At 39.0% G+C, this 140,071-nt stretch overlaps 3 protein-coding genes across 6 annotated transcripts in view; 2 read left to right on the top strand and 1 right to left on the bottom strand.

Annotated features, from left to right (window-relative positions):
- Nucleotides 1-18,563: 18,563 nt before the first annotated feature.
- SMAD3 (SMAD family member 3) lies at nucleotides 18,564-94,772 on the top strand. Of its 2 annotated transcripts, none has more exons than XM_072402597.1 (9): nucleotides 18,564-18,998; nucleotides 69,445-69,638; nucleotides 70,545-70,679; nucleotides 71,788-71,859; nucleotides 71,940-71,990; nucleotides 83,033-83,245; nucleotides 86,100-86,237; nucleotides 86,532-86,676; nucleotides 92,158-94,772. In XM_072402597.1, the coding sequence occupies exons 1-9, from the start codon at nucleotides 18,793-18,795 to the stop codon at nucleotides 92,279-92,281; spliced, it is 1,278 nt and encodes a 425-aa protein (XP_072258698.1). In that variant the 5' UTR covers nucleotides 18,564-18,792; the 3' UTR covers nucleotides 92,282-94,772. The 2 variants fall into 2 exon arrangements, with proteins under 2 accessions (XP_072258698.1, XP_072258699.1); XM_072402598.1 differs by lacking the exon at nucleotides 18,564-18,998 and adding an exon at nucleotides 26,709-26,757.
- Nucleotides 94,773-98,676: 3,904 nt separating this feature from the next.
- Nucleotides 98,677-115,424, bottom strand: AAGAB (alpha and gamma adaptin binding protein). Its single transcript, XM_072402600.1, has 10 exons — nucleotides 115,305-115,424; nucleotides 109,358-109,548; nucleotides 107,909-108,005; nucleotides 107,227-107,316; nucleotides 107,060-107,143; nucleotides 105,482-105,558; nucleotides 103,973-104,069; nucleotides 101,477-101,581; nucleotides 100,086-100,135; nucleotides 98,677-99,159 (listed from the first exon to the last, which is right to left on the bottom strand). Exons 1-10 carry the CDS (start codon nucleotides 115,372-115,374, stop codon nucleotides 99,082-99,084), a joined length of 939 nt encoding a protein of 312 aa, XP_072258701.1. The 5' UTR covers nucleotides 115,375-115,424; the 3' UTR covers nucleotides 98,677-99,081.
- An 88-nt stretch (nucleotides 115,425-115,512) lies between these two features.
- IQCH (IQ motif containing H) overlaps nucleotides 115,513-140,071 on the top strand; it is a 68,027-nt gene continuing 43,468 nt past the window's right edge. Inside the window, exons 1-9 of one of the 3 annotated variants that reach the window (XM_072402595.1) lie at nucleotides 115,513-115,628; nucleotides 117,996-118,115; nucleotides 120,591-120,688; nucleotides 124,514-124,625; nucleotides 130,029-130,148; nucleotides 134,530-134,650; nucleotides 135,925-136,056; nucleotides 137,291-137,490; nucleotides 137,910-138,452. In XM_072402595.1, coding sequence (XP_072258696.1) covers nucleotides 115,542-115,628; nucleotides 117,996-118,115; nucleotides 120,591-120,688; nucleotides 124,514-124,625; nucleotides 130,029-130,148; nucleotides 134,530-134,650; nucleotides 135,925-136,056; nucleotides 137,291-137,490; nucleotides 137,910-138,452 — 1,533 coding nt within the window. In that variant the 5' untranslated portion in view covers nucleotides 115,513-115,541. Of the gene's footprint in view, nucleotides 115,629-117,995; nucleotides 118,116-120,590; nucleotides 120,689-124,513; nucleotides 124,626-130,028; nucleotides 130,149-132,973; nucleotides 133,242-134,529; nucleotides 134,651-135,924; nucleotides 136,057-137,290; nucleotides 137,491-137,906; nucleotides 138,453-140,071 lie in introns of those variants that run through there. The other 2 variants (XM_072402593.1, XM_072402596.1) reach the window with 2 other exon arrangements.

Here is a 140,071-nt window from a genome sequence, read left to right as displayed (position 1 = left end):
AGCAGACAGAAGAAGATGGGTAGGCAAGTTTGAAAAAATGAGTTTTGAGCGCTCTTTTAAATGAGCAGAAAGTAGGAGCAAGCCGAATAGGGCGAGGAAGACCATTCCAGAGATCAGTTTAAAGTTAACCAATAAGTTAATGTTAACTCTAAAATTCCTCCTCCTACTCCAATCTGTGTTTTGTATTTGACAGGAATGTACAGATTAGCATCCCGGGGTAAATATGTTTACATGGTTGGAGCCTAATTTTTGTTAATATATTTTCTAATCACAATGTATTACTTTTATTTTTTAACTTTTTTTTAATATTTCAAGGGACAAAATGCCAAGGGACATTTTTTGTTTTTTTTTGTAAGGATTTTTTTTTTTAACCTACTGTTTTTTTTATTACAAAGGGGCTTGTTTTTATTTTGAGTTACTTGGCAGAATTTGACAGCCACAAACACAAAATTGTTCAGAGCAGAGTGAGTAGCGTTGGGGGATAACTGTTTTTACATTGAATTCCTGGTTGGAGAAACATATGGGGTTAACAGCGGGGGTTTTGAAAAGCTGATGGAACAGTTTAGGAAGGAACCACTAATTTAATATGCTTAGGGGATAGAACTGTTAGCTTTAATTCATACAATGTCATCCAACCTAGAATCATGACAGAGTTTAAAATAATTAATACTTCCTTTCTTAAAGATCACAGCGAACACTTCTTGCTATCCCACTTTAACTTGATCCCACTGATCAATATCTGTATACATAAGGGGACCATTGCAATATCAATGTTAATATTATGTATATATTAATAAATACGGTAAAAAATAGCATCTATAAAATTCTTGTTTGTAAAAATTCTATATGGCAATTAATAAACCTCCAAAGGACTGAACCCTTCACAGCTAGGTTATGAGGCAACTCAATGAAAGCATTGCCATCATTAAACAACCACAAATAGTGTTCTTTTATCACAACATAATGAAATTGCACTGTTTACATTTGATTCATGATGAAAGAAAAAAATTCATTTAAAAAAATATAAAAATATATTTTGTGCTCTGACAATATATGATATTGTATAAATTATTTATACCTTTGTTGTAAAATCTGTCCTTCTCAAGTATCACAGAAAGTTGAGGCTTACAGACCCTGTAAGTGGTAAAATTCTAGCCCATGCCCTGGTTTCTCCCCTGCAGCATCAACAGAGTAAAGTTCTGTCTGTGATAACTTTTTTTATGTGCATTTCAGGACAAGCTTTGAGGGTTCTACCTCCATGTCTTCCCTGGTCCAAGCAGCACTGACACAGGTTTAGCAGATGTTAAAATACATTTAAAGACAATAAACTGAAAAAAAGAAAAAACAAAACACAGGATAATAAGGCTTTGTACATGCAGAAGATGATTCTCATCTGATAATCGCCTCAGGGCTGAGATCAGATGAGAATCTGGCACGTGTACTGCGCTCATCGTTCATGGATCCGTCCTGGCGAATCCACAAATGATGAACGATTGTAATGAAAGTGAAGTGATAGGGTGTAGCAGAGTGCCCCTCCATTGTTCTCCCCCTGCCCACTCCATAGAGTAGAACGGTGCTGTATGTACAGCGCTCATTCATGCATAGTTTCATTCTTTTGTTGTTGGAAAGGATCCTAAAAGATCTTTTCCCACGACAATTATTGCACGTGTGTACGCAGCCTAAAAGTGAGAAAGTAAATAAGATATTGGGCACAGAAGTGGGCTTTGGGATGGGAGGGGGGAGGAAATGTGTTTCCTGCTGTACAGGGGTTATCTGACTAAAAGGGAGAAGCATAGGGAGCTGAGAAGCTAAGAGAAGGTCCTAAATTTCGAACTTAGTGGATGATCGGCACCTCTTTCAGTTGTTACTGTTGCTTTTGCCCCTGTCATGGTGGCCAAATCCATTACAAATTGATTGTACAATCTCTATCAGATTCACCTGCACCTATACAGTGCAAGAGCCCACCTGATAGCTAAAATAAATTGATTGTTTAGGTAGGTCTTTACCTTGCCTCATTGTTGGCAAATAGTTTTAGGAGGATTAGCACTGTGATAACTATGCAGAAAACAAAAGGAAAGAAGTTACCGGTATATGAAATCCCACCAAGTCTCACTTCAAAAACCCAATGGCGATTAGCAGTTTTTTTTGAAAGGCACGGTTATTATTTCGATGGATTCGCTTGATTGTTTTGGCTTTTTGCCCCTCAACATGAACTTCCCCTTATGAGTAACAATGAGGAGATCAATGTTGACACAGCAAACAAGTTATGAAGCATTTTGTGTGACTCATGTATTCTAGTACTGACTCATACGGTCCCAGGCACAACCTGCAAGGACATCATTTATTAAACTGGTTAAACAACAATACCTAGTGAAGAATAACAGTGTAGTGTTTTGTAACAGTTAGATATAAGCTTCTGAAACCGTTATGGGCAAAACAAATGCTTGTATTGCTGCCTTTTTGTCTTAACACCAATGTGACTGAAACAAATTAGTCTAGTTCTGTATTCAAAAATACATTCTTAAATTTATTATTTTTAATGCAAGGTAACTGAATTTTAAATGCAGACCCTGTACTAGAGAACCTAGAAAGGGGTAAAGGGAGCCAGTGTAAAGAGTCAATCAGCTGCGCTGCAGTGCAAAAAGCATGTTGATCTGAGAAAACAGAAGAGTACATAGGGATTAGCTCATTTGTCTGAGGCTTGACCTTTCACTGTCCAGTCACTGGGTGAAGGTAGAAAGGAGTCTTGTAAGTTAAAGTGAAACTGTAGCAGATATCCCTTCTACTTCCAGTCGAGGGAGTGCTTTCTGGCAGAAATGTAACTCTCAGGAATGGATGGACAAAAACACAATTCCTTGGGCAGGTAAATTAGTTTACATCTGTAAAGTATGTGCAACTCAAATGCCACTTTAAAATTTTTGCAAAAAGCATTCTTACCTGCCTGATCGCTCTATTCATCTGTCAAAAACACTGAGCTCCACATCGTTGGTTTCCAGTATACTCCGCACTTGCCCATGAGAGTTATGTCATCCTGGCCCAGCCACCATAATTGAAGATGGAATTAGGCAGAAGAAGAAAGAAAATGGTGGCATCCCACGATGGACTAGGGCCAGGTGGGTATATAAATAGAGTTTAGTTCCACTTTAAAAACTAACTTTAGGAAAATGAAAAAACTACCCTTGCAGATGTAAATGTTCATTTTTGTCAATTATGGGCCCACTCACAAGCACTGCATATATTAAGAGTTGTCAAGGTCGGTTGCCATTTATTTTCATTGGCACCCCATTGCAATGAGGCAATGGTGGCAGGACATTTGCTGATTCCAGTGCTATGTGGGAGCTTTTTAATACCATGTTTCATTTTACTGTTACCCAAACCTTTATTTTTAAGCTAAGTTCAAAGTCCACACCCCACATTTACTGTACGCCCCCTCTTGGCTGCATATGTTTTTCTTTACTGGTTTCCATTACCACTTCTTTCCTACTCCTCACTTGTCGATTGGAACTGTAGGCACCCATATGTTATTTTGAACATACTTCAGTTATAGAGAACACACCAACATAGGAGAGGAGTGTGGTGTAATACTAAGGCAGACAGCAGTCTTTTAGTGCAGACCATGAGTGGGAAAATATCAGGCTGTAGCCAGACTCACAAAAGCAAGTACAAATCTGTACAAGACATTCCTAGAACCCATCTCTAAACAATGCAGCCACAAAACTGGCAACGCCAGATGACAACATGCTGCTCTTCTCTAGTGCCAACCTGGAGGGGGTTTTCCACCATTAGTGTGGCCTGGCCACACTTCACATAGCAAGTCATACCCACACACACAGGAAAAGCCCTGCACTATAGTATAGCTATAGGCAACACACTTTTGGAAGACTTACTTTAGATTTTCTATAAAATTCAATCATTTCAAAGTTTTCACTTAAGGGAAATCTTTAAATAGGGAAGTTTGTTTTGGTCATGATTGTCTAGGAAGGTACTTACCCTTACTGTAGGGATTTCTTCTAATTTGTGTGTTTCTTCTAATGTGTTCTCCCTTCTCTATCCATAACTAAAGACATATTTCTCTCTGCCTTTCATTCCCCATGCTCCGACATTTAGCCCTTTGGCCAAAGCCTCACTACTTAAATAATAAAAGGGACAGATCTTTTCTGAAGCATAGACTACTTCCTTTCAGACCTGACTACTGGACATTGCAAATGATAGGAACAGATCACTAATTCACTGGCTAATGTATATTTTAGTTCTGCCGGTATGTGTGACCTTTAACTATTTTATTTGTTGTACATGAAACAAAAACATCCCTATTCTTTGCAATGGGTTTATTAGGACAACAACACATAGATCAAAATTGGCATACACAAACAGCTATTTCATGGGACCATCTGATGGGACCTGCTTAGTTCCCTATCTAAAACAAAATCAGAAGGATGACAGATCTTTTAATTTGTTCCTAAGGGTGGTATTCATACCACCACCAGGGGACATTCTTCACACTGACCATTTTAAAGCTGAATTTTCCTAATGACCCCCTATGAAATTTTTTAGGGGTTCATTGACAGACAGCCTATCATTTCAACAAAGTAATATTATCCAACAGTTAGGTAGAGATTATTGATTAAACTTTTGAAGATCAATAAAAATGATTTATGACAGGTACCTGTAAACTCCCTACTATGAGAGCACAAAAGGCTTTGATGTAGTACGTTATCAAGATATAATGTCTGGTATGATCTCATTATTTGTCTTGTAATTTATAACATTTTATAAAATGGCAAATATTCTGTTTTGATGGTGTTGCGTCCCTTTGATCTATCTCCCTGTATGGATTCTTTGTTCACATTCATGGTCTCTCGGCAGCAAGATCTTTGGTGTCCTTATAGTTGTGGCCTAGTAGAATGTGCTGTAGCTACAGGTCAAAGGCGAGAGTGTTAATTAGAATTGGGTACGACCACATGAAATTCTGTGTGTGTATTTATTTAACCTTAATGTTACACAGCAATTATAGTCAATAATGATGTCTTGGCATCACTTTCGATTCTGCCCTCTCCTTTTCCCCCCATATTTAGAACATTTCCAGGTCCTGTCACTTTCACCTGAGCATCATCTCTAAAATCCTCCCCTACCTGTCCCCAGGGACCACCAAACACCTTGTACACGCTCTTGTATCACCTTGTATCATCTCTCATCTGGACTACTGTAACCTCCTCCTCTCTGGTATTCCACTAACCTGACATCTCTCATCTGGACTACTGTAACCTCCTCCTCTCTGGTATGCCACTAACCTGACTCTCTCTTTTACAGTCTATTATGAATGCTGCAGGCAGACTCATCCATCCTTCCCTCCGGTCATCTTCTGCTGCATCTCTTTGTAGTTCTTTTTGATGGCTTTCATTTCACCTTTCATTTTCCCACCTACCTTTTTGACCTGATAGAAAAATACACCCCCATCCACTCTCTTCGCTCCTACAATGACCTACTAATGACTTCCCTACTTATGACCTTGTCACACACAGGGCTCCCAAATTTTCTAGGGCTGCCCCGACTCTCTGGAATGGTCTTTCTCTTCCAATTTGGCTTGCCCCTACTTTTTGCTCCTTTAAAAGAACACTCAAAACCCATCTTTTCAAACTTGCCAACCCATCTTCTTTTGTTTCTTAAAACCCTCACTACTTCCCACCACTCCATATCTCTCCTCCTATTGTGTGATACCTCCCCCACCTCCTAGATTGTAAGCTCTTCAGGTCAGTGTCCTCTCCTCCTCCTATTGTGTGATACCTCCCCCACCTCCTAGATTGTAAGCTCTTCTGGGAAGAGTCCTTCCTCCTCCTGTATCACTGTCACTGAATTCTAAATTCCGGGTTCTGCAATAATAAAGGCACAGTGTACAATGTATATCTATTTACTTTGGGAATATCTCAAATACATCTGAAAATGCACATGCGTGATGCACTAAAAAGGTTTCACATAAAGTAAAATAAGCAAAGGGCTCTTTGTCTGTACATATTTCCAGTGTAAACAGCAGTGGTGTGAGGTACCTAAAGGGTCTATTGATATGTTTTCAAACATGATTCCCCCATAATGTACACTTTTTTTTTTTTTACTTTAACTTCACCTGGTATATAGATTAATCAAATTTTACTCATGGGATTACAACTGAATCCAATGTGAAAAGTGTGTGAATTCCTGGTGAATGTTTGGTAAATCTAGAGTCTATAATGTTTTTACATTCAGTCCTAACATATATCCCAACAGATTATATTTTTGGGAAGTTACTTGTGCATAGGTGACCTGTCTGGCATTGTTGGCTTGGTTTGAATCACAGCTGTTTTACCTGATAGCATCAAAATGTGCCACAGAACCCTGCAGTACTGCTTCACCCACCCTGCACTCCCTTTCTGCATGCAACAACTCTGCTCAGGGATTTCCATTCACAGGTGGCTTCCTGATCCAGAACATGTGACTCTATGACAGCTGCCAATTTATATCAGAAGACTAGATTATTCTATATGTGAACACCACCTGATCTGCGTCTTCTCTAGCACTCCCTCTGGTGGTGGGTTAGAAGCCTGCAGATCACATAGTTTCCAGTCATCGCATGAAGGTGACTGGCAACAGGAAGTTGCCTGAACAAGGAGTTGTCATATGCTCTGCTTCCAGGTCCCCTGCACTCCTGACTCTTTGGCATACCAACCCTGGCTCTGTCTGACTACTTCTGATTGCTGTCTGCCCTGACCTCTGGCTCATCTGACTATGCTTCTGCCTCATACTCCTGTACTATGACTTGGTCTTATCTAGTGAGCAGTTATCACCCCCTGGGGCTGCAACCTGGGCACCACCTCCTAAAGGACGTCATTCCTTGCGGGGTGTGCTGGTGGTATAGACTCTGTGCCCCATAAATGTCAGAGGGTCCACCACCCCGCCTTGAGACATTGTGATAAAGTGTGTCCTTATAGAGGTACAGTACTTGAAGGTGAGGGCCAGTGATCTCTGCAGTAATTTATAACAACCAATTAACAAACCGCTTTCATCACTTCAGTTCAGTCACACAAATGAACTAATAATGGGTTAACAGTTGTTTTATGATAGTCCTCCACATTCTATCAAATTACATGCCATTGTTACCCTCCATGACAAGTATAATTTACATTTAGTACTAAGAACAAACAGAAATTATGACAGTACATTATAATATTTAGATCCATTTCCAGACCTAGAGAATTTCATACCATTTGATGCACAGAATTCATGAGCATGCTGCAAGCTCTGAACCCTGTTTGGTGATATTATGAGTTGAGGTGACCAAGACTTTATCAACCCTTCAATTTCATTGTGACTTTACCAAATGATTGTGTCACTTATTGGACAGAGATGACAAGGTTGGCATTTTGAAAAGCCCCAGTCCAAACACTCTTGAATAGGACAGGGAGAGTGGCACAAGTGCTTGTGAAGAATGTTGGTGTCACTGGAACTTGACAGGAATGTCATAAAGTGGCATAGGTGATGGAAGAATGGCAACCACCAAAGAGAAGTGTTCAGGAGCAAGCCAAGGTCAGCAATGGACAAGCAAAACAATTTCAGATCAGCAAAGACAGAATTAAGGACAGGTCAATTCAACAACTTACAGGCAGTGAAGTAACAGCCAAGGTCAACATAGAAGCAAATGAACATGCCAGGAGGAATCACAGATAGATCAAAGGCAAGCCGGGTTGGTAATAGTAATTACCATCAGATTGCAAAGTTGAAGCAAACTGATCTCAGGAAGATATGTCAGTACTGATGCCTGGCAGGATTCAACTTTCAATGCCCTTATTCTTGCCACTTCGAGAAATGAGTGTGCATGCATGCTTGCACATAATGCAACAAGACACGACTATGCAACTATGTATAAGACTGTGCAGAGGTGCACAAGCATTCATCTTTCTACTATGAGAACTTGTGTAAGTGCTTGTGAAGCATTCAGGCTTTGTGGGCAGGCAGACAATCTTTCTGACAGACTGAGAGTAAAGATTTGTTTGTTGCCCAAACAAACCACATCTGCCAATGTGATGAATGCTATAATGACAAAACCACATAAACACAATATTCATGTAAAAATACATTTTGATTGCAAGTTAAAATAATCCTAGGTCTCCTTTGAGAAAAGCACAACATTTCTCTAGGAATAAAAAAAATCACAGGGAGAACATCAAAACTGAATTCCAGTTAATCATCCCTAAGTAACTTTAAACTGCAGAAGTAAAAAATTGCAAGTAAGAAGGCTGTAGGAACATAAGAACAGACAATGTCCATTTTGCAATAAAATATCACATAAAGGATCACTTACCGTTTCTGGTTCTATCCTGGGTGCTTTGCATCGCTTGCATTTTCATCCAGTCTTCTTGGTCTGGGTCTTTGGCCATCTTGTTTCTCCAGGCCAGGCAGAAGTTTATTTATTCCCAGCAGCTCTGTATACCGGGATTGTTCACTGAGCTGCACAGCTCTGCGTACATCACAGAAATGATTGCAGTCAGGTAAGTATGTTTTATTTTTTCAACTTTATTCCAAAGATTAAAAACTATTTTAACTTGAGTACAGCCAGGTTGATAAACATAAAATCAGAACTTGCATAAAAAAATTCACTTACCTATTCTTGTTGAAAGCCCTTGATCAATGTACATACCACACCCATGAAACCTGCGCTGGTTTTCATCTTTTTTTTCCGTTTCACCATCTTCTTCCTTTTCGGGTTCTCTTTGGCATTGCCAGGTCTTTCACTGCGCAGGTGTGAGATCAAGTGATATGTCTTCCTCCAAATGTAAATAAACACGCATGGATTAGATCAAGCACTTGTTTTTTTACATTTGAGAAAAGCCCCTGATGATGCAGTACCCGGTCCTAGGCATGCACAGAAACCGCAGCCTGAAGCCTCCTGGAATTTATGCCAAAAGTATCCCAGGAGGCTGCAGGTTTTTCTTCAGTCTTTACCGCCACATTGGTATAGATGGAAGGGGCAGGGAATTGGTAGAAAAAGTAAAAAAAAAATAATGAAAAAAGTTTGTTTTAATTTTTTTTTATTTATGTAAAAAGAGAAGGCCATCCTTCTACATATTGTAAAAATCTGATGTTAGGTCTGTTTTATGAACATAATTATGTTTTTCTACCCTCAGTCTTCTGAGCGGGCAGTGAAATTGCAGAAAATGCTGCAATTTTACTGCCCATTTGCTTACACATCACTGGATTCCATCTCCTTACACCTCTTATCAACATGTTCCTTGTCAACATATTTTTATACAGCACATAGGATTGGCTCCTGATCCTACCCTCTCTCTCCCAGCTGAAAAAAGTATTGCAAGAAGTTATTTCATATCACATTCCTGTACTTAACCACCTGAGCGTTACACTGAGGTCTAGATTTCTGTACCAAAAGTGATCCACTGTTTTTCATGAAATTTTTTTTTAAAATTGTAGACTTGTAACTTACAGAAATATGTCCGAACAGGGGTTCTAGTAGATAATATGAATATAAAAAATGTATTTACTTTTATTTTTTTTTATTTTTTTGTATTGGATTGGATACCGGAGTTTATAATAATTGGAAGTGTGTACGTAGCTTAAGTCTCTTTGTCCCTGCAGTAAATGTAACATAATCACCCTCCACTGTTGGCCACCACAGCAGGCTACAAGCTATGTGCTGAAACATCCAACACTTTTAGGCTTTTCACCATACAGGACTTTCAGGCATTTCACCAGCCAGGGCTTTTATTTTATTAGTCATACTGTATATTGTTAATGAAATGGGAGCAAAGGGTGCTGGAAGGTGTAGTTTATATAGAGCAGGGCAAGTTACCACATGCACTATTTGTAGCTCCAAAGCAGGTACAGAACATCCAAGGAGTACCATTGCATACAGGCAAACACAGTACAAATCTTTGAGTACAAGTCTTTTTTTTTAGTAATTGGCTTGGATGCAGCAGTATACAAATTACCTTACACCAGCAGACCTGTTAGGAGTTGGTGTTCATCCTCTGATACATTTATTCTGTAACATCTGGCCAGCACTATGTCTCAGAGGTTAGCACTCTGGCCTTTGCAGCGCTGGGTTGCAGGTTAGAATCTTAGCCAGGACACTATCTGCATGGAGTGTACAGGTTCTACCAGTGTCTGTGTGAGTTTCCTCCCACATTCCAAAAAAAAACATGTAGTTAGGTTATCCTGCCATAAATTTAGTGCCATTTTCACTTCCTGTGAGCTGTACAGGGATCACAAACAATGTTATCTTCGTTCTGTAAACTAACAACTACCCCACCCCCCCCCCATATAAAGGAAAAAAATAAAGAAAAACATATTAAAGGAAAAAAAAGGATACCCTCATGTAGCCTCCTACTTTAGGGACTGGTAAACTCCACTATATATTACATTTTTCTTATTATATTTTTGATATTCTTATCCTGTAGTATTCTTATCTTCGTTTCTGAACATGAGTAACCTTTACTAATCGAATGCACCATTATCTCTAATTTACAAGTGGAGAGATTTTCACCCTCTTAAACTGAAGATATCCCAGTCATATTCCTTCATCACCCTTCAGTAAGTGAGGCTATTTGTATTATCTTCATTGAAATTGATGCTGGTAACATGGCTTAGTGCTGTGCGATATGAGCTGTGAAATTCCTTGTGTAGGGTGATGTCAAACAGGCGCTTTACATTAGACACTTTACATTCTGTTAACCAACATTGCAATATTTTTTGCATTTAGATACAATGTTATCCCCCAGCAGGCTATCAGACTAGCATGATCGATAAAGTATTCTATCACAGGTTTTTAGTTTACTTGTCACAACTCTGTGCAACATAATGTATTGGTTAAATTTTACTGCCTCCCCAAAAAATAAGTCTCCAGCCTGTGTTATGATCTGGCGTGCCTGTGGGGGCAGTGTTACATCGGGGGTGTCTGCGGGGGCAGTGTTATCATCTGGGGTGCCTGTGAGGGCAGTGTTATGATCTGAGGTGTTTGTGGGGGGAGTGTTATCATCTGGGGTGCCTGTGGGGGCAGTGTTATGGTCTGGGGTGCCTGTGGGGGCAGTGGTATGATCTGGGGGTGCTTGTGGGGGCAGTAGTATGATCTGAGATTGTTTCAGTTGGCCGGGTCCAGGTTCAGCAATGTTATATCCCCCAAAAGTTAGGTCAGCTGACTCTTTAAATTTAATGATTGACCAGGTTTTTCCATAAATGGATTTTTTTTCCTCTGATGGCACAGACATATTCCAGGATGACAATGCTGGTTTCATCGTTCTCAGATTGTCAAACAGTGGTTCAGGGAGCATGAGGCATCATTTCCACACATGGATTGGCCACCATAGAGTCCAGATTTTATTCTCTATTGAGACTCTTTGGGATGTGCTGGAGAAGACTTTAAGCTGTGGTCCAAATCTCTCAAAATCAACAGAAATATTTCTGTATTTCTGTAAAAAAACAATACAGGTATTTAATTCTGATACCACTTGCAATCTCTCAAAATCAACAGAAATATTTCTGTATTTCTGTAAAAAAACAATACAGGTATTTAATTCTGATACCACTTGCAATCTCTCAAAATCAACAGAAGATCTTGCGTTGGATAAAAATTAATACAACTCTGGAAGGATATAAATGTTGTGACATTGCATGCAAGAGCTTATCAAAATCATACCATGGTCCAATTATTCCCAGAAAATGGAAACAGACTGAGTCTCCTACCTTGAAAGATTGGCTCACAGAATTAGAAAAGATACAACATTTGGAAAGGCTTGTTGCGGAGGACGACAACAAGTGGGAACAATATAAATTGATTTGGTCAACCTGGGATTGGTTCAAGGAATCCACTCAATTCAAAGTCCTTTGGCAGTGATACAAAGTGCCAGCAACGGTGTTGATCACATTATTTTGAGTAGGTATGTAGTAAGGTGATAGAGAATATATGCTTTTGGCCAGTCGGGCCCTCCCCCCTTTTCCTTTTTCCCCCTCCCTTACCTACCCCTCGTTCCCCCCCCAGGCTACCCACTTTATTGTTCTTTCCCCTTCCAGTTAAAATATTTTTGCACAAGTAAAGTTCCAATGTATTCTCCGGTATATCCGGGGCTGAGTATAATATTTGAGTCACTAGATCCAGAAGTTTGTTAAGATACTTTATTTCAGTAAGGATGGTTATATGTTAGCGCATTTCTTTGTTTTTTATATGTCCTCCATACCTCCTGTTTTTATGTACCAATGGATCTAAATGTGTTCATAAGCACTGTTATATAAATGTAAAGTGTCATTTGTATTATTTTAATAGGTGTAAATGGTGGGCCGGGAGGTTTTCAGGCCCTCCTTTATTTTTGTTTTCTTTATTTGTATATACGATGTTATGCTTTTCTGTTATGTAATAACTTGTGTAAATATTAATAAAAACCGATTGATACAAAAAACCATACCACGGTCAATTCATGCTTTATTAAAAGCTAAAGGTGATCCAAGGAAATATTAGCGTTATTAGCGGTACTACAACAAAAGTGTAATACATTACTGCTTACCAATCCTTAAATACATTACTGCTTACCAATCCTTACAGCAGACTTTAAATGAAAACAAAAATCCACCAGGAGAAATATCAATTCTATTTTTGACAGACAGAGCAAATTAGAAAAGTTTGTTTTTATGGTTTACACTTTTATGTTTAGCACATTACCTTAAAGGAAACCAGCACTTTTTAATTTATTCCAATACAAACTATAAAAAAACAAGAAAAAGAACACGCAGTAAATCTCTACACTTGCTCCAATATTTACTTTCCAATACCACAGACAATGCCATAAATACAAACTTTGATATATCTTGCCCTATACAGAAATCCTGTGGGATATTCACCAACAGCATTCTCTTTTGCAATTGCTAAGGAGCCCAATTAAAGCTCCTCATTCCTGAACACCGTGTTAACGCACATTGGGCCTGATTTATTAAAGCTCTCCAAGGCTGGAGAGGATACATTTTCATCAGTGAAGCTGGGTGATCCAGCAAACCTGCAATGGATTTCTTCAAGGTCAATTACTATTTGCTAGCAAATGTTTTGAATCCCATACGAGATCCATTTCAGATTTGCTGGATCACTCAGCGTCACTGATGAAAGTGTATCCTCTGCAGCCTTGGAGAACTTTAATAAATCAGGCCCATTGTGTCACATATTAACATGCGGTGCATTAAGGCAGGCCATACATTTTGAATAAGCTGGCAACGCAATGGACCAAACAACAGACATGCAGCACACCACAATGCACAGTCGTATACGTTACTGTGCATTGTGCTGCACGGCAAAACACAAGTTGGAGGAGCATTTCTTTGAAACTGAATGGCAATGCATTACACATTACATTATTATTATTATTACTACGCATTGTGGTCACAAAGACATGTTCTAGCCATAAGTGTTACTATGATATTTTGGATAAATTCTATTTCAATCGAAATGGTACATTTGGGGAACCCACACTTGGGGCAAGTGTCCCTCTCTACAATTGTTCACTTTGAGTGTTTCTTATTTTTTTTGAAAAGTAAAAAGTTATGGTGAAGCGGATGACAACTTCAGCATCTCCCTCATAACATCTTTTCTTTAACTCTTTGGCTGCAAAGAACTTGTCCTACATATCAAAGTTGTTAGCTTGTTTTAATTTCAATAGGAAGGCTTCCAAGAACTATATCTGTAAGGTAATGGGTGAGCTTTAGCCATAATGTGTTAATGTACAAGTATACAAGGCACATATAGACAAAATAACATTTAGTACAGAAAAGGGAAATAAAGCACTGTTCTGTATAACACAAATGTGTATAATCTGTACATTACCAATAAATAAAACGTAAGTATTAACACATAGTCACATGAATGTAACTTTTCTTGTAAAGAACATAAGAGAACAAAATCTAACAATTTAATAATAATAAAGTGCTAAAACCTTTTCAGCTCTATGAAAAACAACATTTCTCATTTTTTACAATTCAGAAAGGGGGAAATATAGGGAAAAAAAGTAAGAAGGGGGCGAGGGGTGAAAACAATTGAAAAGAGGAGGGAGCAAGGGATGTGGCTGATTAAAATCAACTTTAAATATAATGATCACATAATAAACATATTTCAAGATGTAGTAGAAAATTGATTTGACAACAGCAAAGATTTATAGTCAGAGGGAAAAGTAAAACCAAGTTTGATTAAATTGTTCTGAGGTCCCTTTAATTGAAGCTGTAAGATCTTCTATATGCATAATGACATTGACCCTTCATTAGACTGTTGTGAGGGAATTAGCACTTTTCCATAGGCGAGCTCTAAAAGCCTTTGCAGCTTCGGCTAAATAGGGGATTTCTTGTATTTTTTATAAAATAGATCTTTGAGGCGAAAAGGGATTGGGAAAGAGTCTCTGGGCCAGGAAAACCGAAAAGCTGTGAGCTGATGAATATATTTTCATATCTAATGCCAGAAACCACTCAATTTAGAACAGGACTAAAAGATGTTTATTATGGTACCTTCTTCTCTTTGCCATCTCCAGCACCTGCTTGCTACCTCTTAGATTGTAAGCTCTTTGGGGCAGGGTCCTCCCCTCCTCCTGTGTCACTGTCTGCCTGTCATTTGCAACCCCTTCTTAATGTACAGCGCTGCGTAATATGTTGGCGCTATTTAAATACTATTTAATATTATTATTAATACCTATGTAGGGCCACCAGGTTTCTATACCATCAGAAAAGGAACTTATAGTTCATCTCTTGGTATCTACATGTTATAGAGGCTCTGTGTGAGAAGATAATAATACATTATCTGATTTGGTGTAAACGTGTAATGAAGTTCTTACAATATAGCTCTTACCTGCCAAAAGGACTTACCTGTTGCTCTATTGCTATTGCTGTTGACACACTAGTCTGGTCTTCTTCAGGTTTTGGCATCTTCAAGCATTCTGATTGGCTGAATGCGTTTGGGAGCTAATTCATCCTGGCACCAAGGTATGTTGAGAATGTAGACTGATCTGAGCATGCATGGCTCTGTTAATTCAGAATAAACACCACTGGCAGGCAGAAGAGAAGTTTTTACTTAAGGTCGTGGATACAGAGACTCATCCTCACATTCTGCCAACAATATTTTGTTTGAAGGGTTTTAGTCTTGTTTTATGTAAAAAATATCTCTGAGGGTGTAAAGCTCACTTCTTTTGGGCATTCTCATGAGGACAAAAGTCTGGTCTCCCCTCCAGTGAGCACATGTGCATGCAAGAGATCTGATTGGTTCAGGTTGATGCCCCTCCCACTCCCCCAATGGTAACAACTATTAAAGTTTTTCTTTAACTTTGGGGAGGTTTCTTCGCACTTCCTGTTATGTTTTTGGCAGAGGAAGTGAAAGAAGTTCTAACCTTTCTCTGCATTATAGAAAAATAAAAACATTTTATAGAACTTCTTATGTAATCTTATTATTTCTTGAAAGGAGTCTTGAGTGTAGAACGTTCGTGTGATCCGCACCCCATTATCCACCCGACTATACAATATACAATTTGCTTCAATATCCTGGAGGAGGTTTGGAGATGTCACTTCCTGCCAACATTCCATATTAACACATCCAACCCCGATACACAGTTCTGTTTCTGCAGGGCTGTGATTGGCTATGCAGCAAGTTTGGTATCCTAGCTCTGTTCCCTCTCGGCTTTACAATGTCTCTGTGTCTCTAGCAGCTCAGTGGTCATTTACACTTCTCTATTACATACAGTGCTTCAAACCCCTCCCTTACACATTGTGACTCTGATATATACCTCTGATATATGCAGTGCCTCATACCTCTCTATTAGACACTACTACATTCTGTGTCCCTTGTCTATTTGTTACATGTAGAACCTTATATCTCTCAGTTACACACTGTGCCTTATAGCTGTTACTTGCAGTGCCTCATATCGCTCTATTAGACTCTATTATATTTTGAGTCTTATACTGTAAATCTATGTTAAATGCAGTGCCACATACCTCTCTAGTACATGTACTATATAATACCAATTACACTCTACTACAGTGGTCGCCAACCTTTTCGGTCCCACGGACCACTAAAATATCCGGTTCCCGACTACGCATGAGCGGGGAGCCAGGTGTCAATTAAAGGGGAGACACCTCCCCCATAGTGATGTCATTACAACATAAGCCCACCCACTCTCCCATCGCAGAGAGTGGGCGGGTTGTGCCCAGGGATACAGCCCGCCCACCTCCCTGGGCCTAGGAACTGCACGGGGGACGTGGTCCAGGGCTCTGGCTGGTGCGTCCCCCCAGCGGGGTACTTCTCCTGACCCCGCTCGGGAGTGCCCCGACCAGAGCCGTGAACCCTCAAATAGTTCTCGCAGACCACCAGTGCTCTACTACATTCTACAAACAGTCTCTGTTTCACATGCAACACCTTATACCTCTGGGTTACATGTAGTGCTTCATACCGCTCTGTTACACATGGCACCTTACACCTTTCTGTTACAGGTAGTGCCTCATAGTTTTTTTTTTAAAAAAAACCACTTCATACCTCCCTGTTACGTGTATTGGCTCATACTTCTTTGTTACAGGTAGCTCCTCATACCTCTCTGTTACATGTACCACTTCATATCTCTCTGTTTAATGTGGTGTTTCTTATTTTCTTTTGTTACAGGTAGTGCCTCATAGCTCTATGTTACTTGTAGTGTCTCTCTCTTTTAACTTGTGCTTCATACTTCTTTGTTATATGTACCACTTTATACTTTTCTGTCATACATCATACCTCCCTGTTACATATAGTATCTCTGACTTTTCCCCATACCTCTCTGTCACATGTATGACTTCACTCTTTGCGGTTACACGTGGTGCCTTATACTGCATCTGTTAAACATAGTGCATCATATCTGTCACATGTACCAATTCATACCTCTCTGCTACACATAGTGTCTCATACCTCTCTGTTACGTGTATCACTTCATACCACTCTGTTACATGTGGTGCCTTATTACTGCTACATTACATGTAGTCCTTTATGCCTCTCTGTTACACATAGTGCTTTATACCTCTCTGTTAGACTCTACTACATCCAGTAATGTGGCACTGTACAATGTGCTAGCTGCACTGCACACGTGTCAGAGCTGCTTTGCCATATTGAATTATGGTAGCATTCCAAAGAAATTGCCCTACACCCAGCTAACACACCCTGCAGCCCTGCACACAACGCACAGAGGGGTGCATGGATACTTAGAGCTGTCTCCAATGCCTATGGTTTTAGTGGCAACTAAATAATGAATTTATTCATTTTGTGGTAATTTCCTGTTTCCATGACAGGAAGAAAGGGAAAATTTCCAAAATGGTACACTGACAGCATAACCTGGCAGGGATTTTAAAGCATACCTATACTCAGAATTTTCACTTTACATAAAAGGGTAGAGCACCGGCCCCTAATTCTCAGCCACCTAGGCGGTCGAGAATGAATGAAAACGCAAATCTAAGCATCCCGGGCATGCGCAGAATGAGCCTTTTTGCTCAAGGAGAAACATTTGACGATCTCACCCATGTGCAGTGAAAGATGTAGGATGAAGAACCCGGAAGTGAAGACGAAGATGGCAACAGCCGGAGCGCCGGCTCCAGGACGGATGCCAAGACGACGCGGGACCCGATGCTGGACACCCCCTGGAGCGAGCGGACTGCCCTGCGGGATTGAAGGTGTGTTTTTGTTTTATTTTTGAGTATAGTTCCTCTTTAGGTGCAACATATTAAAAAAAAATAAAAGGTGCAAATCCGCCCCCTAATTCTCAATCGCCAAAATGAATTGGAGCGCAGAACCTCTCGGGATACCTACATCACGCTTCACAGCAGACTCTTGGGGGCTCCTTCTGCGAATGCCTGAGCATCTCGAGTATGTGCAAAAGGAGCCTATTCATGGGGGTAAAAACATGCTGATCGTGATCACGCATGCGCATTGAGATCGCATTGAGTTTTTTTTACAACCTACATCACCTGATCTCGCACTTGGGTCAGCTGGCGTAGGAAGAACCTGGAAGAAATAAAGATGGCGGCCACTGGAGCGCGGACGGATGCCGGGACGACGAGGGACCCGATAGAAGAGACATCCGGATTGATCGGCCTGCCCTGCGGGATTGAAGGTAAGTAGATTTTTTTTGTTTTAGACATTTTTGGGTTTAGTTCCCCTTTAACCTTACTTATTGAATATATTTTAAGTTTTGTCTTTCCATACACTATAAGTTCTTATTATTATAAATATTATATATTACTTATCGAGTTGCCTATGATAAGGTGTGCTCGGAGCACCCTGCCTCTCCCCTCACAAATCTAGAGACAACCTGCGGCACCACGCACACCACACATCACCCACGCACAGGAAAATGACCACAGAGCCGCGTCACCAGGCGGATGAATCCACCGCACCCTGTCAATCATCGTCCGCCCTGCTCTTTATACATCCAGTAGCCTTTAGGAAGAGGGGCGTGGCTGAGTCAGGCGGGGCTACCGGGGGTGTCTGCGGGACAAGGTGGGCGTGGCCGGTGCCATGGGCGGAGGAACACTCGCAGAAGGAGGGGAGGTGACGCGTCTGAAGCTGAGTGAGGATGAAAAGTTAGAAGAGGGAGAGCGAAGTAGTGCGCTGAGCAGGTAGAGAGGTGTGACAACGGGGCTGCAGCAGGGTGACAACACGGCAAGTGTGGGAGAAGTGTGACAGAGAGCCTTACTCTGCATCTACCCTTCTTCCACACTCTCTCTGCTAACTTTTTCCTTTTTTTTTTTGCATTTTGGGGGGTGGGGGAGGTGGTGGCTGCCATGTCCTCCATTCTTCCCTTTACTCCCCCAATTGTGAAGAGGCTGCTGGGCTGGAAGAAAGGAGAGCAGAATGGCCAGGAGGAGAAGTGGTGTGAAAAAGCAGTGAAAAGCTTGGTGAAAAAGCTGAAGAAGACTGGACAGTTGGACGAGCTGGAGAAAGCGCTGGCTACCCAGAGCATCACCACCAAATGCATCACCATCCCCAGGTGAGGGCTGGACCGCCTCTGCCCACCGCTGGCATGGGGGGAGGGGAGGGTCACACCGGATGGGCGCACATGGCAGTGCCAACATATAGTCCCTTTACATGTCACCGATAATTCTTCATATGTGCCCGGGTACAAAACCCAAACTTCCTATATATTGGGTGTTATTTTTTAGAAACAGTGACTATGCCATTTATGTATTTCTATTGGCCATATAGCGGCCATGCCCGTGTAATATTTATATATAAATGACAGGATATTGACACCCAATACCACCAATGGGCACTGAGCTCCAGCAAGGTAGCTGTGACATCATCATTCCTGAATTCCACAGATACAATGTATCAAATACTAACAGATACAATCTAACATTGTTACATATTCAATGTCAATGGGGATTCACCTGAAATGGGGACCAATCACATTTGGCGGTTTATTAAGCAAAAGGTTTTATTTTAATTGTAATGAAATCAATCACTTTACAGACTCTATTTATAAAGCAGTGAATCTGACATTCACTGAAACATTCCCTAGTGGAGAATTAATTCCTGCCATTGAGACACATAGACCTGGCAGATACACCACCAGGGAATGTTTTAGTGAATTTCAGATTCATTGCTTTACAGATAGACTTCTATGGGCTTTATTTAAAAAACAGGCAATCTGACATATCTTCAGACATTCCCAGGTGGGAAAGGTACGGGTCTATGTGATTCCCATGGGGGAATGTTTGAGGGAAGGTCAGATTCACTGCGTTATAAATAGAAATCTGTGTGTCTCAGTCTGTATTATAATGATATATAAGGATATAAAATTGATCGTCGTACAGATCATTTATTGAACAGGGATGGCACTGAGTTAGTTGCTTGTAGTTGGCGCAAGGACTAATGAACACAGATATATGTATATAGAGACCTTGAGGGCCCATTTAGGTGTATGCCCTATGTTCATGTACGTGCGCTGGGCACATTGCCTTGTTCATTGCATAAGGCAGCCCATTGGCAATGAACGGTGCACCAACGCAGCTCAATGAGCCAATGAAGGCAGTGTATAATATTGTAGATGCATTGCCTTACTGTGTTGGAGCTCCATTCAAAATCAATGTCACTGCAGCCTGACATGCGCCGCCACAATGCAAATGTCTGATTGGCCCTAAATGAGCCTCAGGCCTTTGTTGTGACAGCTGGGAAGGTCTCCTGGAAATCTGCATTATATATTTTAAAATCCACCTTTTTAATATTTAATTTCAATGCTGTACGTTTTTCCATTATTGATTTTTTAAGAAGTTTTAATAAAGCCTAGATTGTAAGCTCTTATGGGCAGGGTCCTCTCCTCCTCTGGTGTCACTGTCTGTGTCTGTCATTTACAACCCCTATTTAATGTGTAATATGTTGGTGCTATATCAATACTGTTTAATATTAAAATATTAATAATAATGTACAGCGCTGCGTAATATGTTGGTGCTATATAAATACTGTTTAATATCAACAATTGATAACTGAATTGATTGAACTGAGAAAGTGAAGGACAATTCACAAGTTCTCACTGAATAATGGGTGAAAGGGAAGTCTTCCAACACCCAGACAATCTATCTAATGAAACAGAGAGCAAACAATGCACCGGACAGCAAATGAACCATACAGTGCACAGGGGGTCCTAAGGTATAAATGAGGTCCCTAAAGTTGGCCATTCATGGGTCCATGTTCCTGTTCTGTCCTGAACTCTGATTGATTCTATGAGCCTGATTTAATAGAGCTTTCCAAGGCTGGAGAGGATACACTTTTATCAGTAAAGCTGGGTGATCCAGCAAACCATGAAAGAACCAGGATTAGAAACATCTGCTAACAAATAGTAAATTACATTTAGGAGATCCTTTTCAGGTTTGCTGGATCACCCAGCTTCACTGATAAAAGTGTATCCTCTCCAGCCTTGGAAAGCTTTAATAAATCAGAGTCTATGAATCGTTCCTATAAAATTAGGAGAACCTTCATTGGTCAAGTCAGAAATTTCCTATTGTGGGTACAAGTATCTGGCGGGTTTTTGGAGACGTCTTGATTGATTTTTGGAATTTTGCAGCTTTGCCACCCTTACCTTTACTGATCTTGTCTCCTGTAGGTTTGTGCATCTATTGCAATGTGTGATATTATGTCAGTTAATTTTCGATCATTGTTAGAAACTTGTTTCTAGAAAGTCATTCAAGTTGCATCTATGGGACATATAAATAGCTATGGAACAGACAGCGAGCAGGCTCACCTGGAGGAAGCTTTTTTTCCTTGGGCCGGCAGTGAGGTTGCAGTGCAGTTATCGGTTCCCCATGCCAGTGAGCCGATTCCCCGAGGGAGATGCTACAAGTAGCTTCTACCTGCTGCAGATACCCTTTACAAAATCAATGGGGGTGACAATGAGTGGTGCAGTACGACTGACGCCTCCTGGCAAATCTGTTTTTTTTTTCTTTTAAGAACCAGCGCTGCAGTATGAGTGGCTGACAAGATGCCAGCCACTGAAAGCCACATGGAATCACTTGTTTCCGAGACAGATCTGATCCCAATCCTAGCATTTGCGTTTGGTCCCTGGAAATCCACGTATAGAGTTTTTTGTGGGGTTTGTAGGCATTTGACAGGCGATTTTCTGTCTCCATTTCCCAGGCCCCAATATTACTTTACATATTGACCCCCTATTTCTGGCTCTTAAGATGTCGTGGTTTCAGCTTATCATGGTTGTGGTTGCATTCAAATCAGTGGCATTTCTGTGGTGTCACAGGAGAAGTTTCAGACATTTGTGTAGACAGCAGGCACACGTGCCCATCTCAACATACAATATTTACTCAATAAATATCCTAACAAGCAGTTTGCAAACACGGCTCCTTGTGCTGCATTTTGTAAATGAATAGATTGATCTGTGCAAACAAGATATAATATATACAGTATTGGTAATGCGTGCAAATATATATATATCTTTTGTTGATAAATATTACAATGTTATTTACTAATAGTCATTTTTATTCCTGCAAGTAAAGTGTACAACTTGTAAACTCCTGCACATGACTGGAGGTTTGTAGCGTGCACAGGGTGACTTCTGTGAGAGTGAATAAGATCCTTTAGTAAATAACCTAATCTGCTATTTGGAGAAGTGGCCCAGGCAGGTAGGGCATGTGAGTACATGTATAGGGATGTGTGTGAAGGCGGTGGGGGGATACTGATAGAGATCAGCGCTGAAAATAGTACACTTGTAAAGCTGTTATTTACCTATTTTTACATTTGGTATAATCCAGCTGAAGGAATTTCCAGCGATTCTAAATACACCTTTAATATCATTGGGTAGCCTCTAATACCACCCTGACTCCAAACACTGGAGGTCAGGAAAATGTGAAATGTGCTCTAAAGCTAATGTACTAAAGTCTTTGGATTGCACACAAGGTGCACAGTCCACCCATTCAGGGGTTCTGTTTTTAAAGTGTTAGTATAGAAAAAACAAAACAAAAAATCAATAAATAAATATATAATTGTATGTGTACATTTTGCTGATTCTTCTGCCTTGTGATCCCAACTAGTGCTATCAGTTCCTAAGTGGGCTACAGAGCAATTACCCTCTATCGTATAATGGAAATAGGGAGAGGTGTCCAAGACTGCAGAAGATAGACCCAGAGAACCTGGGTCATCCAGCAAACCTGGCACTGATATCTTAAAACCATTTATTATTCATTGGCAAATGTTTTCTCTCCGGGACCACATGCGTTTCAGATTTGCTGGGTCATCCAAGTTCTCCCATCATAGTCTATCTAGTCCAGGCTTGAATGGGCAAGTTCAAGTTCTGTGGGCCCTCAATGCAAGTTCACCGTATATATGTGTAAAGGGTCCTGAAATGTAGAATGGGTATTCAGGTATCCAGACCACTTGCTGTCCATCACATGTAAAAGCTGTCTGGATTTTGCTACAGGACCTTACAGAGAGCTGAGTTCAAGGAAAATTGAGTGAACTTTCTGACTTTAGCACACCTTCACTGTCATCTATTTTCTGTCTGCTTTTTTGTCTTCCTGTGCACCCTGAAAACCCTCAACCACAGGTTACCTAGTATGCCAATTAAGAATTTTGGTCTGAAAGAGGCTCTGGCAAGTTCCCATAGTAAGTATGAGTATTTATAGATTGAGCAAGGTGTGGACCTTCCAACGCAGGATGCGGAGGTGTTTCTAGAGCCCTGATTTTGTATCTGAATGTTGCAGTTTGTGTATTAAGTTCCCTGAATATGGAAAGAAAACAAAAGGTATCTGATTTTTTTTTTCTTATGCAAGCTTTGGTAGTTTAGCTAAAAGCCAGATTTACATACAGACTACCTTTTTTGTCACTTTAACCAAAAGACACAAATTGCTTATTGCTCAAGGAACCCCTAGCAACCTCTGGAGGAACCCTGGTTGAGAAACACCTCTTTATAGTATCATCGTTTTCTTAATTATAGAGCATCAAACCACTTGCTGAAAAAAAACTCTTTCTGTTTCTTGTGTTTCCTGTAGAGCAGTTTTTGTTACTTTTGTGAAGCCACATTTTACCTTGGTGGTTGTTTAGGTCTAAACCAGAAAGCTGAACACTAATGGTGGCATTTACAGTAATAATACAGGATCATGCAGGTGACCACACAGTTTAGGTGAGCAGCCTTCCCTACCATATTAGTAGTGAGGGGAGAGGAAGGAGACACAGAATGACTGAGTGAGCTTGTTGCTATTGGCACAGAAATGATGTCCTTGAAAATGGCGTCCTCTAGAGATCATTAGGCACAGGCACATAGGGGTGCTGGGTTTACCCTCTTTTCACATTCCAGATGTTTGGCTATAAGTGGAACCCCAGGCCAAAACAAAATTCCTATATACTGTTCGACGCAGACATTTTTTTTGAACCGGGTAGGAAGAAATTGTAGTGGGTGGCCAACTCTTCAGTAACCTCCCAAAAACAGCCGGGTGGTTACTGAAAGGTGCCAGGTGGTGTGCCCGGCTAAAAAGGGCCTGGAGGGAACACTGCTGTTATGTCTCCTGAAGTATGTTTGATTCTGTACAGCCAGTTTTGTGATTTACACATCCCTGGTACTATCCACAACATCTTTGCTTAATCTGGTTCTTTGCTTCTGGACTCCCATTTTTGCTAATTAGACAGAGGTAATGATGTGGATGAATTTTCTAGTTGGCAGGCTGCTGGTGTAGTGGTGACCTAGGAATAGCTGAATCAAAGTTTTTAAATTGCCTGGCTTGCAGCAAGCCAGATGTGTGTATGGCCCAGTCTCCACTGCTTCAGGCGCGTTTCAAACACCCACATTTTGAAGCATTTAAAACATATTTTTTTTTAGGTCTCTGAAATGCACTGCATTCCTATTGAAGGTAGTTGGGTGGTCTCCATGGATGATTCAACTTTGCTTTGCTTAGGTTCAGTTTTTACGCAGCATGCTTTGTTGCCCTATGTCTGTCGGAAAATTAAAGCATGCCATATTTACATTGATGTGCAGAGTGAAACCAGTTGATATAACAGATAGTATGGCTCTTTTTTGTGCCCTGAAATGGCAATATTATGCTAAATTCTGTCATATTCTACATGGGGTAAACCTGTTTGTTCATATTTGGGTCTGGTGTTCTTAGCACTTTTTAAGGTGTATTCGTTATTTCCCTAGTGGTTGAACTTGATGGACTTTACAAATCCTGCACTAATTCCTGCAGATTTGAAGATCACTACAAAACCACCCTGTGTGTTGACATGCTCATTGGTTTTGTCATTATTATTATTTTTAATAATAAACAGTATTTATATAGTGCCAACAATTTATGCAGCGCTGTATATTAAATAGGGTTTGCAAATGACAGACAGTGACACAGAAGGAGGAGATGTCCCTGCCTAGAAGAGCTTACAATCTAAGAGGTGGGGAAGCAGCACACAATGGGGGGGGTTATGGAATGGTTATGGCCCCGCCATATGTTTTCACGGTCAGGTTGTACCTTTGGCACTGGCTGTGTAATTATCTGTTTGCTTTTTGCTCTTTCACAAGCCTATCGGATATTGTATTTCAGAATATCTGTCACTATCTCATTCATAGTACATTCCAGTGCTTGTTTACCCACACCACACGTGTGCAGCCAGTGGCGTGTAATAGGGAGCGGCAGTGTTGATAGACACAGGTGTAAACTTTTTCCAAATGATATTGAACATACATTTATAAAGACTGAGATTTGTTTTAAAAAGTAACTTTTACTTGTAAATGAAAACCGTTGCTTTTTTAGCAAGATTACATATTTGACTGTATTCTCTTGAGATTTCATGCTTTAAAGAGGCTCCTTTATGTCTAGGCTTCCCCTTAACACAGACTGGAAATGTGTATTATGGAAATCTTGTTTTCCAATACTTTATTCTCCTGAGACACCAGTATAAACCCCCACCCCCATAGAGAGAAGTAGAATTCATGTAAAATTCATGAGACAGCCCATCCAGTCTAAGAGTCAAAAAGCCGGGTATCATGTGCCTCCACCGATAACAATGTGCATGGGACACAACAACAGACCCCATCCATTCAAGAGGAACACAGTGACACAAGCTTGGGAAAGCCCAACATGGGGTTTTAAAAACCTTTTTAGTTTTACAAACTAAAAGTCATAAGAACATTCTGTATTAAATGTTTATCTATAAAGTAAAGATTTTAATAAAGTAATACAAAAATCTATACAGAATGGTTAATGAACACGTTGACTTAACTAGTCAACTACTATTCTATGTTTGAATCAAATCATATTAATAAGTATATAGTTTGATGATGATCCCTATCATTGGACCTGATTTAATAAAGCTCTCCAAGACTGGAGAAGATAGACTTTTATCTGTGAACCTGGGTGATCCAGCAAGTCTGGAAAGGATTTCTTAAATCATTAGCAATTTGTTAGAAAATGTTTTCAATCTTAGACCAGATCCATTCTGTGTTTCTGTATAACCCAGCTTCACTGATGAAAGTGTATCCTCCCCAGCCTTGGTAAGCTTTAATAAATTAGGCAATAGCGCAAGGCCCCATTCTAAATAGCTACTTTTCTAAAGGTTTAGATGTTTATTTAATAAGTTTATATGGAAATTTTAAGTAAAATGTGATTGTGACAGCAGATGGATACTGTCATGTATTCTTTGTTTGTGCTTCAGATGTTAATTCCTTAAAACTACTTTAAGTATCTCTATAGTGAGTGGAAGCTATGCAGCATTGTCTTGGTTTACATATCTGTTGGCAGAAGGTCGATATAAAACTCAGGTTGCCCAAGGCTTAACATACATGAGCAAATCTGACAACTTTGGCTTGGTAGATTCTTGGTAGATTTCCAATTGTAGATTAATGCTTACCAACATGTCTGATCTATCTACAACTGAATGGAATCCATAAAATTGTTCTTTTGGCATTGGCTGCTGTATTCCCTTCAGATCTGACCTTTGTGTTGCAATGGAAGTAAAAAATCTGCATATATGTCCTACCGGTATACTTTATGTTCATATATCCCTGTCACTGATATATGATTTAAAGTGACTTTATAAAGGGGGCCAAAAACAGTACCCTGTTATAAAAGCTGCCTTATACTTACCGGTCAGCTGCTTTGCAGAAACTTAGCTCTGTTGCAGGTTTCTCAACACTTATCCTATGCTGTCTAGTGTGTCACCTGTGGTTCCCCCTGACTGTCGCTCATCACCATTGTTTCCTTCAGTGACAAGGTTCTAGGAGGAAGCCAAACCACCAGAGGACAAGCGTGGTATTCCACCAGGTAAAGTTGAAGCAGTTTTATTTTTCACTTTCTATCATATTTTTTTATCTTTCTCCAACCCTCTGACAGTGTCACTTAAAGTTATTGGGGCCAAGGACCGGATGTGTCTTAATGCAAGTTTTGGAAACTCCTTATTGCTGATGTCATTCTGTACAGAGATTCCTGGGTTGTCCCTGTAAGAACACTCTTAGAATTGTCGATAATGGGCTCATAGCGTTCGGATTCCACATAGTGCTGCTTACATTAGCTCGGTCTGGTTACGTTTACTCTCACCAGCAAGTGCAGATCAGCAAAATGTATTTCTACGTCTCTCTGGGGTTCAGGATAACAAGTCAGTGGGTTGTACTTCTGAATGTTTAAATTCAGTATAATTGCAGGCTTGTTAACCACCCCCTCAACCTTTTGTATCAGGTTGCAATAGGAGAGCCCCATTTCAATTAATGATAACCATCTGTACATGTGGATTTCTGTATATGCAGATGTTATTCTCACTACGAATCTCTGGCAATGCAGAGGGGGTGAGGAGCAGTAGTCTAGATGGGTTCCCTTTTATAGCCTCTTGCAGCTGCATTTCTAGGCAAATTTTCAAATCTAAATGCAGAGAAGAGGCAGCAGTTATTGCCTCTTTTTGTAAATGAAAACATTGGATTTTCATTTAATGATCATCAACCTTTTGTAAAGGGTTAAATGTGTACTGTTTGGATGTAAATGTACAGATTATATTGGTTTTATTCCACAGCTATAAATAAGATAATTATGTCTTTCTGCAAAGAAAAGTAACTTACATTATAACTTTCATCTGATGATACTGCTTTTAAACACATTTTAGTTACTTTGGCACTGCAATATGACCTTTTTCAGTTGTACGAGTCAAAAATCTGTTAATGGTAAAATGGTTTCCTAATGGACAATTAACATTTCATGTTTATAGATACTTAAAATGAGAATGTTTTTTCCCCATAAGAGTTATTTTAAAAGGTTAAAACAGAACTAAACCCTCATTACTCACCTGTCCCCCTTGCAGGGTGCCGCCATCTTCTTCTTACTTCTTTTCCTGTACAAGATCTTCGACCGTCTTGATCAGCTGGGGTGGGATTAAGGCCTTTGCAGGAGTTTGCTTATTCCCGGCACGTGCAAGGAAAGCCAGGAAGGCGGAATGTGTATACGGGCAATCAAATCTTTTGCTGCACATGCGCTTCTCATCTTTTTGCCTGATACCTGGAATGATCGGGCAGGTAGAAGGGATTATTACTGAAGGGACATTGCCTATCTCCTTCCTAAATAATAACCTGCCTGGTCATGGAATTTTGTATAGCGTACCTTTAGTTCTGCTTTAAGCTTTCTCAAACAACTTTAAAGAACTGTGATCATAATTTAGCCATTCAAATACTTACATAATTTTAGTTAGCAGTGAAATGTTATAACTGTTTATTTGATATACAGCAGTTTAGGATATAGTAGGCTTGGATTAGAACTCCTGAAGTGTAGGGGAGATCTGCAACAGGGACTCAGACAGAGATCTGAGAAGGGTTCTAACTTTTCTTCTGTACTAAACTATTTTTAATGTCCTCCCGGCCCCTTTTAGTTGGGCGCACCACCTGGCACTTTTCAGTAACCACCCAGCTGTTTTTAGAAATTTTAGAATTTGAAATTTAGTCTTAACAACTAAAAGCACGTGACCACAATTCTGGTATAGTGTGCCCACAGATTTAAGGCCTTCCTCCGCCCAAGTGATCCAGGTCTAGCCATTGCACCCCAAATAGCTGAACGGCTTTGTGGTTGGTTTGTGTTTCCCCAACAGAAGCTTATTTCCATTGCTCGGGCAATAAATAGTTTTCCTCTGTAACCACAAACCATGTGACTTTGGAATCCGTGCACAGGGAGTGGTGCATACACAGCTACTTCTGTGTATACTAAGACCATTCCTCTACCGTCTAAAAACTCATCTGAGACCGTCAAAAGGAAAAAGAGATATATTTAAAGTCACACCTATGCTAAGGGTTTGGATCTTCTTTTTTATACTGGAGTTTACTTGCACAGAATGTGCAATATGCCATAAGAGGAGCATAGAATGGGCATTGTAAGCATTGTCAGTGCTTTTCATTTTCTCAATTGTTGTATTGTTTACCTGTAAGAACAAAATAACGTTGTTGTTTTATTGGCTCTGAGTTGCATAATTTCAATTTTGCCTCTTTTAACTTTGCTATGATTGTCAAAAGTATTCACCCATAGGATACTTCAAATAAATTTGCTGTCATGATGCTTTTTAAAGTAGAGGCAGATCTATGTTTGTAATCTGATTAGCTGGGATCCCAGGGCCTTCTAAGACACCTGGGGTAGCATGTGCCAGTTGAAGAGATGGTGGAGCAATGCTTTCTATTCAATTTTAGCTTGATAGTATTACATGACACCCTGCAGAGCTAAGAACCCATTAAAGAAAACTATGATGGTTTAGGGCAGTGTAAAGTTCCATTTTCTTTCTCCTAAGCATGCAAGTCTAGTGGTACTGGAATAATCCAATTCTGTTATTTAAAGCATAGTCTGGCATGTCTACCTTCCTTCCACAGTGATCACAGCTTCCATGTTTTTTATCCTAAAGCCACAGGGACTTTATCCTAAAGTCAGAAAAAGAAACCCCCTCAATGGGGGGGAAACCTCCTCAATAAATCTCTTACTATTAGTTAGGCTTCAAAGAGATCACATGTGGTACTTTTGCCCTTCTTCCTTCTACCCCTTTTGCTCCCTCCATCTGCTCACTGAAGTGAAGTAAAATACCTTTTACCCCTTGGTGTAGGTAAGCATGTAATTTTCTCACTTACATCTTAATGCAATGCTGTATACGTGGGATGAGAGGCCAGTCAACTGACTGTTCATAGTATTCAGCTTGCAAACCATGCTAGCATGTCATTGAGAGCCCAGAAATTCCATAATGATTGGAATCACACTGCCTTATCTTTATTTTCCTCCGTGTCTCGGTGTTTTTACTTACTTCCTGATTGGTGAAACAGTTGTAAGCAGGACAGGAAGTGAGAGTAAATTCCTAGAACATTGGACCTGATTTAATAAAGCTCTGTAAAGCAGGAGAGAATACACGTTCATCAGTGAAGCTGGGTGATCCAGCAAACCTTGAATGGATCTGGTCCAGGATTCAAAACATTTGCTAGCAAACAGCTAATTACTTTTGAAGAAATCCACTCCAGGTTTGCTGGATCACTCAGCTTTACTGATGAAAGTGTATCCTCTCCAGCTTGGAGAGCTTTATTAAATCGGGCCGATAAACTCACAATGAAACAAAAACTTGCAGGAGTTCTAGTTTATCTGCACCCTAATACTTAGAATAAAAACTTTTAACTTAAGATATAATTTAGCTCTGCACCCCTCCTCTGTAAATCATTCGTAGGTCTGAATTCCCTTGAAGTTAGGGATGTGTTACAACAGCCAATTTTAAAGCACAACTTGCAGAAAAATGGACCATTTGCTTAGTTGACCACTCAGCACCTTCGTTATAAAAAAATAGTAAATCAGCATTTGCCAAAAATATAGTGTTTAATAAAAGAATAAAAAAAGTCCCAGAACCTGACTTTTAGAGACATGGTAGTGAACCTCACCATACTGCTGCATGCAGGAAGAGCTGGAGGCTCAAGATCCCTTGATAATATACATCAGCACAGTGCAGAGGCTCGTTCCTGCATGGCTTCAAGCAGACCTTCCATTTTTACCTGAGCCTGGTATGTTTGTGGCACAAGTATTATCAAAAAGTTTAAAGAAAAAAATAGACCCTTTTTATTTCAGGCTCCTTAATTGCCGGTAAAAATTGCTGTATGACCAATTGTAAATACAACCTCTTGAGTGCATATGCGTGTATTTTACCCTGCTACTGTACAATGTAATGTGTGTTCATACTAATTACGTATGTGTTTTGGTTTTAAGGATTTTTGTTTCATTCTGATTACATAAACTCCTGTTAAGCTCTAGTTTTCCTTCCTACCATTGCATCCCAGTCCTAGGTTCAGTAGGATTAGGTGCGGCACAGAGAGCAGACAGCACAAGGGTTAGCGCTCCAGGCATTAATGCAATTAGTCTGAAAAGGAGGCTGGTTACAGTAATAGGCGGCATTTGCAGGTATCACATTGCTGCAGACAGTTTATTCAATCTCCACTCAAAAACAGCAGGACCTCTCTGCTTTACTTTAACTCTTTAATGTCCTATGAGACTTTAATTTTTTTTTCAATGATGTATGGTAACAATTTGTGACCATCTCTAAGCTCTTGTGCAGAAAGATTTTAAGATTTTTTAACCTTTACAGTGATCTCCCCAGCCCCGTTTTGCTGGGCGCATCACCCGACACTTTTCAGTAATCACCCAGCTGTTTTTTGGGTGGTTACTGAATAGCTAGGTTACAATACAGGGCCACCCACCTATTTCTTCCCACCCAAATTATTGAACACTCCTGTATATGATGTATCAACAACAAAAGTTTGCATATAAAAACACAGTGTCCCTATTAAAACTAGTAGAAGTTATTCACATTCAGCTGAAATTGTTTTGTAATGTTGAAGATGTTTCCCCGCTCATTAAGTTGGCTTTCTTAGTATCTTAGAAAGATCTGTCAAATACAATCTTTGTGGTTACCGCTAAACTGAGAAATTTGTCCTTGAACTAATATGTCTTATAATGGTTTTACCAGCCTGTTTTCTGTTCTTGATTTTCTTGCCAGACATCAAGGCCAGATCCATGATTGTCACTGTAGCTGCAATACAGATTGGCTAAAAACTTATCACATTCTTAAAGCGGAGCTAAACTGAAAACAAAAAAATTAAGCTTACCTTTAATCCTGCAGATCCTTTGATGGTGCTGATACTTCCCGCAATCTGGTCCCGCAACATCCTTGAGCACCTCAAGCTTCCGTCTTCTTGACACGGCACCTGATCTTGCACTGCGCAGGTGCGAGATCAGGTGATGTTGCCCACTGTAAAGGGCAAAAAATAAAGAGATCCGATCTCACTGCGCTTTTATGAGATCGGCATCTCTTTCCCTTAATAGAAAAAATGCGCAGAAGGAGCACCCAGAGCCTCCCGGGATGCCTCAGGCTCAGCGATCAAGACTGAAAGGGCATGTGCTGCCCCCGTTTTTTTTTTTTTTTTTTTTTTAAAAAGGGTGTTTCATTTAAAAAAATAACATTTTCTCTTTAAATATAAGGGTTGTCTACCCTTTTATGTAAAGTGAAAATGTTGAGTTTAGATACGCTTTAAATGATTGGAGAATGAATACGCAGCAGAGATCGAGGTGGTCCCTCTGGATGTTAAGGGGCAGCATTTTGCTGCTGAGCTTAAATGGTTCCTAATATTGACCTTCCCTCTCCCGGTCTTTACAGGCAAATATAGACATCTGCCATCAGGGAAAATTAATTTGTTGGTGCAAGGCAGGATAGAAGGCTGGGTGGGTGAAAGTGGGTGAGCCAAGCTGCTGAAAGAACAACTTAAAGAACAAACTTAATTACCTCAAAGTGGCAGCAGCTACAGAGATTATTGATGGGTTAAAGGTCAATTCCTGTTTGCTGAAAATGTGTGTCCATAGTCTAGCCACAAGTACATTTTAAGGTTACATACTGCACAGTATTCAAGGTAACCTGACTCAGTGGGCCTGATTTATTAAAGCTCCCCAAGGCTGGAGAAGATACACTTTCATCAGTAAAGTTGGGTGATCCAGCAAACCTGGACCAGATCCATTCCAGGTTTGCTGGATCACCCTGCTTAACTGATGAAACTGAACTCTCCAACCTTAGACAGCTTTATTAAATCAGGCCCAGTATATTAACCTAGGGTTCAACTTGGAACAATTCAGGAGGGCCTGTATTAGGTTAAAACTAAAAACTACCAAATAAAATTCGATCTATCCGATCCGGCATGAACTATTTCACCACCTAGGGGCTTATTTCCTGCAGCAGCAAGCAAATTTATCTCAACACTGACTGTACATATACAGAAGGAGAATGACCTTTTTATACTTCTGGGTATACTTATACTAATACCTGTTTGTATTCTTATGTATGGGTGTTGGGATAAACCACCCATAATTTATAAGGCTGTTGTATTTTTTTAGGGGTTTAGAGACTATGGGTCAAATAAATAAATAAATAAATAAAATACATTTTTATGTGGCACTCATATCTGTATAAGGCTTAGGTCACACTGATGGATTTCAGTAGTGTTTACCTATTGTATCCACCCAAGTCATAAAAACTGCATTCACAGCATGGTGGCTCAGTGGTTAGCACAATGGCCTTTGCAGCGCTGGGGCATTTGCTTGACGTTTGCAGGTTTTCCTCGTGTTTGCATGGGTTTCCTCCGGGTACTCTGGTTTTTTCCTACATTCCAAAAAAAACAAAACATGCAGGTAGGTTAATGCAGTTTATTGGCTTCCTCATAAAAAATAAATTGACCATAGACAGTAATAAAGACATATTATTATTATTATTATTACACAGTATATAGCACCATCATATTATGCAGCGCTAGACAAAGTCCATAGTCGTGTCACATATGACTGAGGTAGGGACATTAAATTGTGAGCCCCTTTGAGGGACAGTTGGGGACATGACTATGGATTTTCTACAGCGCTGTGTAATATGTCGGCGCTATATAAATCCTCTGCAATAATAATAATGTGTTAATTCACACGTAGGAGGTTGGAAGGTGTTTTAGAGGCTGGGTAACCATCGTTTGGTGAGTTGAGATGGTAGGGGTATTTTGCATATATATAATTTATAACGTAGCAAGCTAACTATCTTATCCAGCTGACAAATGCTTTCAACTGCACAAAAACTGCAATGAAAATGGCTAAGAAACCATTTACAGACCCTGTACAACTGCTTTTTGTGGTTTCTAGTCATTTTTAAAAGCACTCAGCATGAATGAGGTAAGGCAAATCTGCATAAATGAATAAGTCTAAATCAAGGGAAAGAAAGCTCTACTTCAAAAGTAAATCATAAACTTACACTTTCTACCAGCATGATGTAGTAAAGGGAGGAGCACAGGCAGCATTTTTTAGAACAGACCCTGGGCCATTACTGTGATAGGCAGACTTCCTGACCTAATAGGAAGATTAAGCAGGCTGGCCATTGACACTTCCAGGAGGTGTTGAATGTAACAGGTTAGAATGCCAAGAATTTTGAATGTGTTGAAGTGCACTTTGTAGGGGAAAAGTTAAAGAAATGCTATGATTGCACTTTTAATAACTTGGCATCACGCAGGGCTTTATTGCAGAAAGGAATAGGTTTGGGAATGTTCTTTTTTCCTGCTGCATCGTCATCTTCTTCAGTCTAAATGATGCTGGGATGCCTGATACATCCTGAGCATCTACTGTGGCTGCTGGGAGAAGGCTATCATGGGAGAACCTGGCTTATCCAGCAAACTTGGAATGGACCGGGTCCAACATTGAAAACACCTGCCAACTAATAGCAAATGATTTTTAAGAAATCCATTCTAGGTTTGCTGGATTACCCAGGTTCTTCCATGACAGTCTTTCATCTCCAGTCTTGGGGAGCTTTAATAAATCAGGCCCATTGTGTTATGTTCCACTGTGACAGGTCCTCTTTCAGTGTTGATTCTGTTTTAAAAAATCATTTCAGACTAATGGAATGCAAGTTAATTTGTTGCCAGCCTTTCAACACAACACCTAAGCGATCTCTAGACTATACACATTCTCCTATTTACCTCGGATCTTAACAAACGTTAGCATTAACTGTGTTACTTTTTTTCTGATTGTTGGCAATTTAAAGCCGGGACATTATAGTTAATAACACTAATGACTAATGTTTGCATAAAAAAAATCAAGAAAAGAAATTAAGAAATCCATAACACGCGGGATTGTCACATCAGGGATCCAATTAAAATTATCATTTAAAAAAAATATATATTGTTTTTATAATGTAAACTTGTGGGTTATAGGAGAAACAAAATTAACAAGATTTAATGGACTGAGCGACCATTAATTTTAATTTATTAATTTATTAGCAGCAGTTATTAGTATGTAACAGGAGAGAAATGTTATTATTCTGCTTGAACTGCTCACTGATAGAAACAGCATCATGGAGCGCTTGATTTAAATTGAAATCAGATCCTATTTCCCTTGGTTTCTTCAGTAATATCGCCTTGTATTAAACACTGTGGGCTGTGTTGTAAATATCCATTCTCCACTGCTCTCCCATGAGGTGGGTTTAACCCTTCCTTGATGGAGAGATGTTTTTAGAATAGATTACATTTCCTTCTATATCAGCAGACAGAGTTAAGGAATATTTTATAATTTGCAGGAGATTGTTTCAATTAATTACAGAGTAACAAAATGTGCAATTTTTTTTCTTTTTCTTCATTAAAACAGTGGAAGTCCTTTTCATTATGGAAGTAACAGACTCTCTTCAGCTAGTTGTCTGCTTGATTTTGGTTAATTTCCAACGCCAGAGAATTAACTACAAATACATACAAGCCCCAAGCAGACATCAGACTTCTGTTGCTGGAAATTATCTTATTGTTTTTAAGAGACAGGAGAATGAATGAGTGCTGTACACACAGTGGCATCTTACAATGCTCTCCTAATAGGACAGTAGTCATTCCTGATCTATCTTTTAGCAGGAGCAGATTGAACAAGGTTGGAGGACCGCTAGATTTTAATCCTCCGGAGTTTACATGACCTTCCTAACCAGTTGATGTTTGAAAAAATTGTTGGAAATGATCAGTTGGAATTGCACTTCCAATTCACTTTAGATTCAATTGTTTTATCAGATCAGAAGTAAAAGATCTGTTGTGCCTACTTAACCCTAGCAACATCCCTGTTAGGATCACTTATGGAAATTGACCATAGGGGACTAAAGATCCAGTAGAAGAGGTGTAGATGTCTCTAGTTAGGTATGAATCTTTAAAGACGATCCTTGATTAAAGCAGAATTAAACCGAAAAAAAAACTTACCTTTACATTCACAGATCTGCCATTCCCTCCGAAGGTTTCCTGGATCAGGTCCCACATCGTCCTGGTGTCTTCCTTCATCCCGCCATGGAGGAAGCGCCAGGCACCGCTTTTTTACCCTTTACCATCTTCTTCGAACATCACCCGATCTCACACTGTGCAGGTGCGAGATCTTACTGCTCATTCATGAGATCTGCATTTATTTTACCCTGTTGAAGAAAAAGCTTCTTCTGCGCATGCTCAAGATCGGGCATGCGCAAAAGGAGCAGCCAGAAATCTCCTGTGTTGAGTGACGTGTATGATGTGGAGGCTCTCCACTGCCAATATGTGGCGATCAAGACAAAAAGTGGAAAAATAAGTGTTTTAAACCCCCTCCCCCCCTAAAAAAAGAAGGTCATTTTTACCTTATATAAAAGGGTTGTTTGCCCTTTTATGTAAGGTAAAAATTTTTAGTTTAGAAAAAGTTTCATTCCTACGACCAGGTCGCCAAGTGAATTTGCCTATAAGCCAGGAGCATAAAAGAATACACGTATTGAGAATTGCAAAAGTAATGTCAGTAATGCCAGATGCTTGATGCTGAGACTGCACTGCCATTTCCAGGACCAAGGTACTTGTACAAAGTATTCAATGGTCCACAAGCTGGTCGTATATCCGGGCAGACATAAAACAGGAAGGTTGTTAAGTGAGGTGTTTCTGCACTCACAGGTTCAGATGCCATGATTTAATTTTGGCTGGCACTGATTTTTGTTAAAAAATAGTTCAAGGCGCAGGAAGCTAATGTAGGCATTTTTAAGAGGCACTTGACTCATTTTCCGGGACATTACAAAGATAGTTTGTTTATGTTATATAGATTGCATGGTGAAGTATTCTCTAAAAATAAAGATGACGCTTACAAATAACAGGACACTAACACATTTCTTGAGGGGACTGCTTACGTGGGAACGTATAAAAGCATGAGTATGTGAAAATAGGAAATGGATGTAGAAAGGTTACAAAACAGTACCTGTAGCTGTGCTCGTCCCATACAAAAAAGTGTGACCAGTTGTTGGAATCATCTGACTATTTATTAAAGTGGAACCAAACCTAAAAAACAAAATTGCATGGAGAGAGCTCTTTTTTTCTGAAGGGACATGCTGTGTCCCTTGCAGAGCTATATTTTTCAAAGTCTGCTCAGTGGGGGGCAACTGCACACGCATGAGCAAATCCAACATCATAAATGTCGGTGGAGCAAGCTGGTGTGCCGAAAAAACTACAGTATCACAATCAGTTCTTTCACAAAAATGATGTGCCACAAATTAGAGGTGCACCTTATATGAAAGTGTGGCATGAGTTACTTGACTAGGGCAGCATAAAGCCTAAACACAGCCTTATATTGACCCTAACTGTTACAGGTCTTTGTAAACACAGTGCTCAATAATAGGAACTGTGTTCAATTTCTGCATTAATGTGATATCCTTTTAAAAAGCTGTTTGAATTGATAAATTGCTACATGTAAAAAGTAATATTTGTTGAGCGTTCGGTGTGTTCAGCGCGGAGCAGGTCTTGCAGTCATCCACAAACTCATTTTCTTTATTGTTCTGCTCACATAGTTGCCGTGATTGTGGATGTTTGTTACGGCCCAGCACCGTTCTGCAAGTGCTGAATTATTTGAGATAACTAAATCAGTTACATCTCTAGAGTAATTTTATGCTCCAGACCCTGTGTACACGGAAAGGTGTGACAAGAGTGCCGTTGTTCCTAATCTTAAATACTGCAATTTTTACTCGGAAATAAATATCTGCTCAGCGAGCTGTGCTATCGCATTACAGGGAGGCATGTCAACAGGTCCAACCGGTGAGAAGATGTGCTTATGGGACCAATAGAATAAAATTGTTTATGGAGGAAAGATTGGATTTCTCTAGTAATACTACAGGGGCTTGTCATTAAAAAAAAGGAGGGGTTGGGGGCTTCTCTCTTATTTTCTGTATTTTTACAACTCCAAGCAGGAAGTTTACTTAAACTGATAACTTATAGCTGAAAATGGAGGAAGGGTGTCTGCCAAACTTTGCTTTGAAAAATATCTTGTAACAAAATCATAACAGCTTGCTTGGAGGCAATTCGCTGAAAATAAAATTGCCAAAATCATTTGTTTTAAAGGCCTGACCTTATAAGAAAGATTGTTACAGAGTGCTGTTTTTTTAGTACCAATAGCCTTGTACACCCCCTTTGTGACCAGATCAGTTTTTACAGTTTTGTGATACATTTTTTATACTTTCAATAGCTTGTTCATTTTTTTTTGGTACCCTTTATACTGGGTTCACACCTGTGGTGTGGATACATTGCTCTACCACCTCCTCAATGCTGCCTCTCTATGGCGTCTCGTTGCGGCAGCCCCATGAGGAATGAATAGGGGCGACAGTGAGCGTTACAGCACCACTAACTGTAAATGTGCAGAGACGTTTCTTTATGAACCAGCACTGCGGTGCTGCACAGGATGACACAATTCAGGCAGACGTGAACCTGCTCTTAGTATTATTGCAGTTGGAGTTTTTCCAAAAAAAAAACAAAACTTTTTTAACCATAATATGTGTGTATTTTATTCTAGTATTGTATATATAACATGTGTAAAACATATACATATGTATATAACATATACCATATGTAATACACAACTATTGTTATACTAACTAACAACTAATAAGACACCTGGCTACTTTTTTTTATTAAGATACACACAAATAGCATAATATAAAAAAAAATAAAAAAACACACACTGGTAACACAGGCCAGGAGTAAGTGGGTCCCGATTTTCCCTGGGTTACATTTTAATAGTGATAGGCATGAAGTGGTAAATACTAAGCGAAGTGTAGAGCGTGTGTGTGTGTTTTTTTTTCTTCTTACTTTTGACATGCTTGTTTATGTGACTTTGAAGTCTAGCCAGGTAAAGTAAGGCATTTCAAGCCCTAGGACAAAATGTGCTCTCTGATGTCCCAGCCAGGAGCACTAAAGCAGAACTCCAGATAATCATAAAAACCATTTTGTCTAGCTTGGTATTCATTCAAAAAGCATTATATGTGTATTTTTGTGCATTTATGTAATTATCTCACATGTGCATTTCATATTTAAGTGTTTCTAAAGCCAATTTTATTTTTCCTTTTGGATAGGTTAGAGAAGGGCTAAAACCTTTATTTTTGCAATCAATGTCCTTGCTTGGGGATATTTACGGTCTTTGGTAATCCTGGAGAACATTGTTACTAGGACTTGTAGTGAGATAAAATCCATTTATTTCACTCCCAGGACTAAGGCTGGGGAAACACTTTTAATTACTGTTGTTGGAATGTATCTTTCACAATCCTTTCCACGACAAAAGACTGAATGAGCACTGTACATACAGCACCATTCTGTTCCATGGAGAGGGGAGGGGGGAAAATGATAGAGCAGCACCCCGCTGCACTCTCTCCCCTTCACTTGTATTACGATCGTTCGTCATCCGTTGATCCATGAACGACCGTCTGTACATACGCCAGATTTTCGTCCTATACTAGCCCTGAGGCGGTTATCAGACAAGATATCATTTGACGTGTGTACGAAGGCTAAATCAGGGCTAAACCCTGAGGATACTCAACTGTCCCATTCCTCTCCTGCCCCCATTTTTCCCCTTCTTTCCTTTGGACCCCAATCTTCAGCCATCTTGATTGGCCAGGCCAGGGTAACGTAACTCCCACACAGGCATGCTGGAGCTCATTTAGTTTGGGCACCCACAAGAGAAGCTGGGCTTCCTGGGCATCCCTTTAGTTCCACTTTAGGCTTTTACTGGAACAAGCATTGACCTGATATTGTTTAAATGGGATACTTCATTTGTTTTTTTGCAAAATTTCAAAAACTCTGCCACACGTTCCTTTTTACTGTGTGCGCGTTGGAGAGATTTTACCTCGCTTCCTGTCCCTTACACCAGGAGGCTTAAAAACATGAAATAATAGGACGTTTCTCCAATGGGAACAGAGACAACAGAAGAAAAAACACTTCTGTCCTCCAGTTAGGGTGACCCCCACACCCATTTTGCTCATTTCTTGTCTTGGTGTCATAGAGAGAAAAAGTCATAGGTAATCACCTGAGAAAACCAACCTGGCAGAACGTTAACTCTTGGCATGAACTTAAGCTCAAAATGTAGGTTTCATTATCCTAAATAATTGATAGATAAACAATAATTAAACCAGTTTCAGGGGATGAGAGGCAACTGTTTGTGAACACAAAGCCTGCGCTCCAGGCTTGAAATTCTTGTGTATGGTATGTGATAAATCACAGCACCTAAATACAGGAATAGGATATGAGTTGTGCATTCCCATTAATAAAACACACAACAAGCACATTGTTAGGGTGGAACGGGGAGGATGATGTAGTCTGGAAGCTAGGTATGAAAACACAAAGAAATAAACTTGTATTGTTCTCCAAGGATGTGGTTGGTATTGCAAAATACATTTTTCAAATTACTTTAACTTGAATTATGTGGTTGAAAAGCAGCATGAGAGACAGCAGAATAAGAATGATAACTTTATTACTGGTGAGATGTCTGGGAGTGTCTAATGCAAGATCATTGTAGACGTTTCAGTGGCGCTTTTATAAAGATTTTAAACCCAATCAGATCTATTAGAATCTGTTTAAAAAATTCCCTGTACATTAGCATGATGTCTCTGGTTTTTCTTCCTCCTCACTTTAATGTACAGCACTATATGTTGGCGCCATATAAACTGTTTATTATTATTATTATTATTATTATTCATAATAATAATAATAATAATAATAGTGGTAGAGAGTCTTAATACTGCAGAGCCAAATACTGCAGGAGCCAAATCTGGGCAATGAAATTGAAGCCCTGTAATTGTAAACTTTGCTTGCTCTTGCTTTGCTTTTCCTTACTTGTTTGATGACATCTTTTGCAAGTCAAGGGGTCTATTTAGAAAAAAGTGAATCTGAAACATTCCTTGGTGAACAGTCTTCCTGGCCCATGTGTTTCAATTGATTCTCTGCCAGGGAATGCTTCAGATTCACTGCTTTATAAATAGGCAGTAAGGTGTGTGTGGTTGTGTTGTCCTGGGAGAACAGAACTTTATTGTTGCTCAGTTTGCTAGGCCTTCTCTTCTTGAGCGTGTGGAAATTTGTCTTGAAAGACTCTATAATGTTCATGTTTACATTAAAGGATTTTTGGGAGGCAGTCAGTGTACCTCCATGCTATGCTACTTTTTTTGGCCTCATATCCCCTCAACAAACCCTGATAATGTAATAGAAAAAAACTGTATATCACTTTTTTGATCAGGTCCAAGGTTTGTGAAAAGCTTTGGTTAGAATTCTTTATTCTCAAATGTTTACATTTCTGTTCCCCCTTGTAGCTACAGCATTACAACTTTGTTCTCACCAAAACCTTAAGTAATAAAATAACCTCCGTAAGACTTTTGGAATAAGATTAATTTATTCAACCTTAAAGTATGAGGTAAGGGACACAAAGTTCTAGCAGTGATTCTACAAACTGATTGATCACCACTTGTACTAGCTCTGTTCAGGATTTACCCAGAACAACATTTCTAAATGAACACAGACATAGAGCAGAAGAATTTAGAATGTTCACTCAGCAAGGTAAATTATCACCTGAAAGGGATCTTTTCCCCAGTTCAGCAAATGTAGGGATAATTAACTTTGCAAAATATGCCCAATCACGTGCAAGGAAATCTACAAAAACAGGATTTTTCTTTGCACCTTAGAATGATTGCACCACACCATACTCAGTGCAGCAATTTCTTATAACTTGCACTGTGTTGAATTTAGTATGTGCTAAGTAAATAGGTTGCTTCATGTGCACACTGCACGCTTTTTATTTTTTTAAGGTATTAAAAGTGAAGGAAGGGGACCTGATTGCCTGATAGACCCCAGCATGCTCTGCTGTTAATCAGGAATCACTCTCCCCCACCCCCAACTATTATCACCCTGCAAAAAGAAAAAGTTCAGCCAAGAATTTTGAGCTGTTTTGAAAAGGAAGACTGAAGTCAGCTGGTTTGTGAATCATTCAGGTACAATAAGCCAATATCTCCCGAGAGCTGGTGGATACTGTTACAGACCTGAGCTGAATGTTTACCTTTTAAAATTTACTTAAGCCTAATATTTCTAGTTAACATCTCCCTCCTGGAGGGTTCGTTGTCAGCTGCGGTGTAGAAAAAAGGCTTTAGATTTGATGGGATTAGAAGAAAAAGCCTGCTCAGCGTTAGAATGTCACCTTTTGGCTTATGTTTTAAAGCAGTGAACCTCTTACATTGTGCAATAGAATCTGCAGCAACTCAAGGCCCGCATCATTTTCTGGCTGGAGAATGTAATCATTTTAGTTCTTTTTTTCTTTTGAAGAAATCGATTCCAGGTTTACTGGATCACTCACCTTCACTGATGAAAGTGTATCCTCTCCAGCCTTGGAGAGCTTTAATAAATTAGGCCTTTTATGTTCAGTAACCCATAGCAAATAATATTAGCAATCAGTATAAAAGCAATCAAAAGTAAGGGCATAGTTTTTTCTTACTGCGCTAATTTTAAAATGTGCAAAAATAATGTTTTTTGTTAGATTTAATGATTTTCTGAAAGCTAGCCATTGACTGGCCCGTGCAGCCAAGAATGTCATTGCCATGGCCTTTGTGGCAGATTTGTTTCAAAAATAATTTAGAAGGCCATTAGCAGGCATAGATCTGACCTTAGAGACCTCTCTCCTATTCACCCTATTGATCTTCAGAAAACAAACCCTCTATACGCTGTGTAAGTACTGCTCTGATCTTTTAAAAATGAACTTAAACACATACTAATGAAGTTTCAGTTGACAAAAATGTATGGGCCAAACCAATATTTAGTTTGTCAGTTCATTTAGTCATGAACAGATAAAAGCTGCATTCTGCTGATTCCTTTCATAGATTTGCTGCTATTGGTTGCGGATATATACCACACTTCTTCCAGACCTAAACATTACACATGGCCATACACAAATTTGTTTAGCGATTTAACAAAGCGTAGGAAGTGTTGTTATTGGAGGGGATTTCTGGTGATATTTCTGAGGAGATTTTAGACTGATGAGCTGAGACAATTTAAAAAAAAAGTAATGCATATAAAAGTCTGTTGGGTTCAATCCAATCAATAGGTTTATATAAGCTGTGTATTAAATGTGTGTGTATATATATATATATATATATATACATACACACCCACTGTGCTCATTCCGGGATGGGGAGGATGGGGTTGTTGGAAATAATGTTTGAAGAGCTTTGTAATATGTAGAGGACATTGAGGAAGGTGCGAGGTGTAGGGGGTTACTGGGTGAGCTTGTAAATAGGGGTTAGAGCAGGTTTGGATAATATTATTATTGCTCAGTATATAAAGCACCAACATGTTACGCAGCGCTGTACAAAGTCTATAGTGATGTCACTAGCTGTCCCTCAAAGGAGCTCACAATTTAATGTCCCTACCTCAGCCATATGTGTTTAAAGTCTAAAGTAAATTTTTTGGGGGGAGCCAATTAACCTAACTGCATGTTTTGGGAGGAAACCCATGCTAACACGGGGAGAACCTGCAAACTTCTAATACAAATCATGCGCTCCATTGGTATCTGTGACACTGCTCTCTCTTGGTTTGCTTCCTATCTGTCTGACCGCTCCTTTCAAGTTTCTTTCAGTAATATGTTGGCGCTATATAAATCCTGTTTAATATTAATAATAATAAACTCCATGCAGGCCGAGATTTGAACCTGGGACCTAGCGCTGCAAAGAAAAGCAGTGCTAACAGGTGATCCACCGTGTTGCCCTCGTGCTAGCTGAATCGATGTGCCAAATGAAAAATGATCTATATTGTTGGAGTTTTTGTTGAGCAATAAGCAGACCCATCCATTCTGCATTCTGCAGTTTTTCTCCACCGGGGTTCCTTCTACAGTTGCTAGGGCTTCCTTGAGCAATTAACAGTTTGCGCTTCTCACGTCAGTTTAAATGACACCCATCATCTTTTTGGCTATCTGTAAAGGTTACATTCTTCCTACTGGTCAGCAGTCTTCCTACTGGTAAGCTGTGGATATAGTAATTATAGCACGTTTTCCATTAAATCCTGAAAGCTATTTCCAAAGTTCCCCCATGTTTAAAAGGTTGAGAAATGCTGCTCTAGAAGCTGCCTACTTGCAGGAATGTCAAAATCTGTTATATTCAGAGAATGGATTATATAAATATATGATTACAAGTAGGGAAAATCCTGTTCAGGCATGTGATTTGTATTTAGAAAATGGCAGTGAAGTATAATTATTCTCTTCAGTAGAAGTACGGCAGATGAAAATTATTATAGAAAGAAACACTCCTACTATTTTGGGAAGAGATCTCACAGCTCTGCTCTGTCTTCAAATATTATTTTGCTTTTCCTTATGATGTCATTACCTTGATGTTTTCATCTTGGTATACATACTGTTGGTGAATATCTAAATGGTTGAGGGTGCCCATAAGGCAAACACTCAATGGTGGTAGTAGTAGTATGTTTATAGAGGGGATGGGTGCATAGGTAACTCTAACTTTATGTGCATGGTATGATCATCAATCCCCAAAGAACAACAATACTATCTTCTGTGTTCTGTTAAATCTGAAATTCCAGACATTTTTCTGTTTTGTCTACCATCATAGCCAACAGATACCACATATTACATACTTACCATCAAAGTCATTTAAACTTTTGATTTTCCCTAAGGATTTATTCAACAATTAAAACATTACTCTGTTACAGAAAAACACATCAGGAACATGTGCTAAGTTAAAGACTGAAACTGCCAATATTCTCTGTAACTAGGTCCATTCCAGAGGACACTGGGGGTATTAACCCTGGGCAGTAAAAAGTTTACATTGATTAAATCTGAGGATCATTATTCTAATTTTTTTGTTGGTTTTGGCTTAAAACATTTGCACCATTACCAAAAAGAATACTCCCTGTTACACGAACTCCTAGGGGGTGCATTAGATAGCTTTTTTGGAGGGCTTTGCACCACGACCCCTTTTTGCTTTTTGAGAAATTGTAGATGATCCAAATTAAGAACTTATGAGAAAATGTGCATAACCAGAAAAAAGACAGCAAATGTTCTGATTCCCTGTTTTATAAATAGAGCCCTTAAATTATTGTTGTACTTCTCCATTTTTTTACTTACTTTTTCAAAATGCTTCTTTAGCATTGTGTGCACATGCTTTAGGTTCTATAGGATCTGTGCATGGATTCACTAAGAACAGGTAATGGGGAATGCTGGCAATTTGTTACTGATGAGTTTAACAATTAAAGAGTTCCATGCTAGTTACATGGCTATGGACCTTGTAGAGCACTGCGTAATATGTCTGCGCTATATAAATACTGGATAATACCAATATTATTAATATTATCCTTCAATTAAATGTTAGTGTTATTAGCTATGTGGGTTCCAGTATTTTCCAATGTTTCAGCAATAATATAAGTAAGGAAATATTAGGAAGTTAAGCTTTGGAAGTATTAGGAAGTTGTTGCTTCGGAAATATTAGGAAGTTGTTGCTTCATCACACAACTGGCCCCCGATGACTAGTGACCTAATAACTAATTGGGGAATAATCATGAAGAAGCAGAAGAGATAGAGGTCCTCATGAACATGAATGGATGAAGCAGAAATGGGGAATGGATGAAGCAGAAATGGAAACTTTCTGTGCAGATACAACCTCCTCTCCAGCAAGCAGCATAGTAGTGAAATCACCAAATTGCGCTCCAGCATTGATGTCACCTATTTTAGAAGAACCGGCCACCTTAGCATGCTTTGGGCACTTTGTTTACCACCACAATGCATGTTATGTGTGTGACCGTATTTTGCATTGCAGCAAACTCTTATCAGCAGGGTATATTGAGGAGTTATTCAGATTGTAAACTCTTTAGGGCAGGGTCGTCTCCTCCTCCTGTGTCACTGTCTGTATCTGTCTGTCATTTGCAACCCCTATTTAATGTACAGCGCTGTGTAATATGTTGGTGCTATATAAATCCTGTTTAATAATAATAATATTCATAATAATATTAATAATAATGGACAACACAGAGCACAAACTCATGTTATACACGTCACCCTGTGCTACACCACACATATGGGCATTGGGCTTGTCAGCTTGAAGAAATGCCCACTTTGTGCTTATGTCAGAAGCCTGGCAAGTGACCATATTTCTGCTTCCATAGAAAGTGGCTGAGATATCATTATTTTGTATCTTTGAAAATAAATTTCTCCTCCATAACTATAGCTACAGAGGTGAAGGCTTGTTTCAAAATGTTACTATTTGTTTGGAATACTGCATGTAGATAAATATTGTGCATAGCATGGGCACAGGTTCACTTTAAGAGGTGGTCATTCTTGAGCTAGAACAGCAATTTACTGCAGAGTTGTGCTGAACTTCCTCATTCCAGACAGTTGACTTATGATAATTTGCACAGAAAAGTAGCTACAGTGATACTCCTCTGGCACCCGTCACAGCAGTGATGAAGTGTCTGCTTTTTCTGGAATAGCTTTCACGTAAGTAAACTGTCAAATTTTTCCTGTCTTTTTGCTTGACCACCAAATTCATGGATTTTTGATTAGCTACAGTGAGGAAACAAAAGTAAATGTGTGATTTTCCTTCCTCATCTAGTAGGATCATCCTGCTAGCACTCATCTGACAAGTTAAATTGGCTCTTTTAAACCATCTGTTTCCTTCCACTGCAGCGATGCTTGTAGGTGAATAGAGACAGGTATGAATTGCTCATTTATGTCCTACATGGTAAGTTATCTTAGGCAGACCATGAAAATATTAGCATAGATATCTTCTACAGAACAGCAAGCTCATTCTGCTAGGCAGCCTGTGTAAACTTTTGCACAAATTTCCCTGGTTGTCTTTGGTATATAATTTGTTCAGGGGTTCAAACTAACAGAAATAACTCAGGATTTCTTTAAAAAATATTGTAGAGATAATTCCTACTATAATAGATCCCAAATGTATTGAGGTCATATGTAGTAATGCAATTTTATGGCATTGGATTTAAAATTAGGGTAGCAAATTTAGGTCTCTTAGGTCTCTTTCTATAAAATAGGGAATCTGACATTCCCTCAAACATTCCCTGGTGGGAATCAATTACTGCCATTAAAACACATGGACCTGTAAAAGAGAGAATGATTCCCTGTTTTATAGAGCCCTTAAAATTTTTATGACTAGCATAAATGGATTTACGTTTCGCACACCGGACTTTTCCTTTATCAGTTTTAGGTGTACTGACCGTTCAACAATAAAGATAACAGAGACTGTTGTTCTAGGTAACATCCGATTGGCTCAGGGAATCAGGAAAAGTTTTTTCCTCTGTTAGAGCAATTTGTACCAGGGTTTTTTTTGCCTTCCTCTTGATCAACTATGTCTAAAGGGTTTTTATCTGGGATATGTATATTTAGTGGTTGGACTTGACAGACTATTTATTTTATTTTATTTATTTATTTATTTTTGCAATTTTCTCTTTAATGCCAGAAATCAAGCTGAGATTGCGCACTGAAAGCCAAACATATTGTGTTGCATGCAGTTTTCTTTCAATGTTCATTCAATGTTAGTTTAGTTGTCATTGGAACATTGGTTCATTTTCTTAATTAACAATTCTGTTCGTAAATTTAATTCTACTTCTTATCATTCTTGTGATTCATAGGCATCTAATTGGCCCTCCCAGTTCTTATCTAAACTTGCAAAACATTTTTTCCTTCATTTTCTTTTTACATTTATTATATTTGGATGATATTTAAATCTGATTTACCATGCTGCTTTTCTGGTTGTACTTTTTATGGTTATGTTACCTATGACTTGCAGTGGTTTATGAAATGTGTTCACTGTGCCTGACTATGAGGAGCAGTACTGTGAAAGGAAGATATCTTTGCTGTGTGAATGCTAACTTTGTTTTTCCAGTCATAGGAATGCAGGGGCATGCCTGTTCTGGGTGTAGGTGGATGTTTGGTTTGTGGTCAGCTCTCGGAGGTAGTAGTGCCCTCAAAATTTGCATTTCTTTGAACAACAGCTGCTTTCATACCCTTCTGATAAACGTTAGTCAGCTGAGCCGGAAACAGCTTGTGCCTTTCTGTAGATGTAAAAATGGTCCCCCTTTGATGCTTACATGCCCTGTACAGGTAATGCCGCTGATGATTGCTAGAGCCTTGATGTCTAATGAAAAGTGAACAATTCCCCACCAACAGATTGTGGACATGCAGCAGCATTTTTGCCAGACCGTTCATAAAAAAAAGTTTTATTCGCGAATTATTATATAGTCCATGGCGATATTTACCGATTACGGGCGATCGAAAAACACCACCTTATTATGAAATGGTTAAAAAACAAAGTTCACTTCCTGCGATTTAAACCTCATAGCGGTATATCTGCAGAGAGTATAAAAGGTCTCCAGATCCCCTCTTGCTGATGTCATTGGTTCTGTGTCCTCCATTTACATAATACCCAACTTCTGGGTGGTATGGAAAATAGGAATTGCCTACGTCATTCAGGCAATAACATGGAAGAAGAGAAGAATCGGGGCTAGACCATTACTTGACTGATGCTTTAGATGAGCAAAAGTTTTTTTGATATATTATTTCTTTATTTTTAATTCCAGTGGTCAGTTAGAAGAGCGGTGGGAGGGCATTTATCATGTTTTGGAAGATCAAGTGTAATTAGGAAAAGATCAGCTGTAGCTAAAAGGCAGCTTGAATGAACACGCAAACAATTATTGTAAAAGATGAACTTGTCCCACTATGCCTACAAAGCCTGCTCATTGACTTGAATGTGCATATGCCAAAAGGCCTGTGTTTAGAAGCTTTGGGTTAGTATTGATGGGCTAATTCAGGGTGCATTTCACTCATATATGAGGCACTTCTGTGATCAGTTTGACAGATCAATTAAACTTACATTTGACCTCCTCCTAAGCTGCATTAATCTGCTTGAAAATTCTATTGTATTCCTATTATTATCCAGTATTTATTTATATAGCACCAACATATTACACAGTGCTGTACAAAGTCATATCACTAGCTGTCCCTCAATGGGGCTCACAATCTAATGTCCCTACAATAGTCCTATGTCAATACCACAGTCTAATGTTCATTTGGGGGAAGCTAATTATCCTAATGCATATTTTTGGAATGTGGGAGGAAATCCACGCAAACACAGAGAGACCAGACAAACTCTGTGATTCAAACCTGGGACCTAGTGCTGGAAAGGCGATAGTGCTAACCTCTGAGCCACCACGTATTCCTATCAATTTATATGTAAAAAAAATAGTTTTACCATGAACAAAAACCACAGTGACCACAATCCATCACCATTCGGGTGTAGAAAAAATAACCTAGTTGGTAAGGGGAACCACCACTTCATTTTCTATTAGTCAGATGTTTAGGGTTGTTTTCCAAATTAATATTATGTGTAATGCAAACAGAAATTGAAAGCTGAAAAAATGAAAATACCTATTCATTGTGCTAGAAGTACAGGTCAGAGGGAATTTGTGTCCAGATGAAGGAACATCCTCCAAAGAAAGGAACTGATGGGAGCAATACAATTAGTGTTACTGGTATGATTGATTATATTTGTGTATAGTTCTGTCTTCCCTAACTCTGACAACTTCATGCACCATCTCTATCTGTACCCCTCAAAGAGTAATATTTTTTAATATCAGTTGTACCTTTGTTAGTAAGTTAAAGGTTAATACTAATCATGCTATCTGAAACTTTTAGGAGGGTGCTGAAAGTCATAGTACAAGGTTTTTAGTCCAAAGGGGGGAGTTTTGGCATTATGTGTCCTCCTTGATAGCTAGTCGTAATTCTGCTTTTCTTCAGGCCCGTTGGCAGAAGTGATCCCTGTCCAGAGTTTGTGCTCTGCGCTTAGATCATTGTATAAACTGAAATATTTTGATTATGAATGCAGAAACTTCTGTGACGAGAGGAGGGGGGGACCTAGCTGGTAATAATATAACTTGATATGTGGCGTGTTTAAGTGATTGCATGCCACGCATGGAGTGCACTCAGACAGCTGCAGGACCGCAGCTCCTCAAGGCCCTCACGTGTAAGACAATACCCCTGAGTTATTTGGTCGCTTTTATGACTAATATCACCTGCTATTAACAACACCCCGATGGCCAGACCTCTGCTTGCAGGCATTTCACACAAAAGAACTACTACTACTATATCCTAATCTTAATGAGACAGGTGATGTCATTTCCCTGAGGTTTTGTGGAATTAATTCCATTTTCTGTGTAGACATAAACGCATTGTGGCAGCCAGAGAGAGTATTTGGGGAAAAGTTGCTGCAGTTCTCATTTTAGTTAGTGGAATGAGGTTACTGTAGGCCTCAAGAGGGGGAAACGGCAGTAAAATGAAACCCCATCAGTCCGTTTCGGGAGCGAGGAGACTGCTGCTTCTAGACTGCTGCAGACCTGTTTAGCCAGGGCTTATTCACATATGAACACAAATTATGTGCTGTTCTATGTTTTTTCTTAGTTCATTGAATGTTTTTTTCTTTTTTATGCAATTGAATGTTTTTTTCTTTTTTATGCATTTTTTTGTAGGTTCTACTTTTTCCTGTGACGTAACTTTCCTTTTTCCTGCTGGGTGTTGCGCTGTTTGCGTCGTTGACACACATGTTGGTACTTTGCATAAAAATGCAGTTTGTCTTCATTTTTCTTAAGCACACACCAACACAAAGCCAAGGTGTGAAGAATAGACAACCATTGTTTTTTAGAGGTGTCCTGAGTTGCCCAATGCAGCTGATCCTTCAGTGCAGAAAGTGAGATGACAGCTAGGTTTTGGTTATAATACAGCATGTACATTTAATTAACATTTCATTTAAAACTTATAAACTAGAAGATAAATTCACATAATGCTTTTTGTCTTAGCTGAATGTCCTGTATATATTTGGAGTTTGCTTCTTTTGACATCGGCTCCTGCAAGGAAGATGTACTCTTTACATGGTGCCACTGACCGAAATTTAACAATTCAGGGGAAAGGGAAGAGCACATGGAATATTTACCCTCAAATTTTTTATTAAATCCACATATTATATCTATGTAAAAAAGTTGTGTGACTTCAAGTAACTTCACATAGATGTTCCATTTTCCCTGGATTGGTAACAAATTGTTGCATGATTTTTTTTACCTCATTGATCAGATATACTTTACCTAAGTTCATACCTGTGGGGATGTTGCAGTGTGCTTACTGCTTTCTTGTGCCAGGAATCACAGCCTCTCAGGAGCCTCCCTGCCCAGCAGGGAATAAATAGGGCCTGCAATGGGCAGTATTAGTACTGTTCACTGCTGCCAGCCATCAAATGTTCAAACACTGGCTCTGTAATAACTAGTCCTGCAAGTTGTCAGATGCAGCATATCTCAAGGGGTCACACAATTCAGAATCAGGGCTGAACCTACCCTTAGTGCAAGAAACAAATAGGAATATATAAATATTAACCCATGCATACGGACAGCACACTTGGCTCAGAGGTTAGCACTCTGGCCTTTGCAGCACTGGGTCTCAGGTTTGAATCTCATCCAGGACTATCTGCATGGAGTTTGCAGGTTCTCCCTGTGTTTGCATGGGGTTACTCTGGTTTCCTCCCACATTCCAAAATCATGCAGTTAGATTATTGGCTTTTCCCGGAAAATTGACCTTAAACTGTATTAAAGACGTATGACTAAGGTAGGGAGATTGGGTTGTGAGCCCTTTGAGGGACAGCTAGTCACATGACTATGACCTTTGTAAAGCGCTGTGTAATATGTCGGCGCTATATGAATAATACAGTGCATATATGTCTTTCTTTAAGATGTCATTGTACAATATTGTAGGTTTAGGGAGTAGCATGGTTGTAAAGGATACATGTGCCATTACTGGGTTCTGTCTGTGACATTGGAAAGTGGAAAACATTCATAACTGAGGGCTGCATTCCTGTTTCCAAATGTATAAAATTGTATGTGTAAATTCAGTATTCTAGATGTATTGACCCATTCTATATAAAATCTGGAAAAAAAATTCTTCTAACAAATATACAGATGCTGTGCTATTGATCCTTTACCATAGCAGCTTATGGGGGCATGCATAGATGTTAGCCCTTGCATGTCCTGAGGATGATTGTGAAATTGCTGGTGGCCATGACATTACACAGCTTACATTCATAAAGTCTGAAACATGAAAATAGCTTTGTTTGAACTCGCTCACTTGTATATCATAAGCGGCTGATGTAATAGTGTGTAAGTCTTGTGCTCCCATGGCCTTGTGCGAGCGTTCCAGTGCAATAGAATACATGGCCTGGGTCATTATCAGCTTATAAACCATCTTTCAGACACAAACCCTGAAAGTCTGGCATTGTGCAGAATGTGTCTGACGTTTGTCCTGAGTTGGCAAGTGCTGAAGACTGCTGGAGCCCCACTGAAGAGCGTAGCTGCAAACTTCATGGGGGTGGAAGAGCAGTGGTAAAATCAGCTTCATTGTGCTTGTAGAATATTCAAAAGTATACAATACAATGTACCACACTTTATTATCTTGTGTGTTATGTGCGAGATTATGTTTTTGTGCGTGTGTATGTATTTGTGTATTATATGTATATATTTATAAGAATGTGTATATATTGGAGTCTATATGTTGCCTATAGGGGTTTGAAGTTACAGGTACACTTGAATAGGGACTATGTTTTCCTAGACTGAGCTGTTCATTCCATCACTCCGTGTAGATTTCCTTTCCCTGGAACTGTATATAATAAGAAGACAAATATGCTCATCTGGACATATTTTTTTCCACAGCAAGAAATGTCAATGACTTTGGCTAGTGATATGTGTGCATCTCCACTCTTCTAATTATTTAATTCTCTTCCATCCTTCCGCTTCACCTGCCAGAGTAATAAACACGTCTTTCCACATTTGCACATAGTATGACTGGAATCCCAGTGTCCCCTGGTGCCTTATGTAACCACTAGCACACTCCACTGCATAACTTTATCCTCCGCTGTCCAGGGGTAATTTGCCTTTTCCCATCCACTGAATCGTCTGCTGTACTTTAAAGCAAGTCTGTGCTGAGAGAAAAACATAGGCTGCCTTTGCTGATCTCTGCTTCTAAAAATGCTGGTTGTCTGGTTCTCATGCTGATCCAGTGGCTTTATTACAATGGGCCTGATTTAATAAAGCTGGCCAAGGCTGGAGAGGATACACTTTCATCAGTGAAGCTGGTGATCCAGCAAACCTGGAGTGGATCTGGTCCAGGATTCAAACCATTTGCTAGAAAATAGCAAATGACTTTAAAGAAATCCATTCCAAGTTTGCTGGATCACCCAGCTTCACTGATGAAAGTGTATCCTCTCCAGTCATGGAGAGCTTTAATAAATTAGGCCCATTCAGTTAAGTTTCGTTCATTTGTCTTGTTCAGAGTCTGTGATTAAAAGTACAAAAGGCACGCGGGGCAATCATTTTTTCTATAGGATGTCAGCCATGGCAGGTTGAATTATTCTCCCAGGCACCCAGTTATATAGCAGCAGTATGGAGGTACCTACACAGAAAAATGGGTGCGGACAGAGTAAAGTTCATCAATCCCAGTGAATACATTATGTGCCATCTTCTTGTGCTGTGTTACATGGCTCGATTCCTTTAAATAGGTCAGAAAATTATTCGGGGCTATTCTTCCCAAAGTGGAATGGCCGTAATGTATTGCTGTATAAAAGAATTACAGTTTACTATACTATTGTGGAGCATTGCCCAGATCAGGAAGAATAGAACTTTTAATATTTTTCCTTTAAATGTTGGTTTCATGAAGGTTAAAGCAACCTATTTTTTTTTATAATTTTTAATATACTATAAATTTGAGTTAATTCATCTTGGCAAAATGTGTTGTATTAAATAGCCATTTTGTTTTACCAGTTTTACTGGAACTTTTATTTTGGTGGTTGCAGAGAAAGTTATAGGTTTGGTAGAGAAGCTGTAATTACTGGAAAGGTTTGGTAGCAGCTCTGAGTAACAGCTTTCAATTGAAACTTAAGGGAGATGGAAAATATTCAAGTCATTCATTCCATAACTTTACAAGTCAGCACACTGCTATTTAGCAGAGGAAATTAAAAGCATTCATTTGTATTGTTTCTTTTGGGAATAAAGGTGAGGCTTGCAGTTTCTTCCATTATGAGGGAAACAGCTGGGATACAACAAATAAGAAAAATGTAACTGCAAACGTGGTAAGAAGTGTGAGGGCTATGAGAAACAATTATACATTTAAAGGGCCACTAAGCAAAAATGTTAGAGTAAGCATAAATAAAATAAATAGAGAGACATCAATCCCAACTAGCCGCAAACTAAAAGATGTGAGAGGTCCAGGCTGTTTGGATAGGTGCGAGGTTACAGTTATTTTTTATGCATCCCAGTGCACCGCAAAACATTGTGATTGTGGTGCACTGCTTTGAAAAATGGTGCAGAATGAAGTGAGGATTCACTTTCATCATTGAAGCTGGGTGATCCAGCAAACCTGGACTGGCTTTCTTCAAAGTCATTTACTTTTTGTAAACTTGTAAACTACTAACAATTTTATTAGAAATATCAAAAATTATTAAAATCACAAACAAATGTAAATGTTAGCTTATAAACCCAAACTTGAGAGGTTACATATAGATACAGAGTCCCACTTGTAATTAAAGTTGAGCATAGATATTGTAATGAGTTTCTTGTCTGACGTGTTTTGTCCACATGGGGCTTCTTCAGGGGTTTATGTAACAACATCACAGGGACTACAGGGAACAATACAACAGTAAATTCGAAAGAAATATATATACACAGGAAAAGACATTTACTGATGAATGTGTATCCTCTCCAGTCTTGGAGAGCTTTAATAAATCAGGCCCATTAATTTAACTAAATCCCAAAAGAAAGTTTGGTATAAATACTGAATACACGTTAATAAATCCTTAATCAAACTTACTACAATGCTTTTATCTACATTCTCCCTACAAGTGCAAATGCGGTGTAGGCTATATTAACCACATGTATCCAGTATTAACTTTCACAGGTTTATGTGCTTATGTCAGCAATTGTATTAGTTTTTTTGTTGCAAAAGTTTAACCAAAAATTCACACCCTAAATAGCTGGTGTCAGTGTTGATCACATCGGGAGTATTATGCAGTTGCAGTTTAAAAAAGAGGCCAGAATGGTGCCATGTTCAGCTGCAAAAGGATAAGAACATGTAAGAAAAGAGGGAATTAAAGTTTTGTTTTTTGTTTAATTTTTTAGAAAATTGAAAAAAAAAAAGTTCTTTTTTTTTAACTTGCATTTATATACTCCAAAGTTCTTGGATCAACATGTGCCGTGAATTTTGAATGGATTTGGCATACCTGTTTAATCTCTTGCTTCTCATATTTAACTCCTTTACGAAAGATAATCACACATGGCCAAATACCCCTTTTAATTCTGGCAGTAGATGGGTATCTGGTATGGGTATTGTGTAGATGGGCAGTTGCAGGATTCATGTTAAAATAATGCAAGGAGGTGGCAAAGTCTATGGAAGAACCTGGGACAATATTTATACATTTCCAGATGCAAGAAGTGTCCTTGTTTGTTACTCCCTAAAATCAGGAGAGCAAGTGACATCCACTACTTTTGTCAGATTCCAGTGAGGAAGTATTCTGGTTGGCCAGACCTGGCAGCGTCAGCCAATAAACCGCTTGGAGATTTGATGGTTGTAAATGAAAGAATATTTGTGGAGAGATTTCCATGTCTGACTGGCGGCTTGCATGGAAGTTTTCTTTCCTGCTTTTAAAAAAAGGGAAGGGAAACTCTGATGACAAATCCTTTCTGCAAATTCAGCTCTTCCTCATGTAATAGTATTACATAATGTTATGTCGTCTTTATATGCTATTCATAGAGACATAATAAAATTGTAAAGGTATTTCATGTACTTGTTTATCTATGTTATATGAATATTACATATATGTGTGTACAAAATGCCTGGTGTCTACAGCCCTCCTAACTTTCACAATCTGGCTTGTCCTGTGAATTAAAAGTTTGGGTTGCTTTCTTATATTTTTTCCAGAGATAATGGCAATAATTGGCTTCAGGTTGATGGAAACATTTCTTCAGTCTCCTTTTCTCCAGGGATTGTACTGCAACATAACTTTGTAGCCATGTCACAAGGTCAGAGGCTTTGGTATGATGCAGCCTTGTAACTCTATAGCCATGTGAGCAGCTTTAGCAAGGGCGGATCTGTCTCTGACATTTTGTGAGCAATGTCAAAAACTGTCCAGTTACCATCACTTCCATAAATATTGCATCTGTGGGCCACCATCTCAGTCTGGGAGGTAGATGTTAACCATAGTTGATACCTGAACAAGGATAGCACGATTCTGGAAATAAATGCATTTGATGGAATTGTTAACAGCATTACTGCTAACTTACAGCATCACTAGAGATGATAAAATATACTCAAATTATATTACAGGTAGTCCCTGAGTTAAGGACATCCAACATACGAACGACTCCTAGATACGAACGGGGCTTCCCAGCTCGCTCGTGTGCAGGATGGAGGCATTATGGGGAAGGGGGCCAGTTTGCATGACTTGCAGAAGAAATCTTTTGCTAAACACAGCTGAGGTTGTGGGTGATCTTTAGGCTAGGTACACACGTCCAATAATTATCGTTAGAAAACCAACGATTATGACCGATAAACGATTATGCGCGATTATATTCTAACGATCGCATTGTGCACAATTCTGTACATGCTGTAACAATACAATCATTCAAATATAATCCACCAATAGTGTACAACGCTAGATACAATCGTTTGAACGATGAGTGAGGGAGTGACATGTAAAGGAGAAAGTGTATTGCAGAACCATCCACGATCACTGAACGACCGTACACACGATAGATAGCGAACGATCGTCGGCCAATCAGATCCATTCGTTCATCGTTCATTTCCAACGACAATCCTCGTTCGTCGGTGTCGTTGGTCACCTTTTTTGTGAATGATTTTCGGCTGATCGGTCGTTCATCGTTCGTTTCCAACAATAATTATTGGAAGTTTGTACACAGCTTAGGAGCTGAGCTGATATGTAGCGTCTTGTAACTCTTGAATGACCAAGACAACCTCTGCAGTTGTTTCTTTTTGGATATCAAAGCTTGTTCCAGAAGTTAATGAATGTCTAGGATCCATAAAAATTTTTTTTTTTGCTTTGTAATTAACTCACTGAGAATCTTATACAGTAACTGACACCACGCTGCCTAATAATATGTTGAGACAAACATAAAACCTAATTGCATTTATTAAAATAATGTACCTGTTCCAACTTACATACAAATTCAACTTAAGAACAAACCTACAGTCCCTATCTCGTATGTAACTCCAGAACTACCTATATATATAATTATATTATTAATATTATTAAATAGAATTTATAAAGTCCCATCATAATATATATATATATATATATATATATATATGTAAATATATATACATTATTGCATGCACCAGGAGCATTTTATTCTTTCAGCACCATGTTACACCATTGGAGCATCCTCAGATAAAGCCACCCTAAGCTGTATTATTTTAGCTTGAGATGCTCCGGTTGGGTGGAATTTATATTTTCTGTGTGATCGGACCAGTCGTCTAAACAATCACTTTTTTTAATGGCACTGTCAGAAGTGACACAACAATTGCCTGTCTGGCCTTGGTCTCTTAATCAAACCATGTGACAATATAAGTTATTCTTGAGCTGGAAGAGAACACATTCATTGTAATGTCTGATTTGTGTCCAGTGTACAAGTGGGAATTGTAGGGATGACCAGGACGTTTTGGATTATTCACATCTGCTCCAGGCCAGTCACACGACTGTAAGCCAAGTTTGTGTTTCTCTCCATTTGCACTAAGCTGAGTCTGTGGGAGCAGACGGGTGATTTGGGCCTCCTCTACCAGGGCTGTATCTCTTGGAGGAGGTGCGATTGCTCATTTCCTGTGTTTAGAGAATGATGTTGTTTTCTGCGGCTGTTCTTGAGGCTTGTGTGGGTGGTGAGAACTAAAGGTTTACTCAGGGGAACTCTCCATAACCTCCTCACCTACTCATGATAAGCATCTGAAACCTTCATTCACACATATTCTGTGTAAGGTTTTGTTAGAGAGGCTGAGGCTGCTTCCTAACTTATGAATTTTTGCAAGTGCCCAGCCATGCATGCTGTTTTTTAATTATTATAAGTATTTATATAGCGCCGACATTTTACGCAGCGCTGTACAAAGTCCATAGTCATGTGACTAGCTCTCCCTCAAAGGGCTCACAATCTAATGTCCCTACCGCAGTCATATGTCTTTATTACAATCTAAGCTCAACTTTAAGGGCAAGCCAGTTAACCTAACTGCATGTTTTTGGATAATGCACATTGACTTTCACTAAGGATGTTGTATAATGTGCAGCGCTATTATGCGGCATGACAATGCACGTTTACCTAATTTCACATTTTGTATTTTTTGCCAAGGAGTGTATATTCTTGAACAAGTTACTCCCAATTGTGTGACATCATGATCAAAAAAATATGTTCTCTAATGGAATGTTTGAGTGATGACAGTAAAATAGTTACAAGAGTCAACAGATGTAATCTATTAGTTTAAACTCTATTTTGTACATTTTGACAGGTCACGTTAAGCTCTTGGTTCTTGCTTGTCCGTACAGCTTTGGAACTCTCAAGTTTTATGACTTACTTCAAAATAATGTTTAACTCCAGAAACAAATACGCATTTGTAATACATGTAAGTTAACCATTCCATCTGCCAATGTGTAATTCTAATTCTCAGCCTTCCCAAACCTTTACCACATTGCATAGCCAGGAAAGTACCAACCTTGTTTTGTACTTTAACATTATAACTTTCTTTGCTACTTCTCCATTTCCAGCTTGGACAGTAAATGGTGAATCCACAATATTACTATTTGCTATTATAGATTAATAGAGGAAGAATAAAACCACACTTTATTATTATTATTATTATTATTATTTTTTAGATAATAATAAACAGGATGTATATAGCGCCAACATATTATGCAGTTCTGTACATTAGGCGTTGCAAATGACAGACAGGTACAAAGGAGTGACACAGGAGGAGGGGAGGACCCTGGGGAGTATGGTGGCTCAGAGGTTAGTGCTGTGGTCTTTGCAGCGCTGGGTCTCAGCTTTGAACCATGCTTAGGACACTATTTGCATGGAGTTTGCAGGTTCTCCCTGTGTTTGAGTGAGTTTCATCCCATTTTCCAAAAACATGCAGTTTGCTTTCCCCAAAAATTGACTTTAGACTGTAATATAGACATATGACTATGGTACGGACATTAAATTGTGAGCCCCGTTGATGGGCAGCTGGTCACTTGACTATGGACTATATACAGCTCTGCGTAATATGATGGCGCTATATAAATACTGTATGATAATATTAACTTGTTATAATTTGACTGTACAAACATCTTTAGACCTACAAACATATATGTGGTGTATAATCTGATTGAATACGGATTCATTGGATTTTTTTATGTAGGTCCTATATTACATTTGAGGTGGATACCATTACCAATTCTTTCAAACTTAAAATAATTTATGTGGAGTTTTCCACAAAGTAGTTTTTAGCACCTCTCCCAGAGACATAATCAGAAGCTGCAGGACCCTGATGCAAAATCTGACATTGTGATTTCAGTAACTGGAACTCTGACAGTCCTGTGTTAATTTTCCATTTGCCGGCTTCAGGGGGAGCAATTATTGGAACTGGACACAGAGACATCTTTTGTTTGGAAGTAATTGCAGCTCCTGAGGATATTCCTCAGACCTCTGGCCAGGCTAGTGTATGTATTGAGCTTTACTATGTTGATTACATGTTGTGATCTGTTCTCACTCACCTGCATTGAAAGTAAGTGTTAGGTTAAGTTAGGTAAGATATTACTAGAGTAAATAACGTATTGGCCTCCTGAACAATCTGTGTGTGGGTATGGTGTTATGGTCCATTTGAGGTTACTTGAGGCCTACCCCATTCTACTTAAAGCAGAACTAACGACCACAGGCTTGTTCTGTGTCAGTGATTAATAAATAGTGAATCAGAATGTGCTTTGTGATAAAATAAAAAGCCAGCAGTCGCTATATTTCCAACATTTAACTTTGCTCATAGTTTTTAACTGATAGTGAAATCTGAAAGTCATACAAAGCCACACAATATTCAGTCTTGTAATGTTCAGTAGTGTCCCTTTCATAGGATGCACCTATAACTTTCCTAGTGCTGACTTAAGGTTATTCAACCACAGGTACTGCACCTGTGACACAAATTGAAAAAAAAAGTATTTACTATAAAAGAGAATCGAAAAAGAAACTTCTTAAAATAGATGAAGAGAGATAAAGTTAGCAGATATTAAACACCCTAGTTTATGTATTTATTAGGAAGAAACTTAAATCTATTTTTTAATAGATGCCTTGGCCTTACCAGTCTGCTTTCTATAATTCTGTATACTTCTGGATCCAGATTCCAGGGAGAGGAATGAACGGCACTGCTAATCTGGCTTTACCTATATTACACAGAACTCGGGAAAATGATGGTTAGGGTTGTTCCCAGTGGTGGACACAGCCAGCAGTGGGCCCCTGTGCAGAAATGACTAGTTCTCCCCCCTCATCACCCCACTGTGGTAGGTAGCAAGGCAAAATATTTGCTTCCCTATCCTGGTGCGAAGGGATGGATAGCTGGGCTGCACAAATAGGGTTCTGAGGCCACATGAGCCGGACACTGAGAAAAGAAGGTTGGGTGTGCAGGTTGCTGTGGTGTGGCCCTTGCTGCCTGAAGAATGTCGGGGGCCCCTCATACAGCAGCACACCATAGGTTGATCCCTTGACCAAGCTGTATTACTTTCTGTGCAGTTGGATGTTGACTGAATAGGTTGCCAGTTTTGTTACATGGCGAGTACATATATTTGTAACACTAAGGAAAGTTAACCTTTGGTGCAAAGTTGGACAGCTGTCCCATTCTAGGCAGTGCGGTGGCTCAGTGGTTTGCAATCTGCCCTTTGAAGCACTGGGTCCCAGGTTCAAGTCTCAGCCAGGATGCTATCTGCATTGAGTTTCCAGGTTCTCCCTGTGTTTGTGTAGGTTTCCTCCCACATTCCAAAAACATGCAGTTAGGTAATTAGCTTTCCTTCAAAATTGACCTTAGATTGTATGCAAGACATAGGACTATGGTAGGGACATTTAAGGGACAGCTAGTGACATGATTATGGACTTTGTACAGCACTGCATCATAATAATATTGTTTCAGAATTGATTATATACAACTCTTATGTAAATCCTCTGTTAGAATACAGCACATGCAGCACTTTTGTTGGTCATTTTAGTCAATTTTAACCCATACAACAAAAAATAGGTGTGCAAAATAACTCCAAATCCTGGTCAGTTTCTGGTGCTGGAATGGCTAGAAAGTCCAGTCTGGTGTCTCTGATCAGTGGGTTGAGCTGTGTATGGGAACCATTCATGTCACGGCCAAGCTACAGCTGTAATATAAACATGTGTGAAAATAGCCATATAGCAATGTAATCTGCACATAGGACTTATCTTGGGGTGAAAATTTGGTTTATAAAATTTAAAAGAATACAAACAGGCAGATAATTTTATCTGAACTTGTGTAAAGAGATTAAATGAATCCAGCAATTATTTTCAGTGCATTGGGGATATGAGCAGGAAGTGAAAAGAACTGGGGCAGGAAAGCGAGAGCTTTACTGCTGTAACAGGACTTTTATAAGGGTTTGAGATATCCTGTGAGACTGCAGTGAAATAATTGGCCTGAGGTAACGAGTTCAGTACATTGTTCGCCTGTAGTATATTGTTTATTCTTATACGTACCTACCCTGGCCTATTTATACAGCATTTGTGTTCCATACAGAGCAAAAAAAAATATTTGAAACAATATGGCAGCCAGGACGTGTTGTCTCCAACATGGTCACTGTGATTCTCAGTAGAAAGACCAAGCAGAAGTCATCCCGACTTAAGGTTCTGTTGGAAGCCATGTGTAAGCTCTAAGATGCTCAATTTGGAGTATATAAAGGATTGGGGGCTCCTCAATATTATTAATAAATGGGATTTATATAGCGCCAACATATTACGCAGTGCTGTACATTAAATGGGGGCTTCAAATGATAGACAGATACAGAAGACACAGGAGGAGGAGAGGACCCTGCCCCGAAGAGCTTACAATCTAAGAGGTGGGGGAAATAGCACACAACAGAAGGGGGCTATAGAATGGTGGGAAGTAGTGAAGGTTTTAAAAGACAGAAGAAGACGAGTAGGCAAGTTTCAAAAGATGTGTTTAGAGTGCTCTTTTAAGCAGCCATCACCATCACCGCAACCCCCCAATGTGACTGCACCCAATTTACTGTCATATGAAAGGAAGGTCTGGAGGTGCAATAATGCAAAACATGGGTACGATAGTCGTTAATATAATTTAAGTATCAGTTTACTAGTTATGGGGAAAAGTAGATAAATGTAATAATCAATTAATGAATAAAACAAATGCATTTAGAATGGCATAATGTCCTAATACCTCTAGGTCTCCATCTTCTTACATTTTCCAAGGACACAAAACAGTTAAATGGTTGCGATTTAGTATGGCGTTCTGTGATGTGGAGAAAAAAAGTTCCAGCTCGTAAAGTAAAGGACGACAGAAACAATCACTGGTGGCTAGAATAAAAGAATGTTTAGGAATGAAAATATTCCAAAAATAAATAAGAGCGGCGTTTTCTGATATGAACTGTGCAGCATTAGTCCTTTGCTGTCTAGTGTTGGACCACCTAGTGTGTTCCCACAGCTTTGAAAATGTCACAAGAATTTGGGGTGAGGTGGCCGGATACGGGACGTTTGTATACATGTGGACACACACAGTCCATTCAGTCTCCTGTACTTTTATTTGACTGCAATATTAAGTAATATATCTATTTAGCAGACTGTCAGACTTGTGGCTAGGCAATGTGTATGCCTTATGGTTACTAAGCACATTTAAACACACATTTTCCTGGCTTAAAGCTACACTGCTAGAATTAAAACGTTGAGCTTTAAGATGCATACAGATAGTATAACTCAGCCTTTCTCAACTTTTTATTTTTTTTTTAACATGGGGGAACCCTATAAATAACTTTTAGGTCTTCAGGAAACTATAAATACTATATCCACAGCTCCAATGGGGGTCAGTGGGATGAATGCCGTCTAAATTGCTGGCCATTGGGCAGCATGGTGGCTTAGCACTCTGGCCTTTGCAGCTCTACTTCCATGGTTTGAATATAGGCCAGGACACTGCATGGAGTTTGCAGGTTCTACCCATGTTTGTGTGGGTTTCCTCCAGGTACTCCGGTTTCCTCCCACATTCCAAAAACCTGCAGTTAGGTTATTTGGATACCCCCAAAATTGCCCTTAGACTGTATTAAAGACATATGACGGAGGTAGGGACATTAGATTGTGAGCCCCTTTGAGGGACAGCTAGTCGCATATTTAGTTAATTGTTTTAATTTGGGTAATAAAAAGACACATAAACCTCATTTCCACATTTGTCTTTTTGTGTTGTCTCCGCATAGATTCAGGACATTGACAACATATTTCTACTTTTGTTAATTCTAGAAATTTTGGCAATACCCACAGTTACCATTGATTTACTTCTAGGCCATATACGCATGTATTAAGGATTATCCCATCTCTGTAGTAAGTTGCAAATTAAAGGCCTCCTTCCTATATTCCAAGAACTTTCAGTAATCCATAGGAACCTTTAAAGAATGAAGATTTGATATTTTCTAGCTCAATGTGTATCTGGTATACAGAGAGAAGCTTTCATAGACTATCCCACCCTAAGAGGAGGATATAGACAGTGGGAGAAAGGTTAGTAAGGTATAGTGCGCATGATGAAATGCAATGAAATTGGTGTACAAGGACTGCCTTAGCTGGCCCTCTCTTTGAACTGTTAGTTGGTTGGCTGTTTTGCTGACCTGCTGGCCTCTATTCTATGTAATTACTAAATGTGCACGAGGAGTCAGAACCACTTAACTCCCTGTTTTCCTCTGGTTCTTAGAGTAAGGAAGTCCATTTAATAACTAGCATATTCCTCATAGTAAACCATTATAACTCTATAGAACCCCTATACTAGAACCCTTAATACCTGAATCCATATAATATTGTTTGTGATACATGATACTCTAACTTTTGTGTAATGCTCCTAACCTGTTACTAGTTTTTTTCTTTAAAGTGTCTTTCTTTACAAATATACCAGGAATACCAGAGTGTGGAACCAGTGAATGTCACAAGGGATCAACACATCCCTGAAGTTTTGTTTTCCCAATGGACATAAGATATTATGGAACAGTGCAGTAATATATAACTTTATAAATTTAAGGGGCATTGCATGGAGTTTGTTCTCTATGTGCCTGACATGGGTTTGTTCCAGGTGCTCATAATATTGCTTTGTCTAAATCCCCAATACATGACCGTCCTATTTGAAATATTAGATTGTGAGCTCAGCTGGGAAATGGAGTAATGATGGCCATTCAGTTATTCCTTTTGTATTGGCCGAGTGTTGCATTCAACATTTATTCCGCACTAGGCATTTTGTAATTTTTTTTAGCTTGCTATTTAACCAATGGCCGGATCCTTTTATATTTTTCTTTTCTTGTTACTATAGCATTTAGTAGAAGAAGTTTTGTCACAAAGTGAGCAGTCTTTGTTATGATTCCGCTTGTCATTCAAAGTTGCCTTTGCAGACTTGCCCCTCCTGCTTTCAAAATGCATTCTGCACTTGAACTAATTGCAGGGCAGCCTTGTGTATCCAGCTTTAAATGACAACAATAGTGTGAAAAGCAAGACTCCGTTCCACTGGACTGAGGCCAAGACTGCCAGTGGATTGCAGGCTTTAAAAATGTTTTCTGACACAAGGCAAGTCTCGGCTAGCGCTCCATCCCCTGAAAATAACTTTCTCAAATATCTGAAGTATTGTGACCTGGAGCTCAACCTTGACACATTCTTAGAAGTGTTTTGTGGGTATTAGGAACTGAAGTTAAGCCAATGTCTGGTACTGTCATCTGATCGTACACAATGTAATTCTGACTTTTATTTAGAGTTAGGTTAGTTTTCTGTTGGAGAAGTGGCCAGTATAGGTCTCCTAATGCAGCCCTACAGCAACAACAAGGCCAAATCTTCACTGACTTTTATTACATTTAAGCCTTCCTAGAGTAAATTGCAGCATGCCTTAGCTTTGCTTTAATTTATTCTGATATCAGAAACACATTGGGCAACCAATGGCAAAACAACCTTGACAAGGGGCAAAACAGCATACTACAGTGGCATTACAAAGCAAAGCTAAAGTGCATTGGAACTGCAATTGGAAATCTTTTCCAGTGTGTTTCAGACTATTAAAAAAACACATGTGAAGGATGCCAGAATCAATAGAGACTAAACCTTAACTGGAAGCTTCTACAGAGCTCCTCATCACTTCTGTTTAATTGATGCAGCAGCTGCCTTAGAAAACCCTCTTTTGGGACAGTAATTAATCAGGCGACATTTATAGTACAACTTTGAGATAAGATCACGTACAAGTATACATCATCATTAATAATAAATTGTTTTTATAAAGCACTAACATATTACTCAGCGCTGTACATTAAATACGGGTTGCAAATGACAGACAGATACAGACAGTGACACAGGAGGAGGAGAGGACCCTGCCCCAAAGAGCTTACAATCTAAGAAGTGGAGGAAGTAGCACACAATAGCATACTCCAAAGATATCTCCCATATACTTCCCACTTGTTGAGAATTTGCCTTGCTTTATAAATAATGTTCTAACAAATCAATCTTCCATTGGACTCGGGTGACAAGGTATCTTTTTCACATATGACTTGTTGAATTTTGGCTCATCTATTTTGATGGCAAAACTTTTAGTGACTTGTATCCTGTAAGACGTTTGACAACAGCAGTTATCATATCTTTATTTTTTGCTTATTATCCTGACCTAAGCCCCTAAAAAAAAACTGTAGCTTCAGCCTAATCATAAATGAAAACCTGAATTTAACCCTTGACCATTATTCTATTGTTCATCCTAAACTTTTACCATCAAGTTCATTGATATTGACTTTTCTACAGCTGCTCCGACTCTCTGGAATGGTCTTCTTCGTCCTATTCAGCTTGCGCACTCAAAAGCCATCTTTTCAAACTTACCTATACGTCTTCTTTTGTCTCTTAAACCCTCACTACTTCCCACCATTCCATATCTCCCCTCTAAGTGTGTGATACTTCCCCCACCTCCTAGATTGTAAGCTCCTCTGGGCAGGGTCCTCCCCTCTTCCTGTGGCCTTGTCTGTATTTGTCTGTCATTTACAACCCCTATTTAAAGTACAGCGCGGTGCAATATGTTGGTGCAATACAAATCCTGTTTGTTAATAATATTAATAATAATAATATTATTTGTCAGTGTCTACATTTTTACTGTTATATTATTTTAATAAACAGATACTTGTACCATGCTAAAACTTGCCATTGACCAAACAATTATAGACAAATATCTTCTGAAAATCAGGATGCCCAAATGGAACCTGCCATACCACCGTATCAAAGCCGTGAGATTCCGATGTGTTGGGGTAATAACACTGCACTGTTGTACGATATTAAAAGTATCACCTACTCAATTTTTTTTTTATTTATTCTTACATTTTCACAATAGTTTTACAGTGTTTAATGTGACCCCAAATCAGAGTATATGCCTGGTTCCAAATGCCTTTGGTTTCTTTCATATAAAGAGCCTGATAAATGATTGGAAATACATCCAGTATTTCCCATATAGCATTGGATTGGGCAGAGGCAGCATTTCCTGAGCAGGCTACAGCTTGTTCAGTCCTTTCAACACCTGTAAATGTAATATTTATTTCTCCAAATGTTACTGGGGAATAGTTCTTTCTGTTCCTGGAAGTGGTGTAACCTTTCACAGCCTGGTGTGAGATGTGTTCCTGGGTTATTGCACTGAATCATACTGAGGGAAAATAGGTGGCATAGCTTCAAAAAAGCAATCCCATTGGCGTGTTCATTTGCAAAAAACACAGAGCGAGAAAGTTATGTCCTGCCCCATCAGATTTATATTCAATTCTGCCTCAGAGCATAGAACATATAGTAAGTGTTTTTTTTTAGCGTGAGGAAGATATAATGTGAGAAAATCCATTGCTGCTGTTGGTCAACCCCCACCATTTATCTACACTTTATCTTATCCGGCCAGACCTCCTTTCTCAGCTTTGTGACCTGCACATCCTGTATGTGTGCTAAATCCTGCTTATTTATATATAGAATCCTCGTGGTTAAGCCCTTCGTGTGGTTTACAAGCAGAGCAGAGATGAAACCATTCTTTGGCCCATAAAACAAATGCCCGCTCTCACTCTGCTCCCCAGTAGAAAGATTTACCCATGGGATCTCAGAATTCTTGTGCAAGTTTAAAAATCAAAAAAGTTTTTACTGAAAGTAGTTTTGATGTTTGTAAACCTAGCAGGTTTTTAAACTAGAGAAATGTTTGTAGTGATAAGAAAATACTACTATTTCCCTCATTATTATTCCATAAATAAAGTAAATTCCATAAAGTAAAGAAATGTTGGTGGAGTATAGTAATGCCTCCAGACCTTAGAAAGCTTTGAGTGTTGGTATTTGTTACAATTTCAGGTGCTCATCATTCTGTGGGTGTAGGGATTTACCAAACTGCCAAAACTGTAAACCTTTGCAAAACATGGAAATCAATAAACGATGATTGCAAGACTCAATGAGACTCAAAAAGTTACTCCTTCTGAACACTTCTTCGTCTGTACACTGTGACATCTGGTGCTTTGGAAATTACCCATGTACAGCTTTCGTCACAAGTTCACAGATCAGTCATTCTCAGTACACAGGAAGATTTTCACATTACTGTGCTAAAAACATTTTGATTGTATAATTGTATTTTCCCATGTGTGACCACCTCAACTTGCTTTATGAAAATGAAGACTAGAATTTAATTAAGGGGTAGTCAAACCTTTCAAACAAAGGGTTTATTCATTGTTCTATGTGTGAAGTATCAAAATGGAAAACATTTGCTGATTTAACCTATTATATGTTCCTGTGCAGATATCTTGTCTGCCACTTGACAAGTGCAAGCCATCCTGTCTCTCACATGACAAGTTCAGATAACCCCCAGCAATTTTCAGTGATAGCAGTGATAACCCCCATCATTTTTCATGGCTAGCAGTGATAACCTCCCCAGCAAGCTTCAGGGCTAGCAAAGATTACCCCCTGCAGGTGCCAGGGCTACCAGTGATGACCTCCAGCAAGTGCCCGGACTACCAGTGATGACCCCCCAGAAAGTGTCAGGGCTACCAGGGATGACCTCCATCAAGTGTCAGGGCTACCACTGATAACCTCCAGAAAGTGTCAGGGCTACCAGTGATGACCTCCAGCAAGTGTCAGGGCTACCAGTAATGACTCCCAGCAAGTGCCAGGGCTACCAGGGATGACCTCCAGCAAGTGCCAGGGCTACCAGGGATGACCTCCAGCAAGTGTCAGGGCTACCAGTGATGACCTCCAGCAAGCGTCATAGCTACTAGGGATGACCTCCAGCAAGTGCCAGGGCTACCTACCAGTAATGACCTCCAGCAAGTCCCAGGGCTACCAGTGATGACCCCCAGCAAGTGCCAGGGCTACCGGGCTACCAGTGATGACCTCCAGCAAGTGCCAATGCTACCAGTGATGACCTCCAACAAGTGTCAGGGCTACCAGTAATGACCCCCAGCAAGTGCCAGGGCTTCCAGGTATGACCTTCAGCAAGTGTCAGGGCTACCAGGGAAGACCTCCAGCAAGTGTCAGGGCCACCAGCAAGTGTCATAGCTACTAGGGATGACCTCCAGCAAGAGTCAAGGCTACCAGGGATGACCTCCAGCAAGTGTCAGGGCTACCAGTTATGACCTCCAGCAAGTGTCATAGCTACTAGGGATGACCTCCAGCAAAGAGTCAGGGCTACCAGGGATGACCTCCAGCAAGTGCCAGGACTATCAGTGTTAACTCCCAGCAAGTGCCAGGGCTACCTACCAGTAATAACTTCCAGCAAATGTCAGGGCTACCAGTCATGATCAGGGGCCAGAAACGTTAGCCCACAGCAAGTATTAGCACATCTTGATTGCCCATCTGCAATATGGTCTCCTTTTCCCTGTAGTATTGCTCACCAATCTCCCAGAGAGTAAGCTTGCCTTTCCATGGCAGATGTATTGGTCAGTCCTGATCCCTCTCCTCTCTTGCTGCACAGTCAATCCACCGGCCAAATGAAGAGAGCACATAATCAACCTTGAAGGGCCACTAAGAAATGAGAAGTAATCAAACCTGGAGGGCTGGCAGTTTTAGGACCCATGTTCTATTTGCTATGAGAGTCACAGGCACTTTTTTTCATATAATCAGGTGTGAACAACACACAGAATTCTCCAGCTCGATTGTCCTGTGTAGGAGCCAGGAGGATAGTTTAAGCGGGCTAGCAAACATTAAAGTTCATCTGCTTTGTAAAGTTTTATCTCTTATTGATTTTCGGCCTAATATGGGGTCCAAGCTTCTCTCTGTAAATCAGTTGTGTGAATAAATGATCAGTGTGTGCCAAACATGACAAGGTACACCACCAGTTCAGACATTGGGATATTTGTTACAAATGCTGATAGATTTTCTGTTTTCCCTGTAGGTCTCTAGATGGTAGACTCCAGGTGTCACACCGTAAAGGTTTGCCTCATGTCATATACTGTCGCCTCTGGAGGTGGCCGGATCTTCACAGCCACCACGAACTACGTGCCATGGAGATGTGTGAATATGCTTTCAACATGAAGAAGGATGAGGTGTGTGTAAATCCCTATCACTACCAGAGAGTGGAGACTCCAGGTAAGGAAAAATGTAGTCTATATAAGATGTGCATGTGTATGACACCCTTAGTAAGTAGATATACATCATAGCTCTTTTCACAGCAATGCCCATTCGTGTACACCCTACATGCTGGGATGTGTTTAAATCCACATGAGGATTTGAAACCTGAAAACATTCAATGAAGCAAGTGAGTTGAACAATTTGTTTGAAAACATCCTGTGGTCACAGCTAAGGGCTTGCAAGTTAAACACATCAGCGCTTAGCTAAAGGCAAATATTTTTCGTCAATATGTGGATGAAAATACAAGTGTACCTCGGGATATCATCCATCTTTGTGGGTGGACAGTCTTCATTAGGTACAGTGCCCAGCAACACAAAGTTTGTGTGTAAAGTGGGATTCCACTTTTTACATTTCGGTTGGTATGAATTTAGCAGATCTGCAGGATCAGCACTGGACAGCTCTGCGGGTGCTTCTGTTTATGTTTATAGTTTCTGAGTGACTGACCTGGAACAAGCAATCATTGTAAAAAGTCAGGTTGAAATCAGAAGCCCCATTCTGTATACTTATTCCAAGTCAGAGCCTCAAAGTATTGATGCCAGTAAATTGGCATGAAACTAGAAGTGCCAGTTTACAAACTCTGTCAGTGGTTTTTAAAACTTAAGTTAAAATTGCTGCTTGACATTGTCCTCTTAACATTACATTCTGTTAGGTGCAAATTAAGTGATAATAGATGCCAAAGGAAAATGTTGATTGAAGTAAGAATACTGGACTTTCTGTGTAGGAATGGTGGGGACATTGATGCAATAAGTCTTTTAAATATTTTTAATAAATCTTTTTATTAAACCATGTATATTTTTAATTTCCAAATCTAGGTGAGAGGCAATAAAACAGTTAATGTTTTACCTATATCATTCTTTGTCTTAGTTCTGCCACCAGTATTAGTGCCACGGAACACGGAGATCCCTGCAGAGTTTCCTCCTCTGGATGATTACAGCCATTCCATTCCAGAGAACACCAACTTTCCAGCAGGCATCGAGCCACAGATCAACTACATTCCAGGTCTGGATTACTGTGTTCTCCACTTACTTTTTTTAATATAGAATTTTATTCAAAATGTGCATTGCCCACATGGAGTCATTGGTGTGTCAGAAATGACTAAAAATGGTGGTTATTGTCCTCAGGTCTGATTCTAACAGCCAAGGAGTCTAAAACTACACAGGAATTTTTTGATCAAATTATTAAATTATTAATTAATAAACTGAATTTATATAGCGCCTACATAATAGGCAGCGCTGTACATTAAATAGGTGTTGCAAATGACAGACAGATATAAACAATGACACAGGAGAACCCTGACCAGAAGAGCTTACAAGAGATGTAGCACACAATAGGACGAATATTAACAAATATACTGATACTAAAGAATCATTGATAAGGGTGTGTATACTATATAAACCTAAATATATGTAAGCAGAATTGTTCTGAAAGGTAATATACTAGATAATTCATAAATGTAGAGGATAAGTACATCTTGTTTTCTCTGGTATTTGGTGATACATAGGAGCATTTTCAACAAATGGTGCTGGATTTTTTTCACCATTGCTGGGGGATTCTCTGTGAGCATAACTAACATTTGTTAAGTTGTGCATTTTTTAAATTGTATTAAGAAATAATTACTGGAATCTTTTTAATATATAGGGGTTGTACCATCCATAAATTGTTAGGAGACATTAGTCTGTCAACTTTTTTTTTCCATTAACAAACATCTTTTTGCCATTAGAATAGTTATTATTTTTATAGCACCTTGTTGTAGGGTGTCCAGAAAAAAATGGTATTTTACTTACTATTCCCCTAACGGGTCTTCTCTTTTGGATACACGGGGGTGTTAAATTCCTGGTCCCCCACCAAACACTGTGGTTTCTTTTGTATGATCATCATTACAATGACCTGCATTTAGGGGGTCAGCAAAAGGAACTATTACATGCGGCAAGGACCAGGTGAATTCTGACATCTTTAGTGACCAACTTAACTTTTTTTTTTATTTTTTGTGACAGCCATTCCTTATGTAGCTTTGAAGAGATAGTTTGTAAATTTCGGAGTATTTCAACATCTAATTTACGAAATAAGAGTGAGACAATAATAGTAACTTTGTAATTTATTTTTTTAGAAACTCCACCACCTGGTTACCTGAGTGAAGATGGGGAAACCAGTGACCAGATGAATCACAGGATAGACTCTGGTAAGACTGACATTCCACTATACATGCTAGAAAGTGTTGGTTATATCTAGATTATAACATCAGCAATTTTTGTTTTTCAGGGTCACCAAATCTGTCTCCAAACTCCATGTCCCCAGCACATAGTAACATGGGTAAGTTTATTACTGATAACTATAAAAGTATTAGATTATTTTATATCGTGTGTATATACACGCACGTAAACATGCAACTCAATTGCTCTTAAAACTGACGTTTGTTTTATTTGGCTGGAAGATAATGACTCTTTATACTGATATATTTGGTAGGGAAAATTTTACTTGTATTAATAATTATGATCTATATAGGTAGATAATTTACTATTAACTATAAAATCAGATTTACATCAAGCTGACCTGACCTAAAAAAAATCACAAGGTCTGGAAAATTTGCAGTTAACTGTTTTTTTTCGTATCTTATTGCTAAAATTTATAGATTACGGAATATGTTTTGTTATAAAGATTGGTTTGGTAGTTTTACCAGAGCAATCACCCTATTTTTATGTGTGGTCTTTTTTTTTAACACTACCTTCATCTACCTGCACTGTTCACTGTTGTGATGCTGACCCTATTCCATATATTTAACGGTAGAAAAAGGCAGAAATGCTTGCAGCAATGTCAATATAGCAACTCTTGAACCGTATTAGTGGCAAAGTCGGACATTCCTTTTTTTATGCCATGTCTGATGACCTGTGTATTAGACACTATAGTGTGAGTATATCCTTAGTCCAATTACCAAATGATCCATGCTTGTAATACAAAAATCATCATGCCCACCTAAAAATACTGTATATGACATTTTGGTAGAAGTCTGTGTAGAACATATGACTTCTTTGTGACCTTCAGAAAGCCAGGGATAATTGAGTATGTGCAGGCTCTGCTTCACATACAGGAGAGCTTGTACATCTGAACTGCTTCTTGCTGATACACAGTTTGGAGCCAAAGTGCTGACTATAATGTTTCCACACAAACTCACCTTCATCCCAGGCAAACAGTCACCCCAGGGCCTCTTCCTTACAAGTAAGTGAAGCTTAAGCTAAGTAGTACAAAATGTTCTTTACTATTCTTCTTCATCTGCGGAAAATTGTACATTAAACCTGCTGAACCTTATTTGTGATTGTTTAGAAGTGAACACATGATAAATGGATTTATTGCCACAAGCAGATTTGAGCTTGGCGTGATATCTAAAGGAGAAATCGGCTAAGCAATATTTGCAGCTAATTGACCACTTATAATAAAACTAACCTATTTCCAGATATATAGTTATTGTTTCTGTCCTCTGATCCTCAGGGTTCTGATTTTGTATAATACTGAGACTGAGCATATAATCATAGCAGGCCTTCCACTTAGCATTTCTGCAAGTACATTGGCATGCTTAATCTCCATGTTTTTAAATCAGAAGCATGTTGGAATTATCAATGCAGCTTGCTGAAATTCATCCATATGTTTGATCTTTTCCCCCTAAAAAGCTGTTTTGGGTTTCATTTTTAAAGCATCAAAATCCTTTAATCAGGGTTCCTTGAGGGGGAATAAGACAAGCATTCTTGACTACGGACCTTTTCAAATATTGCAGTCCTGTGATGTAAGTTACTGCATTGCTGTCTATGCTAACAAAGAAAAAGAATTGTGAGCCCGCTGTCACTGACTCATGCAGACACTTGTACATTAGCAGCAACTTTTAATCTGTTATTTTCTGTATTTTGCTAAAATATGAATTTTTGGTAATTCAGTGCAAACAGTGCAACTCTTCTTCTAATATTACAAATCAATATGTAGTTTAATAAATTTCCCTGCATAGAAAAGAACCAGACTGTTGTGCCATAGTACAGCACTTGGTTGGAGTCATTCAGCATTTGACGCCTTTAGGCTGAATTTACATCTTCATGTTTTTACTTGATGAATTTCCACTGAAACCAGTAAAGTAAATGTATCAAAACACATCTTACTGCATGTTGGTGCAGGTCATACTGATGCATGGTGTTGCACATAAAACCATTATGATGCCATGTGATGCATGTTGATAATCAATACAAAGTAAATAGTAACCTATGGTAACATGCACTTGTATTGCACATCAAGGCACTAAAATTAGATAAATCCTACAGATTGTGTGGACATGTACAATAAAAAGAATAAAAGATATGTTCCAATATTAGTTATTAGACTGTAAACATCATAATTTGTGCCATGCATTGTAAAAAGGGTGTTCTACACTTGTACAGCCATTGGGCACTGTGAGATGTCCTGCAGAAACGGAATAGATAAAAAGTTTATTCTGACTGAATATTCTGCCTTCTCTTTGGTAAAGCTGTTTTTTTACATATTTGAGTTTTTACATGGGTTCATTACCCAGATGTCTTTTCCTCTTTATGAAGCCATATTTACATCACTTTAGGCCTTCCTCCAATTTCTAAAAATTATGTCTGCAAATATACATCCTACTTTTCTTTATTCTTAGTTGGGAGGTTTACAGATCTTTTACAAAAGTGTTTTTAATGAACATGTATATTGAATTTATGTGGGAGGATGTGGGATGCAACCACTAGTGAGTTTCCTTATCACTTCTTGGCCACAGAAACTCATCTTTCCAGCTCTATGACTCAACAATTCCCTTCCACTCCAAACTTCTCTAGCTGAACTCAACTCTATCTGATCTGTACAGCATAGTAGTATGACACACAGCGGAATTAAATAAACAATCCCTGCTGCATTCAGCACATAAATCTGTGTTACTGGAGCAGATACAAGGCTTAAAGTGTTCATTCTTTTTTAGGAGTTTTAGTTTAGCTCTTACAAAGATAAACATAACAAACTAGAATACAATAAAGTATATCTAATGCCAACATTTTTGTAGTATGTGCGTGGAGTTTTTTGCCATCTATCGTATGCAAGAGATTTAGCTTTACATCTTGTACAGTAGGCACAATAAAAAGTCAAACAAAATCTCTCTAAAGTTAGGTGAGACCCCTCTTGGACAATTGTCACCAGAACAAGGGACTCCTTTGGAATTTTTTTCTACCTATTTCTATTTTGATTGAAAATCAAGATGGTGGATTTCCCATTACTTTGACATTGATCACCAATACAGAGAGACTAGGGTTTTCTTTAGTGTACATGTTCCTTATCATGTGTTGTATTAAAGCAGAACCAAATACCGCTATACTCACCTGCCCTCGTTCTGTCACAGGGCATAGCCATTGTTTTTCTTCTTCGAATCCGAAATTCAATTTTTGACCCTTGATTTGCCAGGCAAGCACAGGGAAAGTCCCTTTCTGCACCAATGCCCTGTCTGGTCAAAAATGTGACCCTGAACAGGGACATAGATAGCAATAAAACCCTGACAGCTTTACCTTTATATATACTTTATCATTGCTGTAAGTGGTCAAATCTCTCCAAGCATACACACACACAATCCATATTTATTCCCTTATGCTCATCATTGGCCCCATCTGCCTGCCCACCCTTTACCCTATCACCAAATTTGTTGTAAGAAAAAATACCAAGCGCTTTTTTTTCTCATTCTCTTATATTTTCAAATAATAAAAGATTTACTTTAAAACTTTGATCAGCAGCTTTGGCTGATATTTAGGGAATTCTCCATAATGTTATCATAGAACTGGATGTCTGAACCTAATAATTTCTTTAAATTTGGGTGATGTAGGGAAGAGTAAGACGTACACAGGTCAGAGGATTCTCGTCCGATAATCGCCTCAGGGCTAGTATCGGACAAGAATCTGGCGTGTGGAGAGCGCCTGTCTGACGTTGTTCATGGATCCGTCCTGGTGGATCCGTGAACGACAAACTATTGTAATGAAAGTGAAGGGGAGAGAGTGCATTGGGGTGCTGCTCTGTCGTTCTCCCCCCTCCCTTCTCCATAGAGCAGAATGTTGCTGTATGTACAGCACTCGTTCAGTCTTTTTTTTGAAAAAAGAAAGATCCTTTCCATTGAAAAATTTTGAACGTGTGTATGCAGCCTAAGACCCACTCTCAACGTGTGTTTTGTTGGGTACCTTTCTCCTTACTACTCTAATCCCAGTAGCAACATTGTCACAACAGCAAGCAAGAATCTCCAACTGAGGCACAAACAGCAAAAGCTGATGTTTGCACCTTGCATTACTCTAATAAAAAGTGATAAAACTGGCCCATTGTGTCCACCTATGAATAGCTCAGTTGCTAAAAGTAGAGTATTGCTTTAATGCTGAAGCACTGTGTTTCTTACTCCTGGTAAGCTGCATCAACTCAGCATAGGAATGCACAGTGACAATAAATCCTTCGCTGATATAATGTGAAACTTCTGTATACTTGAAGGCTTTCAGTTACCTAAATCTCCTTCTGTTCTGGTCTTCTGAGTTTTCAAACTTGTTTTTGACACATTCAAGGCAAACCATTGAGAATAACTGTTTAAGTGATGGCCAATACCCAATGTAAGTTCACTCCAACTGGACTGTTTACATTTTTAAACTATCTACTTAAACTTTCTGTTTAAATATGCTAAATGCATTCCAGGTGCATCAAAACAAATAATGTCCAAGTCTTTCAGTCATTTCCTAGAAAGTAGCACAGTCTGAGTAGAAAAGAGTGTTCCCTGCTAGCATGCTGCAGAAAAGAATTCTAGCTCTGTGTGAAATTAGAGGTCTCTTTGTCTGACTTGCCCCCTGCTAAGTAAGATCTAAAACTCCCCTGTCAGCATGGAGTATGAGCTTTTCTGATTGCAGAGCTATAGGTCTGACTTGACAAGAGGCCTCTGCAGCGAAACCACTGCTTCCAAACAAGCAAGAGTGATCCCCTGCCATCTGTTTAAACTGAAAAGTTTCTTTTCCAAACATTTACATCTGGATCCTTTCAACAAGACAAGATAAATATTTTTATTATACTGTATTTATATAGCGCTAACATATTACACAGTGCTGTACATTAAAGAGGGGTTGCAGACAGATACAAATAATGACACAAGAGGAGGAGAGGACTCTACTTGATATAGCTTACAGTCTATAAGATTAGAGATGGTAGGGTTGTTTTATCTGTTACTTGACACTAGTGTACATATATATATATATATATATATATATATATATATATATGGTAAACAAGTTAGTGTATTCCAGTGTTGTAGGTGTTTTGGACTGTAAGGTTTTAAACTGATTTAGGGGTATTACATTCAAGGCGTGCTCCCAGCCACACATGTATGCTTGCTCCTATATACATGCACACAAAGGGTCATTTAACTTAAATCCAACTGATGTTTGACAGTGAACAGTGACCTGACCTGATATTGTCGTTTTTTTCAGGAATGTGAGCTGTTTTTTTTTTTTTTTGTATAGCGCTTCTCATTTCCTTTTTTCCTTTCTGAGATATTCTGCTCCAAGAATGACACATTTTGTCACTGCACTAAATAATAAATAGTGGTGTTAGGCTACGTACATAGTCAGATGATTCTCGTCTGATTATCGCTTCACGGTTAGTATCTGACGTGTGTACAGCAGTAGTCTGATGTCGTTCATGGATCCGTCCTGGCGGATCCATGAACAACGAACGATCGTAATACAAATGAAGCAGAGAGAGTGCAGCAGGTGCCACAAGCTCTCCCTCCCCTGATAGAATAGTCTGTGTGTTCTCCCCTCCATTTATTAGGTGATTATAGACTGGACTGTTTATCTGTACTTCATGATCAATCAACTTGCATGTCTAGCTGTAGGCATAGTCACATCAGAAAAATAGATCCACATCAGTGACAAATGTACAGACCCGTCTCCCACTTGGAGTGGACATCTACGTTAAATGCCCGATGATTCACAGCCAGTTACAAACAATAAAAAGCCAAGAAATCCCAAACTAGACAATACTTTCCTCAATCTATAAGTCTGAGAATCTCCAATACCTACTTGTAGGATTAGAAGTATGCATTCCACCATTCATCTCCGCTATCATTATATCGGCATTATGGAAAGTTAATTCAATTGCCCGGCGGCAGTGTTAGTTCTTACTGAAGGTAAAGTATATCAGTGCACTGGGTTATGGGTGTAAACCTCCTTTACTAAATAATACAATTCCTGTGGCAATTTAAATTGTTAACCAATAGAAAAGTAAACTGTGGCTTGGAAGCTTCAATCACTAAACTTCCTCTACAAGGTAAACCCAGATGACAGAACGTCTCTGTTAGAATAAGGAATCTGAATGTGGGTGGACGGATGTCCTAAATCCTCTGTACATTACTAATGTAAGATAGTGAAAAGCTAAATTCCTGTAAATTCTTTACTTTTTGGAATTTTGTAGTAAGGAATAGATTATATATTAAATTGAGAGTCTGACTCATTCTTATTGGCAGGAACCTCCCTATTGGGAACTACAGATTTTGTCTGCTCAGAGTTTGCATGGCTTTCTCATTTTTCCTTCCTACTTTTGAGAAAAAAAATTTGAGAAATAAAATGTATGTGTCACAGTCTAATATAAAGCATTATTTGAAGTGGATATTGGGGCAAATTTTAAAAAATATATAACACTTTGGTCAGGTATTCATTTACTAACTAAATGTGTATTCTAAATACACTCTTTCAACCAGTTAGATAACCCTTTGTATTTATAAAGAGGAACTGAACTTTGAAATCTAAAAAAGTCCCCTTAGTATTGCCTGTGCCCTCGTTGCAGCTGATTTTATCCCTATCACTGACTTACCATGCCTTGCTTGTCACTGTGACTGTGTGAAGGTGGCTAGCTTGGTAGGGAGAAGGCTTTATGAACCTATGTGAGAGCTTTTAGCAAGGAGAATAGTGTGAAGCACAATTAGAGCATCAACCAATTTTCACTCCAAATCTTAAAAAACTAGCAGTATTATATGTGCAGATATAAAGCTATAGGGTTGTAGAGAATGGGTGCCTGGGCACACCTACATACCAGGAGGAGCATACATTTTCAGACAAAAATGTTAACTTTGCTTGGCACAAACAGCAAAGAGAAGTCCCATTTGCATTGGAAAACTTTTGTTTTTGAGTTTAGATCTACTTGAATAATGTCATGCTATGAAATGTAAGCCCATCTGATTGTATAGCCTCATATTGCAAAAAATTGACCTTAGACTGTGTTAAAGACATATACCTATAGTAGGGACATTAGATTGTGAGGTCCTTTGAGGGACAGCTAGTGACATGACTATGGTCTTGTACAGTGGTGCGTAATATGTTGGCGCTATATAAATACTGTATAATAATAATAATCACATCACCACCTTATTCCAGCCATTTATCTTTTTCAGGCCTGGTATAAGATCTGATCCCATCCAAATGTTTTGTCTGCTTCTATTCCTTTTTTCATAAAATTATATCTCAAGCCATTACATTGCTTCTCTTGAGGTGATATGCTATGGGCCCTTACCAGATGTTGATCAGTTGTCAGAGCTCAGAGGTTTATATGAACTTTGTGAAATTAGTGAATAAGTAATATCAGTACGTAAAAGTGTAAACTAACTTGTGCTGAACATTAAACCCTAGCCTCAAAACCACTCACCTCACGGTGGTAAATCAACACATGACAGAGATGACATGACAGCCACAGATTTTTCTGTACCACAATTTGTTATGAAATTCTGCATGACAAAGTATTGCATATTTTATACTGTTATGTTTTCTCATTCAGAATAAAAAGCAACAGAACTGGCTTAAACAAACCAGGAGAAATGTGAATATCCAGATTGCCCATGTGGCCAGTCTGATTCCAGCTGTCATTCTTCCAGTTTGTCTCAAAATGACAACTAGATGAAGGTTGTTTTGTACAGCATAGATCTTTTTTTAGTGTAATTTTTCTAAATCTGCAGCAGAGTGACTCATTGGTTAGTACTGTGCCTATTCTCTGCCAAGCTCAATGGCTCTATTGGTATGGAGTTTCTCCATGGGTTTTCATGTGATCTCTGTGGTTGCTCAGGCTTCCTCCCACATACTGTTGGGTTTCCTAGTTACTCCAAATTTTCCCTAGCATGCACATGTGAAAATATAAAAGTACTCTAGGACTTAGACTTAGACTTAGCGCAGATCAGGGAGGTCTTGTTTGCTGTTTATTCGGAGATTGATATCAATGACATTATCTAAGTAAGGCAAGAACTGTACCAAATCTGTGCTGACCTTTTTCTGATAATTCTGATTCTCCAATATTATTATACAGTATTTATATAGAGCTGACATATTACGCAGCGCAGTACATAGTCCATAGTCATGTCACTAACTGTGCCTCAAAGGAGCTCACAATCAATACAGTCTAAGGTCACTTTTGAGGGAAAGCCAATTAACCTAACTGCATGTTTTTGGAATGTGGAAGGAAACCGGAGTACCCGAAGGAAACCCACACAAACACAGGGAGAACCTGCAAACGTCATACAGCATACACATACAGACGTGTGTATGTAGCCTTAGACTCCAGGTGCACAAAAACTGCTTCTGAGTCCAAAACCCTGTTTATGTGCCAGGTTAGCGTAAAAATCAATAGATTAGCATGTCAGCCAGGCATATGAAATTTTTTAGATAAAAAATGGAGGCTTCATGCTTTTCTAAGCTCATGTTTCTTTGATGCTGGTTCAAGTAAAGATCTGAATGTTTGATACATTCCCATCAAATGTCTTTGTGTATGAATCAGCATCAGAGTTATTATCATTGTAAAACCATCAAAACTAAGGTAATCTATCAGTCAATGACCCTGGGTTTATTCTCAAGCTGACTGATAGCAATATTATAATATTGTAAACCCATGGGGATAATTGTATTCAGTAACATGTTTAAATTGATCAGTTGGGACAGCCTAAGTAATAGACTCCATTCAGATACATCATATCATAACACACACCATATGTTTGGTTTTAAAAATAGTAAAAAAAAAAAATGTTTTCTTTGCATTATTTTATTTTGCTGCTGATTTGATAGTGTGGATTTCTGCACATTTTACAAGTTGTAGGTAAGCTGCAGACAGATTTCTGCCACTAATCTGGTGTGATGTGACGATATGACACATAGTTCTTTGGCATGGGGAAGCCGAGCGATCACATGTTAGTCACCAAACCACATCTGTTCCCTATGAGGATTTCTTATCTTTGTATATTTTTACAGTAAAGTGGATTGTCAGCAATTCTGCAAGAATAATATATTACGATAGAGAGGTATATTAATATTAATATAAACATGCCCCTATGTGGTCTCCTCCCGCTCCCATGGAAATTGGCCGGATGCGGGGTTTAGGTCAGGCGGTTTGGCTTGGAGCGGAGCCAGGCCTGAGTATGTGAGGGGCCTGTCCTTATCAAAGAGGTTGCAGCACTGTGAGCGTGAGATCAGCCTTGCTTAACTCCTTATGATCTTCCTCTATTTGCAGAGTCTGTGAAGAACTTTATTTGGCCTTGTACTGCCTCAACGTACAAAGGAACAGGTTTAGTTTCTTTTGTGCCTAGAGCTTTTTGTATAGCCCTATATGAATTGCCAGTCCATTGACTTTGGCTTCAGTTGCTCATGTACAGTATATGCAGTGTAATGCAGAGGCAATATACTGCAATAAAAGTGTATGAGGCCGGATAAAAAAGGTTACAGCCAGTAAAAAAATAAACTCCCCTTCCACCTTCTGCATGTTTTTATTCCCTTACTTAGTGAAACAAGATATTCTAGCCTAAATTTGCCATTCAGGTCCAGGTGTAGAGGACTGCTAAGCACTGCCGATATAACTTTACTGACAGACCCCTGATGTCCTCTTGCATTGACATTACTTCTGCAGTCTCCTCTTCTGGTTCCCTAGAGGACTAGAAGTGTCCATGTCACTGAATCTTAGCGCATGTTTGCAATATATAATTTTATATATGTTCATATTTTAGAGCTACCAGAAGGTCTTTTTTTCTTGTTGCATTGTATATATTGCTAAAGAAAGTAAGTGTAAGTGCTTCAAAAAGCCTACCTACTAGCTTAACCAAGGTCAGCAAGTAGATGTGGTAGCTAATTTAAAGATTTGTTACCATAGGACTCAACAGCTATAAAAAAGCCATTGTGTTTTGGGTAAAGACCATGGGCCTAATTTATGAAAGCTCCCCAAGGCTGGAGAGGATATACGTTCATCAGTGAAGCTGGGTAATCTAGCAAACCTGGAATGGATTTCTTAATTCCTTTTTTATTTGTTAGCAAAAGATTTCAATCCTGGACCAGATCTATTACAGGTTTGCTGGATCACCCAGCTTCACGGATGAAAGTGTATCCTTTCCAGCCTTGGAGAGCTTTGATAAATCAGGACCATTGTATTATTGTTGTTTTACGTGAAATTGGGCATTTAGATTTTGTTTTCTTCATACTGGGAAAAGTTTGTGTTATCCCAGAGATTGGCTGCAGGTATGCTTGAAAGCTAGTTTCGGGGTTTGGTATGGAAGTGTTAAAATTCTGCCAGTTTTCTTTTTTTTCTAGTGGCTGGACAGGCTTAAATAGTACAATATACTTCTGTTTAAAACAAAGAAACATATTCTTTAATTATAGGATCATCTAAATATACTCAAGCATTGAATGGTCCATTGTGTGTTGTGACAAATGAACTCTTACTTGCCAGTTAGTTTAACAATTGTGCATGGGAAACATTATTAGAGGAAATAAAAATTATTTGTAAAGAAAATATGCAATGAAAGAATAAAGGTTAATGAAAGTTGGTAACATGTTAGGTATAGATGTCTATATATTTTTATCAGCACCCGCTTTCTATTTCTATGACTCCGCTGGCTACTGATGGGGAGGAAATCCTAACTGAGACTGTAACCATTGCCTACTCCATACAAAGCAAAAAAAATTATTTGGTTTGAGTTGAGCTTTAAGGCATAATTCCACCTTTGTAGCTAAATTGATATTTATTATTTTATATATATATGTGTTATTGCGTGTTCCTGTCCTTTGTCCCCAACAAAAGCACACTTTTTATGAAGGTTTTTTATTGGCCTTTTGGAGTAATAAATAGTAACAGATGGATGAAGGAACCATATTGTCTGTGAACATCTGAGAGGTCTACAGACCTCTATAGCACCATGCATAATTCCCACTGGATGAATGGCTACAATCATTTTTACAAAGTTATGTTTTTATCTGTCCCGCCTTACATTCTTAGCTTTTCCTGGGTAAACAGGAAGCAACATATATCAAGTAATTTGTATCCTTTCTTTTATCTAGATCTCCAGCCTGTAACATATTGTGAGCCGGCCTTCTGGTGCTCCATCTCATACTATGAACTCAACCAGCGAGTTGGTGAGACGTTTCATGCCTCTCAACCTTCTATGACAGTGGATGGATTTACAGACCCATCAAACTCAGAACGTTTTTGCCTTGGTCTTCTCTCCAACGTGAACCGCAATGCTGCTGTGGAACTGACCCGGAGACATATTGGTAATTATGGTCTGCTTAGGCTGGGGACAGAATTATTGGGTAGCACTTGCATCTATAAGTACCTTTTACTGTGTTATAAACTAGAGAAAATTTGTCATCCCACATTTGGCAGTAGCCACCATTATAAAGAGCAAACCTTTAAGTACCACTTTTCTTACTGCCACTCACTTGTCTGACTAATAACTATGTAAAGTGCAAATTATTTGACAGCTGTCTGATTTCACCTACAGCTTAGAAAGGTGAATTTGCAGTCTGGTGCTGTCAACACTATTGCTCAATTCACCAATTTTGTTTTCTGGATTTGGCAAGTGTAACATCTAATAAAATATTCATGTCAAGGATGCAATATAAATGAGTGACAACACATACATCACATTGGATTTTCAAAAAACAATCCATTCTGTGAAAATGGTACACTATATGGCAAGAGTATGTGGACGACCTTCCAAATTTTTACCGTCAGGTGTTTCCTGTGAGAGGCACTGTTAAAGCTACAGCATACAACATAATTCTGCCACAAGTTTAGAGAAGCCTGATTTCTGTCCCAGCATTACTGTGCCTGTGTGTGCAAAGCCAGATGCATTAAGACACGGTTTAATAGGTATGTTGTGGAAGAAATCAAATCACTTGCAGAGAACCCTCACCCCAACCTTGTTTAACACCCTTTGGGTGCCAGGTCTAACATTAGCCAGCATCAGTACCTAAGCTCATTGGACACAATTGATCACAAATAAATTCCAGATTTTGTAGAACAATTTCCCTGGAGAGTGGAGGCGGTTATAGCTGTAAAGGATAAGGGAGGCAACTCCATATATATTGCTCATGGTTTTGAAGTGAGATGTATGAGAAGCTCACAGAGGTGTGAAGGTCAAATGGCCAAGATGTGTGTTTAGGGCTATAACAAAAAAGAGGTGCTAATGTGTGTCACTCATCGTTATATTATAGGAACATTGATCAGAACCAAAAATGCAGTTAGGTTAATTGGCTTCCCCCTAAAATTGACCTTAGGCTGTGATAATGACACATGATTATGGAAGGGCCATAAGATTGTGAGCTCCTTTGAGGGTCAGTGACATGACTATGGACTTTGTGCAGTGCTGCATAATATGTTGGTGTTATATAAAAACTGTGTAATAATAATAACCATAAAGAAATCTCAATACCCATCATACAAAAGGAACTTCTCTTTGTGTCATTGGTCCCTATTCTGTAGTGGAGTAAACGTGCGCAAATACCTTATATAAAGGGATCAGACACTAAACCGTGTCAGCTATTGCAAGGAAAGGAGGTAGAAGCATTAACTAGTAAACTGAGCAGCTTCATGGTAGATTGTGGCAGTTTGTGGATTATCCACTGACCGGAGCTCTGTAAATAAGAACAGTAGCAGACTTGCTTCAATGATCAAAGCAGCTCTGTAAACAAAACTGTAAAAGTAATACAACAAATAAATGAAAGTGTTATCATCGCAATAACAGATGTGTTCTTCTATGGGGGGTTAGCTTTTAGATGATGCACTCATATGTACATTAAGGGCAAAGGTCATCTACCAGCCATGTCTGGTTAGTGAAAGCCGATAATCCCAGCGGGGGAGCAGTTTCCTGGAAATAGTTTATGTGTCTCCCTGAGACCAGCAATTATAGTCATTAATGCCGTTTACCTAAAACACACCAGCCTATTCCACAGCGCGCTTTACAGTAATCAATATTGTCTCTTATCCCAGGGTTTTCTTCAGTCGTCATTGGACCTAAAATAAAACAAGAAATCTTTATTTTGTCTGGCTCGTAGCAGCTGTACCCCGCTTTGTTTAGGTCTGCTCAGAATAGTTTGGTGAACTTTGCTTTTTTCAGCAAATGAAAATGTGCCTCAGACGAAATAACTGGAACAATTCTCCCCTCTCGTTAATTCAGTGGTTACAAAAAATTTTCCATTCTGGACTTTTAAATGTGAAAACAGAAGACCTCCCATACCATGAATCGTGTCCAACAGGCCCTGCACAACCCTTGTGTGTAACCTCAACACACACACAGTTCCGTTTTTCCCGCCTTACTCCTAGCCCCAGCCTTTGGATCCATTATCCTGCGGTATGCCGAGAAGCAGCGGGTCATGTGCTTCCCCAACCATAATGCCATTTAATGTCATTGCTTTCATGCTAGTTGTGCCTGGTTGTAGGACTGCAAGGCTAAGTAAACAAAGAGCTGGATACAAAACACATGCTAAGCTCATTGTGTCTGTCCCTGCTTTTGTGGCTTTCTAGGGAAGACTGCTCAGCATTTGTTTTACCAAGAATCAGGAACTAATGAAATATTACATGCTGGGGGTCCTCAGCAGAAGCATTCTTCATCCATTCAGTGTCTGTAGTAGGTACAAAAAAAGACAAATAAATAAGTACATTTTTCATTTCCAGTCTGGAAACTATAGGAAGTACAGGAATGACCGCTGTTGTTTCACCAATATGGTGGATGCTCTCGGGCACCTACCAATGATTCTGTGATTGTAAGCTCTTCTGGGCAGGGTCCTCGCCTTCTCCTGTATTACTGTCTGTATCTGTCTGTCATTTGCAACCCCTATTTATTATACAACGCTGTGAAATATGTTGGTTTTATATAAATCCTGTTTACTATTATTAATAATAATAATAATAATAATAATAATAATAATAATACCTGTACTGAAGTCAGTCTGTACAGGGATCAATATTTACAATGTCATCCAAATCATCATGAAAAATTGTTTTCAACAACATTAACTAAGCAGTAGGGGAAATGATCAGGTTTATTTTTAAGCATGACTTAAAAGTATTTACAGCTATTTGTTTTTTTTCTAGTTTTGTGACTACAATGTATTTGCTTTCCAGGTAGAGGAGTGCGTCTGTATTACATTGGCGGTGAGGTGTTTGCTGAATGCCTTAGTGACAGCGCAATTTTTGTACAGTCCCCGAACTGTAACCAGCGTTATGGTTGGCACCCTGCTACTGTGTGCAAGATTCCTCCAGGTAAGAAGATCTCTGCGGCCATTTTAAATGTGCCATGGTGCACAATGGCAGCATATATTTTACAGCTATGCTTGAAGCAACTGTTCAAACATCCTAATAAATCACCAAAATAATATAAAGATTACATATCATGCAGATTGTAGTGGCCACTAAGTGAAGAAGTTTCTTTTACAAAATTGAAATATTTAGAAAATGTGTCTTTTTTTATATGTTTGTATTTATTTAGCTTCACAAACATTAAAAATGTCAAAATTTCTTGCTTTTCTCACAGTCTGTTTTTTAATTTTATTCCAGGATGTAATCTGAAGATCTTTAATAACCAAGAGTTTGCTGCTCTCTTGGCACAATCGGTGAACCAGGGATTTGAGGCTGTTTATCAGCTGACCAGGATGTGTACTATACGGATGAGCTTTGTCAAGGGATGGGGTGCTGAATACAGGTCAGTGATTGGCTTATTGTTTTATAAAAGCTGATGAATAGAAAATTAAAACTATGTTACTTTTTTTTGTCTGAACACAACTCACTGTTGTTTATATGGTATGGTTGTTCCTCTCTACTTGGAAGGTGAGGCACTTGTGGTGGACACATTTCTTTAAACATCTGAAGAAACCTGGGGCTGGCCGCAAGTGACACATTTTTATTATTAATATTACACAATACACGCTGACATATTACTCAGCGCTGTACAAAGTCCATAGTCCTGTCAATAGCTGTCCCTCAAAGGGGCTCACGCCCCTTCCATTGTCATATGTCATTACAACAGTCTATGATCAATTTTTTTGGGGAAGCCAATTAACCTATCTGCATGTTTTTGGAAACATGCAATACGTTGCTTTATAGCCCCTGGACCGTAGCAGGAAATGCTGATGACAACATCATACCATAACCTTCATGTAATAGTATTCTACAGGGGAATCTTTGGAGCATCTATGACAGCTAGTGCCAGCACCTACTAAAACCTTTTTAATATTGTTAATATCCCCAGTGTTTTTGCTCAGACCCATCAAGGCCATGGACCATGTAAAGTGCCCTGATGGATATGTCATCAACACATTATCAGCACATCTGGTCTCACTTTATTTTACTGGGCTTCTCTCTTCTTATAGTGCATCTTTCTCAGGTAAACAGTGCACATGCAACCAGCAATTCAAATGAGCTAAAGGAAATTATAAATCTTCAGGTGGTTCAATTTTCCATTGTTTCATGATCAAACTCTAATGCTCATGTGACCATTGTTGGCATTTTTGGCAGATTGGGGTCACCATAGGTACGTACCCAGACTAGTCTGTGGCTATACCACCATTCTCTCCTGACCAGTAGTAGATTTTTCGGCAATTTATATTACAAAAGCTCTTCTGTGGGATTGGACAAGAGGGTTTGACCTTCACCACCTTTCACCAGTTAACAGATTGACCTTCCATTCGCCACTTTTTGGTAGGTACTAAACAGTATATAGGGACATTCCAAAATAACTGCCTGATCCTTGATCCTGTTGACTAGCCATTACAATTGTTGCCTAGTCATAGTCAAGGAGATTCTTGCTTGCAGCACATCACCTTCAAGAACTAACCATTTACTTGCTGCTTAATTTATGCCATTGTAATGAGATAATCAATGGTATTCACTTCACGTGTCATTGGTTTAATGTTTTGGCTGATCAGTATGTATATGCTATTAAAGGATAACATGGATCTCTATCAGGTTTCTTCGGTAAGCTTTAGCACTTTTCAAAGCTTGTGAAGCCCACTGAAAGCATGTAAGTTCTCAGCCATACTGAATACTGAAGATTAATTGGAATACTGATTGTGAGCCGTATGTTTGCTTTCAACATCACAAATGCTCTTCAGGCTGTATAAGCACAAATTCCCTCAGACTCACTCTACAAGCCTTCTAAGAGGAGTAGTCATAAAGGGGAACAACTCCCTAATATTGGCCATGGTTTGGGAATGGGAGATATAAAACATTTATGTAGGTGCAATGGTCAGGTGTTCATAAGCACCATATTGTGTATCAGTAATGTATAAACTTGCTGTAAAATGTCTGTCCAATAAGTACACGCTCTTCCTTTTTTCTGTATCAAAAATAAAACAGTGTTCCCTGAAACTTAGTGTATCTCGGCAGGTCTTGGTGCATTGAAAGCATGACTAGTGGTATTACCACCAATTGTTCCCAACATGTCTGTGGGTAACTTCAGTCCACACACCAGTCTGTAGATTTTATTCCCGAGTAATAAGGGCAGTTAAAGAGTAGTACAAATGCTGCTCTTGGCGCTGGTTTGGCCTTGTTTTGCTGGAATTTTTTGGGGACAGATAACGCAGATAGCACAAAGGTCACTGAGTTCCCCTTCTGACATGCCTTATTATTGGTGTTCCCTGCCTAACCTTCTTTTTTACAAGACAACTCATGAAACTGACTGCATGGAGTTTATAATTCAGAACAGCAGATTTTCAGTGTGACTCCCTGGTTGGATAACAAAAATAAGCTCATTGGAACACTCATTTAACTGCTTCAATTCCAGACAAAGATGCAATAGCTGCATTGGATATGATAAGCTGGTGACTAAAGGAAGTTTTTGACTGAGCAAGTCAGCCCAATTTGCTTCTTCTTCCTTCTCACGGAAACAAATGTATTTTTTCTTTCAGTTCCCTGAAATCCCTGCAGTCTTTTCATGTGTTTACCGACTGGCGAAAGTGACTTTTATTTCTGCGGTCTCGCTGATTTTTGGTCGTGTCCGGGGGGGTGGCGAGGCTGCGACACATGTCATTATGTGGAGGGTGTAACACACACTGGCTGCCAGAGTGTAACATTCTGCTATTGTGGGAGCAGCAGACACCCAACACAGATCCCAACTTTGCCTGCTGGCTTCCAGATGTTAAGTGACCATTTATACAGTTAACTGCTTCGTGCTGGGGCGATTTGCAACCGGAAAGCAGAACACTGTGGTTTTAGGTGTGCTTGGCGTGGCATGGGTTAAATCTGATCCTCCATACTTGACAGCCAGTTTCAGTACTGGCTGGGAGCCAGGGGAGCTAATGGAACCCAGATGTGCCTCTGTTTGGCAGCCTCATTACTGATCCTGAGGTTTCTTGCTCACATTTCACTAAGTTCTTCCTTCCTTAACCTATTCAGTGCCAGGACTCTAAAAAGTCCCCCTAAAAATCCCCTGTAAAAATAATCAGCAAATGGAAGCTTTAACCCTATTGTAAAATAATGCAAACATATCATTCAGGTTTATGGGGACTTCACCACCTATTCCTGTACGTTGTCCACAAATCACACAATTTAAAGGGTCACAGAGTGCTTTAAAAGGGGACCTAAACTCAAAATTGTTACCTTACATAAAAGGGTAGACAACAAGAAAATATTCTATTTATTTTTTAAAGTGGAACAGCATTTAAAAAAAAATGTGGCTATCAAGACAGAATAGGTGTGCAGAGCTCCTTCTGCGCATGCCTGAGATCAAGCATGTGCAAAAAGCGCAGCCAAGAGCCCCCTGAGATATGACATATGTATCCCCGGAGGCTCTTGGCTGCTCCTTTTGCTTCATGCTCGATCTTGGGCATACGTAGAAGGAGCCCTTTCATTAATAGGAGAAAAAAGTTCATATTACGCATGCGCATTAAGATCAGCACTCTTATTTTTCTATCTACATCACCCGATCTTGAGCATTCGCAGTGCGAGATCGGGTGATGTATGAAGAAGATCCCGGAAAGAGAGTGAAGAAGATGGCAGCGCCCGACGCTTTCTCTGTGCCAGGATGAAGAACAATACCGGGACGACGCGGGACCCAAATGAAGAAACCTCCCAATAGATTGATGGATCTGCAGGATTAAAGGTAAGTGTGTTTTTTATATTTTTGCGTTTAGTTCGGATTTAGGTTTGACTTAATTAATTTGACATAATTGTTTAAAGTGTGTGTAACCCTAAAAAATCAAATTCTCCTATTATTCTCCTATTCTCTTTAAGTCTGTTAAATATACAGTTGAAACCGTTTTATATCTGTTTGATGAGCAAAAAAAAAAAAAGTTATTATTATAATTATTATTAATAAACAGGATTTATATAGCCCTAACATATTGCGCTGTACATTAAATAAAGTTGTGCTGTGTACTTTCTGTGTACCTTCTGGTTTTTATCATGGGCTGCAGAATTAATAACCTGCGTGTTTTAAAGATCTGAATACATTTCTGGAAGATCAACAGGTATTAAAAATGGATGAAACATAGTGAAATACATACCTATTACAGATACATTCTATATACAAAAATATAACATTACAATATAGAGAATAAACATGGTCACATCAGGAAAGTCCTGGAAAATACAGGGATCCTTTGTCTCGGACAGCCGGGAATACTGGGATATAATTCTCTGTTAGAGATCTAAAGGTTGCTAAAAGCCTCCAGGACAAAGCAAATACTGTGTAAAAATACAAGAGAATACAATGGAATATTGGTGTGCCTAGTGATATTATTCAGTAATCCAGTGTGAAATAGGAGCTTCCTATGATAAAGGCCAATCTCCTGCTCTCTTTTCTTGTGCAGGGTGACTGCTCATGTCCGCTGCATCCGCAGTACAATAGGCATTATGTGCATGTTAAGTATACTAATATTGATTGTTGTTTTTTGAGGAGTATAATATGTATAGGTAAAATAGGTTTGGCTTGTTTTTTTTTCTTTTTTAGTTTAGTGTAGAGTACGGATGACTTTTTTAAAATTTCTTAACACATTACACTTGTGACAATTATCTCCAGTACAAATAAAGGGGTACATTCCCCCAATGGGTACATAAACAACAAAAATTTAGCATAGGGTTAAACCCTTCAATACTCTATCCAAACCTAAAAAACATTTTGCCTAGAGATGTAATTTACAGGAAACCGGTGATAAAATGCCCCCTCTGAAAATGATAGTTGCAAGTTGCCAGACTGTCATTCTTTGGTACTTTCTGCACCACTTTCCTACATTAATATTACAGATCCGGACTTTCGGCATTACTTTCTGCATTCTATTTCAGTCTTGGTAAAGACTGTGTCCCATGTCCAGGAGAGTATACATACAAAGGGCCAGCATTGGAGGAGATTGTGTAAATGCTGCGTTGCCATTGCAGGCAGGGTTCTCCCCAGATATTTTTTTAAGCTGGGTGGGAAGAAGCTGTAGGTGGGTGGTGGCCCCTGTTTTGTGACCCAACTTTTCAGTAACCTCCCAAAAACAGCCCGATAGCTACTGAAAAGTGCACCAGATAAAAGGGTCTGGGGAGAACACTGACATGTATTGATTGCGCCCATATTCTTTCTTCATTGGTTGGACAGCATGGTGGCTCAGAGGTTAGCACTTTGGTCTTTGCAGCGCTAGGTCCCAGGTTCAAATCTCAACCAGTACACTGCATAAAGTTTGTGTGGGTTTCCTCCCACATCCTCCCACGCCTTCTGACCAGTTCTCTGGTTTGATGTGATGTAACTGTTTTGATGACCTGACATTACTTTTTGTACTGTTTGTTACATAATCTTTACGTCTTATTTTTTAATAAACATTTCTTGATGGGGAAAAAAGAAAGAAAGAAAAGGAGCCGTGTTCCCTTTCTATGTAGGCTTTCCAAAAATTAGACCTATATTGTACTGCTCGTATTTTTTTTTTTAGTTTTTTATAATGCATTTACTTTTAAAAACATTTTAAATATACTTCAGTGTTCAACCCAGACATTTTTTTAAGCTGGATGGGAAGTAATTGTAAGGGGGTGGCAGCCCCGGTATTGTGACCCAACTCTTCAGTAGTAACCACCTAAATCAGTTGGCTGGTTACTTAAACGTGCTGTGTGATGTGCCCTGCAAAAAGGGGCTGGGGAGAACCATGCTTTTTATAAATACAATTTAGTAATAATGTTAATTGCAGCATTGTGACAATTTACTTTGTCTCCATAGGCGTCAGACTGTAACCAGCACACCCTGTTGGATCGAGCTTCATCTAAATGGTCCATTGCAGTGGCTTGATAAAGTTCTGACACAGATGGGCTCTCCAAGTATTCGCTGCTCCAGCGTCTCGTAGACCAGCTTGTCCAGGTCACGTTATGTCACCGACCTGGAGAATCCTGACAATGAAGAGCACAGAGCGAGATCCCAGCATACCGGCTGCCTTCCCAACATAAGATCTTCTCGTGACGAGTGGGATGGCGATACACAAATTCTTCTCTGTGTGGAACTATGACAGTACATTGATCCGGAACACTCGGCCTATTTACATGGTGCATTACTTGGCTCCGAGCACCCAGCATTACCACAAGCAGCAGCTGTTCTCCACTTTTTTTGCTGATCCAAGCACAGGTCCACGTAACACTGAGAAAACAGTGCTGATAAACAATTCATCAAACTTGACCGGTAAATTTGGGAAAGCCAGTGAAAAGACGCGTCTCTCATTTTACGATACAGGGTACAGTTTTTAGAGTTCTCAAACTTCTCATCTATGAAATCCTTGGCTCCGAGATGTGTGGCCGTTTCAGCCCTGCCATGGAGTTCTCTGGTGGCTTGTCCCCTGAACTGTTTTCCATACTGTTTTCATCCTTTGTACTATATAGATAGTAATTATAGTCAGTCTGGTAAATACATATCTTACAAGTGGGGCGGGTGTCTAAAAACACCCCACAGCAGCATTATTTGGATAGGAGCCCCCAGAAAGCAGGTAAAACGGCTCCTGAATTCAACTGGAGAAGCAACTTTCTTTCTTGAAGTGTTTTTGTTATTTTGTATTTTGTTGTCTTCCCCGTCTGATTACAAAGCCTGCTGTTATACAGGTACATCTCACTAAAGCCAGCCTGGGACTATCTGTCCTGCCACGGCACAATGAGACCCCCTTCTGTTTTGTCAGTATCCAGGTTTTGATCATGAGAATCAATCACGATTTGGAGTAAAATGAATGACCTATCTGAATAGACAATGTAGCAGTCTATTGATGGCCTGTGACCCTGACTGCTGTGCACCAATATTTGGCATTATGGTAGAAAGACACAGGTAGAAGCCAAACATGGGAAAGTCTCATCGAGCAGCAGATAGGTCATGCTGGCATTTGCAGTTCCTCACAGGTTTTTCTCTTGCTGTTGAGATGAAGAGCAAAAATCCTATGCAGCCTATGAAATCTATAATTCAACATATGTGAGTGTCATTGCTTGATACGGGGGCCTATTTATAAAAGGAGGCAATTGATCTGATCATTACATTATTGATCCCCAGTGGATAATGGCACAGGGCCACAATGGGGATCAGCAGTGTTTTTTCAGGTAACGTTCACTACTTTAGCAGCTGTGCCTCAATTCAAGTGAATGGAGCTTCTGATTGCCACTTTAGATGTATTGTAATACCTCTATTTCTTATTTGTAGAGTCTAATCACTAGGAAACCAAACCTGTTCACAACTTTATATATATAGTTTAGAGAAAGCAGCATTCAGTTTTTAAAAGTGGGGAAATGTTTCTTTTTTCCACTTCCTTTTTTTAAATAGGCCCCCTAATCTGGTCATAAAAACATAGAGAACAAAGCACTGGCTCACTTCTCAGTGCAGTAAGGACCAGCTCATAATCATTTCCAAACATGCTGGAAAAATCTATTATACATTTTCCCTATTGAATGGGGAAGGAATATATCATGCATGATAGATTCTGTAGGGTCCTGACAACATGCAATTTGAAGGCTGCTAAATCTCCTATAACCCTTCATTTTCATCGAGGGATCTGCCTATGTTTGTCACCCTAACCAGTGCACAATCATATTGTTTTCTACAAGTCTGGATTTTATCTGAGATCTCAGGGTCTCCTTGTCTTTGTTTTAGACATAGCATGAGGTAGAAGCCATTATTTCTGCTCTGTATATTTATTTACAGAGAATGCAATTGAAAAGTGTGTTTCTTTCCAGTCATGTCGCTGCAGCAAGTGTCCTCTTGTGTACCTCTCTCCAGAGCTCAGCCAGCTGTTTCCAGAAGCGACTGCAATGACTTCATGCAGTGTTCCCTGATCTGAGATACTGCGGGGACACCATTGTAGCACAGATGGGGTATTTCTCCCCGAGTATTTGTAGCATGAAAGAACAGGCTTCCCTCAGTCTGTAACAACCCCTTGGTTTTAGCTTTGTTTAAAAAAAAAAAAAAAAATAACCTTACAGTTTCTTTGTTTTAGTCAGTGTATTAAATCTATTTTTTAATATTCTTTTTATGCATTTCTGGGAAAAAAACTGTGTTTAGGTTCCTTTTCCAATTTTATCTGTTTTGCTTTTATGTGTCTCAGTTATTAAGATACTGTATACCCATAATATATAAATCTATGTATGTATCCCCCGAAATACACTCTAGGCTCTGATTAGCTGAATTTTATCTGCATCATTCAATCACAGTAGCCAATAAGAGAAAATATTCCAGATATTTGTTATTCAAAATAAGTAAAGTGCATTTTATCAGTTAATTTCCCCCACCCCATTCCCACCCTTTGCATTATGGTGTCTTCATTTCTTGTGTAAAGTTCTCATTGTAAATGCAAATATATTTTTTTCCTTGTATTATGTGTTGTTTGTTGTCTCACCAATTATCTGTAAATGCTAAAATGGTCCAAATATTTTACAAGGAATATTCACATAATGTACAGGTGCATCTTACATTTGTTTACGTGTGTACGTGTGTGTGTGTATAGTGCCAACATATTATGCAGTGCTGTACAAAGTCCATAGTCATATCACTAACTGTTCCTCAAAGGAACTAATCTAATGATCCGTAGTCATTACCACAGTTAAAGGACAATTTTTTTTTAGGCCAATTAACCTAACTGCATGTTTTTGGAATGCTGGAGGAAACCCATGCAAACACAGGGAGAACCTGCAAACTCCATGCAGATAGTGTCCTAGCTGAGATTCAAGCCTGGGACCCAGCACTGCAAAGGTCAGAGTGCTAACCTCTGAGCCAATCGGGACGTTACATATACATGAGTTTGGATTTGGGACCTCACTTGCAGTGGTGAAGGCAAACTCAAACCTTTCACACTTGGTCCGCTTTAACCCATCCTTGGGCCCCATTCAGACAGATCTGGGTTCATAGTGTTAACACACACACTTGATGGCAATCATTGCTTCAAGGCAGACTTTTTTTTAATTTTTTTTTAGCTATACTTTTAAATATGTTTCATCCCATGAATGCTGGTTCACTTTTTGGGTCAATGCTTGCTTTTTAAAACTCAAAAAGACAGCTGAATCTAGAAAGTTAAGTATATGCCCAAATGTGGGGAGGTGGAGGTGTTATATTATCCAGAAAGAAATATGTGGGCAGTGCTAACACCACTTTGGAAATATTTACACCTGAGCTGCTGTATTCTCCACTCTGGCAAATCAACATGCCTTTTTTAAAGTGAGAAAACATGGAGATGTCCTGGATTTATTTTATCTTGAACAGATATGTTTTTACCACTGCCAGCCATTATTCCTCCCATTACTAACCCTTTGTCCCAGTGTTCTCCCCAGTCCCTTTTAGCTGGGTGCATCACCCAGCACTTTTCATTAACCTCCCCGCTTTTTTTGGGTGATTACTGAAAAGTTGGGGCTGCACACTGCCTAAATTTTTTTTTCCCATCTGGCTTAAAAAAAATTTCTGTTTTGACCAGTGCTTTGTCCCATTGCTTAGCAGTTCATTAGCAGAACCTCAGTTGTAGGCGGATAGATCTGGCATTGGACTGTTAAATGGTTGGGACACAAATGAAGAATATCAAGGAAGCAGGATGCACACAGGAATAGATTGCTGATCCCCCCTTACATCCTGTGTGAGAGCACTTTCACCAATATTAGTTTGCAGGGCCTGACAGCCCCTCTAAGCATTATGCAAATAGTAACTATTAGAAAGCCGGCGCCAATGAGAGGCACTTGCATTGCAATATGTAATGCAGACAGTTGTGTTCCGGTTTTAGCTTTCCTTAGAACAAAGTCTGATGTTCCAGGCTCCAGAAGTATATAGAAGGATGCAGTACTATCCATTCTCATCTGTAACCGCTTTCACTTCTTTGTGTAAGTGATGAGTTTGCCTTAAGCTGATAATAAAAAACAATAATTGAAGTTTAACTAGCTAATGTGATTTCATGCAGCTTAGTGGAGATTTTACACTGCTCCTTTAGTTCTATATGAAGCATGCTCCATTTCAGTGGGGTCGAGTCGTTTATGTTCATACTACGCATTTCACAGCACAGCTTTTGTCTGTGTTTACAGAATACAGAAAGACAGTTACTCATTCATTGAAGGATTTGCATGATTACAATTCCCATCGTGGCCAACACGCCTCTCTCACAATTTACCCTTTAATGCTTGTGGTTTCATTTTTTCCATGTCCCACTTCCAAGCCCAGAGTCATAAAAGTGCAGAATTCGGAGCTGGGAAGTACACATGCCAGGAGTACACGGAGGCACATCATGCTGGAAGCTGTCTTTATCATCAGTAAATGTTCCTGTTTCCAGTGACATCATAGCATGAGTAACACTGTAAAATAAAACAAGACCCCAAACTGGGACGGCAATTGTGGAAAAATCTTGGGATCCTTCCCCGAGAAGGATTATCAGACACTGATGGCTGTGAGGTGGAAGGGGAGACACAGGCCCATAAATAAAGCGTGCTGATCTCTGAGGATTTACTAATGAAATACACAGCGCTGATATCATTCTTTCCAATAGCTCATTTTTGGAGTAATAGATAACAGATACAATTTATGGAGATATAATTGGCAAGGGTTTGCTTTTATTATAACAGATCTCAAATATTCTCCCCAACACTTTTGTAATAACCATTTTTAAGTTACCATCCTATGCAAAAGATTCTGCATGTAAAGGAGCAGCCGGCTGCATTCTAAATGCTGTTGTATTGAAGGGAGATACCGGCGTCTATGCTGCTGGTTTAAATACAGGACCTGAAGCACATCTAGTAATAATTAAACTATAATTAGATACAATATAAATTAACCACAAAGGGAATACATAGTTTTCTGTAGCCTTAGGCCTAGTACACATTGGCCGATTATCACTGCAGAGTAAATGACTGGATCTGAAGGGAATTTAGAAGCTGATTGTCAGAGAATGACTTTTGGGTTTCAGGCTTGTTGGTAAATATCAAAATTGTGTCATGTGTATGATGTATACAATGGGGCTGATTTAATCAAGCTCTCCAAGACTGGAGAAGATCTCATGGGAGGGCCTGGGTGATCCAGCAAACCTGGAATGGGATTTCTTCAAAATCATTTATTAATTAGTTGGTAATTGTTTTTAATTCTAGACCAGATCCGTTATGGCTTTGTTGGATCACCCAGGTTCTTCCATGATAGTCTATCTTCACTAGTCTTAAAGAGCTTTAAAAAATCAGACGCTATGGGCCTGATTTATTAAAGCTCTCCAAGGCTGGAGAGCATACACTTTCATCAGTGAGGCTGTGTGATCCAGCAAACCTAAAATGGATTTTTTTTAAAGTCATCTGTTGTTTGCTAGCAAATGTTTTGAATCCTGGACCAGATCTATTCCAGCTTTGATCACCCAGGTTCTCCCTTGACAGTCTATCTCACTAGTCTTGGAGAGCTTTAATAAATCAGACCTGGTGTGTGCAATGTGCTGTGTTTGGCAGCCTCCGAACGCATGTTCATTTAGTAAAATGAGCCTGTGAATGAGCCTTTATACTGGCAAAGGGTTCAGAGAGTAGACTCACCAACTGCACATACGTAGAGCTGTGTGGGCTCATCCGGTTGCAAAAAGTGTGAACAAAGGAAATATTAGTGGATGTCATGGCTCAAATGTAATTGCAGAATGACACCAAGGCACAGATAGACGCTTTCCAATATTTCTAAGATTCTCCATAACTAATGCAGTATTAGCAATGCTTTCAATAAACAGGGGTTGGCCAATTCAGATAAAGTAAAATAAAATTTAAAGCATTGTTTTCAAATACTTTGCTCTTTAAACAATCACACACACGTTTTTTCTAAAGTGGAACAAAACTGCAAACCTTGCAGTGTACCACCATCTTCTTGTCCTGTGGACGATCTTAAGCCATCTTGATTGGTCGGGCTAGAGTGATGTAACCCTTGCACAGGTGATCAGAAATATAGCAGACACTGCTGTGAAGTGGCAAGGTTAATTCTGTTCACTTGACTCTGGAAGGAAATTGGGTCTGAATTTTTATATTACTAGTCTAGTGGATAGCAGTGAAAGGATTCTGCATATACGCTTATTTTTTGATTGGAGACATACCCTGCATATATTTATCTATTATAATATATAATATATATAATTATTATATTTATAATTATATAATTCAGCACCAGGCAGGCAGATAAGTGTGTGTAGGTAAGAACGAATGCTGCCAAAGGAATGTGATGTAGGGTTTGTGTATTCATATTCACCAAGTGCCAAAATAATCATGTCAATGTATCAATCAATAAGCCGTTGGGTGTTGTAATGAATACAAAAAGTTTATTGGGACTTGTTGGCGTCTAATAAATACACAATTATTATGATATCTAACACATGAAGAACACTAGACATGTGCTGGCAGAATTAACTGAATGTAGTTCAAGGCAGTTGGAAACCCCAGATAAAGCAGCAAAATGTGACTGGTATCCAAAACTAGGTGACACGGGTCACTGCAGAGCTAATACTGGAGCTGATTTATAAAAGCTGGAAGTTGAGACATATATCAACCAATCAGAATCCAGGAATAATTCAACTACCACAGGGTAAAAAAAAAAAAAAAAAGAATATAAGGTGAAATCTGGTTGGTTGCTGGGACACAAGCTAGGGTATATTTTGTGTCTGTTCCAGTTTGAAGGAAATCAGCCCTGCTGTGCTTACACCCATCAGTTCTCTTCATCAGAGGAAATGCCTTCAATTTCATCACGATCTCCACCAATGGCCATCCAAAAAGCTTTGGCAACCTGAAAACAAAAATGTAATAAAATATCAAATGCATTTTCAAATGTAGGACCTCAATTTGTAAACTGGAAACTAAAAGGTACCAGAGGTGCACAGCTACATGATGGCTTTTTGCATTTAAAAAGTTAATTTCCAAAAAGTAATACTCATAATTTACACTATCAACATTATTATTATCATCATCATCCAGTATTTATACAGCGCCGACATATTACATAGGGCTGTACAAAGTCCATAATCATGTCACTAGCTGTCCCTCAAAGGGGCTCAAAATCCAATGTACATAATTGCTTTAAGAATTTGACTTGTTCAATTTCGGTTTAATTGGGCTTTAAATTTTAAGCAGCCCAATGCAACTTCAGTTGCTGCTCCTCCATTACCGCTCACATTACAGAAACTTTCATTATTAACCTACACTAAATAGAAAAAGTTGAGACTATATTATTGAAAAAATTATTTATGAATGACTGCTTAAGGCAATGTCTTCTTTTTTTTAAATCTCAAATGCAGAGGTAAAAATACACCAACCGATATTCAAAAATAAGCCGAGGCTCCAGGCAATACTCCATATTTGTCCTTTCCTTTAGGCCAGTACTGTCCTGGTAAGTATTTAGATTAGATTCTAAGTGAGGTGTTTTTATGACCAAATTGCTTGAAAAATCTTATGCACGTAAAGTGTTCCCCTTTTTACCAACATTCATTGTGGTAGGTGAACAGCATCTACTCCTTTAGTTAAGCCCAAAAGGTCTGCAGACTTGAATTGTGAGAAGGAGCAAAATACAAACACAACCATTATGTAGCTCTGTGAAGACGAAAGAAATGGCCGTACATACTCTCATCTCTGTATAGAATTACAAACCATTTACAGAAACAGTAATATGTAATCATATATTAACAATAACGCATTCCCTTAAACACACTCCGTTACCTTTTCTGCGTGCAATTTTCTTTGTTCATGTGGCATTGTGGCCGCTTTATCTGTTAAGACCAGAAAACAGTGTGCAGTAGATTTGTTGAATACATAAAACATGGAAAAATGCAGTGTCAGTTATTTTTGTATCAACTTCTATTACAAATAATTTTCATTTGATTACAAAAAAATAAATAAATTAACTTGTGAATGGCAGATTCCTGTGGTTGTGAGCTGGTAGAAAGCTTGAAATATCTTGTGTGCCTGGACAACATTAATGTTTAATAAATACTGTCCAGCCTTACCCCACAGATCAGTGCATTTACATTCAGCATTAGTTATGTTAATAGAGATCAGCTGATCAGCAAATGTTAGGAATACACAAGTGGCAGAAATCAAAAAGCTCCATACATTCTTAGATCAGCTCCTCTCCTATGTAGGGAACTAAGAAAAACGCTGGGTGTCCTCAAAAAAAACGTCTTTGTATGTTTTCTTGTGAAAGGCAGCCCTGCGCCTATGCAAGAACTACAAAATATCCTGAATGTGTTCAGACTGATAAATGAACAGAACTTTATGTATGTATGTATGTATGTATGTATGTATGAGGCAGTGCTCACCTAGCGTAAGAATGGATGCCCTTGGACCCATGTAACAGGAAGCTTTTTCCCTTTGTAAGCACAGAGAAAAGTCCCACGTGACTAATGGAGGAAGCTCTTCCCCATGCATAAGGACAGAGAAAAGCATGTTCTCAGATCTGTGTGAGAGACAGCCCTCCCCCTATGCAAGGACCAAGAAAAGTTCTGAATGGTTTTGGACCTGTGTGAGAGGCCCTTCTCTTATGTAAAAACAGAGAAATCTACTCATATATTCTCAGACCTGTATTACTAGCTGCCCTTCTGTGCAAGAAATGTGAAAAGACCCGGATGTGACCATTTTATCCCTCTTGTGCGAAGTATACATATGGAGCCATGGACAGGAATGGTGACTTTGGTGGACTAAATTACTCAGGAAGTCAAACAAAGGAAACAGAATAGAAATTATAGATAGGAAAGCTGAAGAAGAATTCATGTATTAGTTCTGCTGAGGGCTAACCTTGTATTCCATTCCATAGACTTATATTTCAAGTTATATTTGAACAAACTGAAAATTGTGAAAATAATTACCCTCAAGAGTTACATACTGGGACCTCATTTAGTTAAAAGCTTATACTTGCTGACATTTGATGTTTCTACTCTAAAGACTAAATCTCAGCAAGCAGATGCACTCATCTTTATAAAAACATAGTTTGTGTGCCAGCCTGTCTCAAGACTGGAGTAACCCACAATGAGAGTACTACTCAACTCTAAATTCATCTGTATATATTCCACACAAACAGGGATTTTCACCTCCCAAAAAGTTTTTTTTTCTACCTTTCATTTCCTGAAGTTTGGTGAAAAGCCGGCCAAAGTTTTCCATGTCTCCTTCTCCAGAGGTGAGACTGGCAAGTTCTCGGATATCAAGGTCCAGCATCGGGTCTGGCAAAAAAAAAAAATTAAGTATAGTTATTTTTGAACCATCTTCCCTTGACATTATTTAAAGTAAAATGTATTATGTGTGTTAAGGCTTTGGGACGAAATAAAAAGTTTAGCAAAAATACTGCATAACCCACTCAGATGAAATGTAAAATTATCTATTAACCAGTATTATTAGCCTACTCGCTACTTCCTGCTCCCCTCGTTCTGGCATTCAAGGGAAAAAGTCACAATAATTAGCAATCCACATCCTGCAAATGTACACTGCTGATGTACAAAGTCAGAAATCTCTCTCCTTCACAGGCCATAGCTGCACGGGTTATGTGCCCACAAGTCCTAAAAGACATCACAGACTGCAAGGGCAACATTAACCACCGGTTCACACACATTGAGTGTTGCAGTCCTTAGAGCTGTATTTTCAAGAGTCAACAGAAAACATAATGTCATCAGTACAGCCTGATCTCACCAATGTGCTGCATTTCAAAACATGTCCTAGTAAGTTAAAAGTAACACATGAATAAAATTTAATACTTTATCCTTTGTTTTATTATACTGTTTTTTATAATCTACTCTTTTTATCCTTTGTAAACTATTGCCAATCTGTTTTCTTAAATATACATTTTCCCCATGCCTTTTAGCCAGGCTTACCACCCGCTGTGTTTGGGTGGTTATTGAAGAGCTGCCAATGTGCAGAATATGCCAGCATCCCCGGGGCTGCCAGGTCTGAATGAATACAGTTATGTCATCCCAGCCTGGCCAATCAAGATGTTTTGAAGATGAAAATGCTCAGGAAAGAAGAAGATGGCAAAGCTGAATTCGGACAGAGGAGAGTTTCTAAAATATTGCAGGGACTGGGGAGAGATTCTAAAATATTGCGATCTGGCAAGTGAAGTTTTTTTTATTGCAGAAGTGATATCACCAATCCCTACAGTTTTTTTTAGCTAATGGGTATAGTTCTGCTTTATTAGATTGTAGTTTTAAAGCTTTGTGCACTACATAATCTAAAAAATATACAGAAAAGGTATCTCAGTGTTAATGCACACCTTTCACAGAGATATACAAGATGCCATTGCTGGTTATAAAAAAAAACACTGCTTGCCTGGTTGCCGTTCCTATCTTCAGTCTTTAAAAACCTCTGAATCACTGACCCAGATCAAGAATGGATCTTAGCTTATTGTCACTCTGACATCAGGGTGTTTCTAGTGTGATTGAAGCTACTAAAAGCAAAAGATCAGCTTTACACCCAGGTATTGTGTATTCCCTAAAAGGAGTTCAGTAATGGCAGCCTACATCATCTCATAAAGGGAAGCTAGAGAAATAAAAAGGGCAAAATTAAAAAATAAACAGGGAAGGGCCAGAACACAGAAGAGGAATAGCTCTCAAAAGACACTGAATTCTTTAAATGTTTTTAAGACAAATTCCAAGTTTAAGTGTGAAAATAAATTATAATAAAATAAATGAACATCAAAGTTGCAAATTAAAGTATTAAAACTACAGAACTAGACTGCTGACTAAGCTTTTTTTTTTAGTAGGTTGGAAATGCTTATGGGGGGAAAAAAGTGCCAAAATGATCACTTTGCTCCTTTAATATTCCCCAGCCCACTATGTTTGATGTGAACATTGGCCCAACGCATTTATGTAATTTTATTTCATGAAAGCGGTAATTTCTTCAGTCAGTGACATCAAATATCATCTGTTTTCATCCCTGCAACTTTCAGTGTATAAAAAGTTCCAGACTATCACTATACAATGTGGTGCTAATTTATGAGGTTGTAGAAATTCATAAAAACTTCTTATGACTTAGGATTTGTCTCTTGCAAGAAAAGCCAGCAAACTGCTTGAGGTTTAATATTTTTAATGTTACAATAATGCCTGGAAGATGTTTGCTTTGTGCTACAGCCATTATAAGCACATTATCTTGGAAGAAGTGCTTAGTGGTAATGACAGGCAGGAATGACATTATAGGACCTGCAATAGGCAGCTCTCTACTGGAACTACTGGCATCAGATATTTATTACTGCTAACAGCAACCAATAATAGAAAATATGCAACATGAACACATTCCTTCTGGAGAGTAAAATTTAGGAGGGATTGTAAGCTCTTCAGGGCAGGGTCCTCTCCTCCTACTGTCTGTCTGTCATTTCCAACCCCTATTTAATGTACAGTGCTGCATAATATGTTAGTGCCATATGAATACTGTTTAATAATACTTTAAATTGTGAGTATTTAAAAATGAAAAAGTTTAGCAGTTGATGTGATAATTATTTATTAGTAACTTGTCAATAATGAGATACGAGAGCTGCCTCTGACCTGGAACAAATATAGAGAGCAGTAAGGAAGGCACAAAGATATTGTGTTAGCAATTGAATATAGTTCTGAGGTGTCACAACTTACCCACAAGAGATTCAACCTGAGAGTCACAATTACTTCCAGAATCTCCACCTCCTTGATCCACAGGGTGCACAGCAGTCTCTCCACTTGACAGGGATACCTGAGACAGAATATGACCATGGTATTTGTTCAAAGTAAATGTTTGACTTCAGTTAAAGTAAGGCAGCAAATCAAAGTACCGCAGATACAACAGAGTTCAACAGAGATACATATCCTAATAATTGGGAATCTGTATTTGCATTTTGCACTGTGATCTCCTCTGGTATATTGGTTGGAGGTTCAAGGACAGTGATTTGTCATCTCTTATACTAAATTGTTTTAAAAATATAAATGTTATACTCGCTTTTGCACTAACATTTTTTAGCATTAATAACACAAATACTATTCTCTCTTTACAGTAATTAAGCCTTTTAAATAAAGATGTAAAAACCACAGGGAGCTTTACCTGCAACAGCTTCCAATATTTAATTTGTATTGTCCTCTCATGCAGGTTAATATTACAAAAAGGTACAGGTGATGTCTCTTCTGCAATAATCTCTTCTACCTGCCTGATCGTGGCAGGTATCTATCAAAAAAATGAGCTTGCACACCTTCAGCTTTTGTTGCCAGGATATGTGACACATCCCAACTTCCCACACGCATGCAGACAAAGAATGAACTGCACACCTGCACCTGATAAGTCATCCTGGCCCAGCCAATCAAGATGGCCAAAGATTGTCCACAGGAAGGTAAGAAAAAAAAAAGCTGTGGGCGTCCTGCGTGGGAACAGGTACAGGTGAGTGTTGCAGGTCTAGTTCCACTTTAATAGCAAAAGAAGGAAGGCGAGCCCTTTGACAACTTGAAGTGCCAGGGTTTAACCCAATCTGAACCGTTGAGCATTATAAATGCACAAGAATGACAGTACAGCCTGACTAAAACTTCAACAGTCTCGTATTTCAAACAAAGGCTGTAAAATGCCAAACTGGCATCTTTTTCTTCACAATAACATACACCGAAAACAAATTATTTTTTTGCTGGTTTACAACAGATTGTGTTTAAATGTAACTAGGTGTGCAAATACCTTTGGGTTAAAATCAGTGAAGTAGCACTCTGATATCTATAGAATAAACAGGTATATTAATACAGGGTTCAAGCCCAGAAATTTTTTAAAGCTGGGTGGGAAGAAATTGTAGGTGGGTGGCAGCCCCTGTATTGAGTCCCAACTTTTCAGTAACCACCCAAAAACAGGTTACTGAAAAATGCCAGGTGGTGCACCCGGCTAAAAGGTGCTGGGGAGAACACTGCTCAGAGTGCATTGTTTCAGGTCATATTTTTAACAGAGCATACACATTAATTATTGTATTTGTCAGATGATAGAGGTTGTATTTTAAAATTTTACAAACTTACTTCAGGGACAAATTTAAAATGCTTTACTGCTCTGGAAAATGCAAATACAGGCATCAATTGTGAATTACCCTCCAGTATACACAGCTGCGGTTAGCAGCCTTTGACATAAAGAGGATACCCACTCACGTTATCCTGTGAATCTCCGCTGATCTCTGTGCTATGGTTCACTGCTGCTAAAGAGCCGAAGATCCCATAAGACTGGTCTGAAATTACATAAATATGGTTTCACCATGTCATGCTGGCAAGTACATGGACAATCCTGAAAGGAAGGTCTGAAAATCTGCAAGATAGTTCTGTAGATTTATACTATTCTGAAAACCTTTTAGGTGTAAATGATCCCTCCAGATATTCTCTGTTTACATGGAATGTCATTATCATGATCTGCATTTGACTACCGGTACTTTCAAAAGCTCATTTAGACTTATATAGCCTAATATAGCATATTATCAACCAGGTCAGAACTGGACCAAAAAGCATGCTTATAGAAAAAGAGTTGAGCAGAGTTGAGCCCATCACTGTGCTGCTGATCCTTTCACAGGGTAGGTATAGGCTGTGAACGTGTGCTGAAGAACCTGGGCTCAGAGAAAGTGAGCTGAATAATGCTGGCTATCAAGCAAAAGTCCTCCAGTGGTTTGTAAAAAAATAATGTGCAGGAAAGCTCTGGTTTAAAAAGAAATATTGCAGCAATATTAGTTGTGTTATGTATTCTATTAATTGGCTGTTCTTTTTTATCGTGTTTTTTTGGGCTGAAGTTCTTTTTAAGTTTTCTAGATCGGTGAAATTCAGTGCCGTGAGAGATCTTCAGGTGTAGCGTGGGATATTATCCAATTACCATTGTCGAGTGTTTGTGCTGTAGTGACTGGCAGGGTAATGTAATACTTTTCCATGTCAGTGGGTGGCAGTAGGTAGCCTAATTGCCTTGTTTATTTTTAGAGACAATAGAGAATTAGCGGTGTCATCTGTAACATTTTTGATTTGTTGTGTGCCGCAGGATTTTTTCAATGTAAAAAAATGTGCCGTGTTTAAAAAAAAAAAAGTTAAAAAACAGTGTTCTAAATGAATCAGAAAAGTGAAACAATCAGATCCTCTCTCCCTAACCTGTCCAACAAATCCAGGGCTGGAGAGATTAGAGATGGAAACCAATGGAGGGCTGACAGATTAAAGGAGGGAAGTCTGATTAGATAAACCTTTCAAGATGAATCTATAAAACCAAGGCTTGATTTACATAAAGCCAATAGAAGCCTAGATACGAAGGGCCCTTGGGTGGATTTAGTTAGGTTCACAAGCTTTCTGTGCATTAAGACGTCATGTCCTACTGTGTGTGTAGGATGTCTATGCATTTGCTGCTATTGCAGGAACCCCAGAGTAAGATTGCTCTTGATGGTGACTCTGGGACTTGCTGAACTTGATGAACATGGGCAACCAACAATCTCAATATTAAGTAGTCAGTAGTAATGTATCTACTGAATTTATAGTAGTCAAGTGGGGGTTCTTCTATTTCTGTTTTTCAATATCGGCCCATCAGCTTTTTTCGTACAGGTTATAAGCTTGACTGAGTACAACTAATTTTTCTACATATCAGTAACACCTGTCCTTGAAATAGTAAAATCAACACTGAGCAAACCTTGTTCCATGCCATTTTAAATGCCATTTAAAGTACATGTATATGCAAAATGGTAATGTTAAAAAGGTTATGCTACATACCATTCTTCATTTCCACATTAGACCACACATTGGCATTCAAAGCCTGTACTATTCGGGTAACACCAGTGGATTCTGGGAAATCATCTATAGCAAAGGAGAACAAAATGATGACCTCATTTTGAAACCCAAGGACCAAAAGAGAAATTTTAGCTCAAGAGTGAGTTTACCATCTTCATCTGGAAGCTCCTCTGGGTTCAGCTCTACCAGTTCAAACCCATGTTGGATGCACCACTCCTGCGCTGTCTGCCGGCTCACACCTGCAACAAAAGTACAGTTATGGTAAAAACTGGGAACACGGTATTCCTCCCCAAGATTATATAAGTAGAAGTGAAACTTAGGCGAAGGAAACAATTAGCAATATACCCTTAAATAAAGGGTACTAGACACATCATGAACCTAGCAGTGTACTAATTACACCAGGTCACAGCCAGCACTTTACACACATATATCATACTGTAATTTATAGCATATTCCAGTATAATCTCGTATTAGAATCTCAGGGTGCTCTGTTGGCAATCATCAGTACCTTACGATGATTGTGGTACAGCAAACCTGTTACTTTTCCTTTTTTCTAACAAAGTTGCTTTTAAGATATCATTCATTTACCTACTAGAACTAATATAAAAGTTATGTAGAAAACCTAAACTGAAAATACTATGTAAGCACTAAAAATAAAAAAAAAATAAAAACTGTGACAACAAAGCTCTGAGGTGCCTCATTTGATAAGATGTAAGGAAAGATAGGGGAAAATAAAACAGCATTGAAACAGTGTCTATGGAGAGCATTACTCCAGAGGAGAGTTGAAGAGTGGAGTAAGGAAACCAACAGGTTATGAAAAAACAGACTCACCAGTATCAGAAGCCCGGTCACACACTAAGATCATGACATCCAGCATCCAATCTTCCAGTAAGGGAAGCCATGGAGACACCATCTCCAAACCAGATTTCTGTCAGGAAGTCAGATTTCTTAGTTAAGAAACTTAGGTCAAACAGCTTACTGTAAAACACAATGTCACTTTACGTATTATTTCCACAAAATATGGCAAGTATGCTAAAACACCACCTGACGTCTGACCCTTCCTGTGTCACCTGCTTATTCACTAGAATACAAAAGTGCATCATAGAACTGTTGCAGTCCTTCCTATGCATTGTCCAAAAACTTCACCCCTAAGCTCCTGGTGCCCAAAAAACTTGATACTAAAAATACTGGTTAGTGCAACAGAATCCAAATGGCTCACAGCATATTCTTTGCCACCTTCAGAAGTGCATCAGACAGTAAAAGATGTTTTAAGCATTAATAATTTATATGCACAGTATCTATCTGCTTAAAACTCTAGCTTGTTTTACTTAATTTGGGGACCACTGCATTAAAGAACTTGCGTTGGTAAGAAAATGTAGAACACAGTAACTTGGTTCTAACCACAAGGCTCTCTCTGACTGAGCAAAGCTACCAAACTCATTCGTTTACACTTATAAAGATCAGTTTTCCAACAGGGATATTGGAAACCAAAATGTTTAAACATTGAAAAAATATCTGCAACCTGACTGGTAAAACTGCATATCTTGTTATGCCGGGATTGCCCTCCTCCTAATGGTTAAGCTTTAGTTTGTTGTGACAGACATATACAATTTATAGCTTTATTAAGTGATACACAGATTTGGTTTAGAAATGTTTAAACATCTTCTTTACATGGTAGATTAAAGGACTGGATTTGCCCCAAAAGAGCTGGACAATGTACCTAAAAACCACAGCTGAACCCTTCTTTTCTGAACCTTCTCTGTTGATGTGCATATCACCTTGCTGACTAACAGTGCCTGTTGGTTACAAATTTGGACAGGCAGGATCCCAAAGTTTATGTGCAGACCTAAACCCGCAATATTCGTCTGTCCCCATTCTATCGCAGGGAGCTTCTCTCTATCTATCTTCTCGCAGATGATCGTTGCTCGTCTTGATTGGCTGGGCCAGGATGATATAACTCCCATACAGGCGCATGGGAGTTCATTCATTTCTGGCATGTGCAGGGGAAGAAGGAATTGCAGGGTATTCTGGTAACCAAAGCTGCACATACACAGCCCAGCTTTTTTGACAGTTTCCTGGAGTGATCAGACAAGTAGTAAGGATTATTGCAAAAGGGACATTGCCTGTCTCTTCTGTAATAAAGAACCTAGCTGATCACACATTTATATAGAAGGAACTTTAGTTCTGCTTTAACAACCCCAATGTAAAATACTATATCAGACTGCCATTTTAATTTGGTTGTGCAAAAAAACTTGGTATGGCAAATGCAATATCACTTACCACAGTGCTGTCAAAGTATACAACAAAGGCTTGGACAGACTCTGATACCCGGGAGGTCACCTGGGTTGTACTGGGTACTATGCAGATATTTACAAGGGCTGTGTAGTACTTGTTGTCTATCCTCCAGGGATACTGCCGCACGCCATCAGTCACCTGTACAAGTGTGGAAAGCTGGTCTGTTCCAATGATTTCTACAAAAGAAAAAAAACACACATATTACAAGACATATATATTATGTGGGGAAAAAAGGAAAAACAAAAACAAACTTTCTACCACTCTCACTCTTTCAACCAAAATCAAACAGCTGCATTCTAGAGAAAACCCATTAGTTTATGGTTACTTGTAAATGTATTTTCACATGCTATTTTTGTAAACATGGAGATGTTCATGGAGATGAGCAATATCATTCAGGGAACTCTGGTTGTCTTTGTTGCCACCGGAATAACTTTTGCAGGTAAGAAAGAGTTTAGTGTCACAGACTTCATAGTGATGATTAGATTCAGCTCTCACGTCAACATTTGAATACTACGAACCCTCACGCCAGTTTGCTTTGATCAAAGTATTAATCACACCTCTTCTGCTGCCTTCTTTTATAGTTCTCTTCATTGGCTTCCATTTCAATTTAGAAATAAAATCAAGCTCCTGTGCTTTACCTTCAAATCTCTCCACACTTCTTGTCCCACTCACCTTTGTGACCTGGTAAAAAAATACTCCCCTAGCCGCCCTCTTCGCTCCTCCAGTGACCTACTAATGACTTCCTCACGCATAACCTCATCACATGCATGGTTCCAAAACTTTTCAAGAGCTGCCTCGACTCTCTGGAATGGTCTTCCTCGTCCTGTTTGGCTTGCTTTTTGCTCATTTAAAAGAACTCCTAAAACTGATCCTTTTAAATTTACCCACGCGTCTTCTTCGGTTATTTAAAACCCTCACTACTTCTCACCACTACATATCTCCCCACCTATTGTCTGAGACTTCCCCCATCTCCCAGATTGTAAGCTCTTCACGTCCTCTCCTCCTCCTGTGTCACTGTCTGTCATTTACAATCTCTATTTAATGTACAATCCTGAATTAAATTAATATAAATCCTGTTTATTAATAATAATAAACCGTATACTTTTGAATAGATGCAATTTTTCTTTTTGCTATATAACCCACTCATGGCAACAAGCAAACAGAAACTGCGTGTTTTTTCAAAGTGGTGTGCTGGCGTCACTTATCTCCTTTCTCCTACATCTTATTTGCAAAAGTGGGTCGTGTGTGCTCACAAAGATATTCTACTCGGAGAGGTATGACAAGAACACTACAGCTTCTCCTATTGACTTTCTGCTGGACCTTCCAAACTAAAGAGCAGATCACGCCTCTCAGACAGTCGTAAAACACAGAGCAGCCTTCTCAGACAGCCTGCTTCTCCAAAACAAATGTTATCCCAGGAATGTGCTTTGAACATGTGCCTTCTGTGCCTGGCTTATGAGAGGAGTGAGAAGTAAGCACACAGCATCACAAAACAAAGGCTTTTGTCAGTTTTTGCCGAAAACAGTTTTTGTTGACAGAAGAAAATGTCACCAAAAAACACTTGAAACCAAGAATCAACAGAGCATTTCTAGGATTCTTTCTCTGTGATAGCTTGTCCTTAATGTCCATTTCTGAGTTTTTAAATGGCAAACTACAGTTATACTGTCTTGTTAGTTTTTTGAAACAGTGGGGTGTTAAATTGCTTGTTTGTTCTGCTTTTTTAGGAAAAATGATACGTGAATGCTGGTTTTGCTCCAGTTACCCAATAAATGTCCTGGGCTTGGTTTACAGTACCATCTGTATGCTGATGACAATCAAATCTGTCTGTTCACCGGACTTGTCTCCCTCAGTCCTGGATAAGGTCTCTTGCTACCTATCAGCCATCTCATCATGGATGTCTGACCGATTTCTAAAACCCAACCTGGATAAAACTGAACTCATCATCTTTCCCCCCTAAAATTCCAAATGAACATTTCCAGGTCCTGTCACTTACACCAATGCAACATCTCCAAAATCTGCCCCTACCTGTCCCCTGAGACCACCAAACTCCTTGTACACGCTCTTATCATCTCTCTTCTGGACTACTGTAACATCCTCCTCTCTGGTATTCCATTAACCCTACTCTCTCCTCTACAATCTATTATGAATGCTGCAGCCAGACTCATCCATCCTTCGCTCCGCTCCTCTTCCTCTGCATCTTGTTGTTGTTCTCTCCATTGGCTTCACCTTAGAATCAAATTCAAGCTCCTGTGCTTTGCCTTCAAATCCTCTCACAGTTCTTGTCCTATTTACCTTTCTGACCTGATAGAAAAATACTCCCCCAGCCACTCTCTTCGCTCCTCCAGTGACCTACTAATGACTTCCTCACTCATAACCTCATCACATGCACGGCTCCAAAACTTTTCAAGAGCTGCACCGACTCTCTCGAATGGTCTTCATCGTCCTATTCGGCTTGCTCCTACTTTTTTGCTCATTTAAAAGAGCTCTTAAAACCCATCCTTTCAAATCTACCTACGTGTCTTCTTCTGTCTTTTAAAACCCCACTTCCCAGACTGTAAGCTCTTCTGGGCAGGGTCTTTTCCTCCCCCTGTGTCAATGTCTGTATCTGTCTGTCATTTGCAACCCCTATTTAATGTACAGTGCTGCGTAATATGTTGGTGCTATAGAAATCCTGTTTATTAATAATATTAATAGAGCTCCACCCCAAAATAAACACTGTTACCTTGTCCACTCAGGGCAAAGTGACACTGGCCGTGCAAGCCACCTCAACCTCTTTGTATTCATTTTTTTAGTGATCCCCTGCCACTCCTCCCATCCACTGCAGCCACCACCAAAATACCCAGCATAGAGTGCGTGGTGATCCCCTCAGTCATGTGTCAGTCTTTGGACCTATAGATTGGATAAGTCATGGGAAGAGGTCACATGCCTTCCCATACCCAGAAGTACTGGGAATTTTGCAATGCCAACTCTAACCAGGCAAACCAGTCTCTATAAAGACAAGACAGCAATGGCAGCTATCATGATTCTAATCTAATACATTCCCTTAAAGTTATATCTAAGGGACAGTCTTCAAATATGCAGCTGAGGTGTGTTATATGTATGTTGTACCTTAAAATGATAACAGAATGAAAGATATTATTATTCTAGTGAAGCCAAAGCTGTTAAGGAACCTGTCGGAAAGCTGACACTACCTGCTATCCTAGGTAAAGGTATAAATCTGCCAAATAAACATGCTCAGAATGTATGGTTTGCCAAGGATGTAAAGAATGGCCACTTAAGTTGATTCAAAGTGAATTTATATTTACCACATGAGGGGGTTCAAAAGTATATATGTGGGCAGAGGTAGTCAACACAAGACAGCAAAGAACCAGTGAACTGCTTTACCAGAGGGTGGGCTTTTTACAAATGGCCAAGCTAGAGATAAATATATTTAAATCTGCTTCATGTAATTGCATCATTTAATTTGATGCTCAGCAAAAAAAACAATTACCCATAAGTGGAAGATGAAGCTGCTGTATACTTGATCATCTGACAATTCCCCGGCATACCGGGTAAGTGCACCGCCATCTAGTAATCAAACAGTCAGGGCGGAAAGCCTGAACAATACAGCGGCCCATACATGTTGCAATTTTCAATCCATTTTATCCACCATCTTGCCACCAGGAAAAAAAAACAAAACAACTACAGCATTTTTTTTTTCATCTTTGGCACATTCAGTTAGAGAAATTTCAGAACTACTTGCTTATAGTTGTCAACCAAACGTTATGTATCTTAGACAAAAAAAATAAAAATCAAAGAGTAGTTTGCTCTATTGCTATATGCATGGCCAGCGTACATGTACAACATATAAAGAAGACCTGCTAAGATCTGGAAAGTAACCAAGCACCAAGAATTCATGGCTAAGCATAAGTTTGATCATGGCATGGTTGTGTACAGTTTTGTAGTTGCAGCTCCCAGTTCCTCAGAATGCAGATGCAATAAGACAATGTACAGTTCTATAAGAAGCAGTGATAATAAATAATTTATCCTATGGCTGAAAAAAGAATTGTAAACAGGGATTAGCTAGAAATGTTGCAGATCCTAAAACTGTACAGGAACAGAAGAGGGGCAATCTCACATGGGCAGTAAGCAAGCTTTGACAGCCACCTGGTGGAATGAATTTACAGGCTGGAACAAATCAGTCAATATGTAAAGCAACTCAGAAGAAACAGCTACACCACTCAAAAACGTTTTGTTTTTTTTAATCAGGTGTAAGAAACACTAAATGTAAAATAATCCAGAAAAACACCAAAAGTTATGCATCAAAAATTACACACAAAAATGTTTTCAATGGGTTCTCAGGAAATAGCTTGTGCCCCCTCAGCTTGCAATTCCCTCACCCCAAAAATGATAGTCATGTCATGTCAATAAATTGGCAGATATTAATGATGAAAAAAGAGTAAAAGGAAACAGGGATGAGATTTTAAATGGATCTGAATGTAAATTGTTTTATGGAGGTCAATATGAGTATTAAGTGTCCTAAAGAAACCTTTTACTTAAACAATACGTAGGTTTATATTGCGGACTGCTCGGAATATGCTATCTGCCTGGATGTCATGCTGCCCCAGAAGCTTTGAAGATCCCGAGTTCTGACTATAAAACCTGCAAGTAAAGCTGCGTACACACGGCAAATTTTTCTCGCCCGATAATCGGTATCGGCCAATTATCGGGCGAAAATCTGCCGTGTGTACAGTCGGTCGTCGTCCATCGTCCGACGACCGTCCTGGCGGATCCATGGACGATGGACGACGACCGATCCTAATGAAAGGGAAGGGGAGAGCGCGCAGCAGGGTGCCGCTCCGTCGCTCCCCCCCTCCCCTCTCCATAGACCATAAACGGTGCTGTATGTACAGCATCGTTCATGCATCGTGCAGTCTTTTCTCGTTGGAAAGGATCGTGAAAGATCCTTTCCAACGAGAAAAATTGCAGGTGTGTACGCAGCTTAACACAGACAATAACTGTGGAGGGATTTGAAATCAAAGCACAGGAGCTTGATATATTGGGATACATTTATTGCTTCAATATATCTAGGGATTTTATGTCTAGCTAACAGGTCACAAGGCACTCCTGTGCTTCAAAACACAGTGGGGCAGACCATAACCATGTCTACCTGTAAAATACTAATACTTTTGTGTTATGTATATTCCTGGAATAGGGAATAATTTTTATACACTTTCTCTAATACATTGCCTCAAAAGGTAAATACCCTGGCCTTTTCTTCTTATTTCCCTGCTATTCACATTGATTTGTATCAGGGTATGTGGCTCTATTTGACCAACAAAATCTGATTAGCAATCTTGTTTTCCCTTGTCATATATTTCTCTTTTATCAGTTACCTTTACTTATAGTTTTCGGTGGTGGTGAGGGAGTTAGCTATGATTGGTAGAGATGGGTTCAGGCCGGATCCAGTGCGGCTCCTGGCTGCGGCCACCTTGCTTGGTGCTAGTCACTCACATTGCAGCGCCAGATCATTTAACAGATGGCGCTAGAGAGCAGTACTAGTATCACCCCCATTCATTTGCAATGGAGCTGCCACCATTAGAAGCTATTTGTTGAAGTGGTTCCCTGGCCTGAAGAAACAGTAAACACACCACAACCTTACCGCCGGTGTGAACATTGCCTTAAATTTCCAGTTACCTGCCTGTCACTATCACTGTCTAGAAGACAAATATCAAAATACATTTTTATTCCAGGCTGCAGCCAGTATTTACAGGAGGAAAGTAATGTCAGGCTTCATATTTCTACCTCAGAGAGAGGTGAGGAGGGGTCAGGTGATGACATTTGTTGGTGGCCCAGCTCCACATACAGCCAGCCATTTGCTTCCTTCTGCCACCCTTCACAATAAACACGTGACTCCAGCTCCATGTCTGTCACAACCAGCAACACGACTTACGTTTCACAAGCTCCTCTTCATTGAATTCAGAGGCGCAGCTAGTAAGAAGCACACAGGGCTCAGAGGCCATGGCTGCTCCGGTCTTCTCTTCCGTACTGCTGCAAGAACTACTTCCGCATGGCAACCGCCCAACTTCCTCATGGCAACTACTGTACTTCCGCCCGGCTCCCCCTACTCATTAGTGAGAAATGGACGAATCCAGATTAAGTGGTACGGTCCATAGAGCGTCCCGTTGCCATGACAGCAGCAGTCCTCGGATGCAAGTCGCACGCTGCCTGTGGTATGGCCGGGGCAGCAGACCCTGTGGGGCATCTTCTGGTGCAGGTAGATCACAGAGGGGGTAATAGATGCAGCGATCACGTCTGGTGTATCTGCACCATTACTTTACCATATTGAATGATTTCCAGGGACACTCACAGGAGAATCGATACAACAAATATCATTATAAAGACCGATCAGCCACTAAAACTACTTTTTTACTTTGAATTTTATTCATTTTTTATAGCAAAGTTTCCGGATGTCCCAGATTCTGCAAGCTTTTCCATAGTGCAGATCGGGCTGTGTCCCCATGTATTGGAATATGTCCCTCCAGCACACAGGTTGTCACCACAGACTGGATCTAGTACCATGTGTATGACTCCATGTAACTGGAAATGTCTTTATTTGTAATTTTATATTGTAATGTAACAATCTGCCAATTCTCTTTTCAGTTTCTGCCATGTTTAATATTCTCAGGACTATTTGGGCTCTGTTTATAAAGCAGTGAATCTGACATTCACTGAAACAATCCATCACTGCCATTGAAACACATGGAAGATTCTCCTCAAGAAATTGTTTTATTGGATATCAGATTCACTGCTTTTAAACAGACTGCTAAAATAATAGAAATAGAGCTCATATACTATGGGAACTATTTCTGTAGCAGGGAATTTATTATTATTATTATTAATATTATTAATAAACAGGATTTATATAGAGCCAACATATAACGCAGCGCTGTACATTAAATAGGGGTTGCAAATGACGGACGAATACAGACAGTGACACAGGAGGAGAGGACCCTGCCCAGAAGAGCTTACAATCTAGTAGAAATCAGACATTCCCTCATGGGAATCTTCCAGATTCATGGGTTTCAATGGCAGTATATGATTCCTACCAGGGAATGTTGGAGAGAATGCTAGATTCCCTGCTTTATAAATAGATCCCTCTGTGATTCTTGTAATAATCTACAAGTACCATTCACCTGTTTGATTCATTCAGTATAGATGTGAAATATTCAAAAAAAGGTTTGGATTTCAATACAATGGTTAACCAATGGGGAAGGAGAAGCCTGGCCAGATCAATTTTCCTTTTTAATTTAATAGTGATAATAGTTTAGGAGTGATCATGTTGATTATTATTTGATTAATTTGACATTTTCATATATTCAATGTAAAATATGGCAGAGTATGGCGCATCACATCATAGGTTAGTAATTCTACTGCACAAAAATGTTTAAAAACACAGAAAGTACTAATGTAGCTGGCTGCTGAGCTCAATACACATCTCTGCCTTTTTCTTACCAACTATGGGGGCCATTTATCAAAAAAAGGGAACCTGAGATTCACTAAAACATTCCTTGGTGGAGAGGTAATTACAGCCATTGGAACACATTTTCACCTGGAAATGTTTCAAGGAATGTCAGATTCAGTGTTTTTATTAATGAGCCCCTCTAAATGTTCTTGGAAATAATTGTAAAATTTGATAAGATAGACAAGATAGGACTGTACAGTACAGCTGTGGAGGGAATTTAAAAATGACATTATTATATTATGTGTACAAAGTCATCGTCATAAATGTGTATTTGTGATACTGAAAAAAAAGGTTTCTGTTCAATTTGTAGAACAATACACTTCTAGGCACACTCTTCGCTCCATCAATGACCTACTAATGACTTCCTCACTCATAACCTCATCACACGCATGGCTCCAAGACTTTTCTAGAGCTGCCCCAACTCTCTGGAATGGTCTTCCTCGTCCTGTTCAGCTTGCTCCTACTTTCTGCTTTTTTAAAAAGAACACTCAAAACCTATTTTTCAAACTTGCCTACCTGTCTTCCTCTGTCTAATAAACCCTCACTACTTCCCACCATTCCATATCTCCCCTCCTATTGTGTGTTACTTCCCCCACCTCCTAGATTGTAAGCTCTTTGGGGCAGGGTCCTCTCCTCCTGTGTATCATTGTCTGTATCTGTCTGTCATTTGCAATCCCTATTTATTGTACAGCACTGTGTATGATATTGGCGCTATATAAATACTGTGGTATATTAATAATGAGTAACAAGAAATGAGTTCTCAGTAGCCCATCTAGAACTGTCAGACTCCGGTGTTATTATTATTATTATAATTATTAATATTATTAATAAACAGGATTTATATAGCACCAACATATTACGCAGCGCTGTACATTAAATAGGGGTTGCACATGACAGACACAGACAAGGACACAGGAGGAGGAGAGGACCCTGCCCCGAAGAGCTTAAATGGGACAAGAACTGTCATCAAATAACGCAGATTGGTATCACTTATAATATTTATTATGTTGTTTATTTGGTACATATTATTCTAGAATACATCTGTTTTATATAGCAGAATAGTTATTAGTATGTATTCTTTTAATGATGCATAAAGTGACACAGTGCATTCCTCCACAGGTACAGAATGATCTTGAACATTTAAAGAAGAAACTAGTGAACTCCAATCAGCAGAATGGGACCGGGGTAGATATCCAAGCCCTGGAGACGGCGATAAAACGGACAGAGCGAGGGATAAAGGTAGACAAATAGAAGCTGCTATATGTAAATAACAACGAGAAACAAATGACATACAACGTATGGGTGTCATGTCATAGATGGATGTCTGCAGGTCATAAAAAGCCGTCTATTGCTTGGATACAACAAAGGAATGGCTCAGGGTCCAGCGCTCATGCCTATGCAGCCTGGGTTATAGGTTTGAATCTCAACCAGGACACTGTGTGCTTTGAGTTTATATGTTCTCTCCATGTCTGCTTATGTTTCCTGCCACATTATAAAAACATGCAGGTAGGTTATATGGCTACCCCCAAAAACTGCCCTTGGACTCCCTTTAGAAGGGGGAGCTGCACACGTCAGAAGAAAAGCGTTTTGTTTTTACGGTTATTTCCACTAGAAGGAATAGGTTATCTTACCTCTGGCTTGTTTGTTGCATTATTATTATTATACAGTATTTATATAGCGCTTTCATATTACACAGCGCTGTACAAAGTCCATAGTCATGTGACTAGCTGTCCCTCTTAGGTTTCACAATCTAATGTCCCTACCTCAGTCATATGTCTTTAATACAGTCTAAGGGCAATTTTTGGGGGAGACAATTAACTGCATGTTTTCGGAATGTGGGAGATAACTGGAGTACCTGGGAGAAATCCATGCAGATAGTTTCCTGGCCAGGACTTAAACCTGGGACCTAGCGCTGCAAAGGCCAGAGTGCTAACCACTGAGCCACCGTGCATCCACCTCTTCTCTCGTTCATCTGGCTGCCACTGCTCCCATTACTCACACTTCAATGCAGGTACACACAGACAGTGTTCCGAGCATAGGCAGGGCAAGATTGGAAAGACTAAACAAGTCTCCTTAACCATGGAAGACTCTACTGGATCCTCAGCATGTGTCTAATCACAGTACTTTCCAGTGTTCAGTTCCTGATCACGTCTTTCTTGACCTCAACTTGTTACCTGACCTTGTTACTGTCTGCTGCCTGCCCTGACCTCAACTTCTCATGACTATGCCTTCCGTCTGCTACGTGCTCTGACATCTGCCTGTCCTAAATAACATCTTCTTTCACCTTCCCCCTTGCTGAAACCACCTTTCCTGTGTGCTGTAAGACTTAAGAAAATAATGTAAGACTTACATTAGTTTATAGTTTACTTTTTATAGTTTTCTTTTTTTATATTATCCCAGGACCTTAGGTTCCTCCATATCAGAGGTGTCAAACTCAAATACACAGTGGGCCAAAATTAAAAACTTAAGAAGGAAGTTTTTCCTTCCTATTACATAAAACACCTTTTCATATGGAGGTTTTACTTCACATTCAATCTGGAACAGGCCTTCAATAGAGAAAGAGGCAGAAGAATTTTTTTAAATTTTATTTAGGAAAAAATCTTATGCCTCTTTCTCTGATTTTAGCCTTCTGAGTTAAATTTCAATGGTAACCTTTTTGCACAGACTAACAATATTAATAACAATATTCTTCTATGAAAATCCAACCAATCAAGTCCTTGGCTTGGATTAGCAAGGAAAAGTACAGTTGGGGGGGAGTGCTGGAAATGCCAGACGCAGCCAATGCGGAGCTAAATCTTATGAGTGGCCCACCGCTGGAACTCCCTTTTCATTGAATAAGCGCTGCTACTAAAATTCCCGGCATTACTTGCGTCTATAAAACAGTCCAATGCGGGGCCACGCATAGGCAGAGAGCCCGCTGGTCTATAGACGCGAGTGATGCCGGGAATTGTAGTAGCGGCGCTATTTCAATGCAGCAGCGGGCCAGCTGCAGTTCATATTTAGGATTTCTTTGGGGGCCAAAAAAAGGAGGTTGGGGGCCAGATTTGGCCCCCGGGCCAGATGTTGACTCCCCCTGCTCCATACCATAGGTTCTAGTTTAGGTTCCTCCATTCCATAGGTTCTAGTTCAGGTTCTTCTGTTCCTTAGGCTCCAGCTTATGTATTCTCATGTCTGGTGTTCTATATACAATCATAAATTTGTAATCCTCATTCTATGCATTTAGTATTAAGATAAACGGTTGTTCTTGTCCCTGGTAAAATCTGACATGCGTACAGTGGTTCCCCGATGTTTCTCCCCACAACGGCCGAGTAGGAACGATCACTGTTTGCTCCTATGGAAAAGAATTCAGTGAAGCTGCTGCTTTATTAAAGCTCTCGAGGACTGGAGAAGACAGACTATCATGGCAGAACCTGGGTGATCTAGCAAACTTGGAATGGATTCCTTAAAAACACTTGCTATTAGTTGTCAAATGTTTTCAATCCTAGATCAAATCCATTCCAGGTTTGCTGGATCACCTGGTTTCTCCAGTCTTGGAAAGCTTTAATAAATCAGGCCCAAAGCATCAGTGCATACTCAGCTCTACCTGCTTCTTCAGGAACTGCCTATTATAAACAGCACGCTCTGACCAATTTGCTTTCATTTACAATATAAAATAGAAGTAAATTCTACATATGATTTATGTATTATGTAATGTGAATGTTGTTGGTTTGATAGAAGCATACCCAGGATTATTTGGCTTACATCAGCTGCAACCCAATGACAATTCTGCATGAACAGAACAAAGACAAGTATACTCCTCGTGTATTGAAATGGTAAGTCATCACACTCATACAATAGATCAATGTATCATTTTACAAGTTCAATGAAGGTCAAGAATTTCCTAGCATTATTTAATGATGTGGTGAACAAACATTTTAACATGGTACACAAATGTCATGTAACCAAGATCATCTACTCACACAAGTAAGCATGGCTGACCAATTAATGATGGTTATCTCACTCAACATTATTTATTGAAATTAAATTCCCATGATGATTTGTCAGGCTGAATAGCATTTCATTAAAAGATAAAATGCTGAACAGTCCTCAAGCCTTGGTACTTTGAAAGGCTGTCAGATTTTATTCTATCTATATAGTACAGCCATACTGACACAAAAATATGTTCTAGGTAAGTAATGCTTTGGAGAAGGAGAACATTTTACCTGCTGTACATACTTGCAAATTATTGTTAAAGCTTACTCACACAAAGTGGAACCTAGCAAGTTAGTATCTGGGTGTAGTTAAGAAAAGGGCTTCCATATAAGAAACATTGAACCTGATTGAAAACATTAGCCAAATAAAAGCAATTGATTTTAAGAAATCCATTCCAAGTTTAATTATCTGTTACTGGTAGGTTAGTTTTTTAAAAGCCACAGAAGGGGATCGCAAAGCACAGATCTACAGAAATATTAAAGCAGGGGGATGCATGCATTGCAGGTTCTCAGGTACAAATACCTCTCCAGAAAGCAATACAGTGGCAACATTACCAAGCCTGCCTTAAAATCTAATGAGACTCAAAGGCATATTGCTGTACATTTTCATACTCATATATACAGTCAGACACAGGAAGTGCACTGCTATATTTTAGGAGGAATTTAAAACATTGGGGAATGGATACTTCAGCACAATTGCTCAACGACGATTTCTAGATGTCCCATATAATATATTAAATATTCACAGTGGTACTCACTTCCTCTAATCTCTTCTCCCATCAAACTAAGAGCCACTGTCTGGCATAGTCAGTGTATTGCGCACTGGTTTCTTTGCTTCTTTTGCATTCCGGAGAATATATAGTGGCTACCCCTGACCCTACACATTGACTTTTGATTGGCCATGGCCTGTTTAAAGCTACATTTTGGCATAATTGCTTGATGATCTTGATGATGTAGTAGTGTTTTCTAATTGCTAGGATGTGTTTTTGTTCCTGATTTTCTGTTGCTAGAAAGGTACACCTTCAACCACAAACTTTTTAACTCCCTTGAATTATTTTCCAGACTGATTGATATCCCGTGCATTACCCAATGTTATTTCCCAATGACAAATTTTCTAACTTCCTTGGATTGAACACAAGGCTGTCTGACCTGTGTTTCACCTCCGGCCCTGTTTACATTTGGGGTTCTCGTCATCTGTCAATCCCTACAGGAACCATAACTGTTTTTAAGTCCTGGGGTCAATTGAGTGCTGGGATGGTGTGACTTGCTTCCTGGGGCTTTTTTATAGCACATATTATGAAAGCAGATTTAGGGATTGATGTGATTTAAGTATTAGCATTTGACAAGAGAACTCATCCAAGTATGACACAGGAAATGTCTTTTAGGTGAAATAAAAGAAAAGAGAATAGTACCCAAGCATCTATTTGCCAATGTGAGATCATCTGTATAAAGTGATCCCATTACTCTAGTAAAGGAGTTTGTTGTGAGTTGATCACAGTTATCTAAAGCAGTTTTTTATAAGCAGTAGACATACCAGCAACAGTGATCTGATTCTCAGCCCCTTGTATGTATAGTGTACAATTCTTATAAAATACCAATATTATTAGCAGTCCTTTAAACAACATATTTGCTTACGTGAATTCTCTATGAGTTGTCAGCCTGATGGCAAAGTATTTTTCCTAAAAATGATCAAGTCTTAAAAAGTCAATGTTGAGAGAACCAAAAACCCATAAACCTAAGAGAAGGTCCTAAAGAAGTACAAAAATGTGGGGGTGAGTGAGATCATATACAAACATCTTCAACCATGCAGTGTGCAGAGAGCAATGTAGACTTTATAATGTATCAGTCTGTTGCTGGAAAGTATACAATTATTTAGTAAATGACAAGTGCATCTAGTGCAATGGGCCTGATTTATTAAAGTTCTCCAAGACTGGAAAAGATAAAGTTTTATCAGTGAGCCTGGGTGATCCAGCAAACATGGAATAGATTTCCTAAAAGTAATTTACTATTTGTTGGCAAATGTTTTCAATCCTGGATCAGTTCCATTCCAGGTTTGCTTTCTCACCCAGGTTCAGTGATAAAACCCTTGGGGAGCTAAATAAACCAGGCCAATGTATGTTTAATACAAAATATATTTACAACCAATATGTGGGGGAAGAGATTGATCCTCTTAACGCCTTTCGCAGATTTGCTTCAGTAGGGATAAAGGACTTGTTGAAAGAAGTACAAAAATACAAAGAAGGTTGTAAAAGTGAAATTTGGAGCACAACGTCAGGAGGGAGTCTGCCTGGTTACTCAATTAATTTATATAGATATATATATACATATATATATATATATATATATATATATATATATATATAAAAGTAATCACACGTAGAAACAATGTCAGACAGAAGGTATTATTAATACTGGGCATTTAAATCCAATTAAAATTTAGAGTAATCTGTAAGTATTGTTAATAAATGTTTGTTATTTATTGCTTGATGTTAGACTTCAGCTTCAAAGATGAATAGAAGAGACTTTCCAATCTTTAGCAATAATTTGACAGCTGTGAAAATAAACCTAAGGAGAACAAATTGGAGTTTTCTAATTGTAACAGGTTTTTAACATTCATAGTTCTCACAAATGTTCTGATCTAATAGGGAATAAATCACTGGGTGTGTTCTCAAACAGACAGCTTTGACTCAGGACTGACCATTTCAATGTTGAGGTTTATATCCTCAAAGAAAATAGATGGGGTATTTTTATCATTAACAATTTGTAAAATAGCTGCCAGGTGGCTGTTGATAAAAAACTGCCTCCTTACTAGTCCTATAAGGTATACTATCCTAGAAACAGGGATAGTTTTAGACAAAATGGGCCTGATTTATTAAAATTCTCCAACGCCTGGAGTGGATACACTTTCATCAGTGAAGATGGGTAATCCAGCAAACATGGAATGGATTTATTCATAGTCATTTGCTATATGCTAGCAAATGTTTTGAATCCTGGACCAGATCTATTCCAGGTGTGCTGGATCACCCAGCTTCACAGATGAAAGAGTATCCTCTCCAGCTTAGGAGAGCTTTGATAAATCAGGCCAAATGTGTCCCAAAGTCATTCCATCTTCTCACACCCCATGCTGTTCTTTTACTTTGGGCCCTGGAGAAGGTGGAGGTCCTGGCTATTGCCCAGTTTCCCCCCAACCTACCAAAAGCCAGACCTTCTTAGAAATTACACACCATGCTGTTTACTAATAGGTCTCAGCATGCCTATTTACCCAGATAACACTATAAAGAGGGCCACAATCATGCAATTACAGTCCAGATCAAACAATGATCATAGGCACAATCTAGTTGTCCTCTGGCTTGTCTGTCTGCTAGCAGCTCATGTAATGTCGAGTGGAGGAAGAGCACTTGTGGGCATTCCTAAAGCCATCATTGAGCTGGTGATATATAAGATATAATATAGGATAGTTAGCTGACCAACAGTCATCTCATATCTATAGGTATTTGGCTTCATAATATTGCTGATAATTTATTGATCTGACAAGACATATTTACTATATGTAGCCAGTGATAGACTATTGGTCAGACTCTACTCTAAACTCTGAACATAAATGTCAAATCAAGGTATCATGAACAAAAGAAGGGACATGTTAATAAACATTGTTTGCCATTATAGGGGTCCCCAGATGGAAGCTGCAAAGCAAAACCAGAAATCACTTCTCTCCGATATTCCAGGAACAAGAAGACAACCCTTAAACACAATCAGTCATATGTCCCCAGGACAACTGGTGAGTTTGGGACAGTCATTTTTGCATACATAAGTACATTCTTAGCCATAAAAATACGCCTATTGTATGATAATGTAAGTTGATAATAATGAATTTCAAAATTATATATGGGAATCCTTGGGAAGATGGAAGTATATGGGTATCTACTCTAAAGTTACGGCTAGCAGAGATTGTCCCTAAAAGAAGTAAACATTGCATGAGGCTGCAGAATGAAGGTAAATATTCAATATTAGGGTGAAGTAATTTAGGTAATTAATGGGAGGGGTAAGTGTACTTTAGGACTAGTTGAATAAGCATTGGGGGGCTTACCATGACCATACCACTGGCTTTTTATAGAAAAGTGTTTTGCTACAATTACAAATCCAAACGTTGTAATTTATGTATGCAATATCAGCTTACATCGTCTCATAATGGTAGGTCGACTTTAAAGTGGAACTATTGCTCAGAAATGAAATTGCAAGCAGGAAAGAATTTTTTCCTATTGTAGAAGAGACAGGTGATGGTCCTTCTGCAATAAAACCTACTTACCTGTCTCTGCACAATCTTTTACCTAAAGCATTCTCAACTGGGATATTGAATTCTGGGATATACCAGGTATCCCGGAATCCCAAAGGGCTTCAGGGACTGAATGAACTGTGCACATGCATGGGACCTACATCTTTCTAGCTGGGGCGACTACAATACTTAAAGACTGAAACCGGGAAGGACATCAGGTGAAGATGGCAATGGAACGAGGACAGATGAGTGTTATTAAAAAATTGTGATTAGGCAGATAAGTTTATTTTATCACACTTTATTTTATGTTTAATATTTAGTTATACTTTAAGGAGTTTCCATTTTGTAAGATAAACCTTTATGTAAGCATTGGTAAAGCCTGATATGAAACATAGAATTTAAGCTAGACCTTTATCTGTTATTTTGTTACACTTTCAGAACAGCACATATCATATTTCTGCCTTATAATTACATATGACTGTTACCATTAGTAAATATAAATAATAAATATACATGCAAGTGTGTAATAATTATAAATAATAGTTACAGTAGCTGTAATAATTTTACCTCTTGAATTGTATTATAATTATAGCTTTGGCTAATTCTCTTTATTTTATGGGTGATGGTTTTTTCTAGTTTTTTTTTTCTAACATTCTTTATGTTTGTATTTTTTTTTTAATTATACAAATAACAGAACTGAGAAAAGGGAAACAATTAGGACAAATAAAAACAGTATATTGTACTTTTCGCATAAAACCAAGAAAATCGGTGGCAAAACTAAACATATAGCATCAAATCAGTAATATACTTTACAATCAAAGTAGGCATTGATAAAGGGACTGGTCTTCTGTATGAAAATATATAACGAGGCTAAAGCTACGTACACACTTCCAATTATTATCGTTGGAAAACGAACGACGAACGATCCTGCACGATATCTACGAACGATCGTATAGCACCGATCCTGCACATACAGATAACGACACGATCGTTCGTAGATATTGTACATACAATAGATACGATCGTTTGAGCGATAGAGGAACTATGTGCACGACAGGAAGTGAACGAACGTTCGTTCATTACGCATGCTCAGACCATGGACGATCAACGAACGATCGTACACACGAACGATGGTCAACGATCGTCGTCCGATCCGCCGGTCCGGTCGTTCGTTTCCAACGACTTTCCTCGTTCGTCGGCGTCGTTGGTTACTTTTTTTACGAACGATTTTTGCCCAATCGATCGTTTGTCGTTCGTTCGTCGTTCATTTTCAACGATAAAAATTGGAAGTGTGTACGCACCTTAAGTCTGGGAAGAGAATCAATATCAAACTTAAAGGGTCAGGTCCAGGTGGCGCTTAAACTCCAGAGTTTCCTGGTAGTAGGTACAGCATCCCCATATAGCATTGAATTTATCTTGGGTACCCCTTAAACTTGCTGTAAGATCCTCCATCATCATAATGTCTCTTACCCTGTGGAGCCACAGACCCACAGTCGGAATGGTCTTTGACTTCCAAAACATTGGGTTATATGAGTTAGCAGCCACAATAAGATGTCTAGGAGTGTAACCTTTGTAGGCCTTGTCTGGACTTACATTATGCTACAACAGAAAAAACCCCGGGTCCCAAGGTATATTGTAGTTAGTGACTTTCTGCATGAGGGCCTTCACCTGGTCCCAGTTGGGGCGCAGTAGCGGGCATGTCCAGAAAACATGGAGCCTAATGCCCTTATCCTGATCACACCACCAACATCTGTTGGAGATCTCCGGAAAAAACTATGTAGTCTCTCCGGGGTCCTGTACCACCTACAAAGGATTTTGAAACTCAGTTCTTGGTATCGACCACTGGTTGAGAACCTATGTACCAAGGTGAGTATCTTAGTTTTCTGCTCGGCCTCTAATGTGTTCTTTCTCCCATGCCTGGAGATAGGTGGATGAGAAATTTTCAGGTGCCGTGTTCAGTTCGGAGTATAATATAGAAAGAGAGGGCCAGGAGATCCACTCCCTGTGCATATAATTTCAAACATTGTTTTGGAGCAGCTATTTCTGCACCCTTGAGGGAGGGACCTGAGATTGTGCATGATTTGTAATGGCCTCCAAAAAGTTATAACCTCCATTATTGGCCATCAAAATCTCCATTGACACCCATTGACCCTGGTGAACAAAGTGCTCCGCCCACTGCACCCCCCTTTCCCGGACGTCGTCCAATCCTGGGGGGAAAGACGGGTTGTCCAAATCGGAAACAGGTGAGGGCCATGGAGTTCTATTTTTTTTTATTTACTATATATATATATATATATATATATATATATATATTTTTTTTTTTATATATTATATATATATATATATATATATATATATATATATACGCAGGCACGATAGATCCCAAAAGCACTGTGGGTTAGCTAGCAACTGCACAAGATCTTTTTGTAAGTTTATAACCAGGGCACTTTAATAAACCAGAAGAAAACAGCAAGCCAAGCCCTTCACCTGAAAAATACAAGATATTATTTGCCATTTTCTATTTACATGACCGAAACAAAATATATTTGTAAACTTTTTCGTTTTCTAGGCTTGTCAAAAATGAAGTACAAAAAAAAACTAAATATAACTGAAACAGAACATCAGGAATAATAAATTTAACCGCATTTATATATGTCTGCAAATTTGAAAATTTACTTACATAAATATGAATATTTTCTTTTATTAATACCATACAGCTCATTATATCTAACATGTATATGCTGGGAAATGTTAGAATAACTATGAATCCTTTCTCCAAGGTTCGCATATTGCAGGGGCTGTTCACCGTTCTGGGTCAATTGCTAGAACACCAATAAGCTGACCTGTCATTACCCCGGTCACCCACCCCGGGCACAGTATCGTTGCCGCAGCTTTAGAGCTGTGATCCTCCAGCACCTGCTTAAAAATACATATCCTGTGACAGAAGACGCGCACCTCATTTCTTATATGAACGAAAGTGCTGCTTTACCAGCTGTTCCACAGGCATGGCACGCTGGCAGGAGCAGTGTTATTATTAACTAGTTGTGGGTTCCAGCTGGGATATTGCCACCTATAATTTGCCACCTTCTATCCTTCGAACAAGGTAAACCTCAGTTGGCTCAATAAAACCTAAGTCCTGCTTATGAAATGGCGTGATTGAGTAAGCTCAAGCCGCAGTCACCAGCTGCAACGCACTTAACTGTCATTGCTAATCACATTGACCAATGCTTTATCTGTTTATTTCTGTCAGATGGCTTTTCAGAGGTTTCTGCCTTGCAGCGTGCTTTTATATCAGTTGATACCAAAAGTAGTTTGGTTTTACCTATAAGATTAATAATTGCCAAATAAATAATTGACAAATAAAAATCTGAGGTTTAATTTAATTATATTTTAGCCCCCATCCCCTAATAACATATAAATACCATTTGTAAATAAAATCTTTCTATTTTATTCACATCCTTTTTTAGACCATTTAATGTCATTTCTGTGTCTTGGTGCTTCTCTAAGCAATTGCAGACAGAAAGGGACCGGCGAGGTGCTATACCAGCTTTTTAAAAACAGGAATCTGTGATAGCACCCACAAGTGTTGCTGAGCATTCTGGACTGAAATCTAGTGATTTAAAGGGGAAAGTCAGTGACAGACAGGCTGAAAAGAAAGGTATTAGATGATACTGGGCAAGAAATCACTGTATAGAAGCATCCAATTGCCTCGTTGAATCAGGAGGGAATCCTGAGCAAATTGTACCAGGGATTGTTTTTACTTCCTCTGGATCAACTATGTCTTATTGGGTTTTATATCTGGGATATGTTTATTTCTCTAGTGGTTGAACTTGATGGACTTATGTCTTTTTTCAACCTGACCTACTATGTAACTATTTTGGGATTTTTATATTTATATATTATTATATTTTATTAAAGTTTTAAATAAGAAAAAGGTACAAAGCTTCAATACCATGTGAAATGGGGTCAACATAATCAAAGCAAAAAAAAATTCACCAATCACAGTTGGTCTGAAGAATCTTTTGATATAATTACAGAAGAAAACATTGATTTACTCTCTCATAAAGTAGATAAGCTGGGGGCGTCCAGGTGGCATCTCTATTCCAGTAGTCACCTGTTACTAAAAGTAAATTACATGCCTTATAGCCTCTTAAAAATCAAAGTCTAAAAACAATTCTGGGACATGTTTCTTTCACCTCCATCGCAATAATTTTCAGAAATTTCTCAATGTGTATGGCAAGTACATTTTTCCTAGTTTGAATAGAATTAAGATGATATAGAACTCATGTTGGGTTTATTCTGCTGCCTTTACCTCAATTGGGCTGGATTCACACTTTTTTATTTTGTCTAATTCGTTTTGCATAGAAAAAAATGGAAACGCAATAGGGACATAAATCAACACCTGCATTAAGATGTAGTACTTCATGATGTCTATAAAGGAATCATGATCCTGTCTCTCTAACAGTGTCATTGGTGTGTGTATGCTTTTGTTTCTGTGCCAGTTGGATGTCCCAACTTTACACAGCAGTATAAACCTAGTATACTATATATATATTTATAGGAGAAATCGTAAACCTGATATTTCATACCCCACATATAAATGTATACTGGCAGCTGGTAAGTAAATTATGGAAAGTCTTAAAAAAGTGTTAGTGATCAATGTATATTCATTTATAAGCTTTGTCAGTAGATCAGAATAGAAAACAAAATGCAATGTCTTGGTGTTTTTACCTAGCACAGCCATGTCTATGTGGGGGCTCTGTCATTCTGCCTGGGGGTAACATGTGGCTGTGTTGAGTGCATGCTGGGTGTTATGTATATATGTATCTGAAACCACAGTGTGCAGGAAAGTATCATGTATTTTGTAGAAGACCTGCTGCAATATTCATGGATTCATCTCTGTTACAGCACAAGTTAACCTTCAGTACGCGCATCGTTTGTAAACCTGAGAGGCCAACCCATCGCGACCTTCTCAACCAGAACTATGGCATCAGCTTTCCTCTGATCAACAGCAAACCAAAATCATCTGTAAGTCTGCCAACTTTAATTAACTTTGCTTTAGGCTTAAATGCTTAAATGCTTTATGCCATTAAATAATGTCAAAATTACCTTTCTATTCAGTTTCAGCTATTTGCACTTATTACAGAAAATTTGAAATGACACCAACAAAATGACAGCTGATATTGTTTTAGAAACAAATCCTGGTTTGTCTTTAGAGTACAATAATCTTCCATACTGCACCCGAAAGTTGCCCTCAAAAAATATTTCAAACTTAGAAATACCAAATCTGTTAATCTCTCTAATATAACACCGGGTATACACTCAATGGCCACTTTATTTGATACGCCATATTAGTACAAGGTTGAACCCCATTTTCTGAAATACTCAGATCAGCCCATCTGGTACAATCAACCATGCCACGTTCAGAGTAACTTATTCACCTTTCTTTCTTTTCCACCTTTTAATGTGAACTTTAGCAAGTGATCTTGACAATACCTTCATACCTGCATGCATTGAGGTGCTGCTATGTGATTGGCTGATTAGATATAGGTATTACCAAGCAGTTGAACAGGTGTATCTAATATAGTGGCCAGTTAATGTAGATATAGAGGCAGTTTGTGAGAATAGGAAGGCTGTTATTATGTAGACTAACATATGCCCTAAAGTACCCAAGAATGCAATTGCAATAATTTATTCTCTGAGTGTATTCTACATAAGGATGACTGGGAGACAGGGAAACTTATGCCATGGCTATACACACCACTACCAATGACCAAAGGTGTACATAGACTGACATCCTGGATAGAACATTTTTTACCCCACATCCTCAATCATAAAAATATATTCTTTTTACTATATATTAAATTATTCCATAACAAAAAATAAATAAATAAATAAATATAGATAATTACAGAGATCCAATAAGTACTATACACCACCAGAAACATGTCCACATATGTAGAATTAATACTGTACTGATACAGCCAAAAACATGGCCACAGATATACAATCAGTACCTTACTGACAAATAGGTATGCTGGTTGGCATGTTTGTTTTCAATGGAAAGAAACATATTAACAGTGGACTTGCAATGCTTAACATGCAGACTTTCCTAGCACTGCATTGGGCCTGTTACACAACAGACTCAGATTGTGTTGTTTGCTTCCCCTGCCCTCCCCCCCTAAATATTATTATTATTAATCCGTTTTTTTATAGCGCCTACATAATATGCAGCGCTTCACAAAGTCAATAGCCATGTCACTAACTGTCTGCTAATTGTGGGGCTTACAATCTAATGTCCCTATCATAGTCATATGTCTTTAATACAGTCTAAGGTCAATTTTGGGGGAAGCCAAATTACCTATCCACATGTTTTGAGGAAATGTGCTTTATAAATAGTCATTACTGTTCCAGTGTGGCAATGCTGCTTCTCCAAAGATACAATAAAGTGAAAGTTTTCATCCTAAGACAGGAGATGTTTTATTGGCAGCATCACCAGGTAAAAAAGGAAAAAAATGGATTGCAGCCATGACATCTAAGAATTGGTAAGCTTCGGTATATTTCATTTTTGTGCTTGTGGTTACATGTACTTTATTAGACATCAAAACCCTGGGTCTTTCAGCTTGAGCATGTAAAGAAAAAAAAATACAAAACCAAGATTGTGAACACTGCACATTAATATGATTGGTAGATATAGAGATATATAGGAATCTGAATTTATGACATATTTCTGCCGGAAAAGTTCAGACTCTTGTAGCACAGTAATACTAAAAGATGTAGGTGAGGGATGATGATAATAAAGTTTCTTTGTGTTGTGTGAAGGAATATAACTGCACCGATCGGCCTTTTCTCCATTTTCCATCTAATGTAGTATAATGTTAGCGTTGTTTTCGGTACTATTTTCATGGATCTCCATGTTCTGTACAACTACAGACTAGCACTCCATAATAATACACATTTCATGCTCTTGTTTGAGATTGTCATGCTGATTTGCGTTCATTGTAATCAAATTGATGTTTTCGTTGGAATGTATTTACTATATCGGTAATGGGAAGCGTGACAATCTCCCTGATCAAATGGAGGGGTAATTGTGTGTGTAGGGGGATAATATACAAGAGAGAGACAAAAAAGCCTGGAACTAATTGCCGAAGCGTTGGATCTGATTGGAGTCAGCGTTCCTTGCACCTAGAATCTGGGGACGCTCTGATATGCTCCATCTGGGATGACAGGGAGGGGAGGATTCTGCTGGTAAACAAATTAATCTTTGGAAAGGTCACCATTTGTTGTAAGTTTTTATCCAGTGCTTGTCATGTGGAATAGAAGACTGGCTGTCATTTCTCTATGCAGGGGTGCACGGTGAGCCTGCGACATTGCTTCTCTACTACACACAAATCCCTGGAAACAGCTCAATGCCTGCTTGCAATGCCATGGACGGCTGCGTTACATCTGTCTCTGGACAGGAAGCGAGGGCCACCACTGAATTCCAATAAGATGGGCCTACGCTTTTCTGCCTGGCCTTCTGCCCATGTGCAAAGCATCAGGCATATTGAGCCAGCTCATATCTTTCTGCCTCAAACCCCCATCCTACCATCCTCCTCTCACTTCTTTCTGCTCCGCTGCTGTCACCCGTGTTGTGAAACAGATGTGGCGTTTGCAAAAGTTCTGCATGCATTCCCTCTGCCGCACCTGCCGCTTCCAGCTCTTCTAAGGTCCAGGAGACAGAAATTCTTTGGGTGCTGCAAGCCGCAGTGACACATCTTATGATATTTCTGATAAGAAAAACACAACTTTGATGAAATCTACCAGTGTTTAATATTTTATTATCAATCTGTTTTATATATTTTATTTTTTAAACTGTGTCCGACTCTCAGAGACAAGCTGGTTGCGTGCTTTTGTGTTACACTGTATCATTACCGTAAGATTCAGAATATGACACTTTACAACATCTTCATTGGTATTTCATAGCTTTAAAAATCTGTCCATTCCTGGAAATGTTTCTTTCTTTCTATGGAAACCCGAAATCTATTTTTCGTTATGTTTGGGATTATTCCTCATTCTATCAAGTTTCCTAAAGCTGACCTCCGGCCTTACCTTCCATCTTCCAGCTTCAGTATACGTCAGGTAACATGGTAATAAGTCTATGAGGTCTAATTATACATTTTTGACAACATTTATACATTTTTACACTGTGTTCAGTTAGAGAATGAGTGAATCAACTTTTACTTAATTAAATTATTTCAATGTGAAAAAGTGTACATTTTGGGGTAATAGCTGGGTGAATTCTAATACATTTATAAATAGACGCTATAAATATTTTGCTTGTTTAACAGAAGCTCTGAGCCTTGCACAGTAGGCTGACTACACTGCTAATAATTGTTGGGCATTGGCCTAGTGTTGTCAGTTTACAGAAAGCACTGTAATTGGCAGAATGGCAATTTCAGAAAAACATTAAAAACAATTTGTCATAAGAAAATTGTTTATAGTATAGTATATTCAGTATATTCATTATATTAGGCATGATGATAACAACAATACTGGAAATAGATTTGGCATTTAAATACACTTTAAATTATGCAGTTTTCAACATCAGTAATTATATTAATATAATAAATATTATTATAATAATCAGTTTTTTTCTATATGTTTTTCTATGTTTTTTATTTCTCCTATGAATGTTGTTTGTGCTTTGTCAATAAAAGTAAGTAACAAGTAGTCCATACAATCCAGTTGTGGGCTGATGCTAAGAATCAGAATTACTCTGGAACTGTCCTATAATGAGTAATATCACTTCTGAGTTCCCAGAAGGCAAAAGATGACAGTGGAAATGTCAGCCTGAATCAGTTTTTAGGTTTATTGGCCACCTAAATGCAATTAAAAGTCTTTTTTATTTTTAAAGTCTTTTTTAGTCTCCACTATTAGAAATCTTATTATGATTTTTATTTTATGAGAACATTTTTGTTCCCCAGAGATCAGGGTTTGAAAAGTGAAGACAGAGGTAGTGCAATATAAAGTAGTAGTCAGAAGCTTCATTAACTTAAATGTAATATTTGTTTTTCACTTTCAAAACCTGACATTTTTTAGCTGATCACTACTTTTCAAAATGGGACAATCTGAAAAATGGAAACATTCTTCTGCTCCTTCTTTATAAATAACCCGTTCAATGTTTTCTTTTACTGCAGCATGGTCTTCTTGCCAGTTACATGTGAACGGCTGAAAAAGTAGTCCGCAATGTATCATGGGCTTGTTCACTATAGCCGCACATCTAACTCTTAACCATATATTTAGAATATCTGGGATAGGTAATCTCTCACTACGTCATAATAAGCAATCGAATGTGACAGAGGCAGGATTTTAATAAACATTATCTTTTCATAATAGCATCTCAGTGTGCTACATGCTTCTTCCTTAGGTGTCTATGGAGAAGATTGCCAAAGGTCCTACCATCACTCATCTTTCAGTGTTACCAGCCTCGCACCGTATGGACTCTTCTCTCACTCCACCACCAGTGCATGAAAAAGATGTACAAAAAGGTGAGAACTCCGTATACAGACAACACAAACACTATGCTGGAGGATAATTACTTGTAACTAAAACATGTTTTCCCCCATGGCCCATGACAACATAATATATCTTACGTCCTCATTCCAAGGTCACAGCCTTATCTACCTCCCATAGGGGATTTTATGGTGTTATTTGGTTTATCGGTTGTACTTTTTGGCTGATGTTCAGACTGAAATGTTTGCTAACATCTTAAAAAGAATTCCCCAACAAATCTTTGCTGTGTGTTTTTATTAAAAATGTAATTAACCCTAAAAATAAACCACTAAAGAAAGTACTTGTCAGGCAGTGAATGAATGTATTCCCCTTCATGGATTCACTCATAGCACTCCCACCATTATTTGGCCAAAAGATGCTACTGTACTATCGTGTGTCGCTCCGGCCAAGATTTTATTTACCAAGATCCATGCAGCAAATTTCATACAATACACAAGAGGAATCCTTTCAGACAATGCTGGGCAAATCCTGCCTAATATAATTGGGCAGATTTTCCTATTTTCTCACTAGAGAAATACCACTAACCACTAATTTAAATCCTTATAATCCTTCATAGTTTGGCTCTCCCATGCTTCTCCCTCCCACACGCTGCAGATAACAGTTTTAGGGTTTCAGCAACAGAGGCATTGCCACCAGTCCCGAAAGATTTAGGAGGGACTAGGCGTACCCAGGTGCGCAAGGTACGAACTTGTGGAATCAGCAGTGACAATTCTACTACATAACTTTTTCTTCCCACTGTAATTCATGCAGACATATCCTACATGAAAGTGGCAATGCTGCTCTGAATTCAGGAGCCATTAGCATTGTTGCCACTCCACCAAAGAATCTACAATATGTGGACTTCACTAGCAGGATCAATATGAATTTGTGGAATTGATAATTTAATTTAGCATATTTCTGATTTAAGGTATATCTGTAGCTGTCTAACAAGAGATAGGTATGCAGCACTATATAGCAGTTATGTGAGCGTTTGTAAAAAAGCAAAATAGGTAAAATATATTTTATAGTTTGTTTTTGTTTTTTTTACAGTTTGTTAAAATGGTTTGTTTCATCTTACCAGATTGTAAACACTTTAAATACCAGATTGTAAACACTTTAACAGCAACAGGGTTCATATACATTTTGTTTGAACTGGAATCTCACTTTAGTAAAAATTTATTAAATATTTATAAAATAATATTTCCTTTTACTGTATTTAATTTGTCAGAATTTTTTAATGTATATATGTCACCAATTGTTCATACCTTAGGAATCCTCAGTCTACTACAGAGAGGTCTCATTCCTCCGGCTGCTCGTCTCACCTTGGTTCCTCCCGCCGTTAGGCCCCAGACTCTGGCTCTTCATAGTGCTCAGTCTCGTTGGACAGCCTCTCATTCACAAGGTGATTTTGCTGAACATTATATGTTTAATTTTATTTTATTTTATACAGGGTTTTGTTTTAGAAATTGTATAGCCTATATCTGCTATCTCTAACACCCCAAACTATCTATAGTCATATATCTCTTGTACTTGCATTCAATTAGAGAAAATCTATATGGTATCAGCTGGAATTGCCCTTTTAAAGGGGAATCCTGTATCATGTCATGTTGATTTTTTTACATTTCCCATTGTATTGCAACTGATGATGTAGGAGATATAAGTTGGCTTTATATGAATGAATAAACAAAGGCAATCATGAATGAACATCAATTATAATGATTCCTGCAGCATTGAAGTCAGATTTCTGTATCCCAAAGAATATGATGTCATCAAGCACTAGCACATGGCTGAGAGCTAACATCATGATAAGTCAGGTGTTTTTTTTTTATCTACCTATCTACCTGAAAAAAACTTGCTACAATGCACATTGGCATAACAACAGGAGAAATGCAAAACCTGGGAAGGAAGGTCAGTTTCAGTAAATCATAACATGTGTCTTCTAGTAAGTTCAAGTTATTAAATTAAAATCCTAAATTAAAAAACATTTAAAGAAACAAGCAATGCATAGGATTTCATTTGGCATGGTTTGCATAGGGCATAGGGAAACAAAGTCTCAAAGCAAGCAGTGTCTGATGTGATATCTATAGCAAACATATAGAATTCACTGACTGCTTTGTCGAGTTTTAATAGGTATTTGTTAAAAAAAAATAATTTATAAAACATTCTACCTTTACATACAACTTAAAGTGTATATAAAGCATTTCATTGCTTTATATGTCCCTACTAAGTAAATTTACGCCAATACTTGTGACATAATGGCCATTTTAAGTCTTCCCTGCTCTTTACAAAATTAAATAAAAAAATGGTCTGAACCATACACTTTAAGCTGGCCTACTTGATCAAACATTCAGGGATCCGCAAGTATGCATAAAATATTAATGTGCCTGTTAAAACATTTTGTAGAGGGTGTGCAGTCATTTTAGGCATCAGCCCTGTAAAGGAAACAGTAGTAATTGTCCTGGAGAATGTATCACATGGTACTTACGAACATACTAAAATCCATCTAGTTGGGCTGACGTAAGCAGAATATCTCCAACTTGGCCCTAAGTACTTTTTGACAATGATACAATTTGTCAGTCACTAGAATATACAAAGAAATAAAAGACATTTTGATATTTATTGTAACCGGTATATAGGGAGAGAACATGCCAGGCAAAAAGAAGAGGATCCACATCAAGCAAACCAAGACCAGGATCATTTAGACTCCTATCTATCAAGCGATGGAATGGAAACACCATTACCATTAGTACGCCATAATGTTTCTAGCAAAACTACAAGGACATCAGCCAACGTGACAAATCAAGAAACAGAGGACAGTGAATCTCCCGCATCACAGGTACATATGTAGATTTAGCTAAATGGCTTCTTTTTCTCGGGTCATCTCACTTGTCTTGTCCCTCAGGGCAGTAACAGATGTGCATGTGTTGTGATAGTAAAGGACAATCTGCATATTTATGTTCAGTACAATCCACACAAAAGTTGTGATGTATTTCAAATATTCCTCACACCATATCAGACTTGGTAAGATCGACCCCCAAGGATAATAATAATGTGCCTACAGGCCTATACACAGTTAGGTGTACAGCCTTCTTAACACAATCCCAATACACAATGAGCTTGTGTTTTTTTGGGGGGGGGGGGTTTTGCATTGTTTTTTCTTTTTGTGATGCTGTAGTATGGGACTCTGTTTCTTATTTAAAAATTGCATTGCATTTAGTTTTTAATTATTATTGACTTACTATTTTCTTCCAGCAGGATCCTTGGGAGTTAACTAATGAAATTGCTCCCATTGATCAGTTTTTCACCATCTACAATGGTGTAATCGATCCCCAGGCAACAGACTTTTTGGCCTTTAAACAGCACTACTGCCTTAGTTGGGGTAGTTTTATGACTTTTCTGAAAAGCCTACTAAGGTTACTCCAGGATTATGCTGTTCCAGCTGCAGTAGTAAATGGAGAGAGGATGAGAATAGCTACCCTGGATGTGGAGCTGGGTAAGACCCTTTCAACATCCGAGCTACTGTCTGTGTTAGAGAACAGGTCCTGGGTTCACAAGTTCTTGAACCAGCCTGGACAGCGTTACAAGGGAAGAGAAGGAATGTCGGCAGCTGCCCTGAAGATCCAATCCATGTGGCGAGGGTATAAAGACAGAGTGGCGTACCTTGCCCACCGTCGGCAACGATGGGCTGCTGGTGTCATTGCCATTGCTTGGCTGCTGTATGTGCAAAAATCTAGAGTACATAAGATGTTGCTGGAATCCAGAGACCGCCATTTACAGAACTTCAGATCTAGAGCAAAGGTCAGTACATATCGTATCCTATTGTGCTGTTAAAAGGAAGAATATTCAACCACTAATTTTACAGTATGCCCCAAAAATGCATCCAAGGACCAAGTCAAGGAGCCAGTTATGTTTCTGGTATTTGTTTTAGCTGTAAAAGCTGGAACACATTCATAAAGAAAAGATACAAAATCCGTGTAGGTAATGTCCTGCAGTGATTCAAGGGCTGCAACAAAAATACTACCTTTTGAAGCACCTTGTTACACATAATATAACTCAAATAAATTATGACATTCATGAGTTTTGAATAAGTGCTGGTTTGGACCCAATAAAAAGTTTTGTTTTTTATTATGGGCAATCTGGTTTATCTCATAGGTGCCCACAGCTGTTCCCCAAAGCTGTTTCTTTACAAATCACTGAAGACGCCTTTCTCTGGCCATTAGCTAGCTGTATTCCAGGTTCTAATCAAGTGTTTGCCATTCCTTTTTAGCAAAGAATATGTACATCTAATTTATCTAAGCTGCACCATTGGCTTCCACAGGAGTGTTTCTTGCTATAAAACTGACAGCATTTTTAAAGTTCACAAAGGTCCTGTTTAGAAGCAGGTACCAATAGGGTGACTGCTATTATCTTTGTTAGACAACCAATCTCTATCCATCTTTTGAAACTGGTTGCATATTTCAAAATAACGACATGACGTTGGACTTAGTCTTGGCAACATGCTTTCCTATGTTCAGTGGGAGTGCCCAAAAGGGGTGGCAGGTGGGCAGAGTTATTATTAACTAATATTTATATTGCACTGACATATTATGCACAGCCTCACATAATCTTGTCACTAGCTGCCCCTCAAAGGGGCTCATAATCTAATTTCCCTACCATAGTCATATGTAATTAATACAGTCTTAGGTCAGTTTAGGAGGAAGCCAATTAACTTTAACCGCATGTTTTTGGAATGTGAGGAAAACCCACGCACACACAGCGAGAACATGCAAAGTCCATTCCGATAGTGCCTTGGCCGAGATTCGAATCTGTGACCCAGCAATGCAAATGCCTCGAAGCCACCGTGCCCCCCTGTTAAAGTGACCTTGTCACTACAATGTCAAAAAAATAAAAAGAAGAGGCAATATACTTACATTTGTGGTGACTATTACCTAGAACTCTACTGCCATGCTGCTTCCTATCAAAAAAATGTGTTTTATGAATAGCACGGCAGATGGAGGGCACTGAATTATATTATTTTATTAGTCTTCAGTCCTATTCTAATACAGCAGGTAGCCATAAGTGCTGCTCCCACCAAACATTTAGGCATCTTTTAGGGGAGCTTATTGAGCTCCCAAAGTAAAACAAACATTGCAATGCTATGTGATAGGGCTGTAAAATCTGGAAAGGAAATCACTCCCAGTAAAAGGGAAGTGGGCTACTTGGGAAATGAACCAAAAGAGAGATTTACACTTACTTCCTTCCCAGGTGAGGAATGTCAGACACAACAGGAAGGGGAAATATTCCCAGCAAGGACACAGATAGCATTTAGGAAGTTCTAATCCTCCCCTGTGCTGTTCAAGACTAAAAGTACACTCAAGATTGGAATTGCTGCCCACAGATACCATTTACATATTGTGTTTTATTTATCCATAAAATGA

Source organism: Pyxicephalus adspersus, chromosome 2 (genome assembly GCF_032062135.1).
Source record: "Pyxicephalus adspersus chromosome 2, UCB_Pads_2.0, whole genome shotgun sequence".
NCBI lineage: Eukaryota > Metazoa > Chordata > Amphibia > Anura > Pyxicephalidae > Pyxicephalus > Pyxicephalus adspersus.
This window is presented reverse-complemented; position numbering and strand designations above follow the sequence as displayed.

Bases quoted from the DNA above. Each gene is read 5' to 3' on its own strand.
- SMAD3 (XM_072402597.1), top strand. From the start codon at position 18,793: ATGTCCTCCATTCTTCCCTTTACTCCCCCAATTGTGAAGAGGCTGCTG. The intron at 71,860-71,939 runs GTAAGACTGACA...TTTGTTTTTCAG, and splicing joins GAATCACAGGATAGACTCTG to GGTCACCAAATCTGTCTCCA. The intron at 86,677-92,157 runs GTCAGTGATTGG...TTGTCTCCATAG, and splicing joins GGATGGGGTGCTGAATACAG to GCGTCAGACTGTAACCAGCA.
- AAGAB (XM_072402600.1), bottom strand. From the start codon at position 115,374: ATGGCCTCTGAGCCCTGTGTGCTTCTTACTAGCTGCGCCTCTGAATTC. The intron at 104,070-105,481 runs GTGAGTGGGTAT...ATTCTGTCTCAG, and splicing joins GCGGAGATTCACAGGATAAC to GTATCCCTGTCAAGTGGAGA. The intron at 101,582-103,972 runs GTAAGTTGTGAC...TTTTTTTGCCAG, and splicing joins TCAGGTTGAATCTCTTGTGG to ACCCGATGCTGGACCTTGAT.